The sequence below is a fragment of the Aythya ferina genome, assembly GCF_964211825.1.
Source record: "Aythya ferina genome assembly, chromosome: 3".
NCBI classification, from domain to species: Eukaryota; Metazoa; Chordata; class Aves; order Anseriformes; family Anatidae; genus Aythya; species Aythya ferina.
This window is the reverse complement of record NC_140298.1, coordinates 16,460,005-16,572,233: the sequence shown is the minus strand read 5'-3', so window position 1 is coordinate 16,572,233 and position 112,229 is coordinate 16,460,005. Positions and strand designations below refer to the sequence as shown.

The 112,229-nt window shown below is 39.3% G+C and overlaps 2 protein-coding genes and 2 long non-coding RNA genes across 8 annotated transcripts; 2 read left to right on the top strand and 2 right to left on the bottom strand.

Moving 5' to 3' along the window:
- Window positions 1–794: 794 nt before the first annotated feature.
- LOC311435297 lies at window positions 795–1,373 on the bottom strand. Its single transcript, XR_014692042.1, has 2 exons — window positions 960–1,373; window positions 795–926 (listed from the first exon to the last, which is right to left on the bottom strand). It is a non-coding gene; the product is annotated as an uncharacterized lncRNA (long non-coding RNA).
- Window positions 1,374–12,596: 11,223 nt separating this feature from the next.
- On the top strand, window positions 12,597–24,923 carry MSH6 (mutS homolog 6). Its single transcript, XM_084514510.1, has 10 exons — window positions 12,597–12,832; window positions 13,218–13,420; window positions 15,594–15,769; window positions 16,893–19,437; window positions 20,790–21,055; window positions 21,660–21,777; window positions 22,978–23,067; window positions 23,673–23,827; window positions 24,014–24,213; window positions 24,754–24,923. Exons 1-10 carry the CDS (start codon window positions 12,627–12,629, stop codon window positions 24,833–24,835), a joined length of 4,041 nt encoding a protein of 1,346 aa, XP_084370636.1. The 5' UTR covers window positions 12,597–12,626; the 3' UTR covers window positions 24,836–24,923.
- On the bottom strand, window positions 24,890–97,843 carry FBXO11 (F-box protein 11). 5 transcript variants are annotated; one of them, XM_084514515.1, is made up of 23 exons: window positions 97,387–97,843; window positions 60,891–61,018; window positions 60,695–60,776; window positions 54,629–54,773; window positions 53,202–53,331; window positions 52,015–52,098; window positions 51,799–51,931; window positions 45,681–45,787; window positions 45,482–45,593; window positions 40,347–40,453; window positions 40,124–40,261; window positions 32,642–32,859; window positions 32,245–32,330; window positions 32,069–32,163; window positions 30,995–31,117; window positions 30,805–30,890; window positions 30,381–30,457; window positions 30,137–30,280; window positions 29,129–29,239; window positions 27,915–28,022; window positions 26,800–26,908; window positions 26,305–26,403; window positions 24,890–26,225 (listed from the first exon to the last, which is right to left on the bottom strand). In XM_084514515.1, the coding sequence occupies exons 1-23, from the start codon at window positions 97,508–97,510 to the stop codon at window positions 26,096–26,098; spliced, it is 2,676 nt and encodes an 891-aa protein (XP_084370641.1). In that variant the 5' UTR covers window positions 97,511–97,843; the 3' UTR covers window positions 24,890–26,095. The 5 variants fall into 5 exon arrangements, with proteins under 5 accessions (XP_084370641.1, XP_084370637.1, XP_084370639.1 ...); XM_084514511.1 differs by having other exon boundaries at window positions 54,629–54,770; window positions 97,387–97,647; XM_084514513.1 differs by lacking the exon at window positions 97,387–97,843 and adding an exon at window positions 91,678–91,803.
- A 290-nt stretch (window positions 97,844–98,133) lies between these two features.
- LOC311434193 lies at window positions 98,134–98,950 on the top strand. Its single transcript, XR_014691311.1, has 2 exons — window positions 98,134–98,349; window positions 98,605–98,950. It is a non-coding gene; the product is annotated as an uncharacterized lncRNA (long non-coding RNA).
- Window positions 98,951–112,229: the final 13,279 nt, after the last annotated feature.

Sequence of the window (112,229 nt, the reverse complement as noted above, 5' to 3'; positions counted from 1 at the left end):
TGTTAGGTCAAACTGAACAACTTTGAAATCCAGTATTATTATTTCATTAGATTTTCACATACTTTCACACCATTTTAAATATTAAATAATAACTTGATTTTGAAATATAACCTTAATTTAAAATGGAAAAATGGTACTTCTCTTTATGAAATATTACATTAAAACAATCTGTTTCACACATTAAGGGATTTTTCTATATTTGAGGCTGAAAATTACTGATTAAATTCACGTATGAATTTGCAAGGAGTTCCAGTTGATTTCAAATTGCATTACCAGCAAATGATTTATTTGCATGGAAAGCTTTAGTTACTTTTATGTTTAAATCTCTCCATTTGCAGCTTTAAACAAAATTGTATATGCTATGGTATCATGTATCCCATTACTTGACTGCGTATGAAAGTAGAATATTGTAATTAATGCACAGAGAATAAATCAAATACGCAGATAAGTCTTCTGAGGGTAATTCACACTTCTTCCTCTCTAAACGATATAAAATCAGATTTTCAAACTGTTTTTTTTCTCACTTACATACTGACATATCCATCATGCTGTTTCCATACTATTAGGCTGATGTAAACTAGAATCTAACCTGGTAATTTGCAGTAATCCTCTTTTAGATATCAATCTTCTTAAAAGCAGAATTGTGTTGTGTGAGACCTTGTTTGTGGTTGTTATATCTGTAAGGGCTGGAGTGTTATTTCTGAATATGCCTCTTATCACATTCATCTTTGGATAACTTCTACTTATAACCTGTTAGTAAGATTATGACTGTTAGAAATGGCTCAGTCTTCAAATTAGGATTAAATAAAAAAATAGGATTTATTAAAAGAATAGAGGTAAGCAAACAGCGCTGGGTGCACTGGGAGTCTCCGCTCCACCAGGACGCACACCAGCCACATCAAGTAGCTGATTTTTATACTCCTAGACTAATACATATTCGTTACTACTTCTAAAAAAACCAGGTTATTATAATTAGCTTCTGGGGTCCAGTCCCTCCTACTGGAGCATGCACATCAGTCTCCGGTGGTCCCTCTGGGGGTCTCTAGGGGTCTTTCATGCTGAAGGCTCGTAGTCTTCCCCTCCAAGTTTTTTTCGTGTCCTTCCCCTTTTTACTCCTTGGCACCGTGTCAAGTTTATACAGCATCCCCTGCAGGTCTTGTCTCCTAGCCGTCCTTCAGCTTCTTTTTTTTCTTCTTTTTAATCTCTTGGCCACCTGGCCAGATATCAGAGGCTTGCATAGTATCCCATAACAGTCACTAGTTGTTATCCGTTGTTCTGAAACACCCAGACATCAAAGACTTCATACAAACACAAATAGCTTTCTTATTGACACTTCACCAGTAATTAAAACATTCCTCACTAGCCATTCACAGGGACAGTCCCACCTATAGCACTGTTAAATTAATCTCGAAGAAGACAAAAAAAAAAAAAAAAGGCTGTAACTGTTAGAAATAGAAGTCTGGAATAACAAAAGCAAACAGGTTCATAAATTTGAGGACTATTTTCTGAAGACTTGATAAATTGACTAGAATGAGGGGGAGACTGGGACACACTGCCTCTGTGGTTCAAGAATTCAATTGCCAGTGCAGGACCCAGAGGCAGACAGGACTGTTCTTTATGGACACGAATTGTTAAAACATTCCTAACATGACCAAAACATCAGGGAGGATTGGGGGGGGGGGGGGGGAGTTGCACAGAGTGTATATCTGATGTGAAATTATGATCAGCTATGTATGAATCACTCTTTCAAAAGACAAACGCAAATACTTAGTGATCTAACCACATGCCTCAAGGAAATTTACATGGCAGTGATGTACTCTTAAGAATTTAATAATGCCTATGCAATGTTAATGTGCTACTTAGCAAACCTAAGAAAAATCATTCATCAGTCAGAGAGAATTTCACCTAGCTTCATTTTTTTTCCTGTTACCTTCCTCTATACTTCAAAATGAATAATCATCCAACTTTTACTTTATAAAACTTTGTTATTGTTGTTGTTGGCAGGGGAACTCTTATTTAACACATAATTTTAGAGATAGATTGAACAGTACAAATAAGAACTGGGCTGCATTTCACCAAGAGAAATAAGGGAAAGAGGGACAAAAAGTTAAGAGTGTGAAAATGTGTAGGCCAAGAGAAAGGCAATTTCAGCATGGCAAAAATGAAAAACATTTATTAAGAACTCACTACTAAGTGTACATACCGGCAGGATTAAAAAATGCTACCAACCGTAACAAGGAGAAAAAACAGCTTATGGCTTTACAATAATGTGTAAACTTGGAATTTTCCTAAGAAATTATCTTGTATTAGAGCTTTGTACAGTTACACAAATGACCTAAAAGGTTATGAAAGCTAAAATATTACAACATACTATTTTGTTTTAACATAGCAACTGCTCTGGAAAAGGACAAGTAGTAACAAATCAGGCTAGCCAGATTCTGTAGTCTTGTAGTCTCAAAACATTATGTAGGAGGGTATAAGAAAGAATAATTTATAGAATTTTGTTAGAATTATTAGATTTTTTTTTTCCTATATAAAAGGATCTCAAAGTTGTAATGGCTTTCTAACAGTAATTTATTGTAAAAGAAGTACAGCATAAAGATAGTAAAAACTTTAAAATGATACCAGTGTCATCAGAAACTATATCTCTATTTAGGTTATTTATTTCATTATCTTACTGTGTGAAGCACATGGAGGTATCCAGTGTCCTAGCAAGCAGAATATCATCTTAATGAAAGATAAGAGATTAAACAAGCAAACAAACAAATAAACATCGCTATCCTGAGACCAATATAAAGCACATTACATACTCTTGTAATTAGTGCTTTTTCTTCAGTGCTTTGGTAACTGCAGCAGACAGGCAGAATGCGTATTTCTGTAAGCACAGCATTGCTGGAAAGTAGTTTAAGACCTATTTAACCTGTTAGATGAGACAGAGTGACCCATAACAGAACAGTGGGGTTGTGTGCACCGTCTTTCTCTTTGATTATGTTCCTAATTGGACAGTTCTGATTTCATAATTGGTGAAAAAGCAAAGTGCAGCGATGGGGAAGGCCTGAGCACACATTTTTATTTCTATAGATCATTTTCTAACCACGTAAGCAAGTGTTGACTTCCTTGAGACATAAGTGAGGAGGAAGGTGATTATGTGGCTCCCTCTGCTGCAGCATGCTAAGTGGTGTTGCTGGTCCCTGCCACGTTCTCTGGCTTGGCTGTGAGAAAAAAAAAGAAACAGTCCTTTTAAATAAAAACAAACCAACCCCAGATATTACTCCAATAAATCTGTCTCAGTAAGGAACAGCTTTACGACTTGCTGAAGTCATGAAGATGTACTTTATTTCAGGTAGCAGAGCTGGCAGAAAGGCAAAGCATTTCACGCAAAGAGGTTCAGATGCAGTTGGAGACTTACAGCTCCTTTTAATGCATGGAGGTGCTGGTGAGGCTGTGAGATGTGGGGTGTTCCCTCAAAAGGGCTCCAGATGCTGTCCAGCTGCAGATACACTCTCACCTTTCTTTAGGTTCTTTTTCCTCCTGCTCCCATTGATTTCTTGCCTTCTTTTTCAACCACTTTTTTTTTTTTTTTTTTTTTTTCCTCTCCCATGCCCCTTATCATTACCGTTATTCTCTCCTTTTCTCTTTTTCTCCCCTCATTGTTTTGGGCTAACTTTTCTTTTTCTATCTTGTTTGTTTGTTTCACTACTTAGGCAAACTTCTTGGTTCTGATGGCCCCAAAAGAAGCTGTTTCAGCTTCTCAATGCTGCAGATATTACAGTGCACCCACACTATGAAAAAAAAAAAAAAAAAAAAAAAAAAAAGAGTTCACCACCATCCACAGAAGCATGGGAGGAAATATATTAGAGGAAATATGCTGTGCGCCAAGGAACAGATCTGTGTTTCTACATGCAACCAGTCTCAGTGTGGTTCGACAACAGTGTGACCTGTCATCCCTGGGCTACACCAGGGATGGTAAAAAGCTGGTCTGCTTTTCAATTAATCAAGAAGAAACAAATTATTGATGACTCAGGACTACATTCAAAACTGATGGAGAAATTGCTTGAATGGCAATTAGCAGTTATTATAGGCAGACTTCTTTGAGATCAATGTCAACACATCAATTTTGTAGCCATCTGGATTCACCGTTGTGCTTGTGCAGGGGATCACTTCACCTCTGGTCTGCCAGCAGCAGAGCTAACAGAGTGTGCTGTGTAAAGTGCTGCTTGTATCTTTGCAGAGTCAGTGAATGTCTGCGATATGAGTTAATGTCTAACTTTGCAGTGAAATTAGTTGTCACTGAAACTTTTGCTTGATCTCCTCCGTCTGAGGCAGATGAGGAAGGCAGTGTCCAGCTGATAGATCACTGTTGTCACCCACTGTGTCATCTTCAGCTATTGTGTCATCTTCAATCACTCCAGCAAGATCCAATAAAGATGTAAAGCTATCGCCTTCACCTCTCCCCACCTACTAATAGATGCTTTCTCCTCCTCAGTGGACAGTTAATGTAAATGGACAATCCTTCACATACTACTGGAAAAATGATCACTTCTGGAAAGACAGTTCCATGTTTTTGTTTGTTTGTTCTGTAAAATTCACAATACATGATACCTTCCATGAAACCCATTTCCAAATCTCCAGCATTACATGAAAATTTAAGCTTTTATTAGAAAGGAAGGAATGTGCTTAGCTTTTATCTTTCCAGGGAAGCATTTGAAAATTAGGCCACCTGGAGCTTCAAAAATTACCAGGCAAATTTAAAAGTTCATTACATTTGAAAAACTTATTATGTTTTTTAATGTCTGAGGATGCCAATATAGCACAAGTCCTATCCTGCTGTCAGCTTACAGATTTCTTAAATTAGATGCTAAAGGAGTTCAGCAGTCCTCACCAAAGGAAAAGAAAAAGAAAAAAAAAGGCACAAAAAACTTGGGGCCATCTGTTTCCATGAAATTCTTCTAAAATTATGAATCTCTGTGGCAAGTGCTGCCCAGCTGTAATTGGCGGAGAGGTGAGTAAGCTAACACTTGAGGGAAGAGAAAAAAGACAGTGAATATAAACTTTACCCAGAAAATGAGCAGAATATAATTAAAATATTTAACCATTTTTCCAATTAAAAAAGTGTTTCAAACTAATTAAGCATATTTTCCATTCATAGAGAAATAAATGTGTTTAAAAAGTGCATCAATTGGATGAGCTAGTTTAACTATGAAGCAGGACTTTCTCTGAGATTCTCCATTAAGATTTAAGGAAGAATGTGGGAGGAGATAGCAGATGCTCTAAGACAAGACAAAATCATTTAGGTGTAATTCTATTAGTAAAAAGCTGCTCTGTATTATTATTAATACAGGGTATTCAAGACACATGGTAATAGACAAGGCAAGCAATGATGTGGGAGTCCTCCATGTTGAGGTTGCCTTCCTGAGACTATGAATAATGGAGAATGTGCCAAACAGAAGACCACTACATGTGAAGCAAAACAAAGCAAAAATAGCAATGCAAAGGTAGTGTATAAAATGAGACCTTGTATCCTGGTAACCTTGAGGAAAACTCAAATTTAGTGATAGATATTACACCTTAAATTATGCATGAATGAATGTCAACAACTATAAACTTTGACTTCTCAGGTTCGGGCAACACTGATAGAAGACTTGCCATGCAACCAGTCTAACCTCCCGGCCGCTCCATGTCACATCTGTGAAAATGCCAGTGCCTACAGCACACAAACACTGAAACACAGGACACTGTGAAACACAGTGCACGTGTCAGTGCAGAACAGATCACCTCAGTCCATGTCACCTCATCCTTGTCTTGATCTACACCTCCTGATGTTCAACAAATAAACACATTTTGGAAGGCATTTGCCAGATTTAGCATCAAGGAAAAAAATGTAACTTGCTTAATCCTATCCATGTAGCTTAAACCTATATTCCCTGCTTGACTGCTGTAGAGATGTTGTGCTACTTAATTAACAGACCATTGCCATGATCTGTCTTTGCAAATCTTTACATCAAAGCTATTTTCCACAAGTCATATTTAAACAGGGGTCGATTCAGGGAAATCCAATGCCCTGTGCTACACAGGTTAGGCTGTTTGATCGCAGGTTTTTTGTTTTGGTTTGGTTATTTGCTTGGTTTTAGATTTAGACGTTTATTATTTGTAACTCAAAATTGTTAAGCTATATCATCAAAAAACTTGTGTGTTCATACTATTAATATATGCACAATAAAACAGATGGCAGGAAGCAAGATAACTGAGTGGCCACTGCACTTTTAAAAACCAGGAACATCTTGAACCCAAAGAAATCAGCAGAAGACGGTTCAGTCATCTTCAGACATGGCCCATTTCCCTTTTGTTTCTGGCTTTTTTATTTTATTTTATTTTATTTTATTTTATTTTATTTTATTTTATTTTATTTTATTTTATTTTTTGTACATTTTATTATTATACAGGGTCTATAGTATATCACATGAGAAAAAGATCTGAATTGGAGGTGCAGTCTGTTCAAATTGTTGGTTGGTTTCATGGGTTACATTTAGACTATTCCAGCAGCTATGATCTCACGTAAAGACTTACATCTAAATGAAGACATAATGCAAAAAAGTATCTTAAAATGTCATTTATTCAGAAATCTTACAGTTTCATCTCTTCTTTTCACTGCTTTGTCATTTAAGGAAAGTAGTAAAATGGTTTTAGCACCAGACTGTGAAATTCAAGGGACCGTAAATAATCACACATACCTTGCTGCTAAACAAGCTCTTCTAAAACTGGTACAAGGAAGCTGCATGTCTGCAGATGCAAAAAGCATGGTGGTTTCTCAGCCTAGCTACAGAACGATAAGCTAGTTAATGAACACTAACTTGTAATTTATTTCAATACTCTTGCTTAGCCCTTTAAGTATGCTGGACGTTGAGGAGGAAACTAATAAGCAGAAAACAGCATGGAGGATAAATACCCTTTAAAACTTTTAACAACCCCTTATACAGTCATTTTTCCCAGCCTGCAGAAAATTTGTATATTAGGGTATTTGACACTTACCATTCTGCCAGATGAATTTTATTTATGTCAGAGTGACATCAGTCCTCATTAACATTTTGTCATGGTCATATTTATTTAACCCTTAGCCTTTCCTTGGTTACCTTATTTACAGTTCACATAATACACAGACATCTCATGCTGGAATTCTCCTTTTGGGGTCAAATTTTTAACAAGGTCAACATTGTATTCAGTCATGTCTATATTAGCATGATGAAATTATGTCTGTAAATTGTTCCACCTCACAATGTAACAACAGCTCATTATTATTAGATCAGTCCAGCACACTTTATCACCAAGGTAAGGCCCATAAAGCATTTAGCACTGCTTTAAGGTTACGTCTGATCATCTCACCTCTATAGGTGTAAAAGCAGTTCAAATCATCCTCAGAGAAAGGACATGCATTAATCAAGTGAAGCAGTGGAGTCTTCTTCCTACTTCCCACTAAGCTATTTGCATGCCAGTTATTTCACTTGATTTTGATAGAATCACTAGGTGTTTGCAGCAGCCGATATAAAAAGCAGTTTTTAAAAAACAGGTTTGTTTGTTTGTGTTTTTTTTTTTTTTTTTTTTTTATAAAAATAGCATACATGATACTCAGGACATTACCAAACATCAATACCTTGCAGGATGCAAGGCCTTCATTCTCCTGAGGGCACCAGTAGGCCTCAGAGGCCCATGGCCCTGCCTGTAGGCCCAGGAGCTTCACGTCTTCTTGGCCCTGGGTATCAAGTCCCTGCCTGAGCAGTGCTAGCTGACTCTGGGCCTGATCCATTCCCTTCTTTTTTTTTTTTTTTTTAGGGTTGGTGCTGTGGTTACCAGTACCCTGTTTTGCCCACCCCATTCAGAGGCTGTAGGTCTGCATCCTGGTAAGCAAGGGCATAGCCTCTGCCAGGAGCACCCTCACTCTTCTCCCCAAGCCTGGCAGCTTCAAGAACTGTGTGATCCCTCACCTCAGGAATGACTCTTCCTTTCTATCTTTTTTTTTTTTTTTTTTTTTTTTTTTTTTTTTTTTTTTTTTTTTTTCCTGAAGAATATAAATAACCAAGCGTTGATCTTTATTTTGCTGGTCTGTTGTGGTTGGTGTTCTAAGTTTCCTTCTGCTCCACCATTAACATGATCAGCAGTCCATTTCCCTTTCCTGTATCAGATGCCAAGAAGGTGCCATATAATTTGTTAAACCAAGTTGTGTTCTTCAAAGTTGCTTCAGTTTCAAAAATTTTGAGATACTATCTTGGAAAAAAGCCAAATCCGTGCCTTTTCCAATACACCTAGAATGGAAATTGTACAGAAGTACTTAGGGAGACAAAAAGTACTGTTGAAGGCAGTGTGGGTGTATTTGTGCATGCACTGGCAGGGGGAGAGGGAGGTGCTTCCCAAAGCACTGAAGACAAAGCACTTCTTTATATTAAGCTGAGCTTGGTGTAAAGTCTATGCTACAGCACTTTAACAATTCCCAATGGTTTTCTCTGCAAAAGAGAAATAATGATAAAAAATGATCAATATAATGATCAAAAAAAAAAGGAGAAAGGACACAGAGAGAGGTTTATAGTAAGTTTTCAGTAATATCAATTACCTTTCAAAGCTTCCTACCAAAAAACTTTAAAGATTCATGTATTCATTACGCTAGACCCTACCCTGCTGAGACTGGTGGAAAAACAAGTAGAATTATATATCATACTAGAGAGAAACTGAAAATCCTGTCACAAAAGCCCCCTATGTGTTCATTTGCATGAATAGCTCTACAGGTATATGTGTGGATGGAGAAATAGGTAGTAGAAAACAGCAGGCTGAAGAGATGGAAAGTACGTGCCAAGTGGTAGCATGTGAAAGTCTCCCATGAACTGATAAGCTCCAGAGACTAGCAGTCCTGCTGAAACCACAAAAACTGATAAGCTCTGACCAACGAGTCTGCTGAATCTGTCCAAATCCACTAGCATCAGCAATGGATTGTATAACCCAGACCACGTCCAAGAAGGCTGCTATTTGCAAGACTACAAAATTATCTATGTAAAATACACACACATGCACACACGCTGAAGTGAAAGACCTTGAGGGACTTCCTGAACAGCTACCTCAAACCACTGGTACACCAATACGTGCCTCTGCTAGTCTCCCAAGTCTTGTACCAACTAGGTAGCTGTGAATGTGCGCGTGTGTGAACAGTGTGAACGTAACGTGTCATGAGTACCTCCTGTGGTATCAAAGTGCAGAGCTACCCTGCTTTAGGGAGGGTACTTGACATTGGATACAGAATTTCTACAGTAGGGACTTGGATATATTTCCAATGTTGTATTTCTTAAGTGGCCATCACCATAAGTGCAGGAATGCCCAGATCCAGACACTGGGACATCACAGACACAGAGAAACTCTATCACCGTATAGGACAAATTAAAGAGCTGCAACTCAGAGTATTGATTTTCTCAAAGTTGCACACTCCAGGCCCCTTGTTCAAGCTTCTGGACCATGTGGTCCTTGAACTGGAGCATCTCACATATGAAGAAAGACTGAGAGAGCTAGCACTGCTTAGCCAAAGGAATGGAAGGCTTGGGGGGAACTTATTAATAATGCTGGTTTGAATATTAATGCCTGAAGGGAGGGTGCGGAGAGGACAGAGTCAGGCTCTTCACAGGGGACAGGAGGCAGTGGACACAAACTAAAACACAGGAGGTTTCCTCTGAAATCAGGAGGAACTTCTGTACTGTGTTGGTGAACAAGCACTGGCACAGGTTGCCCAGAGAGCTGTGGAGTCTCCCTAATGGAGATATTCAAAAGCTGGTTCTGGCTAACCTGCCAGTATACTGCAGGTTATACTGTATGTAACACATTGCACTTGGAAGTTCTTCATGGCTTGCATACTTTGGAATCCCCTATGGTGTTCTCAGGAAGCTAAATGTCTTTCTACTTAAGTTTGAGATGTGTGTAGCTGAGGACACATCAGATTGTTTTGGAGGCAATACATACATTAAATAGAAATTATGCACTGAAATTAAACAGAGATGATTCATTTGGAATAAGTATGCTTTTAAAATACTTTGGTATTTCTGGGGTTTGCCTGACCTCTTGTGGTCAGGTCCCTACCTTGCAGTTCCGAAGTTAGCTCGGTGGTAGCGCACCTGAGACATTTTTTGAAGGCTACAGCTGTGCTGAACAGAAGACATTTTGGTTTGCAATCCTAAACGGCAACTTTAGTGAAAGAAAGAGCTAATCTAAAAGACATTTAGTGACATTCTTTTCTTCTGAATTTATGCAGATAAAAATAACTTATTATTTTGCTCTGTAGTATTATAGACTAAGCACACTATTTAAGATGACATGGATTGTATTCTAACACATAAAAAATTTGCTTTTAAGGGACAGTCTCACCACTGAACATGAAAAAAACAAAAACACATACATACAAAACAACAACAACAACAACAAAACAACAACAACAACAACAACAACAACAACAAAAACCATGGGAAGAGCACCAGAGAGAAGACATCTAAGAGAAGACATCCCAAAAACCCTCATGCTGTAAAAAACAAACAGGTAACTCCATCTCCTCTGCAGAGCACCTGATGCTCTTACTTTTGAAGTAATTTTACTTCACCATACTGCACATCTGCCAGTTTTCTGGTAGTAAATGCAGCTAAAGTACCATCTTAAATTAGGGGACATTTCTTCTCCGAAAGAGCAGTCAGGCATTGGGACAGGCTGCCCAGGGAGGTGGTGGAATCACTGCCCCTGGGGGTGTTCAAGGAAAGGTTGGACGTGGTGCTTAGGGACATGGTTTATTGGGTGACAATGGTGGTGTTATAAATGAAGTCTCAATTCAATCCGAATTTAGTAATATTTATAAAAGACAAGTAGACAGTGCTGGGTACATGGGGAGTCTATGCTCTACCAGCATGCACACATAAACATCGAACCTTCTAAATATACAGAACATTGCTTTAACATACTAAACCCGAGTACGCCTATACATATGTACAATCAGAAAAGGTAACAAACAATCCTTTAAGTCTATTATTATTAATGTCCACAACTGACTAGGGGAGCATAGTTGGAGTTGGTAATCCTGGCTGAAGTGCTCCCATATCTTCCATGACTTATAACAGTCTCCATTTCCCATTCCTTTTTCTTGATTACAAACACCGGAGAATTCCAGGGCTAGTCGTGGGAACAGTATGTCTCGCTTTAAGTTGTCAAGCAACTCGGCCTTTGGGCCTTATGTATCCTATTCTTCCCAGATTGAAGAAAAACATATCCATTTCCTTTTCAAGGCCAATAGGGCCTAGGTCAAAAGGCACGTCCAGGTCATCTGTAGCAGCGGAGGGGCCCATGGCGTAGCAGTCGGATCAGTAAACGAGCCCACAGCTCCCTCACTGTCTGGCAAACCACATGTTTCTGACTGTGGTCCCACATGGACTTTCTGTACAAGCTTCTTTGAGCGGTTTGCTGAGTTTGGCTGAACCTATCTCCATGAGGCGATCAATGTCCCTGTTCTTGTCCTGGTCACTGTTCTGCTAGCCTGTTCCTTTTCATTCCTTTTTTCTATTTCTTTATTGATGACATAACTTCATTAGATCGTGTTGCCTTTTTTATCTTGAGGACAGGCTCCCCTCTTACACCCTTCTCCCCACAGCAGTCCTTTTCAAAAACAACTTTTCAATGGTCAAACAACTTTGCTCAGCAACAGCAAACACCCAGAAACTTCTGTGCCTTAATGGCTGGAGAACAAGCAACCCGAGACTGCATGGCATCTCCTGAATCACCCTTCTTTGTTCCCTCTAAACTCTTTTACATTCCTGATGGCCTCAATCGTTAACAGTCTGATGTTACCATCAACCACGGGGCTTGCCAGCCCCCATGGCCACACTCCCACATCTCCTCCTTCTTTATTAATATCAACCATCTTCTTGACACAAATTATTACTCCATTTATCACAGTGGTAGGGGAATGGTTGGACCAAATGGTCTTGGAGGTGGTCTGAATTTTTGGGTTGACCTGTGTGGTGCCAGGAGCTGGACTCAATGATCCTTGTGGTTCCCTTCCAACTCGGGATATTCTGTGATTCTGTGTGTTTTATGACTTTAATGAATCTGTTATTCTATGATCTTTCAGCAGGGCAGCAGGGCTGGCAGCTGACCCAAGTTTCTGCTCTGGCCACAGCCAGCATCCTTCCCACAGCATTAATACTCTTGTCTTCTGCAGCAAAGGCTGGAAGAAAATCCCTATTGCAGGTGCACAGCTTCCCTGCGATGTGTATATATATATATGTGTGTGCATGTTTTTTTGTTTGTTTGTCTGTTTTGTGGGAAGGATCCTCCCAGCTGTACATCAATCACAACAATCGCCACTGACTGCCTGGCTCCGCTGTAGGCAAGGCACAAGGTTTAAAGATAAACCCGCTTTGCCCTGAGGCGCAGCACCTGAGGCCGTGCCCGCCACACCACCACACACCAGCCCCCACAAGGGCTCCCAAAATGGCGGGTCCCGCGCGCGGGACGGAGGGGGCGGAGCCTCCGGGTGGTGGGCGGGGCGCGCGGCGGCCGTCTTGGCGCGCGCGGGCGCTGTTGGCGCGCTGTCGGCGGGCAGCGCTTCCCGGCCGGCCATGTCGCGACAGAGCACCCTGCTCAGCTTCTTCCCCAGGGCGCGGGCGGCGGCGCCGCCACCGGCAGCGACACCGGCAGCGGGCGGCGTGGAGACGCGGCGCCGCGCTGCACGGGAGCAGGAGCAGGAGGGGGATGGCCGCCAGGCCGCCGCCGTCCCCCCGCGCCCCGCGGCCGAGAAGGGGCGGCGGCACGGGGCGGCCGCGGGGTGAGCGGGGGTGGGGTGGGGTGGGGTGGGGTGGGGGGCACGGAGGGGCCGGGGAGGGGATGGGGGCGCTGCTGGGGCCCGGCCTGCTTGGGGTCAGCACCGTCGGTGCCTCAGGTGCTGGCTGGGAGGGGGTCGGTGTAGGGTCCTGGGGGGGAGGAGGTGGGAGCCGCATCAGGGAGGCAAAAGAAAAGGCCAAAATCTGCAAAGGAGAAAAGTGGTTTAAGGAGAGGTCTGAATACTGTTTTTATGGGCCGTGTGATGCAGGTCACGCCGCTCAGGAGCTTTCCAAGACCTCCAGCTGCTCAGAAGCAGCGTGCTGTTACCTTCATAAGAGCTGTTCAAAATGCTAAATGCTCATTAACCCCTACACCTGTTGTCCTTGTAGCCCCTCCTGTGATTATTCGCCCGGTGACTTAGTCTGGGCCAAGATGGAAGGTTACCCGTGGTGGCCGTGTCTCATATACAACCATCCCACCGAGGGGACCATCCTCCGGGGGAAGGGGAAATCCGCCCGGATCCACGTGCAGTTCTTTGATGACAGTCCCACAAGGGGCTGGGTCAGCGTGAAATACCTGAGGCCATATAAAGGTAAGGGATGGAAATAAATGTTTTCGAAATGAAGATATGCCCCATGTTTTGGAAGAATATAGTGTTCTTCATAGAAAACGAGTAGCAAAACCAAGATTAGGCATGTTCTGCACTTTGTAAGTGTAGAGAAAACAAATTTTTGTGGGTTTCAGGTGTGTTTATGGTTATACTGTTCTTTAAATATAAAACACTCTGCCCTCTTGTTTGTTGGATGACAATGCAAACTTGAAGTTTGCTTAGGTCATAGAGTTTTGTTTTTTTTTTTCTTATGCCATGCATATAAAGAATATCAAAGATAAATCCCTGAAGTCCTGAAATATGTTAGGATTGGCAAACCTAAATTTTAAGCAGAGATTTGGGAATTGCAGCTTGATCAGAATAAAAAGATCAGGCACAAGATGTAGGTCAGGTGGCTAAAATTATTATTTTTTTGATGTTATTTCTTGTAAGCCTTGAAATTCGGCTTTGTTAAAATGTTAATTTGAGAATTCAGTGTTAGGGTGGTGCTAGTAGCTACTGGCTACAGAGCAGGATTGGCGCTTGTCATCTTGAAGAAATGACTTAGCCAACTGATGTAAAAATCATACGTAATAAAAATATCAGAATTTTGCATAATAAACCTGTTCTTAGTAATTACGATTGTTATATAATGATTTATAATGTTACTGTGGCTGAAAACTGTAAGTCATTTGCTGTAAACAGTCATACCGCGATTCTGTAAATTGTTATTGTGTAAGCCAAACGAGTACTTTGGGTGTAATATAGTATTTTTGGTAGACTGTAGGACTTGATTATTTCACCAATGAAACAACTTTGATTTCAAAAGGTTCTTTTTTTAAAAAAAGCCAATTCCATCTTGTGTGATCATGTAGTCATCTTTTGTTTACACTGAAGTGTATTGCAATTAAGCCAAAATCATTTTTAAATTAAAATGGTACTGTTATTACTGTAGGCATCTGAAGGTATTCTAAAAGAATCAAGTATATTCTTAACAGCTTATCGTTACGCTTAAAAGCAAATACAGGTGAGGAAAACTGAGCTGTTTATCAACAGAAGAATAGGATGTATGACAGATGCCCAAGCACAGAGATGCTGGCGTGCCTACAAGAAAGGTGACTAAGACAGAACAGAGTAAGATATTTTAAATGCATGCTTTGCTTTTAAATTGAGATTAAAAAGCTGCATTTTAAATTAATTAAGAGTGCTGGAGTCTTTTTGGTTAAGAAAGTGGAAAGATTTCTTATTGTTTTCATTGCTTGCAACTGTGAATAAATATAGATACTGCAGGGCTAGGCTTTTTAACAGTTGGGCTTGCAAGAAATAGTGTTTTATGTACAGATTGGTTAAATGAATATGAGGTTGTTGCAGACTTCAGTATGCAGTTAAATTATATGATGAGATCTGCTCCTGTCACTGTTCAGTTGTCATTATTGATGCAAAATATTTTTAGGTTTTCTCACTGCATTTGCAAAAGAAAAAATTGAGATCCAGTTTGTTTGTGTGTGGCATGTATGTTGTAGAAGGAGCTGCTTTTAACTCCACCCTTAGCTACTGTGAGCTCAAATATATTAATGTGAGGAAGAAATCTGTTTGGCTTATATTTGAGATAACAGTGGACAAAAGGCAGTGTATTTGTACAAGTGCAGCTAACTTGGAGCTGAATCTTCAGTTTATAGCAGCCTTTGAAGTTATTCATGAGAACAGGTACAAGGACCTCTTCAAGCAGATACTATTGTCTCATGTTGACAGCTAAACTTACAAAGCAGAAAAAAAAAATATTCTTCCCCATCTATAGCGTACTCCTCTCTTCTTTCTATCCCCAAGCTTAATGTACATAGTACATTATAAATACGGTTTACTTCTTGAGCATGGCATTAAGATGAATCCCAGCTTCTCTGGGATTCCTTTCTAAAAACCAGTCTAGGTTGGCTGCCTTTGTTTTTGTCTTTGTTTATAGGTAGTTGTGTCCTACAAAGGAAGAGGGAACCATGGCGCTAAAGGGATGTGAGAGAAAGAGAATATATATGTTATAATGTATACCTAATATGTATTATAGTGTATGTTTAATATATATAATGGTTTGAATATATTTAAAAGTGAAGGATGAACACTAACTAAAGGACTGGTTAAATGCTAGACCAACTTCAGTGTCTGACATGTTGCTGTTTTGTAGGTTCATCAGATGGCGAGACACAGAAGGGAGGTATGTTTTATAGCACAAAACCCGAAATTAAAAAAGCCATGGAGCTGGCTGACAGCGCAATGAGTAAAGATAAAACTAAGCGACTTGAGCTGGCAGTATGCAGCGAGCCTTCGGACACTGAAGAGGAGGAGGAGGAGGAAATGGAGGTAAATTATTTCTTACTTGCTGTTGTTTTTAGAAATAATACTTTATCTTAGAATCTGTCTCTTGGAGCTAAGCAAGGAATATCCTACTACTTTGTAGTTCAGTTGCCACTATCTGCTCTTTAATTATGCATGCATATGTACCCCAGTGTCTTTTTTTGCACTGCCTCTGTGCTGTTAGATTATATGCTGGTGTCTCACCTTTTCTAGTAGGAAAGAAAAGTCTAGTATTTCTTTAGTTTTCCCTAACCTCAGATAAGTTACATAATTTTAAAGTATATCATCTCTGCTCATTGATCTCTCCCAAGTTAGCCCTGGTTACCTACCCACTTTCCGACTCAAAATACTTTTCATCTGCTGCATCTCTATTTGTCTTCTCTACTCTTGATGTTCCAAGTTCTCATAAATTCAATCTGAAATTCTCCTTTGCCATAATGCAGAAATTCATGCTTTTTGAGTGCTTATTTTAAGGCATTAAATTGGATTTTGGAGCCTGTGGAGCTGCACCAAAGTGCAAATTCTTATATTGTTAATGCCAGTTTGTTAGTGGGGCAGCTAAAAGGAGATCTTTTATTGTGTTGTGTTCACATTCTTTTGTGAATAATCCAAATACTATTTGAGTACTGCCACGTGCAGTGGAACAAACTTCTTTGGAAAGGAATGGTATGACGAAAGAGCTGATGTGGTAGTGGTTTTCCTTACCTCCTCTGCCAACATGACCTGTTTATTCTTTCTACCAATAATACTTCTGACACAGGTCAGGTCAGTAGGAACAAAATCACACCACCGTTAGCTGATGGTGATGTTTCTTTGTGCTAAATTTCATATACCATACACCTCTTATCCCGTTAGAATGGCTTCTTAATCAGGATCACTAATGTAATGTTATGAAGTAGTAAGGAATACAAAGAAGAGTAATTATGCCACAGGCAGCCAGCTGTTCATTATCCAGTGGGAGGGGAAAAAAAAGTCCGTGAGTATAAACTGAATTGGCTATGACTCCCCTGTCTTCTGCTTCAAGCATCATAGCTACTGTATTATCCTGCATTTCTAAGCTTCTTTTTGCAGATATGATATTTTACTTTGTAGCCAGAATTTTTAATAGGCTAAATAATTTATTTTACAGCAATCAAATGAAAGTGCATCAGGTGACAGCGATGATCCGAACAGTGAGGAGGATGTGAAGGGCAACAAGCGGTTAAAGAGCAAGGGAAGTGCCACAAAAGCCAAAAGAAGAAGGGTGTTGGATTCTGACAGTGATCATGACGGTTCTGATGTGGAGTTCAAGCCTGATGTGAAAGAAGCAGCAAGCAGCGAGGAAGCTAGTAGCGGGGTGGATGAAAACGAATCTACTGACGCAGAGACAGATGAAGAGAGCATTGCGGAAAGTCCCATAAAAGTCTCTTCTAAACGAAAGAGAAGAGACGTGAGCAAGCCTTCTAAAAGGAGCAGCCTAGAAAATGGGCGCCCTGAAGCACCCAAAAGAGCAGCAACGGTTTCCTTGGAGGCCAAGTCTAAGCTGACATCGTTTGCAGCACCTGATAATTTTGAGTCTCAAGCAAATGCTTGCAGTGGAGGAACTGGTGGTTTTGCAGCATGGGAACATGAGAAACTTGACTGGCTTCAGGAAGGGAAGAAGAAAGATGCACACAGGAGGCGACAGAATGACCCTGATTATGACCCATGTACTCTGTATGTTCCTGAAGACTATCTCAACAAATGTACCCCAGGGATGCGGAGATGGTGGCAGCTGAAAAGTCAAAACTTCGATGCAGTGATTTTCTACAAAGTTGGAAAGTTCTATGAGCTGTATCACATGGATGCAGTCACTGGTGTGAATGAGTTGGGCCTGATATTTATGAAAGGCTCTTGGGCTCATTCGGGTTTTCCAGAAACTGCGTTTGGCAGGTTCTCTGACGTTCTAGTGCAGAAGGGCTACAAGATAGCCCGTGTTGAGCAAACAGAAACTCCTGAAATGATGGAAGTGCGCTGCAAGTCAATGGCCCACCCAACAAAGTTTGACAGGGTCGTGCGTCGAGAAATCTGCAGAATCATTACCAAAGGCACTCAGACCTACAGCATTCTGGATTGTGATCCGTCGGAGAACCATAACAAATACCTGCTGTGTGTTAAGGAGAAAGAAGACTCTTCCGGACAGCGTGTTTATGGGGTCTGCTTTGTTGACACATCAGTTGGAAAGTTTTACGTAGGCCAGTTCTCAGATGACCGGCACTGTTCAAGGTTTAGGACTTTAGTAGCACATTACACTCCCGTGCAGGTACTGTTTGAGAAGGGGAACCTGTCTGTGGACACACAGAAAATACTGAAAGGCTCACTTGTGTGTTGCATTCAGGAAGGGCTGCTCCCTGGCTCCCAGTTCTGGAACGCATCTAAAACACTAAAAGTTCTTCTTGAAGAAGAGTATTTCAAGGAGAAACAGAACTCTGAAAATGGGTGTTCTCTGCCCTCCGTGATCAAGTCTCTGACTTCAGAGACTGACTCTCTGGGATTAACTCCTGGTGAAAACAGTGAATTAGCCTTGTCAGCTCTTGGGGGGTGTGTCTTCTATCTGAAAAAATGTCTGATTGATCAGGAGCTGCTATCCCTGGCAAACTTTGAGGAGTACATCCCTGTGGATATCGATACTGCAAAAACAGTGAGTTCCAGTAGCTTCTTTGCCAAAACTGACCGGCGGATGGTGCTGGATGGAGTCACCCTAATGAACTTGGAAGTTCTGCGGAATGGAACCAACGGAACCACAGAAGGAACTCTGCTGGAAAGGATCGATTCCTGCTGTACGCCCTTTGGGAAGCGGCTCCTGAAACAGTGGCTCTGTGCTCCGCTCTGTAACCCCAAATCCATCAATGATCGTTTAGATGCTGTCGAGGACCTTCTGGCAGTGCCAGATAAAATGTCTGAAGTTAGCGAGCACCTGAAGAAACTTCCTGACCTGGAAAGGCTGCTCAGCAAAATTCACAGTATTGGATCACCGCTGAAAAGTCAGAACCATCCTGACAGCAGGGCCATCTTTTATGAAGAAATCAAATACAGCAAGAAAAAAATTGCTGACTTTTTGTCTGCACTTGAAGGGTTTAAAGTAATGAATGAAATTGTCGATATCATGGAAGAAATTGCTGCTGACTTCAAATCTAAAGTACTTAAGCAGTTAGTCACACGCAAAGCCAAAAATCCAGATGGACGCTTTCCAGACTTGAGCGCAGAGCTTAAAAGGTGGGATACGGCTTTTGATCACAACCAGGCTCGAAAGACAGGAGTGATCACTCCAAAGGCTGGCTTTGACCCCGATTATGACAAAGCACTGCAGGATATTAAAGCTGTTGAGGAAGATCTCCACGCATACCTAGATAAGCAGCGCAAGCTGCTTGGCTTCAAATCTGTGCTGTACTGGGGGGCCGGCAAAAATCGGTACCAGATGGAAATACCAGAAAGCGTGATATCACGTAATCTACCTGAAGAATATGAGCTGAAGTCAACCAGGAAGGGGTATAAACGTTACTGGACCAAAGAGATTGAGAAGATGCTGGCTGCCATGGTGAATGCCGAGGAGCGGAGAGATGCGGCGCTGAAGGACTGCATGAGGCGCCTGTTCTACAACTTCGATAAAAACAGCAAGGACTGGCAGGCAGCTGTGGAGTGCATCGCCGTGTTAGGTAAGAGGCTTTTTTTTTTTTTAGTTTTATCATATAGCAAAAATGATCTTTCATAGTAACTGATGAAATCTGACCAGGATAAGCAAAAAAAGGCCCGCAGCCAGCCCTTGATTTGGTTTAAAAGCTGTGGCTGTGATAACAGCATTAATAGGTAACAGTTGCAGCTCGCTTCCTTCCTGTCAGTAAAGGCAGAACTGATGGGTTGCTGGGTCTTGCCATGTGCAAGCTCTTTCTTCATTCCTGTTGTGTGATTGTAGGTGTGCATTTTTCACAGCTTGGTGTGGCGTTTTTGGTCTCACACTGCAACTAGGACTCTCATGGATCGATGAGTACCTTCCTATTAAATGAAGACAGTGCAGATGGAGGTACAGAAACCTAGCCTGATAGTCACTGTTCAAGCAGACTGCTTTATTAGCAGCCTTGAAAGATAAAAAAAAAAAAAGGTGGTGGTTTTCAGTACCTTGACAAAGGTAGCCTAATAGGAAGACTTCCCCAAACTTTCCTTAAAGTCTGGGGTGGAACAGTATCCTGTATTATCTTCTTAGAGAAGAGGATTCTCTTCTCAGCCCTAAGAAGATGTCTCCAGGGGAAAATGAAAAGCATCTCAGATGCCACTGCAGCAGAAAAGGGAGGACAGGCAGACCGTGAGGACAGCTGTCTAGGAACCAGTTCTGAGTGGGTTGGGAGAGCTGGGAAACACATTAGCTACACGATGGCACTAGCACCAGTACTGAGAAGTCAAAGGAGACTGAGCTTTCAGGCTCATCTGTTTAAAAGTTGTAATGTGTGTAAAGAAAGTCTCTAAAAATCACATAACATGGTGTTACTTTGTAGGCAGCCAGTGTTTGGAACCTTAGAGTTAGGCTAATTGAGGGGGATTGTGCTGCTTTCTGCTAGGCCATCAGAATTTTAATCTTTATTGATTCTTTAATGATTAATCTTTAATTGATTCTGACAAGTTTTAAGCAGTATTATGGTTCTTAACTTACTGTCATGGAAGTTGGTTTCCTCCTCACGTACCTTGTTCCAAATCAAAAAACAATTCTAGAAAAATAATATTTATACATGTATATAAAAAATAAGCTAAGTGAAATGATTCAAATGTTAAAGACTTTAAAAACTAGAGGGGGTATTTTTAATCTGACATCAGCAGAAATCTTGAAGGAGTGAGGAAAGACCTTGTGAATATCCCACCTTTTAATTGCTCTTCAGGAGCACTTCCTGGGTGTTGCCTTTAACAGGAAAATGGGAAAAAATGTTTCCAAAAATGCTGTTCAATGCGTAAATGCACTCCAGTGAATGGATAAAGAAAGATAAAGCATGACTTACTGGAATTTCTCTTAATCTTATAGATGTCTTGATGTCCCTTGCTAACTACAGTCAAGATGGTGATGGACCTTTGTGCCGACCTGTAATTCTACTGCCTGTGGATAGCGCTCCTCCCTTCCTGGAACTTAAAAATTCACGCCATCCATGCATTACAAAAACCTTCTTTGGGGACGATTTTATTCCTAATGACATCATGATAGGCAGCAAAGATGAAGACAGTGGTAGCGAAGCTTCCTGTGTATTAGTAACTGGCCCAAATATGGGTGGCAAATCGACACTCATGAGACAGGTGATTGTCCATCTACATAAAATTGAATGTTCCAGAGTACCTGTGCGTTTTGCATGAAGGAATTACATGATTTACTTGTTCATAAAAGACAAAGGAGGTCCCAAGGGTGGCCTGCAGGACTTGCAGTACAATACAGCAATTATACTCTACAGACAAAGTATAATTCTGGTTGAAAATGCCCATGCTTAGGTTGTAGATTTGCTAGTTATACTGACTTTATGTCTCTTGTGAGAGATAGCTGGAAAAAGTGAAAGCATCTTTTATTGCTTTCAGGTGGTATTATCCAGGACTTGGCATCATCTGGCAAAAGATACTTCAAATTGAACAAAATTAAAATAGAGGTCATAGGCAACTGGGAAAGCAGCAGGGAGTTTGCTTTATAAACACCAGTTACTGTGATAACTTATGGTTTGAAGGCTTTCAGAGTAGTTTAGTCCTAGTTGAGATTATGATGCTATAATCTGCAGGTTTTAAAGCAGTAGCAAGTTTTGTGTCCCCTAGTGTTTGTTTCAGGGGAAACATGGTTTCATTCCTTGTTCTCTGTGTGGAACTGAAACTCCAAAGACTTAACAAATATTAAACCATTTTAATTTTTATTTTGCAGGCTGGTCTCCTGGTTATAATGGCTCAGCTGGGATGCTACGTACCTGCTGAAGTCTGCAGGCTTACACCAATTGACAGAGTATTTACAAGACTCGGTGCCTCAGACAGAATTATGTCAGGTGAGTTTCTGCAATCCAGCTGTTCAAGGGATTTTATCACAGGATGAGTTTCCTAGTAAATTTGGATGCTCTCTTTGTGCTTTGAGTGGGTGGCAGGTTGGAAGGGGACAGTGTCTCATGTTCCCATGGAGAGCTGGGTGACTAATTCTGTGTCTCCCATTGTTCAATTCTAGGAATGCTTGATTTGGTTGTTAAGCTTGTTCTCCATTATTTTTGACAGACATTAACAATCATTTGTTATAGACTTTAATATTAAAAAAGCCTACCAAATCTGAGGAGTATCTTTTGGGATGTTATACAGTTAATATTCTACTTACACAGGCATCTTTTTCTAAATGCTCTGCAATAGGGAAGTGTTGTTAGGTTATCTGCGGTGGAAAGGTTGTTCTGCTATCTTCCCTCAAGGACTAGAGGTCCTTTGTTTCAATCAGGATGTGTTCATTAATGCTGAAATCCAATTTCTTCAGATGATGGAGACAGGCAGGCTTTCTTTTTGGAAGCAGTAATTGTCAGTTCTTAGAATATTTAAATTCTTGGATGGAGAGGAGGATAGAAGTTGGGGATGACACAACTGGAAAGGGAAGTCTGCCTGGGGTGGTATGCCAAATGTCATGGGGCTTGAAAAATGTTTATTTTTATCAGGTAATATCTGTGGTATCACAATTCATTTAAGGTGCAAATTTTTTCTGTGAGCTTTGTGCTGTAAGATGTGGGTCAGTGAATATGAGAGTATTTAAATTGTTTCAAAAACTTAAGCCCATGTGTTGTTGCACATCAGAAACTTGGAAATGAATCATTCCATGTGAGTTCTTGATGTAAAAAAAAAAAATAAATAAAATAAAAAAAATCACACATACATCAGGCCTGTGTCTTGTGCACTTAAGAAGGAGGAAAAGAATCTTGTCTTGTTTCCTTTGTGGCCTTTTTTCATATAGCTAATATATCTGACCACTGCTGTTAATACTGGACAGATGAGGTGTACCTGTGTTCTTTAGCAACCAAAACCTGCTTTTTTTTCCCAGCAAATGGGTACCCATCATTTTCATGCTGGAAAAAAATGCTTTATGTTTTTGTTAATGTTTAGTTTGCTAAGTTTCATTTTGGCTTGACTAAGATACCAGTGCAGATTCAATGAGGTTTTAGCTGTGTTTTTCATCTCTTCGATGACTTGTATCTATTTTGTTATTTTTTCTTTTAAAGGTGAAAGTACCTTCTTTGTTGAACTAAGCGAGACTTCAAGCATTCTCCAGCATGCAACAGAGCACTCCCTTGTTCTTGTGGATGAACTTGGTATTTAGTCTGTTTTGTAATAGAAATTGTCTAAAATGTAAAGACCAGCTGTGAGGCTGTTGGGCTAAATCAGAACTCAAGTATATAGTTTTATCGTAATGCTAATAATTTTTAACTAGTCAATATCTATGTAACTGGCTCTTAAAAACATGAATTTCTTGGGTGCCCTGGGCATTAACACAACACCTTTTATTTCCCAATCCCTATTAACCTATTTCTAGTTGAGCTTTCCTGCATGCCTTTGCATGATTACTTGCAGAAAATCTTGAGCAAGTCAGTGTCATGTTTCAGAGCAGAAATGTCTCTTCCTGCAGTGCAGAAGAGATTGAGATTGTTATGGAGCGTATACTCCAGTGAGCTCACCCTGCCCGTGCCTCTTATTCCTCACTGCTGTTTTGGTTTTCTCCCCTCCATGCTGTTTGCCATGGACCAGTTTGTAATGTTTGTCAATGAAAACTTAGAACTTTCTTTAGAATGTCATCTTTTCTTTTATTGCTCAGTCTTAACGCTTAATAGGGGTGTCTTCTGTAGCAGGTAAACTACGGATGCTTTACTTTGCCACTTCTGTTCCTGAGTATACCAAAGCTTTTCAATTTCATCTCCAGGTAGAGGCACGGCTACTTTTGACGGAACAGCTATAGCAAGTGCAGTCGTTAGAGAACTCGCAGAGAAAATCAGGTGTCGAACCCTGTTCTCCACACACTACCACTCCCTAGTAGAGGATTATTCACAGAACGTTGCTGTGCGGCTTGGTCACATGGTAAGTACAATAAACTGTGATACACAAATCTTCCTCGTGGCTGGTGGATCTTACGCTGTTCATGATTTTCTACAGTCAGCTGCTCAGAGTCACAGAGGTGTCCTGAGAACACGTAGTGATGTTTCATGCATTTATTAGTCTTGTAAGTATTACATACACTAACTTGTGGTAACAAAATCTTTCTAGGCATGTATGGTTGAAAATGAGAGTGAAGATCCAAGCCAGGAAACTATTACATTCCTGTATAAATTCATCGAAGGAGCGTGTCCAAAAAGCTATGGCTTCAATGCAGCAAGACTTGCTGATATTCCAGAGGAAGTTATTCAGAAGGGGCACAGAAAAGCAAAAGAGTTTGAGAAAACAATGATATCACTGAGACTGTTTAGGTAAGGCCTTGGTTCTCCATTTCTAAGTTACACGTTGCTTACTAGGCAGACATCTTGAACTTTGGGCAGCTGCTTCTGCTTTGCTTACAATTTCAGTGTTTCAGCAGAGGGGGAAGGAAAAACTATTTTTATGAATGCCAAAGGTACTTCACAAGCATTGAGGGAGGGATGTAAGAAACCCTGGCTGGGAGATAGCCGATATGATGAGTAATGCAGTATTTTGAGGCTGGGTCATGTGCTAGTCTGCAGGGCTAAGAGCTTGATTTGCATAGGTGCTAGGCTGGATGTGACCTGAGTCGAACTGAGGGAATGCATGAATAAGTCCTTGCTGACAGCTGCTGGGTGGGTACTGGGGGAAATCAGTCGTGCAGGAACCATGGTTGCAGCGCCTCTGCAATAAGGCACTGAAGGCTGACAGCAGCCTTTATACTACGGGGAAAAAAAAAGTCATGTGTCTTCTAAAGCTGTGCAAGTAAGAGGAAGCTTATATTCCTGACCCTTGGTGGCCGTGTTCAGTAACAAGGACTTTATTTTCTTTAGGTATCTGTGCCTGGTGGTAGATGATGCAACAAGTGATGCAAATGCAGTTCAGAAACTTATCACTATGATCAATCAGCTTTAAGAACAAAAATGCTTTTGTACTGGCAGTTTCTCAAAAAGGTGGTATCAGACAACGTTATGATCTAATAAACTTTATTTTTTAAAAATGACCATTTTTCCATTGTCTTTCCTAGGAAATTAAACCCTTTAATTCTTACCTACCCTCTACATAATGGTTATTGAGTACTCCACAATATATTAAGTCTAGATGTTATGGTACATGCATACACTTTCAGGCTGTTGATTACCCACTGTCACCAATACACATAAATGGAAAAAAGCTATGAAACGGTATAGGGCTGTATATATACTTGTCTCAGCTTCATTAGAGCAGGAACTTGCTGTGATTTCCAGCAGGTTATGTAAAGTAATGTCCAGACTGTTCAAAAAAAACTATGAACAGAGTAAAATACAAGACTGTTTTCAGGAGACTTTCTACTGTGTACTTTAAAACATAGTAAAATTTCACTCACAAAACTTAGTTACATGGGTACTTTGTTTTATAGTGCATTATATTCTAGGAAGTCTCATTAAAACACTCGCTTTTTTGTTAGGGTGGTTTGAGTACAGACTATTGCTGGGGCAGGGAAGGAGATTATTCTAACTTCAGAGGACACCAGAAAAATTGCTGGATATAATTTAAGATTAGTGTTTTCTCTTTCATAGAAAGAACGTACATACTGGGACATGAGTACAGTTACAGCAAGTCTAGGTGTGCTAACAAAACAGGACACATTCAAGTACAATAAGATTTTTTTTGCTTGAAATTAGAAACAAACTACATGAGATTAAAGCATTAAAATCATATTTCTCAATCTGAATAAATGTTAAAAAAAAATCAAAAGAAATGCAGAAGTGCTAGCTCACATTTTTTTACCATGTTACAAAAGCAATTGGTACCCATGTCCATAAAGGCAGCAACAAAGAATGCTGCTTGTCTACAGAATAGTACTACTGCAAATTGGACTGCGTTTCAATGCTACTTGTAAAAACACCAGCTTTCAGAAGTTGGTATCTGTACAAAATTGCAGCTTATTTTTCTTCACTTCTGTCCCTTCAAAGTCTTTGTTTACACAGTAATGCTAAAACGCCCAGTTCTGTTATCCTGAGTCAACATATTGCCACTTTCTTTTTTGGTAGGTTGAGCTCCATAGTGTCAACACCTCACACATCCGCTTTAATACAGTCTCTTTCTGCAGAAATGGGCAAGTATAACTTCCTCCAAAAAAAAGTTTTAACAGTTATGATATTAGAATGGCAGGACTTTCTTTCTGAAAGGAATTCAGTTGTGCTGCAATGTATTAGATTCTATAGGTGGAGCAGAGTCATATAGTGTATCTGTGTCATGAGTAGGCTCTCCAGCAAGCGTACAGGGATTAGACAGTGTTCCAGCACCACAGTCACAGAAAAACCTACAAAGAAATAGAACTCTTTAGTTTTCCTGTTCACTTGCATTGCCAAAATTGCTTTATGTACTTGTTTGAAACATACCTATCATGCCTAATGAATTCTACATCATGTCCTTGATGGCACTTCTTAATGCAGTTCACACATATGGCATTACGGTCTGTGGTGTTACAGGTATGACATCTGAAGAAAAATACATCACATTGCGCATGAATCAAAAACTGATGAGCTGGGAAAAATGGTCGGGGGGTGGGGAGAACAGTACTTAAAGAAAAGATATGAACAGGACTAAGGCTTGAGAATTTTACTTAAACTTGGATTTCATGGCACACTTTCAGTTGTGTGTTTTGAAAAAAGTTCTGCCATGTAATCACTTAGGGTTTATGTTCATAGTAACCATACCTTTCCCAATTCAGTAAATTAAAGGCAATGAAACTTTAAATTTTTTCTCTTGCAGGTGAGGGGAAACACACCTTTGTCTGTTACTGACATGGCAATTGTTAGGGGTCCTGCTAAAAGAACATGTGTGAGAGTCTATTTGAAAAACCATACTGTAGGTGAATAAAAATAAGTTGTTACCTGTAGAAGTCATGCATTGGATAGCTGGTGTAACTTGATATCTTATATAAACACTGGCCTCTACTGACAGCTTTTTCTATGGCATCTTGATTGTTCATTATTTTGTTATCTGTTAGGGAAAATAAAACACACTAATTACACCTCAGTCAATGAATACATTTACTTTTTATTATTATTATTATTAAAGATGTTAGTTTTTTGCCCACCCTTTTAAGAGCTAGTACAATTAGGAACAGTTAGTGTTCTGCCTGCACTTTAGTTTTGGCATTTAAGCACATCACATACTCAATGCCAAATGACAAGACAGGTGCCCAGACAGTGCAGTGCTGTCCTCAGACCAGAAATACTGCTGCTCTATGCACTTTGCACAAACCATCTGATAAGCCTTTGTTTAAATACTCTTTGTGAACTGGCTAGTGAAAACAGAGAAACCAGTTTAAGTTTTCTGTTCAGATGTCTGAAAATCCAATGTCTGAAAGCCTCTAGTCTACCACGAGGACTTTCATACACCCCTTCAAATAGAGAGGAAACCAGAATTAGGCCTAAAGTTAGGACCACCTCCAGCATTTAAAAGATGCGTTGAATGGATAGTGGACTCCAAACTCCTCCAAAATGACCCTGTCTCATGCACACTCCCTTCCTAGACATGGACATAGTAGGTATATAAACTATTCCTATTTTCTGAAAAAGTGATTTGGGATCACAAATGTTCATGCTTTTAGATCCTAGCAGCCAAGTGAGGCATGGATCTTTACTAGACTCTTGCTTTCAGATTTGTGACAAAAGATTTACTATTATACTAGCTTAGAGTGTGCATTAGAGATGAGCTAAAACCCAGTGACCAGTTTAGAAACAATTTTGAGACAGAAGAGCTAATAACAGTTTTAATAATAATAGCAAAACCTTAAGTTACATTTAAGAGTTTCTAGCTGACTGTCTAAAAATCTAAGATAGCTTAGCTTGGCTTACTACCTTCAGCTGAAAGGTTTAATTACAAACTCAGCTTAAAAACATAGCAGATCTGAACCAAAAAGTGTTAGAATAAAAAACCAAAATAGCACCAAATTAAGAAGTGCAAAGTGAACAAACAAAACCAAAGAAGGGCTCAGGCTCACCTTTCATTGTTACATTGACACCAGATGCTAGAAATAAACCTCCAAAGCGGTTGTTGAAAATCTGATTGCCTTCTAATGTTGCAGTTGCATGATTTGTTATTTCAATACCTTTTTTGGGTTGGGAACAGAGAAAAGCAAAGAAAGTGGGAATAGTTAGTTGTGCATATTTGTACCTCTCTCATAAGTTGTGAGGGTTGATTTTGTGTATTTTTTTTATCATAAGCTCAGGGAAAAAGTAAAATGACACAGCTGGAAATTGGACTCCGAACCGCTACAAAACTGAGGTTCAAATACTTGTTGAATCCTTTCAAAGAGTTACAGCCGGCATGCATGGTTTATGGCAGTAACAATATATTACCAGTTTATCTGATAATAAAATGCTACTTTTATCAGACATTTTCAAGGGACATATGATTTCTGGGTGTTTAACTTGCCATCTTCATGTATATGTGAAAGTTCTTGTGCACATAACTTACCTTTCTTAAAGTACCTTTTTATTATATATATACATTTTCAAGATAGGGACCTAAAAATCATTTAAATCTTAGCTTTTACTATTAACCCATGTCTTCCAAGTCATTTGTCCAGGACTGCTCCAGCAACCTATCCTTCCCCCCTACTACACACAGAAAACAACACCTTTAGAGACGCCTTCTCAGAAAACTTGCTTCTTCTGAAAAAAAGATGGGAGAAAACTCAAGAATGTGATTGTAGTTGAAATGGAATAGAATGCAAGACGTATGGAAGTCTGGTCATTAAGCAATAAATTACACAGAAACCGTTATTAAACGTTCTTCATCTCTTTTGGAGTCAGAAATGCTCATTTCAATAATTTTTCAAGTTTGTAGAATTAAAGTTGATCTTGAGATGCAATTCAAATCTTAAAATATATTTGCTATATGTTTCCTTTGTTTTAAAGCAGTGACAAAACATTCTAGACAGCTTTACCAATTACTTATAAAATAAAAAGGAAAAAAAAGTATTTCACAGAAAAATGAGAAGGCAGAATGTGCATTATTTTTCAACACACGAGTAATTACAGGACTACTGTAAAGATTTTTTGCTACAATTCTGAAATTGTTTCAAAAATACACCGAAGGATATCCTGATTGCTTGTGAAAATATCTAAGTACTGTGGGGTGACAAAACTCACAAAATTAGCTTCGTGAACAGCTTATCCTAACACTTCAAAATTTGATTTGAACAACACAAACCTGCAGCAAATCCATCGAATATTCGATTTTTCCTTAGCACAGGGTGGCTGTTGGTGCTGATAAGAACACCAGCTTGAGCATTCCTGAAGATATCATTCTCCTCCAGAAGACCTGTTACAGAACCAACAAACATTTCAGATTGTTAACATTTCCTTATCTGTAATCCTTCTGTGAAAGGTATTACTTTCATTTGGGGAATACCCATCAGTAGCACTGAAGTTAGTTAGTGATGCAAGTTTAAAGCCATTCTCAGTGTATAATCACATTAGGGTATTTTTTTTTGGCATACATAGTAGAATTTGGAAATGCATGCACCATTACAGAAAATTCCTTTAAGTGCCATTTTATTTTTGTGGAAAGATCGAATCTTTTGACTTCCCGATCTTTTCTTTAATTTTTCTAGCATCTTTTTGTTCTTGTCTTCTAAAACTATCATCCTGTCAACACAAAGCTTAACTTGCATTTTTGTTATTGCAAGACTTTAAAATGTTTAAAATTAAATCTCATTTTAACTACAAAATATCAAAAGCTGTTTTCACACAACTAGCTGACAAACAATAGTCAGAAGATTTTGGAAGAGGACCATTTCTAAATCTAACAGGTGTACAAAGATTACTTTATAAATCTTTTTTTTTTTTTTTTCCTTAAAATTTTTGACTCTGGCAAAACATGAAATGTTCATATGCAATATTTTGGCTAAGTAACTTCAATTCAATACTGTCTCAGTGAAATGGCGAAGCTTACAAAAACAGATGAGACAAAAGGACTGTCCTAAACAGCAATCTAACAGTCTTCTTGGATTAATTATCTCTCTGCCCCCCACAGAGTTCAGTATTAGTGATGTAATTAAGGCTAAAAAGCATTACTATGTATCTGTTATAGCTATTTTATTACTTCAAAAGACAAGAGCTAGTTTTCTAAAGAGCACTTTAAAAAGGACACAGCTTAATCTGAAATTGAACTCTTATCCAGAATACTCAGTACATGCTAGCAAGGGAAAAAATATACCTCTTCCCCCATTAAATATACAGATGCCTCCATCTCTTCCATCATGAATTTTATTTCTTCTTAGTGTAGGGTTACTGTCTGTTTTAATCCATACACCAGCCATTGCATTATCAAAAATTTCATTGTCTTCTATAAATCCAAGGCCTTAAATTGAAGCGTGGAAAAAAAAAAAGAAGAAGAAATGAGAAGAGATAATACTGCAGAACATAAAACAGTTCTGAATAAATGAGAGAAACAGACCTACCAGAATTATAAACAAGAATACCACCATTCTGACCTCCCCAGATCTTGTTGCGTCTTATTTTGGGGTTGCTTCCAGTTCTAGGGAGATACATACACAAAGAAGTCATTTAACACATTTTACTATTTCTCAAGGCCAAAGATTTGAAGCACCTCTGTAGAAATGCCCAATGGATCTCATTGTTTGGAAACCTGAATAAAATACTGTATTTTCAAGCAGGCAAACAGGTTTTAATTTTTACATGCTTCACAGGTCACACTTTCTGGTCAAAAACCAGGCTATATTAGAAGCAATTCTTTACTGAAGCAGAGGATATTCAGAAATACTGAATTCCAAAGAAGTTATTTTTAGAAACTGAGTGACAAGAACAGGATAAAATAGCACAACACCATGTCTGTTTAGACATAAGAATCAGAATACATTTTACCTTATCTGAACCCCTGAGTACATGTGATTATAGATGTCATTGTCTTCTAGCACACCATGTCCATTGTCATAAAAATAAACTCCAACCTAACATACAGAAAAATAAATTAGGAGTTTGAAAATAAAATATAAAAACACAAAAGAACTTTCTTCTTTTTTGCTCCCCTTCTAACATGCGAAGTAAAACTCACCTGTTTCCCACTATGTATTCTGTTTCTCCTCAAGACTGGAGTGCTCCCCGTTGTCACCCAGACCCCAGCCAAAGTATTGCTGTAAACTTCATTTTCCTCAATCACACCTTGTCCTTTTTCATGCTAAATACAAGAAGTATAAGAGTTGAGAAAAATTGCTAACTGCAAATATTGTTTATCTGGTTGCACCCACCATCCCCAACATAGATTCTTTACTGTGGAAATATAATTCCCTTCTATTTGAGTATATATTCACACTATTTTCTAAAAAAATAACATTACAATTTTGACTGTTTGTCATAAAATTAAGAACTCTCTGCATCTAAACCACCATATTTGAAGGCTCTGCAGTAGTATTTGCTAATCTCTGTAGCTTTTGCTAGAAGAGGTACTTCCCCAGCACCATGCGATCAGATGAAAGCTGTGACATGTGGCGCTTAAACGTACATCCACCCTTGTCCACCAGACTGACAAAAAATTGCATGTCACTTAAAGTGACATCTTTACCACATTTTAGTGCTTAAAAGCAAAGCAACAGTATGAAGTTATATCTGTTGAATGAGCAGATGAACACATGCAGCATTAGCTAAACATTTAGTAATTTCTGGTAGGAAAACACGCAGATATTTCTTTAAATAAAATCTGATATGGCTCAAGGTGGCCTGACAGCTCATTGTGCTTTATTCCTCACTTTTGCAGTACATGCCTGTACTACAACTGCAATGCATATCATAACTTGAAGGAAAAAAAGTATCTCAGGGTAGTGAATGCACGTAAATGCGCAACACTCAAAAAAGCTGAATAGATTTCTAAATTTATTTTATTAAAAGCTTTTATCCAACAAGTGAAGTTCTGCCATCCTATTTTAAATGGTGTACTCTATTAACAGAAATAATTTAGGAACATTTGTAAGAGCCTTAATCTTTTAAACATGAGCACCAGCTTCAGCCTATTATAATTAACCTAAGAAATCTAGTCATTTTAAGTACAAACGTTTTACGTATAATATACACTTTGGCAATATTTCTATGAACAGAAGCTAAGTTTGCATGCCTCCTTGTGGGTCATACTTACCACGTAAATTCCACCATGCTGACCATCATGAATCTTGTTGTGTCGAACTATGGGACAGCTGTTTGTTCGAATCTGTATTCCTGCTAATGCATTACCTAATAACAAAAATGGTATTTAATGCAATGCATATGCTCATTTTTCTCTGAATTTAAGATGCAATAATCAAATCAGCTTACCATAAATGTCATTTCCTTCAATAAGGCCTCTTCCATCACCAAAGATATAAACACCACCTTGATTCCCATTAAAAATTGCATTGCCCCTAAAAAACAAAAAAAATGGACATTACGAAATTGTTATAATAATACTACACAACATATAAAGTCTAGGACTGTATAGTACTCAGACTTTAAATAGTGTTTTTTTCCTGTGTCTTTTCAAGAAATATGCTCTTCCAAATACACACCGTTTATTTAAAACACACAGTTCAGTCAAACACAGATGGTAATCTCATTTTTACATATACAGGAATATTTTCAGTTCATTAGAAATAAATGAAATAAAGTTGCACTTTTCCCATTCCGATCAACTCTCTTATTCTAAGTAGTAAAATATCAACAGGGAAAACAATACCTTATTGTTGGGTCACTGTTTGAGGTAATCCATACACCTGCAAAATTGTTTGCATAGATTTTGTTCTCTATGAATTGTCCTCTTCCTTTTTCATGAACATAGATTCCTCCAGTCTGGCCATGATGAATTTCACACCGAACTACTGTAGGATTGGCATAGGCTTTAACTTCAAAACCTGCTATCCTGTTCCTATGGATGTTGCAGCTTTCAAAATAACCCTTAAGACACAAAACATACAAAGTTTCCTGTAAATGTCTTTTCTCAAGTGAAGGCTGAACATTGAGATGTTATTTTCTCCCCTCCAAACACCATGGACATTTAAAAGGAACAGCATCAAAGCTGACAAAACATCAGTACTTACATGGCTAATGAGAACAGCTACTGTCACTATATCCTGTTTTTCCCCGAAAATAAAATACCATTTCAAAGACACTCTGTATTGCTATTTATTAGTACTGATTGAATTACAAGTAAAAACAGCACCTCAAAGAGGACCAAGTACCAGGTTTCTTTAGCAGCTACAAAGCCCACGCATCTATTATAAGAAGGACTGTATCAAGAAGACAACCTGCTTTTTTTCCTGCCATATACATATAAGAATATAATAAATTTGGGAAGAAGTGTCCTAAAATTCTTTGTAATGACTGGTCAGAATAAATGCATATGGATGGCTATGGGAGATAAGCAACTTTTCCAGTGCTTGATAGTAACCTCCCTTTCCTCAAGTGTGAGCTGCCAATGAATAAACACCCCCATGCAGTTACACACTTCATTTAGACACTGCAGGGATATTTGTCAATTATAAACAAGCAAGAATATATGCAGTTTAATGAAGAAATCAAGACAGCATGTGCTTTACCCTACTTTGAGGACTGCAGACAGGAAAGGGACTACATTGATTAAGCAAGCTCCAGAAAGTACTGTAAGTGTACACGGCTGGCTCCTCAGGCCCGTGTGATAAGTCAAATGGAAAATGACTCTTTTTTGTAAATATTCAGAATATATTTCAAGAATTTAGGATTAGGTCTTGTCTCAAAGTGAGATGAGACATTTTCAGAGTTCTTGAAGATGCCGTACAATAACAGACAGGGAAATGTAAAAAAGATCTCTTTAGAAATACACCTGTATGCCAACAGGCAGCCTTCTGTGATTCTCATCCCCAAAGGAAACACTATTTTCCCCTTGTTGTTTGAAGAGAGGCTGTATATGAAACTTAAGCAGGATGACAACTTGGTATTAAAAAACCTTCGTCCTCTTCACGGTGGAATACAACATTTCAATTAAAATACTACTTCATGGTCTGGTACCTTTTTAATTACTTCACAGATTATCTTTGAGTGCCAAATATGCTGCAACTATGAAAACTGCTTGGGTACAAGAAAAAGGGTATATAAGATGTGCTTCGTCACAGAAGCCACATAGAAGCTGCAAACAGGGTTGCTTAATATAAAAAAAGGCTCTGTGATTAGTAACAAAGAAGGAATAAACGATCACAGAATCATAGACTGGTTTGGGTTGGAAAGATCTTTAAAGATCATCTAGTCCAATACTCCCTGCCATGGCCTGAGACCTCTTTCACTAGATCAGGTTGCTCAAAGCCCTGTCCAGCCTGACACTGTGTACTTCCAGTAATGTGGATGCATGCAGAAAACAGATTACAAAAATACCAAGTCTAAGCAGACTCAAAATACTATTTTTGAAGTAGAAAGAATCACAGAATCATAGAATTGTAGGGGTTGGAAGGGATGTCAAGTGATTATCGGGTCCAACCCCCTACCAAAGCAAGCTCCCTACAGCAGGTTGCTCAGGTAGGCATCCAGACAGGCCTTGAATATCTAAAATATATGAAAAGCTACTAATAAAAAAAAGCTTCATAATATATGAAAGCTACTTTTAAAACATTGGGAAGTAGTCTCCATACGAGATTTATTTAAAATACCAGGCAAGGCATTAGCTGTAGGCACAAAATGACAGTTACAATGACAGAAGGACTGCTGTGTGGGTAAGATAACACCGGTGTATCCCGTTAAGACCCGAACAGAGAAAGTAATTGCACGCAAACACACACCACAGTAATTGTAGTGTTGATGCCTCCACACGCTACTTAGCATACAACGTGTATGTGATAGCAAAGATCCTTTCCTGCAAAGTTGGACAAGATGAGGAGACTTTTTACATCAAGACTAACTCAGGAATTCATTGTGTTTGTGCTTTCTACATTTTATCTAGTCCAACAAATACTGCTTTGAAATATATTAGGGTTACATTTTTTAATTGATGCAATTTTGTTCACTGTTTTTTTCTCAGAACAACTTTTCTGTATTTTTTATATATTTTTTTCTTATTTCAAGGATTACAGTATTACAGAAATCCAGACATTTCACATTATTGTTTGAAAAATACAGGTATTCAAAAAAAAAGGAAATCATGCAAATTTTAAGATTTCCTAAATATTTACTGAAACTCACAGTCTCAACAGGGCACGAAAAAGACCAAGATAGAAAGAACTGCTAAAGAGTATCTGTCTTTGTATTGACTTAAATAAATAAATAAATGTGACTGACAACATTAAAATATACACTCATAAAAATCTGCCTAAAAGTCTGGAATGGTCTCTATTTGAGAGTTGATGGATTTTATAAAAAAAACAAATGCAGCATAAAGAAAAACATATTCCAGATGCAAAACAAGCCCTTTATTTTTAGGGCATAGGAAAAATTTGCTATTGCAGCAAAAGGCCAACTGAATTTTTATGTACTCTACATAGAAACTGGCAAAAGCTTCATTACCATTTTTGGACTATGTAAACACTTCTTTAAAATGATCTGATTTGTAATATTTAAAAGAATGAGTGCTATATTTCTCATTTGGAAACAATGAAAATGAAGACCTATGCCTTGCTCTCGACTTCAAGTCATGAAATTATGTTAGCTTATTCTTACAGTACATTTGAAGGTTCTCTGTTGTTTACATACGATGATCAAATACAGTTTAGTCTGGCAACTTGTCTCAGGCACCTGGCAAGAGCCATCAGTGTAAGACACTGAGGGATGCCAGGGCCATTGCTGCATTTTTAATGCCTGTTTGTTCAATGTTTGGCACAAGCCCCAGCAAACAGCAGAATACTGCTGGTTTAGAAATAAGAGGTTAAGTTTCTACAAGCATCAAAACACAAAGAACAGTCTGAGAACATGAAAGTGAAAAACAAAGCACTCTTTAACCTTTCAGAGTCGGCACTGCGGTACAGAAACCCACGGGAAAATAATGTGTAGGGTAGGAATTTGGTACTGGAATGTACTTATCCTGCTTCACATTTACAAACAAGCGAAGAAAAATATGTACAGCCAAAAATATACCGCATGAGAAGCAAGAGAAAAAGTAGAGAAAATGCACACATACGGTAGGTATGTAGGATTTGTATCTGAAAGATACAGTGTCACTTAAAGGATATTTACATTTTGCAATGGTGTTACATCATCATCTCTATGGCTGGCCTGATACAGAACAGAGGACTCTGAAAAAAGCAGGCTTTGAGATGGAAGGAGGCAGGGGGAAATCTTTCAAATGAATTTATGACTAAGAAGCATTTCAATAGTGGAACTAGGCCATTCTTAAGGATAGTATATTGTAAAAATTGACCTATTTTTCTTCCTACTTACTGAAATACTTCCCAAATATACAGGCCAATGCTGTTGCATTCCTTCCCCCACCCCCCCTTTTCTTTAAACTCTAAGTATCTCAAAGACTGCATTGCTCTGCACATTTAACCATAGTTAGTATGTGAGACAAGAGGATCATCCCTCTTATTTGCAGCTAAGATAAATATTAGCCACATTTTCTTTAATATGTTATTGTTTCTTTTATGTAAAAAGGAAAATGTCTGTGTATTCCATATTGCTTGTGAAACCACACTGATCACAGTATTAGGATAGTATAGACTGTGTATTCATTCTAGCTGGAAGAAAACAAAATGCTTTTGTTTCAAATGAATCAAGTGAGCACAATCTAGTTTTATTATTATTACTGTTTTTCAAGACATTTCAGTACTCATTTGCTAAACACTTCAGTACTTATACCAGAAGCTTATCCTAGCCAGATTTTCAACCAACCCTCAAGCCTACACACACAGACAGCTCCCCTCAGGGAATTACTGAAGCATTCACCTTTGCAAGCTTTCCTGTATCTGAGATCACTTTATTACATGTTTCAGAGCCTGTTTAAGTCTTGCAGGGATATATGGATATACATATCCACTGAAGTGGATTAAGAGTGCTTATACAATACATTAATACAGCTTAGATGAGGCAGTGGCAGCCTGCAAACACTGAGCTAATATAAAACAAAGACGTAATGTCTTAGGTTTGCCATCACTCTGCAAAATGCCCACACAACTACATTTCTAGAACACGTATAATGTAAAAAAAAATAATAATAAAAAAATAAATATATATATATAATATAAAATATATAAAATATATAAAATATATAAAATATATAAAATATATAAAATATAAAATATATAAAATAAAAAAATAATAAATATAAAATATTTATATAAAATAAAAATCTGCCAGAGGGCTGCTAGAAGGGAGCTCTGTGCTGGTATAACATTGCCCAATACAGAACAAATATGCTCCTTAGGACATAAGAGAGGATAAAGAAGTGCCTAACAGAGCAAAATCCTACCACGTTTAAATTTCCGCTAGCCAGAAGATTTTCACAGAATGGTTTAAGTTGTGAGGGACCTCTAGAGGCTATCTGGTCTAATGCCCCTGCTTGAGCAGGAATACCTAGAGCAGGTTGCCCAGGACGACATCCAGAGGGCTGTTGAAGATCTCCAAGGAGGGAGACTCCACAGCCTCTCCAGGCAACCTGTGCCAGGGCTGTGTGACCTTCAGAGGGAACCTCCTGTGTCCCAGTCTGTGCCCACTGCCTCCTGTCCTGCCACTGGGCACCACTGAAACGAACCTGGCTTCACCTTTCTATCCTTCCCTCAGGTACTTACAGATATTGATAAGGTCCTCCCTGAGCCTCCTCTTCTCCAGTATGAAGGTTTTATGCCAGCAGCAAAAATAACAGCAGTACACATCCTGATTAACTTATCGTGATACCAGGAAACTGCAAATTAAACTGCTAGAACTAGCACTGCATTGCTCCTTTATTCCTGCTTCCCCAACAACTTGGTGGAAAGAAAAAAAGCATGGGTAGTTTCTATACACAGTGCATCTTCTGTTAGTACTACCTCCAGACATAATTCTCATCAAAAACCAACCAAGCCTGAGCTAGAATTAAAGCAACACAACAAGTCCTTACAAAAGCAGGAAGATACCCTAACTAAAGGAAGAAAGACCCACAATTTAGTGAGCGTAGACACACTTGGGGATCAAAATATGGATCTTCTAAAGGCAACTGCTTCTCTTCTTCCTCTTTCCCATGATAAAATATCATGGATTTTTTGGGAAGTTCACTATGTTGTGTTTACCATAGCTGCATTTAGTATTTATAGAAAATATGGACATCCATTTCCCAAAAGAAAGGCCTTATTTTTTTCAATAGGAATCTGATACCTAGCTTTCTAGCTAGGTATCTAGATCTCTACCTATACCAACACTCCCAACACACAAATTGTAGAAAAATCTCACGTAAAAAGTTCATCAGAAAAGTTAAAGCCATTTAGTACCTGAATTAATACATCTAATTTAGGAGTAAGATTACTTTTAAATGTTGGGCTGTTGTTTGGAGCAAACACTGAGTGAGTATAACTTAAAAATTATTAAGTAATGCAGTTAGGTAACTGAACACACTAAATCTGGGAGGAGAGTATGATAATAAGATGAAATACACGGAGGATATGGAAGGAATGGTAGTTCTGAAGGGCATAAGATGAGTGAGAAAATGAAATGAGAAAACAGAAGTCCAGAATACACCCAAGTTATGTTTGTATTAATACGACTTGGGACTCATCTTTCTTGGCTAGTCAAAGCCATTAGTGTTCAATGCATGCATTTTTACAAGTATTATCTTTCTTGGAAACTAAGATCTACCAGCAAAATTACAACTTGGATGGTAACAGACATTTACTTACGAACAATAACAGACTATCTACTCTGTTATCTAACAGAATATCAGTTGATAGAACACGCTAAATAATTACGGTCTTCTCACCAGAAAAGAAGCCTAACATATTTAGTCACAACCAGCCAAGCACTGTGTCAGGTAGCAAGGCTAAGAACAAAATGTATGGAAGGGAATATGCGGTACTATCTGATGGTACGTAACACGTGCACTGGGTTTGGCTGACCTTCTTCAACGGTGTGCTGAAATCAAGTCTGTTAAAAGGAGGCTTTCATCACGACAGCTGCTGTTTATCTAAAGCACCTTTAAAAAAGGAAGCCCTAAGCAACTGCCTATGTAGTTTATCGCTCTCTACAAATCCCTACAAGCAGTATACAACTCCTACAACAAGATAATCAAATTCTGTGCTACTAATGTGACAGTAAAAAGGAATCTTGTTGTTTTTTTTTTAACACCACTTGATCTGAAAGCAAGCAGCATTAACCTCAGTAGCCCTCATTTAGCTCATTTAGTCTGACATTTAGTTCACTGTACTTGATTCACATTCTGTACTTTTAATGTGCAATTCACATTTGTGCTCATAATTATAACAAAAAGTGACCAGAAAAAATCCTGCTGTTTTTGTCAGCTGGGGGGGGGACAGGACTAGGAGTTCAGCATTCAAGCAGGAAAAACAATGATTTGGCACTGTTTGGAAGACTAGCAGAGTATTTTGCCAAAATCAAATGAGCAAATAATCTTTTATTTGAATGGCAAAAATCCATTCTGCTTTCTATTTCAAGGAATATGCACGCTCATTACATATTAGTTTATATGCACATAGAATATATCACCTTCATCCCACAGAAACATTTTTATGAAAGAATGCACTAATTCTGAAGTAAAATTTTGTGATAAAATTCAACAACTAAGTCCATGCTAAAATGAGTCTTGTTTCCAGAGAAGCTGGGCATACTCCGTTTCAGTGATGTACATTAAAATAGGTCTGATTAAGTGTCCACACAGTGTTTTATTTCACATCTTCTACCACCCAAACGTACAGAATCCTACCAGAAAAAAAAACTTAGTTTTGTTCTATTTTGAAAGAAAAAGAACAAAGTGATAGTGTAAATGTAAGCCTACCATTTATACCCTACTTCATGAGATATTTTATCATTTCATCATAATTCAATATAAGAGGCTGCCAATCAACTGCAAAAAGTACTTAAATCTCTCAGCTAAAACTATCTTTAAAATGAAATTGGCCACGAAAGAGCAAAAGAAGCAGCAGTAGGCATATTTTTAAATAACTATTCACATGTAAAAGCATGTTTTAAAAAAAATATTTCTTTAATAATGAGCGAAGTCTGAAGACTTCAGCTACGCAACATCATCTACTTTTCTTCGAAAGAAGAAAATAAACATTACCATGCCATGGTCAAAAGTGAAAACGCCAACATCACGTCCATGATGAATGTGATTCCGTCTGATAATGGGATTTCCATGGTTTTTAACCCAAATTCCTGCTAATGCATTGTTGGAGATCTCGTTATCCTCATATATTCCCTGGAAAATAGAAAAGTAAATTAAGATGGGAAACATAAACAGTAAACAATTTTTATCAAAGTAATAAAATTGATACAGAAAATACCTGTGCATGGTCTGTAATATAAAGTCCAACGTTTTCACAGTCGCTGATGTTACAGTGTTTGATAGTAGGACAAGCTCCCTGGCCACTGACACATACTGCAGAGCCAACTGCAAGAAAACAGTACAGTTACCATAGCTCCAAAGCACAGCGTTATCTATAAATAGCCTGGCACTAGTCTTGCAAGAAAAGTTAGCGTGAACTGATATTTCAAAAAGATCTGCCATGCGCAGTGCCAAAGCACTGCAAGCTGCTGGTGGAAAAACACCTGCGTCATCGTTTTGTAGATAGAAAAATCTGAGGCAGGAGCTGCTTTTTAAAATCACTTTTCCAAGGTTATGCAGCTGCGTATGACCGCCAGAATAGATAACAATTTCTGTAATAACTCAGGCTCATGAAAGTTCCCATTTGTTTCCCCACAGCCAGCCCCCTATACACCGTTTACAACAAAAAGACACAAGAAATGTAATAAAATTCTTTGGTAACTGCTGCCTTCTTTTAATTCCATTTAAAACTTAGGAACCCAATACTTTCAAAGCCCAAACAACTAACAACGCTGTAGCATACAGAAACACCCTGTTTAACTCAAAATGAGCAGCACCAGCAGCACAAGGCAGCACACAGAGCTACACCCCAGCAATCCAGGCATCTCTTCCCAGCTGAGTTACAATGCTCCTTGCTGCAGCTCCTTGGGTGATTTTACCTACCACGCTATTTATTACCCAGAAAACAAACTCTTCAGGTAGCTAGGGGACTCAAAACTGCTTGGGACCTCATCAGACCAGCTCAATCCCCTCATTTCCACGAGGGATGAAAACATGCAATTCTGCTCCTACTAAAGTCCACGGCAGATTCACAGCGATTTCAGAAGGGTAACATTTCTTCTTGACATATCTGGCCTACATACCACACACCTTCCCTTCAATTAAACACCACTAAATAAGCAAGCTGGTACATGCCCTATTAGTAAGCTTTCGTATTACCTCAAGCATACCACAAAGACTAGCCCTTAATAATTCATAGACTCATTCAGGCTTTTGTAAAATCCTGAAGAAATCATTCTGGTTGTCTGATCTGACCGTATGAATAATACAGACTGCAACAACTCCCCGGGTTAATTCCTGCTTCGATTCTAGTAGCTGGAATGTCAGCACGTGTCTTTCAGATGCATTTAGTTTTGATTTGAAGGTTTTGAACAACTGAGAAACCACCTAAAGCTTGTTAGAGCTTGTTGCACAGTTGTTACCTTGTGAATTTACACTTCAGTTTTTAATCTGAATTGTCCCAGTTTCAGTATCCAAATATTGGGTAAAGATACATTGTATACAGAAAATTAAGGCACGTATTTTAGTGCAAATGACCTATTCCTTCAGTCTGCTCCTTGCAGAAGTAACAGTTTGTGATCAGTACGCGTTTCATGATAAATGAATTCTTCTGCTTTATCCTTTAGGACTTTTTGTTGACCCGTTTCTAAATTTTCAACATGCTGCCATGAGCACCAGCAAGAAGAGGATTGACCTGAACCAGGACTGAAGATGGGCACTATCCAAGCTGTTTCCTCTCAATATTTCTCCATGCCTAACATTAGTTCTTTGGACCTCTCAGCTACACATGGGTTCATATTTAGCTGTCTACCTACAGTGACTCCATAAAGCTTTTCCCAGGACACAGCTTCCCAGGATAGAGGTTTATCACTTGCATACAACAGGCTGTTCTTATTTCCTAGTTACTTTGCACTTTTCTGCATTCATGTGAATATTGTTTGAGAGCCCATGTCACAAGAAGTGCACAGCAACACATCCTCCTGGTTATTTATAACACCCTAAATCATCTACAAACTTCATCAGTACATGTTTTATATCCTCTCTGCAAGTCATTGATAACATTAGAGTGGCTTGAAGTCAAGGAGCCAACTTTGAAAAAGCCACAAAATCTTAAAAATATCTCATGGGGTAATTATAATTTCTTCAATGTGTGCTGCTAGTTCTGTGGAATTCAGATGCTTTAAAGCAGTGCAAGATAAAGTTGAGTGTCTTTGAGGCATCTACATAGTTTATATTGGGACTGCTACCTTCTCTTAGTCAGACAAAGTCATCAAAAATGCTAACGGTATAAGGCAGCCATTAACATTATCTGTAGTTATATTTGTTTCAATTATTTTTAACTCTTGACTGACCATCCACCTGCATTGTCTCATTGTTCTATCCATGACCAGTAAGTAGGATTGCACTGCTGTAGTTCATCCTGTTTAGTGTCAGTACCCCCCCTCTCACCCACCCACCCCTGACAGGTTCTCATTCACCACCCAATCCAGGCTTCAAGTTACTGCTTATACCTAACAGGAGTTCAGAAGATTTCTTGGCCCGTTCTTTAAACTCTTGTATGATTTTAGAATGGCTGTTTTTACAGCTGTTTAACCTCATCCATGGTTACTGTCAGAGTAGAACATATCTCATTATTCCTCTAGGGTATGAGCACATTTATCATTCCTACCTATTCTCATTAAATATAGAAAAAAAATTACACAACACTTCTCAAATATTCTTCCGTATCTATGACAGATCAGCATCATTGCTAGAAATCTGTTTTCCAAGTTAGGGCACAATTGCTGGTTCTTCTGAATAATTTCTCATCTTGTTTTTTAGTTTTGTTTTTGTTTCTCTTAGGGGAAGACAAGGGGACATTTTTGAAGGGCTACTATTTTGTTGAGGGGAAGAATTTCCCAGTTTCTTACAATTCCTAGTTGATTCCAATTTATATTAACTGCTAATAATTTCTCCTTTCTTGCATCTCGTGATTGTTTTCACTCCTTTTCCTCTACCTCTTGCATGACATTAAGGAATTGTGCGTTTGGGGGAACCCAGTAAGATGTCCTAAAAGCATACCTCTATCACATTTTGATTATAAAAGCAATCTTCATTCTGACTCACTTCACTGGACTTATTGATTGGGTGAAATTGGTTCTTTAGAAGGACCAAGCATATCTTACTAGTTTAGGCTTTTTTTTATTTTGTTTTTAACTTAGAATATCATGATTGCACACAAAAACATTACTTAACAGAATAAACGAGGCATACTGCCATCAACTTTTGGTTTTATCAAGATGAAAACTAATCCAGATTTCTTCTGCAATGGATGCAACAGAATATCTAGACTCAGGATCTTCCCATTTAAACTTTATTTTAAAATTTCAAAGGTACTTTGGACTGGCAGTAAGAGACCTCCAGCTGAAGTCACTTACACGGCTCCCATCTTCACATATTACATAAAGAATTTAACATATAACAATATAACAATCTAGAAACAGGCTTTAACACAATTAGATCTACAGAAAGGGCATCAAGCATGTACTAGGAGAGAGATTCTGAATGTTTATGGATCAATATTTCAGAGATGCCATTGACTTGGAAACAGTAAATGGCTTTTTTGGCAGACTGCCACTTTTTTTTTTTTTTTACACACACAATACTTCCTGAGTAGATTATAGCAAGGCTTGGTAGGATTAAAAAGTCAATAAAAATTAATAATCGATAAGTGTTGACAGTATAGCCTGCCCACAGCCTCCAAAATTGACCAGAAATGTTAACTTTAGAGCAGAAAAGCAAAAATACAATGCAACAAAAATTCAGAAGTCCAGAGGGTTGAAGAGGGCAGTAGACCAAAATTACCAAAAAGTTTGTTACAATAAACAGTGGTCATAAAAATTAAATCTTAAATTTAATAAACATTTTTCACAAGATCATCAAGACCTACTGGCTTATGTAAAAGCATGTTCCATTAAATACAAAGCCATGCAGTTCTTCAAGCTACTTCTCTAAACACGTTGAACGTGGTCCAAGAAATTAGAATAATTCCTCTCATTCATTATCAGAGTACCCAATATTGGTATAGAGAAACTTAAAGAATAAATTTGTTTTGTTTACTTCAGCTTTCTCAATACTTAAGATACAAAAAGTAAAATAAAAGAATAAAAGATGCTTTGAATAGCTAGCTGTCCTTCATTCTTCTTCATTGTTAATACTTTCACATACTAGCTGATCTGTCTCAAGTAAAACAGATGATGCAAAGTATAGAGCTGTCTTGACCATAAATGCAGTAGTATTTTGCAGCCTGTAACCTTCAAGAAAGAGCTTGTCTTCCTCTACAATGCATGTACAAGGAATCCTTTCCTTCTGCTTTCCTCATTACAGTTCCCAGTAGATTTTCCTTCTGATTGTACCAGAAAAGGCTAATTTTGCGTCTATTTGAAGATCTCCTTGCTTCCCTGCCTTTATGTTGAGCTGAGCAACTATTATGCACAGCCTGCTGTGTAGATCTATTCCATTTCACTAGCTGTAAGTTTGTATCTTGATTTCCATGCAAAGACTCAGTATCTTAGTACTCCTGCACCTCTTCTTCCTGATGCTCCAAATCCGTTTTATCTGCTTTTTTCCATACGCATAGACGTTACCATGTCTTGTCATCGTGAACTGTCATGTTTCATGTCCCGTGACTACGAACTGACATCCATCTTCTCAGACCTCCACTGCCTCTGACCCTTTCTTTCCAGAATCTAAACTACTGTTATTTCTCAATTCAGGTGGTATAAATTTCTCATCATCTGATGCTGAAATGAGTGTCAACCTTCCACAGTGTATTTCTTCTGTCAGTATAGCTAGCAACTCATGCTTATGTCAAATCCCTTCCACTCCTGTCAAGAAACTTAAGCACAGTAGTTACAGCTCATGACTGTTTCAATGTCATCAAATCCCAATACCGCATATTGCAGTGAACCTGATGTAAATTCCCACGTATGCCCCCTTCAAATGTCATCTCCTGCCAGCTATAACTATGCATATCAGAAACAACTAAGTTTTATGTAAGAACACTCCTGTCATTTCTCAGGTTTTAAACTGCCCAGTGAGTCCAAACTGACTCAAACAGAAAACAAAGCATGTGTCATCACATAGGTCTTAAGACACCAGTAAATCACCAGAACGATGCCGTTTCAAGGCAAGTAAGATTTTCAGACCCGTATTAAACACGTGCATAAAAAATATGGCAATATGGATCACAGTTTGTGTACCCCTTCTGTGCACACAGGTTAGACTAGTCAACTTTAAACAGTGGTAATTTCAAACAATAAAAAGCCCACTAACCCGTACAAGTACTTCGAATAATACAGTGATCTATAATTGGACTGCAATTCACGGTAATCTCTAAGCAGTGGTGTGCATTGTGGTGCTGAGCAGATTTGTCATCAGGATTGAACTGAAAAAGGAAAACAGATATATTATTTATTGGCTCAGGTATTGAAGAGAAATTATTAAAAGCTCCACTCAAATTTGACATTCTTACCCTGATTGTCATATATCCAACATAGGCATCTTCAGAACCCTCCATAAAAACGAAGGTGGAATCTCTAGTGTTTTCTATTATAACTTTATCTGCTACTTTTCCAGGAGCTGTAAAACATTAAGAAGTTTACATTTTAGTGTATGTCAGTGAAAATGAATTCTACAGAATTCTATTCAAAGCCACAACAAAAGAAAATTAATGTGATTCACGGCACAAAAATCTTGATGTCAGAAGACCTTGACAACAGTGAATTTCAAAGAATGAAGAAACTAGTCTCAAATGATCTTGTACCATTTTATTATTTAATAACATAAGAAAATCTTCTCTTGTAGAAAGCTTATTTTTCTGACTTTAGTTTATTAGTATTTCTAGGAAAATTGAAAACCACAAACTGAAAACCTGTACAAGAACAAAAAGACACTAGCTACAAAACACCAACATGTTTTCTGAATACAAACTGAAGAAACAGTTCAACAAACCTGGATTCCAGTCTAGATGCACTGTAATTCTGTTACGAAATACAATTTAGTTTGGTATTCTGAACTTTTATTAAAGCTAAATACATACATTCCACCACTAATTTGAACCAATTTAAGCATCTACTTAGTAAGCTGCTCATGACCTACATGTGACCCCTCAATGCCTCTCAAATGTAAGATTCAATGTTTAAATCGTTTCTTCATTTACAAGAAAATCTCACATAACTAGACTGAACTCTACTTCTGAAAACATAGAGAGAATTTTTCAAAATAGTTCATTTACAGTTTCCCACAATCTGGAATTTGAAAAAGCAAGGCTGTGCTATATTCTTTATCCTTAATCTGAAGGGAAAATAATGTTTACATTGGTATTAAAAAAGCCAGCAGAGGGAGCACAAGTTAACAGTCTTACAGTGGCATAAATTCAGTGATACTCATTCACAAGCAAGAGTTTGTCCAATTCAAATCTGCACATGAAATATGCAAACCAGAAACCTTCCTTCATACATGAAATGCAAACATGGAAGTTTTACATATTAGAGCAAGCTATGGGAATGATTTGGAGTTGCAACTGTGGAACAAGAGAGATGCAAATGTGACAGATATTTGCCCTAAATTCTGCATTTTACTGAAGAGCCTATTCACAGCATTTCTCACCAGCAGATCTTTTTCTGTTGCCTGTTGACACCAGGTACAGACAAGTGGTATGTCCTGTTCTTTAGCACTCAGGCAGAAAGGTGCCAGTCAGAATGAAGCAATATTTACATAATTACCCAGCTTGTTCTTACTACTTAAAAGCCAGATCTGTTTTCACTACTGCAGAGCTGCAAATGTTTTAAGGCAGTCTAATCTCTGTACCACTATGCACTTAGCCATAGCCAATACCTAAAAGAGGTTGTGTGTTGTCACAAAATACTTCGCTGTGACCTGTTCACATTTCTCTTAGCTGTTTTTCTCCATCACACAAATTCATTGACATATATACATTAGTACACTTCAGCACCTGAGAAAGAATGGCCCCGCTGTACTGCAGCCAAACAAACTAGAAAATTAAGTGTGGTCCATGGCAGAAAATAAGAGCCATAAACCAACATCAGGATTGTGATCAATCCCAGGGAGCAAGGATTTGTACTGTGGATGCTCTGAAGCACTACCTAAACAAAGCAGATAGATCTGTGAAACTGTGTTTGGAAGTGCTTGCCATGCTCTTGCTTGAGGTCACTCTACAGGTATCTCCTTCCTCTTAGCACAGAAGAGAACTTACAGGTCTGAGTTTGGGTGGTCCCAAAATGTTCAGTATGGAACATCCCAATTAGTAAAACCAGTGCATTTAGATGCCCCTCCAGGAAAAGACCGTAAAGGGAAAGGGACATGTTCAAGGACTGATTGTATTCTAAATGCAAAGAAATACTCTGCAACATCTTTGCAGAAGAATTATTCAAACAAACATATCCATTTCAACTTCTGGCTTTGAACACTTTACAAGAGAGAAACCAAAAAAAGAATGGAAAAAGAAAGTGCCTCAAGTGTTATAATCAAGCAAAACGTTTCTCTTAAGAGTTCTATTTTGCCATCGTCTGATGCAGACAATACCCCCACAAGATCAGAGTTGGTTCTCAATTTAAGGACCAAAATGCGATGATTTAAAAATAATTTAACACAAAGCCTATGATAAGAGGCTGCCTAAACAAATTAATTGGATGTTGCCTCAGAATTCTAAAATTCTGAAAAAAAAAAAAAAGGAAGTTTTCAGTACATTAATAGGAAAAAAACATGCTAGATTCTACATGAAGTAATTGTTATGACCCTGTTCAATCACATCACACAAAAGATGCTGAGATCCTTTTAGATCTTGCAGCATACAAAATCTATGAAAAGAACACAGCTCTAAATTTGGCTAAAATATTTTCAATTCAAAGATACAGAACAGGTATCTAAAGAAGAGGTCAGTCATACTGAAGTTCTTTCTTGAACACAGGAAGTATCTAATTATGACAGTCTACACTATTTTAGATTCTGCTACCCTTAAAATTATAATCATTTCTATTATTGTCACTACTGCTTTTTCATGATTGGAAAAAATCCTTTGATAATCCATTTTTTCACTTCCTTGCATATTATGTAAGTGAAGTGGAAAATAAAGGAAAAAAATGAAAGCTGTGTCTCCCAAAATACAGAAAAACATATATAGTGCAGACTGTCAGATCAAGATACCTGTCTGGACAACTGCTGAAACAGTTAAGACAAGATGTTTCTCATCTTCAGTGAGATGAGCACTTCACGGAAGACCTGTACTCCTGCATATACCTGACTCCCTACTCCACCACTTGTTTTCCCCTCCAAACCCTGGAAAATAGAGTTTACTTTTAAGAAGTTCATAGATGTTTCTGTCCACTGAACTGGACGCATCGATTTCCTAAGAGATGGTCTACTCTTGTCTCCTACTTGTGAGTTCACATAAACTGCCATTTCTAGTAAGTTAATTTCCTTTACAACAAGGTTACTTACCTAGTTGATCAAGGGAAACCAGTAGATGGGATTTTTTTCTTTTGGATTTCAAAGCTTTGGATACTGTCTCTCAAAGTATCCTTCCGGACAAGACATGCGGCATACAGCTAGACAAGTGCATAATATGGGTTGGGCTCAAATTGATATAGTAAAGGGGGTTATGTTAGGCTGGTGGCCAGTCACCAGTGGAGTTTCCCTGGGCTCTATTTTATAGTCAGTTCAAGGCTTCATTTATTAAAAAAAAAAAAAAAAAAAAGATTTGTATGCAGGGCTCAAACACAAACAAACTCAGCTTGCAGATGATACTAAATCAGGAAGAGGTGTTGACTCCTTTGAGTATAGAGAGGCCTTGCAGACAGATCTTGAAGAACTGAAAGGCTGAGCAATCACAGAATCATTAAAGCTAGAAAAGACCTTCAAGATCATCTGGTCCAACCATCCCCCTTTCACCAGTATCAGCCACTAAACCACGTCCCTAAGCACCACATCCAACCTTTCCTTGAACATCCCAAGGGACGGCGACAGTGACACCTCCCTGGGCAACCTGTTCCAATGCCTGACTGCTCTGAGAAGAAAAATCACACCTCGTGAAGTTTAACAAGATCAAGTCAGATTCTGCATTTGGGATGGGGCAGTTCTGGATATACATACAGGCTGGGGAACAAGAGGCTATAAAGCAGCCCCACAGAAAGGCATCTGGAGAGTTTTAGTTGATGGCAAGATGTCTATGAGTGAACAGTGTGCCCTGGCAGCCAAAAAGGCCAACCATGTTCTGGAAATGCAGTAAGCATCACTGCTAGCAGGTCAAAAGAAGTGGTCACAGCACCAAACCTGTCTGATTACAAGTGTTTGGACAAGACTTAGAGACATGGTTTAATTTATAGGTAGGATAGTTCCTGTGTGGAGCCAGGAGTTGGACTCCATGAACCTTGTGGGTCCTTTGTAAGTCAGCATATACTATGATTCTGCAACTACAGTAATATCCCTACAGGTTTCCTTCTGAACCAGACTCTTTCCCCTAGATTTAACAAATTTAAATACCAAAATTAAACTGAACAGCAAGCATAGAATACCAGGCATTATTCTGTAAAAAAAATTTTCTTATTTGGGAAAGAAAAAAAATCTTGAAAGCTTGAAGTATGTAAAGCTGCCTTTCTAGTAATTCTATGCTTCTTCAGAAGTCCACGGAAGCAAGTGTTAAAATTGAGCAGAATTGCAAAGAGATTTGCTGCTGTCTTAATTGCACCATTCTGAAAGGCACACTAAAGTGAGAAGAGGTAGTTTTCCAAGGCTTAGTGGTTCGCTTTGTTTTCTTTTCAGACATTTTAAAATTGAATCCCTCTACAATCTTACTGACCATTCAGTGCAGAAAGTCTGAGGAAGTGAAGAGACAGTGCCAGAAACTGAAACAAATACATCTCACATTTCTGGTTTACTCTTAGATTTTGTTCCTCAAGACAGCTATTCTATTACAAAAACACAGTACAAATCCCTTGCTTTTAAAGAACTGCAGTTAAAATTATTGTTTTCTGAATAACAGGTTAATTGCAGTGGAAGGGAATTACTGAAGCAGAGGGTAAACTTGAGGGTATGCAGAAGTTCAACCAGGTATCAGAGATGTCCTTTCAAATTTCATGAAGGAAGCAACTGAGATATTTTGTATCTTTGAATAGTACTGATCTATTTTTTTTTCTGCATTTTAAACACTGAAAGACTCTTGCCCTATTTGTACCAGTAACTATAACTGTCATCCCTTAACTGAAACAGAAGCCAGGTCAGTATTTTGATATTGGTCCACAGCTATGGCTGCATTACATGAGCACTGCAACACAACGGTAGTGGAACCTACAGAGTAAAATCAGTAGTACTGAGGAGCAGGCACTCACACCATGCCCATTGCAGGACAGTGAGGGAAGATAAGACTGACTTTAGGTTAGTCACAGCTTGGTCCCTTCAACCAAATGCACACTGACTACTAGAGTGCCACAAGTGTATACCAAGAACATATCTTAAATCAGCCTCATCCAAAAGAAATCTCATTTGTGCTCTAAAGCCTCTCCACAACACAAACCAGAGCACCAAAAGTGGAGAAGTTCAGGAGGTTAGTACTGAAGTGCAGTCCTGAACCAACAACTAATTCAGCTGCACCTTGCAGATTTGCATGGACAAGTTTTGTTGTAGTGTTAAGTCTTAATCTTACTCAGTTGGTCAAAGCATTTCTCACTCCAAGAGAGCAAAAGCCAGGCAAGAAGTGCCAGAAAGAGGATCACTAAAGAACAAAACAACTGGTATACATAACAAAAATACCTGAAAAGGAGGGACTTTTCTGGTCAGGAAAAAAAAGGCAGTATCACTTTTATCTCAAAAAGGCATAGCTGGCAATTGACTTATGGTCATTGTAGAAGCAAAGACACTGAAGACCTCTTAAATGAGGTCTGTACCAGATAAAGAGAATCTAAGTTCTTATCACTCTGTTGTACTACTCAGGATTAGCATTCTGACAGTAAGGACAGGAGAGGCAAATTGCTAATTTAGCACCGTAATTTGTGGACATGTGTATTATTTTATATTAGCTACGTAAGACTCCTAGAATAGGGAAGAGTTTGTTTACTACTCCATACAGAATTCTTTAGAGAAACAGCTGAGAAATGAACAAAACAAAAACCTCTAGTCTCAGAATCTTTCTGCTAGATGTTCTTATTTACTAACTCAAGATGGAGTTACAATGCTTAAGAAAATAGGACAGATACTAATTTGGTCTTGGATTCTGGACTGGATTCTACTCAGGAGATAAGATATAAAAACAAATTTCATAAGAACCAACTGAAAATTTCAACTGTAGTCATAACCAAATATACTTCCTGACAAATTCAATTTTTTTTTTCCTCCTGATGAAATAAAATAGATAAATAAGTTATTCCAAGAACTAACAAGCAGATAATAGTACTTCAGTCCAAAGCATCAGCCATTTTTTTGTTAGTGACACTAGTACAGAAAGTATTTATTCATTACGCTCATGAAGACAAACTGGCATTTATACCAGATATTTAATATACAAAAATATCTTTGTAATAAAGGTGGTAGTGAACACAAGTCATGCTTTGAGACAAAGATGTTTTCAGTTTAAATACCTGCACCGATCATGGTGATTGGAGATTCTATATATATCCATTCATCAGTATATATACCAGAGTGAACAAAGATAAGTCCATCAAAATGAGCTTCTTGAACTCCACCAAGAGCATCCTCAATGGTATCATAATACTAGAAGAAGAGTAAGAAGTTTAGAAAGCTTTCCATAAGAAGGCATACAAATATTCTTAAGAATAACTGCTTTAGAAACTTACCAACATATTTTCTCTTCCTTTATATCGTGCAGGATTACTGTAGAAGTGTTCAGCAAAACCTGGCTTTACATGTGCTCCTTTGTACTGAAACAGGCAAAGTAGTTTATCGTAAGCTTGCAGATAGGTGGATCTGAATGCAAAGCCAGACACACCTGCATGTACATACAGACAAGGGATCCACTAATCCCCTAATTAACAAGCCAGTTGCTGATAATGGTTACTTCTGGGAACTAAGGGTCATATTTGACCTCCTACATTAGGGCACCCAATTGAAAATGGCAGCATCAAAAACAAAGTCTGTGTCTTAAAAGTGATCAACTAGCTCACTTACACAGCCAGAGGCATGTGAAGTAACTTAAATTTGTCAGTAAGCTCTTCACATTCCTTATTTACTCCACAAGCTTCCATCTTTTGATTTTCTAGCTGCTTGCCACAGAACAAACTGCACTTACGTGGTGAGGAAAAAATACTCCTGTATACATGCGCATCTGATTCAGATACCAAGTTTGTCTTCAACAAGTTTTAGCGCTTCATTAACCAATATACACTGCATTGTGTAACAGACTCGCTTTAATATTTTATTTCCATTTCCTACATTTTTCAAATATAAGCCATTCTTATAGTATTTTGATATTTTGGATTAGAGGTTCAATCACATGCCTTAAAGGTAATCTGTTTAGCTCCAGTCACGTCAGCTGTAAATCACCATTTAAGCCCAAGTGATGTTAATAACGTACTGCTCAGCCTACTAGTGGGAGAAGCATCTGAATCTCATAACCAGCATGCACATAGGCTTAAAAATATACATGATGACAACAATATACTTGAAGTTTATTTGCGAGCCACAGACCGTGACAATCTCTTCCACAGAATTTCATTGATGCAATACATGAACAAAACCCAAGAGAGAAGAGCTAGATGCTCAAACATTCCACTTAAGCATGATCTTTCTCTAAAGTGTGCCTCAGAAAAGGAAATAACTTTAGATATTTCCCTATTGGGTAACAGTAGAGAGATCTCTACCCACCTCCTTAATCTCATCAGCTCATCTACTTTAACTTCAAAAAAACCTTACTTCTGAAATATAGCTGATTATATAGTAATGACTTATTTTTTTTGAGTTTAAAGTAAGGTTTTGCTTTTATACACCATCTTGAAATTGGAATATAAATTAATACTACTGTTACCAGTTGCTGAAAGCTTTCCTTCCAGGGATTTGGATGTTCATATTCTTCTGGATTAATCTGATAAAATTTACCAGCTTCAGGATGCATCATTGGACGTGTGTACTCAAATACTTCCATATACAGTCTTTTCCTGAGTAGAAGTGTGAATCAGGAAAGAAAATTAGTGTACTACTCATAACTCTCCCATTTTAATATACCACACAGAAAATTAAAGTTGTTTAATATGGTCAGTGACAGTAAATTTGACCACAATCAGTTACAAACACTTCAAAACACTTTCAAAACAATTTCTCCATTGGACTGGCTTTTGTGTTTCTGTAAAATACTTTTCGAAATGTGTTTCAGAATCCAAACGAACATGTTTCTCAACTTGTAATTTCAATTTAGGGAGAAATCTTAGTTAGCTACACTGTTTTTGGAATTAGAGTCTACTTGTGCATGAACTGCAGAAGTGTTTTAGCATATGAAAGCTAGCATAGTAAGAATTACAAAACTTAAGATAAAGTGTGCTACCAATTCATCCTCACCTTGATAAAAAAAACCTGCAAAACACATTCAAAGAAAACCAATGATGCACTGTATCTCAAAAGAAATTCCATCAACGAACAGATTGCACTGATTTAAAAAGAAAATAGCACTCCAAGCACAACAATTGGATTATTTTGATTTATGCCAGAATACAAACAATTGCAGTGTCTAAGCCTGCTGATATTTAGTTTTAGAGGATGACATCAAATCTTAGAAATTTTAACTCAGCTAACACAACACCCCCAAAATTGTCTTTAGGACAGAAAAAAAAACATCACTTTTGTGATGTCATACTCAAGCTTTGTTCTCTTAGTCCTAATCTTTATCCAAAACTAAACAGAAAAACAAAAACCGAGACCAAACACTAGCATGTGAAGCATGTTACTTTCCCTTACAAATAATGTTAATTTAGAACCCATTTATTCAACCTCTCAATAACCCAGGGCTGGGACGAATTCATATGTGGGAAAACAACTTCAGTATCTAAGCAATAAACAATAAAAAATGAAAACAAAACCAAATAAAAATATCTAACGCTAGACAAGCTAACACTTAACATCAAGACATTAATTTTCTTTTTTGAGTCAGGCAGAATTCCCACAGAAACCTGAACAAGGTTAAAGGGAAGGAGTGGCTACTGAAGGAATACCTCACTGAATTCTAAAGCAGCCAACTACTGTCTACACTACGAGATCATCAGAAGTTTTAATGTTTAACACACACAGGTATTTGTAGGTAACAAATGATACTTATGTAAACTAGATATATTGAAATACAATTTGTTTTAATTCAACTAATTGCAACTCCTAACTAACATTTCAATTTTTCTATTGTAATGGCATCTCATGCAGCACATCTTATATTTTCTCTAGATAATGAGGAATAGCATTTTCACTTACCACAAAATTGGATCATTAGCCAGCTCACTGAAGCGTTTACACACACAAGCTGCTCTGCAGAGATCCTGCTCCAGCAGGTAGGAGAAGATCTTTAGAACCACTTCATCTGGCAACTTTTCCTGAAGATACTGTTCTGCAGGTGCTGCTATTAAACAGTAATCTATGTGAGATTGACATATTTAACCAGCCCAAATTCTAATCAAAATAAATCACCAGCTTGCCATTTGCAACATTCCCAATGAGAATTCCAAAGTCTCAGATTTTAAATACCCCTCATCTAAATCCAAGGACAGAGAGGTAAATGGTTGACACTGGAGTCAGGTAGAAGTTACAGACTGACAAAAACCAGCTACTAAACATGTTTCACTAACCAAGAGCCACTGTATCTATTATTACTATTGCCACACATGACAGTTCATACAGAAAAGCCCATCTATACAGTTTGAATTCTCATGAGGACCTTCTGCATCAGGTATCCTTACTACAGGGATGTTCTATTTGCAAAGGTCACTTATTTGGTTGTTGTCTTTAGAGTCTTTTCTCAGGCAAAGCCATACAGAACAGCTTCCAGATTTTAGATTTCTATGCGTGGCATTAAAAGCTCCTGCTACATTCATAATGCAATTATATCCATATAACGCTCCTTGCATTATTAATTTTTTTTCCTAGAACATCTGAACCAAGGGAGCAATACAACGGTTTTGAGTATTACAGGAAGACAAGTAGCAGGCCTTCTGTCTCATGGTCACTTCAACTTTGAGTGAGACTCTGGAAAATGGTTTCCAAAAATATTTATCTACCTACCCCACCCCAAACAAAACAAGACACCACACAAGGTAAGCCTCAAGCCTTCCACGGGCAAAGCAGCATGAACAGCTCAGTTATTTCCAGCTAGAAGGGAGAGAATACATGAACTGCAAGGGCCAGGACTGTGGCTTCGGCAGAGATGTTAAGCTGTGGTTTACAGACCACATTACCAGAAGCTATGGACTATCAGAGAACTGATTAAAGCTGCAGCACACTTGTGTGTTTTTGTTGTGTGTCTGTCCCCGTTTCCTCCTGGGTGTTGTACTCACATCTGTGGTCAGACCATTTAGTAGAAATGATGAAATATTACTGACTCTCCTGTGACTTCCCCTAAACTTGTTCTTTGGGTAACATTCATACAATGGTGCAGCAAGTGATTCACAAATATTGATTTCCTCTGAGATGCTAGGATAATTTATACAGTGTACTGATTGCTGGTCTTTATAGGAACACGACTTACAGTCATAAGCTCTGAATATTCACCCACCACTTTAATCAAACAGAAATCCATAGGAATAAGGGAAAGTCTCGCTATTCCCTATGTTCATAGCTATTCTCTTCCAAAATATATTTTTAAGTTTGTAGTATTGATTGTGGACAGAGGAAAAAAGTTTTCTTCCTCATCCTTACCTGCCCTCCTCCAAATTACTATTTTTCTGGATCAGCTCCTTGGTGTAGCTCGTTCACAAGCTATAGAACCATTAGCATGGGTACCACTAGCATGGGTATCCAGAAGCTGGACAAGACAGTTCTTGTCACCAGCAGTACTACTAATGCCAGATTAAGGCATTTACTTTTCATTAATAATAATAAAGTCTTATGCACCAGGCTGAAGCCAGTAAACTACCAGAACTATTAAAGAACAAGCAAGTAGCCTGGAAATGTCTTTTATGTTCAAGATGGACTTTGAGAGACCAAGATCTGCAGACTATACACCAACCCTTGAGGTGAATACAGCTAGGAAAAAATATTACCCATGCAATCAGTGCTTCTTTTTAAGACGACGTTTTTCCACTGGACATAAAGGTTTTTTTTCTGTATCAAGCAGGCAGCAGCAACTCATTCTACAGTCCTAATTACCCTTGAAATGCAGCACAGGATAGCTGGGCTTTGCTTTTGAATTCATCTTTTCCTGGTAGCTTTCCAGTTAGATGTGGAGATATTCTTACAAGCTGAAATGTAATGTTGTGAACGCAAGGCAGTAAATCCTCACAGGTCTTCCATGACCTGTCTTGGGCTTTTAACACACGCACACAAATCCCTGAGGCATACAACATGATCTTCTTTCCAAGACAATCAGTTACTTGCCTAATCAGCCTGCAGAATTTCATCCTCCGCTAAATTTACCTATATTAGGACTTGATTAACTTTGTATGGAGGGGGGAGTTTCATTAGTGTAGTGCCTCCCATTGCTCAACAGTTCACATTTCATTTTCCTCCCTAGGTCACATCTCAATAAAAATTGAAATCCAGGTGCATTTCCTCACTGGGACAGATAGGAGAACTTTGAAGGTGTCAAAAAAAGTATTCTTCAGGAAAACCAAAACCAACAGTATCACACCTTGCAATTTTTCAGGCTGTATCTACTTGGAAGCTTAGACACTATTTACAAAATGAAGACGACAATTTTTACAGGTGTTTCCCATCCTCTCCCACCTTTACCCAAAGTCCTTTAGAAGTAAGAAATTTTAAGTTGCCTTTTCACTCAGTTACAAAAATGGGTTTAGGTGATTTCAGAGATAGTGATGGTTTTACTAGGTAGAATTCTTCAATATAATCTTAAAAGGTTCGCTACTTCTTAACATGAATACCTAGAATACCTGAATCCAAGAGAGAACCCCATGGTTTTGTTTTGGAAATTCATGCTTTGGTATCTTTTAGTAATTTATCAAAGCAATGATGTATTTGTGTTCTCCCCAGTTCACAAAAATAGTCCAATTCAGTTTTAAAAGCCTATCATCTGGTGACCAAACTAGAATCACTAGTGTGCTGCTACTTCTGGTAGTTAGAAAGGTATTTAAGTTTTTTCATATAAGTATGCATTTCATACTTAACCTTAATTTTATTCCTGTTGACATAATGAAGTGTTAAAAAAGACAAAGTGCAAGAGGCTACCACCTCTACTACCAATCTTTATCATTACCCTGACACATCAATTCAAATATTGATCATTTTAATAACGTGTTAATATATAAGACAACTGAAAATTAGAAAAAAAGGTGGCTGAGTCATTCTGTTTCCACAAGATAGGCATGAAGCTAATTCAGTTTCGTTTTTTTTTTTTTTTTTTTTTTAAATCATTTAGTAGATAGAAACTAGTACAGCGAAACCAAGATGAGGGCATGAAAAGCTGCCTGAAATTGAATTGCAGTTGTTGTACAGAGATCAAGAATGCCATCCTGTGAATCCTGAATTGTAAATTATGTCTTGTATGGATACCATTTTTTGTCCATTTAATAGAGAAGATAGGGACAGATATATTTTGTTCTGTAAGAAGGCACTCAATGTTTTCTTGATAAGAAATAGTTGTCAGAAAACATGGCAGGCAGCGATCTTGAAAAAATAACTTAAAAATCAATAGGGAAAAAATAAAAGATAATAAGTTCTGTGAACCATGAGCTATGCATGTATCTGATGTAAGAAATAAGCAACAAGTGATCCAACAACCTAGAGTCTCAGTATCTACTGTAACTCCAGGGGTCATCAAAAAGAAATAGTCTGTCCCTGAACTCAAGTCTTCCAAAAATGATTAAAAGCCAGTATGAACTGCTCAGTATAAAATGAATATGCAAATATAGTGATATAGTGAGAGAGAAAAAAGCCCTGCACAGTAATAAACAAAAAGGAAGAGTGTGTCGGTGGATTAAAATGACATGACAAATGGTACTGAAGGTTGAGAAGTCATGTGAAGTGGAAGCAGACAGTTCAGTTGACGTAAGGAAACAGAACATACCAAATTTAAAATCTTTCTGCAAATCAGGAAGTACTATGAATATCAGCATATGATAAAAGTATTTGTACCTACAAGATCTAAAAGCGGTAAACTTTTTATTCAGATACCATACAAATAAGAAATTTGTAGGTTCACCAGTTACTTGTGATGTAAGCAAGACAGCTCAAGCATATCTTTTTCTTAGTTTTTTTTTTTTTTTTTTTAATTTCTTGGAATTCTATTTAGAGGGGTTTAAGTGAAAAATCATTCACATATTTTCTAATAATGTACAACTTTCTTACCGAGGTTCTTATATATGCATTAATCTTTCTGTCTCAGGATTGCAATGCATATTGTCCATTACCAAGACTATTTGAAGACACAGTTGCAGAGAAGAAAAATTTGTCAATATTTGAAATCACCAGAAAAAGTCTGAAATACTGTCAGGAAGAACACGCTAAAATTTTTAAGTATCAACTGTTTCATGGAGACATTAAGCCTGAAATCAGTAATAAAATACATAATACTCTTGTTTTTCCAACTACTGGCTCTAATCCAGCTGAATACATTGGTTGACTAGCATTTCTCCTTTCATCTCCCCCAAAATTTTCCTCAGCTCAGAGCCCATACAAGAAGGAATGGTTCTCTGCCCAGACATATCCCGACATCACTAGTCCCGTACCTTTATTTTAGAACTTTAGTTGAAATGAACAGTTATATGTTCCAAATGATAATATACCATTTCCACTTGTGATGTTCCAGAAAACTTCATGCTCACACTCAGTCACAATAGCTATTGTTATCCATGGTAACAAAGCAAACAAACAAAAAGGCAAGAAAAAATCTTATGGCAATCAGTATTTGCACAAATTTAGAGGAACATCTTAAGAAATGGAAAGGGGAAAATAAAGTAATGATCATCCACACTGGAAGAGAGATCAATATAAAGTGGCTTGACAAGTACCCTCTCTTGTCAAACTGTGACTGGTCTGAATGCATTCTTAAGAATATAGTTAGAAAATCATTGTTTACAATTCCTCTGGAAATTCCATGCTGGAGAAGTTTCCATAGTTCAGTACCTTCCCCAGACGAGTTCAGTAATGCAACACAAGGAATATACAGGAAACGCATGGAAAATTCATTTGGAAATTACCATTGTGATGTAATTTGTACCAGAGGACTTGAATAAAATTACTGACCTTCAATAAAGCAAGGAGGTGGGTATGAGCATAGTAAAGGATGTATCAAAAGTATATAGCCTTGAAGGAAAACTGGGAACTGGCAAGAGAAACTGAAAAGAAAGACTTTGTACCAGGCTTTAGGTATCAAGTCAGGAAGTGAAACTGGAAGTAAAATGACAAAAGCTGATGTTCATTTGGTTCTCACCATTTCAAGGACATAAATCTAAGGTTAAATGGTTTTTAGTTACAGAAATTAAGAGAGAAAGACAGAAAGGGAAGATAGATATAAAGCAAAGGTGAAAACAGAAGACAGATGACTTGAAATAGAAATCTGTACTACCAGGGTGAGAAGCCTGAAGGAACAGACTTCAACAGAAGCCGTAACTGACCAGAGTCTCATGCCAGCACCTCAGGTTTAATTTGCAAGGTTAAGACAGAAATGGACTAGAAGACACCCGTCCACCAACACTCCCCAAAAGCAACAGAAACTACATCAACAGAAGCTGGCAAGTGCTAGCACTGATTTTTCAGGGAGAAGTCACAAAAGATCTCACGGAATTAAAGTGCATAGAAGACAAAAAGGGGAAGAAGCAGAGATTGAAAAAGGATACAGAAAAAATGAACAAGTAGTGTGTGTGCTTATGCATGTATACATGTAAACATAAATACACCCATACATACACACTGTACACATAATACACATTGTGCATATATGCGTGTAGGTGTATCTGCATATATGTTTATTTTTTAAATAATTTCTCACATGCACGCTGAAAATCGCAATAATGACATAACAAAACTACTTCTACCTCCAAACAATATGCTGGAATAATATGAGAAATCATAAACAAACCTAGTCCTTTGCTGCAGCATTATTACTTTTAAGAATACCTTAGACATAACTGCACTGCACTTCAGAAGAATAAAAAAAATAAATTTTAAACAAACAACACAAACTGCATCTGCAGTAGAACATGCAGACTGAAAGACCAGATCCTAGAAGTCAGACTAAAACCAGTGTTCTTCCACTGCAGGTTATTAGTTCAAGAATAGAAAGGGATTTTTTTTTTTTTTTTTTTTTTTGAGGGTTAGAGGGGTAGTGGTATCAAAGTGCATCCCACCAATCTTTGTACAAAGAGTTGTTACCTGATAAATCCTGGGATTTTCCAGATACTCTAGCACGTTTAGCTCGGTGACCAAAGTTTTCAGTAGCTGAAGTGGAGGCACCCTTTAACAAAATAAGTAAGGATTAATTCAGTCATTACATAAATTACAAAAAGTACTAATTAACTGCCTATTCTTGAGGCAAGAACTACAGTTAAAAAACAACTTTAAAAGTTACCTCCATACTGTTCTTTGTAGGGCAAGCTGTTCTTTTAGGTAGAAGAGTTTTTCTGCGAAGTTGGTATGGACTATTTTGTGCACCAGGACCTGATTCTTCTGCAACCATATCTGCAGGCACATCATCATCTGTCAACAACAACAACAAAACAGCTTACTTAGAATTGTAGGGTTTTTCTGTTTGTTTTTTAGAAATAACAAAAACACTACAGAAGTTTTAAAATAAACCCATTCAGTTTGGGGGGGAGGGTGGGGAAGTGCTAGAGCACAGTGAACATTTGAAGAAGTGTGGAATATATGTAGTAATACAAAATTACACTCAAAAGTACAGATGAATTCAACCTGTGCTACACACATACTTATATATATATATAAAAATACATATACACACACAGCTGCTACACCATAAACTACCTTTTTAAAAAGCAATTAAAAATACAACTTCACTTTATTCGCAAACGTGTTATTCCATATGCCAATTCTATTACCTCATTACCGCAAACTTTTCACCTCTGTAACACTATCATAATGAATACCGCTGTAGCTTCAATTATTAATCAGGTGTTATCAAGAAGTCCCTTAGTAAATATGGTACTTAGTTCAAAACCCATGGCAGATTTTTCCAAAATATTTCAGGAAAAGCCCCAGCCAGCATACAAATTCTTCAGTAAAAGGGAAAAGGAAGACATAATGCCAGAGGTAGCTTTAACGGCATACACTGATTGCTTAAAGTACAATTTTATATAAAGAGTAAATCCTCTTTAAAAAAAAAAGTACAGAAAGCGCAATGAGTATTACTTGAATGCAATGAATGAAAAAACTTACATTTCCACTGTTTATAAGGTTATGCAACAGATCAAAAACAAGCAAAGAATTACTATTTATCTCTGCATCTCCTATGACTAGCATCACATAAAGTTACAATAATTTAACAAAGGCCATAACAAAAATCTGGTGGGACAAAAGGCTGGTGGGACACGCAAAACAAGCTCGAGGCAATCTAGGAGTGTGTCATCAGTTATTTAATCCATGTGAAAACTAAGCCTGCAAGAAGTACCTCCATGCTTATCCTTCGGCCAGACCACCAGGTCAGCACAGCCACAAGGAGGGCATGAGACCACACGACGGGGAAGAAGCAGCCCCCCTTTTGCAGCACCAGCACAGACTTTTAAGGACATTAAATGAAATTTGTAGAATTTCAAGTATTTTTTCATTACACAGAGTACCACCAATACACGAATTTCAGCACATGTTCCTGTGAACCCAGCCCACCTCTGGCATCACACTCCTGTTGGACGTTACTGACAACTCACAGGTAACTAACTACACCCCCAAAGTTCAGTCATCAAATTTTAAGTTTCTTTGCCATCTCTGATAGAAAATACTGCTGCCAAGTTAATCACACTATCAGCAGCTGGAATAGAAAGCCAGAAAGTCCACTACAAGAGAGCACCCAGCTTCCTTCACAGGTAGTAACAGCAGTCGAGTCTGAAGGAGGCCTGGATTATATAGTGGCAGCCAGGAGCGAGACTCTTTCGAGCCAAACTCTTGCACCCAAATGTATTAAAACATTTGAGTATGTCACTACTCGCACCCCTTATTTCTGTTTAAGGACTGACACAGTATGAATTCTGTTGCGGATACCCCCAGAAGCAAGCTACTTGGAGATTTTGAGGGTCTTCTCTTCAGCCTCTTTCCCCGTTTCGCACTGAACGCAAAGCACCTGTCAGAAATGCATGATCTTTCCTCCCCCATTCTTGATGTAAATACAATAGTTCAAAACTGCCACATAGAACACAGTAAAAAACATAATAAACTACGAAAAAATAGCTAAGCACAGGTTTGATCTCTCAGTAGGAGATGAAGAGAGCAATGTCAAAACCCAGTGGGGTTCTTAGAAGAAAACCAACGCAGGCTACTAAGAACAAAACATATTACCACTGGAAAGAAGACAGAAGCCTCTGGGGGCAGGGAGAATGGAAGTAAAGGTCAATTTGGCTGAAACACTGAAAAACTGCTTAAGCAGAAAAGAAAATACACTCATTTTCTTGCAGCAGATTTAGGAGGATGGCACAAGTCCTGCTTGAAGATCACTCTTCTAGCACAGATGACATTAAGAGATGCATGCATTCACTCAGATTCACAGCAGGTACTGTAAGAATTAAAACCTTCCTTCTCCCATCTGGCTGGCAAGGCAGATGAGGAAGACGAGAGAAGTGCACCAGAGGGAAGTGTGAATGTGCAGAGCGTGGGAAGCAGCAGGGTTCCCGGGGCAAGGGTGGGAACAGTCCCCACTCCTCCTGCTGCTGCATGGCACTGCCACCAGAGGTGCTGCTCCTGTTTGCTTTAGGATGGTCAGAGCAGCTAATGGGGCAGAGTGCTTCAGAAAGCAAAAGGCTCCAACCTGAAGGATATGTTAGTACACTGGCTGCAGATGAATGGCAATGAGAGTTGGGTGGATGAGATGCCTCATTTCCTCACCAGTACGTTTTGGTCACACTCACAAAGGGCTGGGCCAACCCTCAGAAAAATTTCTAATATTTCAGAAACAATAACACTGTTCAGAAACTGCTAATATTTTTCCAAATGTGCCCCACAGTGTTTCACTTAAAGTAACTATCAGGAAACTCGGAAGTCTGAAGTGATCCATTATAGAAGTCATCTCACTGCTTGTTTTTGATCTCCCAAATGCTACGTTTCAAACTCCAAACAGAGTAGAACAGCTACAGGGTAAATTCTCAGAGCAATAGTTCTCAGGATGTACTGTTTCCTGAAGACTGTGTTACCCTTCCATAAAGGAGTAACACGACAACATTCAATTTTGCCTGGGAACTTTCTGTGCTAAGAAAACATTTTGAAAATGCTCCCCTAAAAACACTCACATGATAGACTTTTTTTTTCCCCAAAGAAAAGCCAATTTTAAAATACAGAGACTCTGTGCCTACAAGTCATTTTTAGAAACCCAATTTTAATGTGCAACGGTACTAGCTACTGCATCTACTGACATAAATAAAATGCATTATCAACATCTGTTGATGGTAGGAGTGTTTGCCCTATAAAGTCATTAAACAAATTCAGGGGAGCATGTGTGTAATATCAATGCCCTCGTGTACACACCTGCTGAAATGACTGCCAGATGCTGTCACAATTTTAAGTCAATACATTTGCAGTTTTAAAAGATTAATTTAAGCTGGGGTCTGCTCTCAAACATTTACCTGTAGACTTTACACTAGTTGTATTATTTAAGAATATAAAATAGTTTTAAAGAAAAATTGCATTTATTTAAAAGTTTAATCTGCCACTCTTGTCAGCTGCCATAAGCATGACTCTTGCATTTCCACAAATGCTATTAAGTGTGTACTTTTACGTGTGTATGTTAAAGAACATAAAATTAACATTGTTTGGAATGTAACTTACAGTAGTAAGTTACAGTAAGTAGTAATAAAGGGCTTTCCAAATAGTTTATTAAAAGACACATGGAGCAGCTCAAGAGAAAGTTTATCATGACCATACCATTTTCTTCACAAAAACACATGCACGGGTGGTTTCACTTCTTACACATTAAGATTTCCAAGAGCCTTCTCAAACAATGAAGGCAGACTTCATGAAAACAGAGTAGGGCTCATGAAAGCTTTCAAAATACTATGTTTTTAAACAAACAAAAAACAACAACAAAAAAGTGCAGAAATATAACCTTAGCAGAAAAATATGGGTGTGGAGGTCATCAAGAGAGGAAACTCACATCCTGTTCTGTAGAGTTGAATTACTTAATTTAATATCTGTAACACTGCAGTTTCAATTTTGTATTGTTCTTCTATATAGTCCCAAAACACAGGGTAGCAGGGGAAATGTAGAAAGATTTGTACTCACTGGCAGATGAAGCTACAAAGAACTGATCAGTTTTAAACTAGAGAAACACCTAGTGAATAGGGAACAGCTCCTAGAAGAACACTTCTGAAACAAAGTAATTCATACTGAGGCTTTTTGAACAAAGCAATGATTAATCTAGCCCATCAGACAAATTTAACAGTGATAAAGGTCAGTCACACACAATCTTAAGTAGAACTGGTATAATTTCTGAATGAAATAAACTATTAACTAAGACAGAAAACCCCAACACTTTCTAATTAGAAGAAAAGCCAAAAATAACAACTAAGATGTAAACCCAATACAGTTCCGTGGCTTTGGGTGGAGTGAATCTCCCCAGACCCACAAGGGAAGACCACAGGGAAGACATGCTGCCAACCTGCTGAGATGACAGCTCCCACTACTTCACTGCCTAGAACTGCAATGCAACAGAGAGGAATGAAGCTTAAGGGAGTGGAAAAGGAAGATGCACATACAAAAAAGAGATAGGAATGAAAATAAAGTTACTTATGGAAAACAGAAATACATGGCAGAAGTTTTGCATTTGCACATAAAGTATTTACAAAAATGCAAACATCTCAGTAACAAGTTGTCAACCCACAATAAAAGGAAACACCCACCCAACATTTTTCTTTAAAATTAAAAAAAAAAATAAAAAAATGGGAGTGAGCTGTTAAACAGGTGTGTGTTTCAATACGGCAACTGACACTTGTCCCATGTCCTCACAAACCATCCAAGCAACTGAGGGACATCTTACTTTTAGGTACTGTATCCACTTTTTAAAAAGTGACTGCATATTTAAAGCGTACATTCCACACCTTACATCAGAGCAAAAATCTCACATTGAAGCTTTCCCATTGATCCAGGGCAGCATTTAAGGCTTAGACTATGCATTGCAGATCATAACTTGTAGTGGGCTCTCTCTTAAATGGAAGTGGTCTCTTCTGCAATCTGAACATTCAACTTAACTTCAGAGAGAAAAGGACACTAGCTGGGTGTACAACCACAAAGAAAAAAACTCAAGAACTGCATAAAATTAATCAACTCCAACTACAAGAAGTTCACTGAAGCAAGATCTAACATCATTTTAATAGTCTTTCACAATCAAGCACTCCTTCTCCTGAGTGAATTTCAAAAAAAAAAAAAGTCAAAAGAAAACCACAGTACGCTTATACATGTATACAGTAACAGTAGGTGTAATGGTAAAAGAAAATGTTAATATTAAAATAAAAAGTACCTGCACGCTCATTTACTAGTAACACAAAAACTAACAACTTTGATAATTACAACATAATGCAATGTTTATAATTAAGTCCTACAATATTTTCAAACAATATCCAAAGCAACCTGACTCGCATAGAGATAAAACCAAAGAGATGACGTTTTTGTAATGTTCCGATGGCACAGGTCAACGAGAAGGATTAATCTGACACGAGAGTCGAGGCTGCTTGGACCTGGAAGAGACCCAGCAAGAATAAGCTTCAGAGGCAGATCTCCATTCAGAATAGCAGGATTTCAGTTTGGAAAAGGGACAGACCTAACATTAAAAATGCCTGCTTTCAGATTGACTCCAGAAAGCTCAGACTTACTGAACACCATATGGAATAAGGATATTCAGCCTTATGGAAAGGAACAACGAGACAGAATAACCATTACTGACTGCTAGAACATTTTAGGTATAAATACTAATTCTTAACTGATGATAAACCAAAGATATCTCACTCTCTTAACAATATTCACATTTATTGTAACTGGTTACAGTTTGTTTGACAAAAGAATCTTAGCACATGTAGTATTTAGATTTTTTTCTGTATTAAGATTAATATTTCCAAGATGAGGGAATGCTGTTTTACTGTTTAAACAAATACTAAGAACTGGTAAATGTGAAAGACAGGTGGTGGGGGGGAACCACAACACAGAAAAAGAATGAACAGCATCTTTTTGGAATTTACATTTTAAGCTTTTAAACATCACTATCCAAATGAGACAGCTTATTACTCTTTGGAATTAGGTCATGCACAGCACATAACATGATGGCCTAAAAAGAGTAAGAATAGATCAGATAGATGCTCAGCTCTACTTTTATTTGCTCAAAAGTTCATGTTAGACTTACAATACATCTCTCTCTCTCTATATATATATATATTTTAATAAGAAAATAGCTAGATTTAGCATTTATACAGAAAGTTTCTTGAGACTGAGTTTTTTTTTTCCCCTCCCTGTTATTCTTAGGACCCAGTGTTGTGGTTTAACCCAGCCAGCAGCTAAACACTACACAGCCGTTCACTCACCCTCCCGCCTCCTTCTCTGGGAAGGGGGAAAACAGGAAAGTGAAGCCCATGAGTTGAGATAAAGACAGTTTATTAAGACGGAAAAAATAATGATAACAATAACAACAATAATGATAATAGTACTACTACTACTAATGTGTACAAACAAGTGATGCACAATGCAATTGCTCACCACCCGCTGACCGATGCCCAGCCTAACCCCGAGCAGTCTGGCTGGCCCACCCCAGCCAGCCACCCCTATATATTGTCCAGCATGATGCCAGATGGGATGGAATACCCCTTTGGCTGCTTTGGGTCACCTGTCCTGGGTGTCCCCCCCCTCCCAGCTCCTGCTGCACCCCCAGCCTGCCCACTGGCAGGACAGAGCAAGAAGCTGAAACATCCTTGGCTTGGTGTAAGCACTGCTCCGCAACCATTAAAACATTGGCGTGTTATCAACACTCTTCTCATCCTAAGCCAAAACACAGCACCCTACCAGCTACTAGGAAGAAAATTAACTCTGTCCTAACTGAAACCAGGACAAACAGAAATTAACCTTTGTCTAAGAACCTGACCTTTTCTCCAGCTCCTCTCGCTGTAAGGCCCGCTGCCTAGGTCACTAACAGATGCTGAATGCAGCTTATATTCACATGACAGAAACTGAAGTTCTTAGAGCTGGCACAGAGAGAAAAGCAGAGAGAAAGTAAAAGGTGACAATTGGCAAGATAAACTGTCTGCTAGCCCCAGACTAGTCTCCAGCTACATTTCTTTAAAATGTATGATCAGTCAAAAGCAGCTATTCACATCTCTGAGCCTCATTAACTAAAGAGCTCATAGTCCAAAACTACCTAACACAAAACCACATGTGGAGAGCAGTTAAAACCCTCCAAATACTATGAAAAATATTTTCCTTTTCAGACACCAGAAGCAAAAAGGGATAACAAGGATCTGATGAAAAATTCTAGTTTCTTTCCAGAACACTTTCACCCCAAGGTATTAGCACCCAGTTAAAGCCAGAATTTCTAAAGAAATACATTAGCATGCACATTTTTAATAGGCATACAGAAAAACCGCTCAACTACCTGCATACTTGAGTTAGTTGTTATCTAACTCATTTTAGAAAAGCCAGGAAAACTTTCTTGGAGCAAACAGCTCTAATAATCAGTACCGGCAGGTTTCAAACAACACCATCAGACCAGAATAAGAAGATGGATTTTTCCTTTGGTATTTTTCTAGATCATACTGTTTTCCCAAACCGATAACAGTATTACAGCCAACTTAAAAAACAAACAAACAAAAATCTCCAGGTGGCTGTTTTACAAGTATTTTATTAAGAGTATTTCCCTTCTTGCTTAATAGCCAGCTTGAATCCTGCTCTGACAAGCTTTCACTGAGAAGGGAGACAAAGATCCTTTTCTGGATGCACTCCTCATTAATAAAGCAACACTTATAAAACTGTGGCCTTAGTGCATGGCTCCTTGATGATACAGTGAAAATGCTGGCCAAGTAAGTTTTAGAGGTGCAGGAACATATACTGTTTAAGCACTACATAGGGAAGTCACTTAAGGGCCCTTCCTCATTACATTTCTAAGCAGTAAAGGAAGAAGACTTGACTACTATGCACTGAGTTTTTCCCCTCTCCTTATTTTGGACTACTGAAGCAAGTTTCAGACTTGGAACAATTTAAATTTCTATCTCGTGATATTTGCTTGAGAAGAGAGGTTACCAGTCTTGAAGGTCATCCTCCTCTTTAGCTGAAATATAGCAACGTTCAACTAATTAAAAATGCATAGCCAGTGATGACAATAAAAACAAACCAAAAGCACGCTGAAGGAAGTTCAAGTATTCCCGTTTTATTCTGCATTACAGTTGATCACAGCAATTGTTCTGATCAACCAACGTGTTTTAATTAATGGCTGTATTTTAAGGTGCCTAAGCACCAGCAGGAATGCATGCAACTCTCTGCCCACATCTTTACAGCTGCTGTTATGGAAAATACGACAAACCCCTTCCTCTCAACAAACATCCCACCTTGTCTGCGATGCCATCTCCTGATAAGAAGAAACGAGATTATCCGATACCAACAATGACCAGAACACATGCACTTCAATGGTGCTGTTGGTTCAACAGTTCCTGACACTTCCAAGCTCACTTCTCTTGGTAAAACTGCTGAATATCGATAGGAGGAAAACCCGCCTCCAAAATGTAAGTATTAGGAAGAGGACAGACCCTGGCTGGGGTCTGGAAGGACAACTGAGTCAGTTTTAGGGAACAGCCATTCAGGCAAACCAGCAAGTCCATCTTGTATGAAAACCTGGCTCAGGCTAGATATTTTTTCAAGTAAAATGTCAGAGCAATCGTATCCAAAACAGGTATTTGAAACAATGGATTATTTCTAATAATCAGAATTGATGAGCTATGAAGCCGAAACGTTACATTATTTAATTAGACTGAACTGGACATTCTTGATACCCATAAACTCCAGAAAGAATGAATTAGAAGTTTATAAACAACTGTCTTTAGCACTGCCACAACTAAAAAATGAACTGACAATTCCCCCCCTCCCCCTCCCCCCCGTTGCATTTCTCGTATCTTAAATAAACAAAGTTGGGGAAAAAACACAGAAAAAAAACACAGTATAGGAATGAGCAATTACTCAGTGAGAACACAGATTTTACTTGATGCACTTACATCCTATATTTCAAGTTTTCTATGGCCCGTAACTGATCCACCTGCAGGAGGATTCTCCTGCAACGCATGGGTGCCTAGAGAAACCTGGCTGAGAGAAACATTACTCCCCTTGAAATGACAGGAAAGCTTACGTGTAATAAAACAATCCACCTAGCTAGAAATCTCAGTATGACTAAACACTACTGCAACTGTTCAAGCGTAACTCCCATAAAGCACGATCTCAGGGCACAATCATTTAACCAAATTTTCAGGAAATGGAAGCCTCCCACAGATTTCTTTGCCGTAAGCCACACCTGCAGAGTGCTGATGTGACACAAGGAAGGGGTGGTGGCAAAGGGTCCTGCTACTAGCTGTAGTAGCAGACTTAGAAATCCTTGCCATCTGCCTTACAGAGACTCAGCCGCAGAAGTAACTGGCGTCTATCCATACGCTGGGCCAGCTGAACCCTGGTTATGTCAAGGAACAGTTTTGGTACACAGAACTAGGAATTTCCTAAGGCTCTCCCAAATAGAAGGGTTTCTGAAATGCCTACCAGGGATCTGTCTCGCAGTAGCAAACAAAGAAAAAAGATATAAGCTGAAGTATTTCAGAATTTGTTGAACAAATAGATCAAGCTAAAACAGATTACACAGAACTACAGGAATTTTTGGAACCCTTTAATAATCCTTGGAGAAGTCTACATGACACCCAGAGAAGTTTGCTAAAGAAACTTCTGTTTTGACTAGAAAAATTGGGGAAGCACATAACTATCTTCAATCGTCTCTTCCAACTGATTCTGTGATTCTAGTCTACACAGACTACCCTCAGATGATGAAGACTTCTTTCTTAGTACAAGGGATTCATTTTTGAGCAACAATACAGCTCTTTATAGTTAAATAAAAAAAAAAAAAGAAAATGTCAATGCAAGTTTGTGACAACCCCAGTTCAGGCTCTAAGGAATCCAGAGGTAAATCTCTCATCTATTTTAAGACCAGAAAGAGGAAAACTTCATTAAATCAGGAAGTAATGCCAAGAATTATGTATGACTACAACAACAAAGCCAAAAGGCAACTGATTTGAAAGACCATACAGTTCTCTGTGTGCTGGGGTTAAGAGGGGGTACAGACAGTATGGCCTTTTCCTCTCAAAGCAAGAAGAGGAAAAAGTAGATTGGTAACACTTCAAAGCTTACTGGTTTGGGCTGTCATTCTTCCCTCTCTGTATCCCTATTATGTTACATCAAAGAAGGAAAAAAAAAAAAAAAATCAAGATCCAGAAACCATCAACCTAAGCACTCCCTATAACTTAACGTTACTGTAGGAAAACGGAGGATAAGCAAGAAAATCTCATAGTTTGATACTTTGGTTTTTACAGATCCCAGGTAACATTTTGACATAGTCTATTGGCTTGTACTGTTTCTCAACACTATAAAGCATTTTTCTTTTTTAAGAAAAAAGAAATCCCTGCTGCTGCTTACTGTACCAAGCAAAGTTTCCAAGTCCTATTCGGCTGCAGTTGCAACTTACCCAACCATTAGCCTAGGAAGGAGCAAAAGGCCACCAAGTAGTCGCAGAGGCAAAAAGCTATAGCCCGTAACTTAGACATATGGCAGTGAAGAAAAAAACACCTTGAGCTAATAATAGTCACAATTTCAGATGTACAACAGCTTGTCACTAAATAACTGTGTCAACTGCAGAAGGTAAAATACGAGATTTGCTACCAGTTGGCTATTTCCCCATCTCACCATTACAATGATACTAAAACAGGCACACCACTTCCTCCTCCACCCCCCTGCCAAGCACAGTACTGAAAAATCAACATTTACATAACTTTCAAATGTTATAGTGGAAATGAAAAATTATGAAATATCACTATTTGAACAATATGATTAGAAACAGTATACTAAATACACTACACACCAAAGGGAAAAAAAAAAGGGGGGGGAAGCAAAGCAGTAAATCCCCCAAATTACTGTTCTTTACCAAAAAAAGACAGAACCTCTATTACAGTATATATTTATTTTTAGTAAGGCCATTCAGTGATAAGTAAGACACAAAAAGAAAAGAAGCCTCTATTATCCTTGGACCAGACAATAATATGTTGTATTTAATGTAAAATTCAAGCTCATTACAAACTACTAGGCTTGCTCCTAACCATGGCAAGGCTTGCATGCTGTGACTCAGACGTATCTGATCACTATTTACTCAGAAAATGTTTCAGAGCGACTTTGCCTATTATTCTGTTACTTGGATTACAAACTCTAAAGGGCCTGACAAGAGCAGGAAAGCATGGCTCTGTGTCGCTTCAGGGAAATGACTATGAGAACAGCCCATGGACTGCAGTAAAAGCAGGCAACATCAGGAAGAACCTTCTTGGTTACTCATTACGTATCTGTTAGCATATACGTGTATGCTATTAAGATGGGTTACAAAAGCTGACACCGAATTATAAAATGCCAGTGTAGCAGACATCCTCTGATTTGAACTTAATTTTGCTAATAACTACAGTAAAAATTAAAAAGCTACGAACATTGGAGTACTGTGGTAGTAATGGTTAGAAGTCTGCCTAGGTCCAAGCTGCTATGAGAAAGCAAATTGTACAGAACATCCATGTTCAGACCTCCTACTCTGGCACATAAAGCTAAAAAGGTTTTCTACTCCGTTTTAAAATAACAACGTATTACATAAACACAAATTGGAAAAACAATGTTTTCCATCCCCAGCATGTGTTAGAAAACAAGCCAGAAAAGCTAGAAACAGGTTTTGTATTAGATGCTCAAGAAAGCAGCTGCACACGAAGGGTTTCTGTTCTTCCTTGCCCTGAAGAACACGCATCTCCCAAGCACACCAATCCACCAGTCACTACAGCAGCTAATGTACTGCTCTTGGACGTCAGCAGAAATCACATCCTGAATTTTGTTTTTTAAAGTTATAAAACCAGATGGTATAGTTTCGAGACATTAATCCAATTTTCTACCTCTGTTTGTTTTAACTCCTTCCAAAAAAAACCTTTTTTTTTTTATAACCACGTTTACTTTGAAAGACAATTGTTATACTAAATATTCTAGTCTAGGTTTTTCTAAATGTAAACACGGTTTTAATTCTACATGCGCTGGTTACCCAGCCCATTCCACAGCACTTCATAACCTAATCCAGTTCTCAGACCAATCGCTGCACAATGCCCACTTAGTTTTTACTTCAACGTTTTCAACTTCAGTGGAAACATGCAGTCAGATGCAGGGTTTTTTCCCCCCCCCCCCCCAATTAAAAGCAGTATCATGCATGAAATGCTGCTTTGGTGAACTTCTAAGAGCTTTTTTGTAAGTAGTTATTAGATTTCCATTTGTATTTTCTATTAACATTGTCATTACAGACCATTAGTAGCTCTTACATGGGGATTTATCTATGTATTTAAATGCATTCCCACTTCAGAAAAAAATACATTTTAATAACATGATTAAACTGATTTTGACCCAGGAACTCAGTTTTCAGTAAAGCTTCAGAGACTAAAAGCCCAGCACCTGTAACTGCTAAGGCATGCGTGTGCAAGAGGTATCAGAAGTCAAACTGTATTTAGATTTCAATTTATTTTTTTTTTTGAAACTATTACTAGTTGCTGATTTTTTAATTTATTTATTTTAAGAAATTCTGAAGTAAAAGTGTAGTGACAGCTCAACAGTTTCCAAATTGAGATGTCTGCACTGAATTTTCTCAACTTCAGAACTCCGCAGGTGATGCCCTGGTTCTTGATGAAGTATTTTTAAACTATTGACAGTTTCTTGAAGCAAAAAAATAAATACATCTAGATTCGCTTTCTCACCGTCTCTCAACTGTTTCTCTCCTAGTCCCAGTCTGGCCACCACTCTGTTTCAGTAAGCAATATGTAAACGTGATTTGATGAAAAAATAAACACAAATACGGACAGCCTCACTTGAAGACATTTTAGTTTTCAAGTAAGAGATGCTTGTTACTTGTTCTTTGAAAATATAACAGCATTAAGAGAGACAAATTTCAAATAGGCATCATAAGCTTGGTTATCTGATAGCAAACATAACTCACAGGACAAAAAGGAACTACCAGTTTCTAATATTGTCTAAGACATCCACAAGTAGGTGCTGAAAGCTTTCAGCGTTGTTTTGCATCTCTCCACTCCCTTTTATGTCCAGTCTTTCTGTATATCCTCAGCAGAACCCTGAACTTTACTTATTGTTAAGCAGTTCCTCATACTTTTGCACCAACCTCCCATTTCATTTAATGCCCATAGTTCTGGAAATTCACCCTTTGTAAGACCAGGTAGAAAAGCTGCCATTTATTCAACATCCGTTCTGAAGTCCTGACCCACCACACTTCCCACAAACTCCCTGTAATTTGTCATACCTTAGTATAGTAAGTTTCTATAAAAAGCTCTTAAAAATTATGTACGTGAACTGTAAAAGCTGTTTGAACATGTGTAACAATATTTTCCTGAGTATTTTGAGAAGGAGTAGTTCATCTGGAAAGCTAATAGGAATATCAGAAGATGCAAAATTCCCCAGAGCAGCCGTCCCACTGAGACACCTCCACCCCATGCCTGGTGCTGACTCCCCTCCTCCCAATCATATTCCCAACTGTTCCACAGGCCTGTGCAGCTTGATCCTTTCTTTCAGCTCTTCATAAAAAGAAAAATAGTACTGAGAAGTATTAAGCAAATACATATAGACTAGAAATGCAGCCATTTGCACGTGCATAGCTGTTGAGGCATTCTTCTGCAAACAGTTTTGATATATATACAAAAATATATTATAGGAAAATAGTCACAGGCATATGGCCCTTGAACAGTTCCAGGCACACCGAACCACCAGAAAAGATAAACACTTTTCATTTAGCTAAATTAATTTTACTTAGTACAATGGGCTAGGTCAGCCACAATACCTTGGTTAAGGAGGGCTATCACTTCATACTATTAACTTATTGTGGTTTTTAGGTCACCTGGCTGTATCCTGAAAAGGCTGCAGGAGTAAAGAGTATTAACATTAAGAAGGAACACGGCATAACAAACAAGGCGGCTGGCTAACAAACCTTCAGGTAAGTTTTGTATGACAAATAATCTTCTAGATAATTATCTCTTTTGGAGGACAAACTGTTCAAATATTATCTTGAAAAAAAAAAAAGACAGACTTCTCTGGTCCAAAGCAGTGCAAAACTTAACTTACAGCTCTACAAATAGGGAGCACTAAAGCACCGGAAGGACTTATATATATTATAATATATAAATATTTTTAATAAAAGTCCTTCCAGTGCTTTAGTGTGTATATATATTTCCATCTGAACGTAAGAAGGCTTCTTTACTGTGCAGATAACTGAGCACTGGCACAGGTTGCCCAGAGAGGTTGTGGGGTCTCCGTCCTCAGAGATCTTCTAAAGCCATCTGGACATGGCCCTGCATAACCTGCTCTAGGCGGCCCCACTAGAGCATAGGGTTGGACTAGATGACCTCCAGAGGTGCCCTCCAACCTAAACCATTCTGTAATTCTGAAAACAACTCAGTGTTCCCTTGTCTTCTCTGAGCGTCTATAAAACCTCAGCTAAAGCTAGTTCTCAGTACTCTAATTTAGAAATATCTTGGCATCCTGGCATGAACGAACAAATCAAAGTACCTAAAAGTAAAACCCTGTTGTCCCAATAAACTCTCAACCATTTTTCTTACCCTCCAGAAAAGCAGCAGTGTGTTTAAACTTCCATGTAATGTGCTAACAGCCATGGTACCTTGGGTACCACTTTAGAGTCTCACAAGCACCCAGCCCTTTCCTGTAAGTCTGCCTGGAACATGCCAACAGACCGTAAGCCCTGCCCAAGTCAGCCAAGGCTTGGGTAACACGTCTCACTGGAGGTACAACAAGTCAAGGGAATTCTCAAGTGAAAAGCTCAAAGGGCTGTTCCAACAATTTTTGAAGGATGACCTCAGTTATGAGCCTGGACAACCCATGTAGTCAGCAAAGAGAAGTCGCTCTCAGAGGACAGACAACTCATTCATGCCTTGACTTCAGTGTGCTGAACAGCCAGGTAGCTTCCCCACTCCTGATGAATGTATGAAGAGCTGAAGTATTTATCGGCATACCACCTCTAGATTTCACATTTCCTGGTCTAGCTAGAACACCAAAGCTTTCAGCCAAGGAATACTTTGATTATAAAACAAAAGCTTGTGCATTAGCATCTCAAAAACCTCAGCCCATTCTCATTGTACTGAGTACTCCACACACCCACAAGTCCCAGACATCAGGACGGAGGGCCAGACCATAGTATTAACTGTACACACAACTATGTAGCTTGCATATCTAAGTAAAGGTGCTTACCTTCTATGCCAGAAAGTGTTACTGCAATAAGCAAAGAATTTCTGTGTATCCAAATATATTTTGTTAGCAATAAGCCCATTATGGAGGAATATGAAGAATAGTTTAAGTTAAAGTGTCAGCAGCACAGTAATTTAAAGAGATCTGATTAAGTATAAAATGTAACTTTTTAAAAGTGATCTGCAGCTAGAGAAGCTTCCTATTGGTTGAAGACCACTTTTTAAAAAGCTATTTTACAGTAATAGCAATCTTTTTACAAAACTGACACTGATGAGTAGCTTATCAGATCACTGTCAATTTAGTTATGTCTACAGGAGGTCAAAGGTGATTAGCAGAAAAAATAAAGGTCAAAGGCGCTAAGCATAAGTTTTAAAAAAGGAGGACTTGAGCAGTTTCCTTCCTCGTGTTTGTACATTACAGACTTCCAAAAGCTAAGGAGAACATGTTTGCATGTAACCCAGAAGGTGGACATGGACGCAGCCACACTGAATTAAAGGAACTGGCTGGTGTGATCTCACATACACTGCTCAAATTTGGTTGTACCAGAACTAAGAGCTTTACTTGCAGGAATACAGGAAAGTTTTATCCCTCGCCACTAGAGGTGAGAACAAGCCTGACAAAAACCCAAACAACCAACTGACCTCCCTTTAAGAGAGCAAAGCTTCCAAAACGCAGGTGCAGGATGGAGGCAGGCCAGTGATAACCCCCCGCTGCCAGGCCCTCCCATGCACAGCGGGCCAAGTACAGGCCCACAACCCCAGCAGGCACATGTATGGCCCCAGCACAGAAAGGTGGGTGCGTGACTCAGGTACCTACAGCAAGCTCTGCTCCTTTCCCTCTCTTCCTGTCCCCATCTCATGCTTTTCCACTCTTCTGTTTGTGCCAGAACGGGGAGGCACTTGGCTCAGAAGTACAACCCGCTTCAGCGCCCTTCAAAATTGTATTTTTCTCCCATTTCTTTCACCAGAATGAAGTATTTACACAATTACTGTGCACTGTGATTGTACAATTTTGTAAGTATCTTCCTAGTACAAAAAGATAACTCACTTTTTCCATATTGTAGTTTTAGGCTCCCAGTGTCTAAAATACAAGGAATGCTACTGTGCCAATTCCTGTTTCACAGATCTTTGCAACTGTAAATTCAAGTTCGCTAGAACACATGCTTGTTCACACTGAAAAAAAAAACACCCCACAATTTATCTGCTAGACATGATCCATGCCAACTAGAAACCCAGAGTAATAATATATGCAACCTCATACACCTCCGTTCTAAGTCACGATTTGCTGAAAGTGAAGCCACATGTGATTGCTTTCCCTCCTGAAGTATGCTCTCAAACTAATGAATTTATAGACTTCACTAAGATGGCTGTAACATCAGCAAATTGAATTTATGTTGCTTGCCCTATTTTCTGTCAGTCTTGGTAATCACTCCGGTTTCAGCTTCCTTCAACAAGTGATCCTGTCACAGTTTCACCTGTGCTTACCTCAGCAATCTGACACACCTGTCAACTACTCAGCTGTTCCAGCGTTACCCACTCACAGCAGCACCTAGGGAGACAGTCACGTTGGTCACTTCCAACACAAGCCCAGGGGACCCAACACCACCTCACCTTATCCTGGTGGCCTCATGGCAACAACTAGCACAACTAGAACAGGAGAAAATAAAGCACACCAAGTAATCACGTTGAGCATGTTTTCGCACAAGCATATACCAGCACGCTGACCATGTTTTGGGGATTACATGAACGTGGTTCACTTTCCTTTGCTCCTGCTGGCTTACTTCACAGCCAACTCTTCTCTCCTAGTCAGAGATCTGGGACGATGGCTACATCTGGGATGATGGTCACACTGGTTAAGAACTCTGCCTTCAAAGGCCTGCTTGAAACTGATGGAGCCAATTCAGAACTGGCTACAGCCATCTCACGATGCTCTTTACCTGACTCACAAGCATATGAATGATTCATGTCTTCCAGAATTATGCCAGGAAAGGTTTAGAAAAAAAAAAAAACAGAAACAGACATTGCTGCTCACATTCTTTCAACTGCTGCTTCTTTCAAACACCACTGCTGACAAGAACTACAGTTTACACTGCTTGATCTAAATTAACCTTATGCCAACACTTAGGAGACCAGTTCAGTACCAGAAGTCCTTCATTTTATTAACCACATTTAACCTCACATTTTTCTTCACTTGCAAACTCCACAGAAGCAACAAAGCTCATTCAGCCACAACTGAAGTTTAACAGAATGGCTGTTGTTTCCCTGAAAGGTAACAAGAGCATCTTGATGCCATAAAAGCAGACGTATTTCAGAAACTTACAACCCTCACCCCCAAAAAGTGTCTGGAGAGCAGTTAAACTTGCAAAGGACATACACAGCCTTTGGCTTCTCTGTACTCTCAAGTAAGGGCTGGACAAGCAGACGTCATTCAAAAATCTGCAAAAGGGAAGGTTTCCAGGCAGCAAGGATAGAAAGCTACTTTTAAATACTGACTTCACCTTGAAGAACCTCATCGCTGTACAGTAGCTGACTAACAGCATTTTTTCTCCAGGAGATGTCAGAGCATATCCCACCACTGATGACAAACAAGGAGCACAAAAAAATTTTGGTGCATCAGTCAAGCCATGACTGAAAAGCCTATAAGACCTGAACATCAAATCAGGTTGCTATCTTTGTGTAACACTTGGTGAATTATTTCATGTCAGTGCTGTGTGGGTTTTTGCTGCTGGCACAGGAATCAGAAACGGGCCAGAGCCTGACCTATGATGGAATGAATCTTGATTTGCAGTTGGTAGGCACAACCAACGCTAGCAGCAGACAGATGCACTCAGCTACCTACAGTGATATTCTGGGAAAATATCATGGCAGTTGAAAGTGCCCAGTCACATTCAGAAATGCAGAAGTAAATGAAAAAAAAATCGTAGAGATGTACTTCCTTTCAGAAAAACCTCAAATACCTTTTCAAAGTGTAAAGGAACATTTATGGAGAAAGACACTTCTAGAAGCATTTCCAGAAAAAGACTTCATAGCTCAGTCTCTGAAAGGACTTATAGGAGGTCCATCTTTTCTGGAGGAAATTTTGAGACCTCTACCACAAAACAGAGCTATGCATGTCTGCACACAAACACCAGATTTTATTTATACATAAATAAATAATGCAGTGAAGAGTCAGGCCCCACTTGATTCTGCTCCCATCCTTTTAACTTTCTTGCGCTGCTTGATCCTGGAGAACTGCAATGTTTCAGGGAACACTGGTGAACGTTCCCTGCATCCAGCATCCTTACCTTGAGGAAAGCCTCTCTACAGCATCCAAGCCTTCCTAGAGGAAGACCTCCATAAAGGATCTACAGACCAACGACACTGCCTTTTAGGCAGTCACTCCATGTACCCTTTCCACTTTCTTGACAGACCAATGCCTACATAGGTTAGTGCAAGTATGGAGCTCAGCCTTAGCACAAAGGCTCATGAAACTCATCAATTGTTAATTGTACTCCATTCAAAACAGTAACCCTGGATTACTGCTCATTGTTTTTGTTTTTGCCACTAGCAGAATGGAGATAATGTGAGTGTTTTAATATGTATCAAGGATATTTTACAAGTGTATTTTGCAGTGTATCCTGCTGTATTTTGTTTGACCATATGGAATCCTAGCCATCTTTGATACATTCATGCTTAACAAGCACCAAAAACTGTCTAGAATGTATTCTACAGAATTCACTCCAACAACTAATGTTTATTCACAAACCATGGTTCAGTTAAAAAAAAAATCCTGTTTGCATTCTGGAACAACAGAATGAACAAGATCGTTACAGTGTTAGTGTATTTATTAAAGTAGTATTTGTTCATGTGATTTTTTAGTAGCTGTTTTACACAGAAACAGTTTTAAAGAGTAATTCGAGACACTAGGTTTCACAATGCATTAAGCCTCACCATTCTGAACACAGGAGTTTTCTACAGCAATCTTGATTTTTTCCCCCCACATATATCTTTACTTCCCCCCAACACGAACAACCTGTCCTACATTACAGATACTATAAATACACCATTGGGCTTAGTTTTCTTGCGTATAGTTGATTACTGTTTTTTTGTTCCCAAATTCAAAAAAAAAAAAAAAAAGAAAATATATTGGTAGGAAAAAACACTGCTAAAAGCTTTCTACCACAGTTATGTAGTGATATCTAGTATTAATTCACCAAGAGCTGTAAAACCCTTTCCAGAAGGCTTTTTTTTTTTTTTTTGGAACAGAAAGAACAGACTTCTACACCATCTCTCCTCTACCACATTTTCTTCATCTTTTGCTTACTTCCTCCCAACAAGCTGTAACAGAAAGCTGTGGGAAAAGCCCTGCTATTTGTTTTAGAAATCTGACATTATTATTTATCACACAGGAGAAAAAATTACTAGTACAAGTTTATTAATACAGCTAGGATTACCTAATGCATAGTTCCTATGAAGTTTGAGTTTCCGCATTTCTGACTACAAATTTCACTTGCAGGGGAAAAAGAAAAAAAGGCAGCAAAGGAGGATTCCAGTGTGTACTAATTTGTACAAGAAGTGACCAGCCACAGGGGCTGTTTCCTCCAAGTATTTCAAAATGTTTTGGGTTTAAAGTACGCATAATAGACTGAAGACTTCACAGCACCATCCCCCAGGATACGCTACCTCTTTTTCAAGGTGACTTGTTTTTCCTAGTTTTTCAGGCAAAGAAAAAAAATCCAAAATATATCCACCAATTTTTAGGATTCTCTACCTTTAGCCCCTTCTCACAGAAGGTTTTGTACTCTTCACCTCCAACACTCCCATCAGTAACAGGGCATGAAACACTGCAGAGAGCTTCACTGCCTTTTCCTCTTCAAGCTTCCTCTGAATGTCTTTACACGTTAAGGCTGCACCCAACAACTGAGCTGCCCCTACTTTGTGATCACAAAGCAGACTGCTCCACGTGAGGCAGAAATACCTGCATCTGGCAGCTCTGTTTTAAGGCCTGGAAGAGGCTGCAGGACACCCATCCTGAGTCAAGACACGTACCTGCACTTGATTGTCTTCTGCTCCAGCCACCCATAATCGCTGAAGCTTCCATCACAAACCGGTCTCTAGAAATAGGCACTGTAAGTTTGTTTTCAGATCTTCTGCCTGACATGCATGGAGCACTCAAAAAACAACTATTTTTTTTTTTATTACCTGGGTAGCCATATCACATATGGTAAGACAGCTATAACAATAGAGGCAACAAGACCAACTACACGGAAGTTATTGCAGGGGTGGGGGGTACTCAACACAACAGGGACACCAACCCAACCCACTCAAGGGAATCCATCACCAATACAAGGGCTACAACACTCCAACTGAGGAGCAATCTAGACCTAAGTTCTTCTGCAAGACAATTATAAGTAGAAAACTGGAAAAAAAAAAAAGACGACTAGCCAGAGTTTAGGTTATAATAATAATATTAGACCGCTATGCCTACTGCAATTAAAAATAAATGTTCTGTAAAGAAGTTCTTTCCAATACTGCTAAATAGGGCATAGAACAAGAGGAATTACTCTTTACATATTTAGAAATCCCCATTTTCTAGTAGCTTCTTCTCTAATCTCATCTGAAGAAGCTTATTCACATCTTTTCCCTACCACCAGCCTCCTCATCCTCAAAAAAAAAAAAAAAAAGCACTCTGCTGCTGGTGCCAGGTAACAGCTCTGCATCATCCTAACATTTTAACTCATTTGTAGGCAATACAGCAGTCCATACCACTCAACAGAAGATGTACATACACAGGCTCCAGGTACAAGAAACACTTCACAGTAATATAAATAAGGAGTTCCTACACCTTGGTACAATCACTAGATTTAGCAGCAGCCTCACATACAGGCAGGAGGCTGATAACTCTTTCAAGTTATATATACACCCATTACTTCTAATTAAACATACAGAGAGGCAATTCACATATATTGGTGTTCCCACCTAGTATCAAGTAAAGCATACGACGACAACATTAGGTACTTCGTGGATCAAATGCACTAGTTAAAAGCAGTTACTAACACGAAAAAAATTAAACATTAAACATTTATAATCACCTAGCATTGGAGAGGAAAATTCATATTTAAAGCTCAGACATGATTTACTGCCAGGCAGTAAACTGCTGAATACATACAATTAAGCATACACAACAGTACTGTGCTAACAAGACTAAGAGCAGCAGTTAGGTAAAAGACTAAAAACCTTCTGCGTTTTGGTGCCCATTTCTCTATTCCACGTGTTAGAGCCCTTCACTCCATAGCTGTGCCCAGCTACCAGTCAGATAGCGTGACCATTCCCACAAAAAATAAGTGAAGAGCCGTGACATTACAAGATTTTTGAAGGATTTAATTTTGTTTCACACTCAAGTGCTAGCCCTCAGTTTTTTAAGGCAGAGGTTTGTGTTCTTTATGAAAGGAACAGAAAGGGCAGCAGCTTCCCTCCAGCAAAAAGGAAGTAACGGATTGTGGCTGAAGATCAGCCAACCTCAGCTATTAAAGCGTTGGGGATGTTAAGAGAATCATACAAAGCTAAAAACTTCCAGAACCTATATGGCAACAAAAATCACCAATGATTTAACACAAATGCAAAAAAAAAAAACCCACAAACAAAACAATACCTCTTTTGGTGCCCTCAGCAGACAGACACAGAGCTGCAGCTGCTTGGGTAAAGAGCAACTCAATTAATTTTTCATCTTCTATAAAGCAAAGGCCTGATGTGAACTGGTTGCTCACTGTAAAGACTGAAGAGCTCTGGATTCCCAAGAAAGAAGAGAGATGAAGGCAAGAGAGGGAGGCCATTGTGTATTAAAACACAAGTTAAACACCATTTAAAGTACATACATGCACATACCACAACCCCACAGCTTCCTCCCTCTCCTACCCTGCTTAATGTGACCGCCTCAGACGAGACAGCACGCTTACCAATATAAAGTTGTTGCTAAAGTATCTTTTAGGAATCACTGTATGGGAGAACAGAGATCAAAATCAAAGCAACTAACTCATGAACCTGAGCATCTGAAAATCCAAACTACACCTGACAAGTCATTTATCAGAAGCAACTGGACTGAAAACAATTTTGAACGTGGCACTGACCTTTACTTTGCCAGCATAGAAATGGCACAGTTTGTCTGCGTCTCCTCTGGTACTTACAATTGTAACTTACTTTCCTTTAATTAATAACAATGGTGTTGTTCTGTCATTGTTGTTTTTTAATCCAACTGTATTTTTCAGATTAAATTTAGTTCTGTATTATTCAATTTCCTGGGAATTCTTGAGGCAGTTACTCATGACAAATGCTTCCACTACATCAGGAGAAAATGTAGTCAGAAGTTTGCTTTCACCCAGCAAATGATATGACTTGGGAGGAGAGCTGTACGGGAAGTTTTAACTGCAGACTGTTGTGAGCTGCACACCCCAACGAGGAGATGCTCCAGACATCACAGAGCGTTTTCAGAAGACCACACTCAGCCTGTGGGCCCTCCCAATTATTTCTTGACATTGTAAAGGCACAGTCAGCACTGAGACCCATTCTGAGACCAAACCAAGACTTTATCAACTTTGTGCTGGTGGAAGACATGTTAGCCATTCCCTTTAACAGTCTCTGGGTCTACTGGACATGCTAGAAGAGTGGGGAGCAGCGGACACAGCACATGTACGCCAGACATTAACAGTTTACAAAGGTCCTTTAGAAAGCAACAGCAGCTAGTTTAAATTGAGCAGAAAACCATCCGCACCTGTCGGCATTGTGACTAAGAACCAGGAATCCCCTATGAACACTGTTCTGTTTCCTACCTTTTAGCCCAGGCATATGAGCTGGCTATATGGGATGAAAAAAATAGCAGCAAGTAGGCTCATGCAAGAGCAAATGCAAAATGCCACCCTCAGCGATCCAAGTCCCCCTGAAAACAGTGAGCTATCAACTCATTCCTGGATTTGAAAAAGCAAGGAAGCTAACCAATTTAATAAAATAGAAGAGAGGCAGTGGTACCTCCTCTTCCGATAAAAATATTCAAACCATTTCAAACTAAAAGCCATACACTGTTTGCCTGCCAACTGCAATGTGTTCTCCAGCTATTTTCCCAGCAATTACTGTTTGTAAGCCCAGAGTCTTCCTCAGATAAAACAAGGCTTTAGTGTTTTGTTTTTTTTTCCTCTACTCACAGCAACAGATCCAACCATGGTCAGCACCATTAAGAGGTCAGATGTCCTTACTCAGAAACCCATAACAAAACCATTGATGAGAGATTTCTTAAGAAACGTGCAAAATCTAAATGTTTGCATCTTCCACATGGCCCTTTCTCTAGGTTGTGGCTCTACATATTTCTTTCAATCTTTATGCTTTCACAAAATAACACGATTTCAGTAAGAATAATTTTATCACATTATATGACTGGCTCAGTGCATGTAGAGATGAACCTACAGCTTCACAACTGTCCTATTATTGTTACATCTTGAAACTGCAAAAAAACAGGTCCATAAGAACACAGAATACACAACACATGAATGCAATTTATTCTTGCAGAAACGTCCACTTGTCCTCTTGGGATTTTTATTTTAATTAATTGCGCTAGTAATTAAGGGAACCCCTACCCTCTTCCTTACCAAGGAATAAGGGCTCTGACTGACAGGTAGTGGCAAATTAAAAAAAAAAAAGTCTGCCAGCTGAAGCAAGCCTCACCCCCTCCAGCTGCCCCTTGTATTCCAAGTTGTTGCCCCAGTGACAGATGGCCATATAGCTCGTGGCAATTCAAGAGCAGCTCCAGGTTTCAGCCCAGCATAATTAAGCAAGCCAACTGCAATTCCCCTTTACCTTAATAATGCAGCCCTGAACGATCAAAGCACCACCACGGCCGTATTTTGAGCTGTTCAGTGATCCCCACCTTGAACAGGGATCAGCTGGGACCAGAGGACAAATTACAGCTGAGAACAACAACCCCCACTCCAACCATCTTGTGTTTATCTTGGGACGAGCTGAGCACTAAAATAAGGCAGGTACTGAACCAAGAGAAACAGCACAGCTCCACGACTATGGTACCAACTACAGAAAGCATCAAGTGCAATTTCGAGCTTTGCCACAGATGCAATTCCATGATCAAAAGAAACCAATTTAGGGCTATAATGCTACCAGAAAAGACAGCACAGACCTCTTCCCACCATCTCCCCTACACAACGTCCCCTGCTTGTACAGATGCGGTGTGGGAAGGAAGGACAGACGAGCATCAAATCCCTTTTGGTGGCTATCTACAATCCGACTGCTTAAATCAACAGCAAGATGGTGCCTACAGACTGCCCTGGAGACTGGGCAAGTTAGGACTTCTCTTAACACTGTCACTCCCCACTGAAGTCAGAGCACTGGTACTTCACTGTATCAGAGGTGTGCAATGAGCGCGGCTACGGAACACAGCTGAACTCTACGAGACACAAGACTGGTACACAACAAACATCCAAACCAGTAAAATAAAGAGAAATACTTGCTTGTACTCAAAATTACTCGAGGCCATCACTATAACTGCCATAGGAAAACACAGTGGGATGAGAGACATTTCCTCCACACATACACCACTGAATGATTGAACAGGTTGTTTTTTTTTTTTTGGTATATTCTAAGAATTGACTTCAGAAAAAAATTCTGTGAGGAGTCAGGAACCTCCTGGACCAGGACCTGCTCCTTAGCCTAACTCCACCTACCACTGTTACTGAAACTGCTGAAAGAGGAAACGGCCACTGAATTACTCCGGTTGCTTTAAGGAAAGAAACTGAATATGTATATATGCATGAGTGAGTCTCTTCATAAGAGGAAAAAACCTAGCTTCTATTTGAATCCACAAGATCATAACATCTTATATAAACACACCGGCCAAAGAAAATTTCATCTATGTATTGAGACTTTACCAGCCAGCTTTGGAGAAAGGTATTTCAGAACTTTGTCTCCACATATGTGAAAAATATCTGATGGGGGGAGGGGGGGGAGGGAAGAGACATGCCTTGGGAGGACATTTATCACCCATGTGTATTTATAAAAAAAAAAAGTTAAAAAAAAAAAAAAAACCTCTTTGCCCCCTTCTCAAACCATATTTTGATTCCAGAAGCTAGAGAAATTAAAGAAATTCTGTAGCCAAAGCTTAAAAATATATTACAGAAAACTATTTGGCCACTTCTGCAATAGCACAGAATAGAGCGCAGGGGAAGATGACAAAACAAAAACATATACACCTTTATATCCTAGAAATCCCGAAAAGATGAACTAACCAGGCTCAAGCAGTCCCCCAGCCACCAGAACATACACACAGTATTTTTACCACTGAAAATAAAACCTTTCTGCCAACAGGGCCCTACACTCAAGCATTAGAGGTCATAGCGAATGTTTAACTCGGTACATACGCAGAATTTTAGTGACTGCAACAGCATCAGAACTTCAAAGACACCAAAACAGATGACTTTCAGTTTTCTCCTACTATTTAAAACCCTCTCGTTATGCAAGTGGCATCATTCAAGTGATAGGAACAGTTGAAAATTTCTGCCTTCCCCAGGCGTTAGAGTACTTCTCCAGGGGACTGTTACCTGCTTGCTAACACCAGTAGGAGAGAGGAGTTCTGGAGGTCCTACCTTGCGGGCAAGGAGAATCAACAGGGCAGCAACCAAAGTATATTCAGTCTGAAAATTGCTGTGTCCAACTCACTAGGATGCTCACTATTTCCAACCATTATTCTGAATTCCACCTGACTGTGTAACACTTTAAAACCTCACATTTAAAAAATACATTGGCAGCTCATAGCACTCTGATCTTCGCCATTAAGGAGACAAGTAAATGACAAGCTATGCTGCCTGTTGGGATCTGCCCAAGAAAATGGGAATTAATCCACTTCTACAGCATCAGTGAAGGGCAGGTATTGCCTGGTATGCCTTTCAAATAGTTAAAAAATGTGATTTTGCCACATGCAAACCATTTTTAACTTCCACTGTATTAATTTGTTAAAGCAACCCACAGCAGAGTAGATGCTCAAGTCTTCAGTTTCTTGATAAAGTTGTCCAGAAAACATAAGCAGAAAAATTAATGAAGTGAGCATGAAAAATTAAGGTTTAACTTAAACTGAACTAATACAGTGTCAATATTGAAAATTTCAAAATAAATTGAATAACATGTCAAAAATGAAAAAGGAAAGTTAATTTCAAACAGATTTTTGTAAGTTCACACTTCCTTCATGTCTTATTTTCACTCCAACTACAGAAGCTATAGTTAATAGCTATACCAAAGCAAAAAGCCTCCAAAAGATAAAGTATTTCTTTCAACGTTTACATACCCAGTATATTTTCTTTTCAAGTTACACATTGAGGTTATTTTGCCTATAACTGAAAGTCAGAATTTTCTCTCTCCCACTTCTGTTGAATTCAGGGAAAAAAAAAAAAAAAAAAGGTTTAGATGAGAGAGCTGTCAAAAAAACTTCATTTCCTGCTAACATTAAAAATGAGTTTCATTCAAACTCAGTTGTTGAAAAGTCACTTAGGCAAAATGGGAGAGGCAGGATCATACTGACATGCACCATGACGACTTTCTCTTCAAACAGGACTTCATTAGATACCCAGTGAACCTAGTCAGGTATTCCCTTTACTTTAAATTAAAAGATTTAAATAATTGAAAAGTTTGACCATGGCAAATATCCACACTGGTAGTGGATACACCATCAAGTATATCAACATATTATTGATCACGAGCTGCCGTGACTGAGAAATTTGGCAAGATATGAAAGGGTCTAAACTTACTCTTGAAGGTCACCTGAAGTCACTCAGATATTAACCGTTATCACAACCATACCAACTCCTCTAGCCATCCAGACCACAAGAGTAGCCAAAAACATTCATCTCCTGCCTTCTCACCGATGTTTAGCTAGCCAAACGGCTTCAAAACTTGCATTGAAGGAGGTTCTCTCAGCAGCGACCTGAAGCATATGCCTTAGAGGCTCCGTTACCATATACCTTTGCAGAGTTAAAAATGGACAAAGAGAGGAACCAAAGGGATCAGAACAAGATGGTTGTTTGGTGATGGAACACTTGCTACTCCTTTTCACATACAACAGCCACCTTAAAGACCTTCAGTCTTGCAACCTTCCAGGTGAGAAAGGATGGAGCTCAGATCTTCTGTCACTATCGGTGATCAACACTGACGCTGCAGTCAATGCAGGTCAAGTAACTGAGCAAGTGAAATTCTAGAGTAAGCTCTCATTGTTTTGAACAACAGGTCTTATCACCTTCAGAACAAGATGAAACGTCACACCTTGCCAAAGTCTTTAATGTAACAGCCATTTAAAGCTGTTGTCCATCCACCTCCAAGATGGCAACAACTCAAGGAAACGGCAGATATGTTCATCTGGATGGTTATTACATCTAGTTTGAAGTGCAGATACATCAGCTGTTGGAACACCTTTTTGACTCTTGCTTTCATGATTATCGGGGAAGAGTTACTGAGCCAAAAAGCATCTGTTTTGTCCTCAGATCACAGAAAAATGATTAAAATTAGAAGTTTTGCTGTGCTTCTGCAGCATGAAGTGTTTTGTTTTGTTTTTATTTTATTTATTTTTTAATCAATTGCAGCCTACTCTAAAGCTATGTTGATAGACCACCTTCAAAACTGTTTATTTCTCAGAGAACTACATTAATTCAGCACCAAGGCCTGTGTCTCCAGAAGGCTGAATACCAAGAGTTACACTTCTCCGTCCATTTTTCCCCAAGTACAACAAACTTAGGAGCTGTACGTTTTATGTAGTTTTCCCTTAGAAATTCTCATCTGCTAAATAAGGAAAAACGGGAAGGACACTATTTGTCATACAGATGTAGGATCAGTAATGCAGTAATTAACTAACCAGATTTGTCTTGGGAAAGAGTGGGAACTGATGTAGGTTCAAGAAGCACTTCTGTGTTCTTTTTTGGGAGCCCTGGAAATTTAGTCAGGGAGCAAGACAGAATGGCAATACCTGACTACTGAGACATTTCTTGTCCCATGTGCATTTAAGTAGTATTTTATATGTTTAATAATTATTGATGAGGCAGATTTGATAGCTACATATTTACTGTTACAAACTCAAATTTCATATAACTAAGCACTACAAACAAAGTTGACTGTTTTACCTTTCGTGTCAATTCAGATGAAACTCAGGTGCCATTTTGTGTTCAATGGGAATCTTTCAGCTAGGCAGGATTTCAGTGAGCTTTAAATCAGAACACCCAAAAAGCACTACTGCGGCATTAGAACAACTGACTTCTTTAAGATGATGCTTGGTAATTGCAAAGTAAAACCTACTTCTTTAAACACGAGAAAGAAGTATACCGAGATACTGTGAAATAACCAACCTACTGTAGTGTTTTATGATGTGCTAATGAAGCTTTCATAAGTTTTGCCGAGAGAAAAACACACCTGGTAATTATAACATCTGACTGATTCTCAGGGTAGCATCTTTGTAGTAATCATTCCTTCAGAGAGGTGTAGTCTCAAAACAGCAACGATAGAGCAAACTCTGGCGAAGCCCTCATCTTACTGTTGTACAGATACACTCAAACTAGCTCGGAGACAGAAACTGGATTATTGTTTTAGCCAGGCACTCCAGCAGGTCTAACAATCCACGTGGACAAGGGAGTGCCTTGAAAGAAGGTAATGAAAGAGGGTCAAGCTAACTCAAATTACCTTCCACTTGCCACAGGCTAAGAGCATACACATGAACAATTATGGTGCATCAGATACCACAGATCAGCTGACATCTGGTAACCTGTCATCCTGCAATAGCCTGTCCAAATACAAAGATAGCTCCAAATTTAGACAATCTGTAGAGTTAGAGCTCACCCCTGTTCAAAAAGCAGAGACTAAACTCACAAACTTCTGCCTCTAAATGCACACAACAAAAGAAAACCCACAAGTCAGAGCCCTTAAGGCAAGCAGGCTGTTTCCAAACACTACAAACCAGGATTACCAAAAGGAAATAGTTACTGTAACATGACCTATTCATGCTAACCAGCCCCTTGGTATAAAAGCATGCACACAGCATGATGATCATGAGACTGCAAGTTCAGCTCTTCTGTTGATCTGGACAGTGGTTATTCAAAACAAGTGCAATATCTCCAAGTGCAGTTTTTAATTTTGCCCTGTAATGGCAATTCACAGTAGGACAAAAATAAAAGACCTTTTGCTTCCCAACCTCGTTCCCAGGAATGCTTGTTTCCCTACGCTGTGTTCAGGAACCAGAGGGAGACTACCCTTCTAGCAGCCTACAGCCAGAGTAATGAATGTGTATTCCTTCCTTCCACTCCCAATATTTTCCAGCCATTCCCCGTCTCCCAGCCCAAGAGCACTGTCTGCTAAGAGGTTTAGATCATTTTCCAAATCAGTTTTCACTAACAATTGCAAAAACAATCATTAAGTAACAGCACTAATCCTTATACCTATGAAGTTTGATTAAGTCAGGAAAAACAAAAAAGGGGAAAAACTATGTACTTAATCAACACTAGGCTGATGCTGACCTGACAGAGCTATAAAATTTAATCAGTTTTGGAACACAGAATCACTTGCACTGGAAGATAAATACCATTCTTTTTAGCACTTGACAACTGCTTGAACAGATATTAGCCATGACAACAAGGGGCAGTCCCGCTTCCTTTCCCCCCATTCCCAGGTGCGTACCTGAGGACCACATCTCATACACACTGAACTCTGCAGTTGGCCAGTTGCAAGTGCTTAACCAGCAACAAACTATTCAGGTGGTGGTGGTTTTGTTTGTTTTTTCTTGAATCTTAGCTTCCATGGCATTCTGGTTCAGGGTTGGCCTAAACCAGAGGAGTGACAACACAAGGCCGGGTATAAAAACATGCTTAGAAGCAGGAATAGCGAGACAACCCCTTCCTCTAGTGAAGAAGCTCTAAAATAACTTAGTTATCTTGTCAAAATGCAGCTCAAGGAAATACCTCAGAGGACTGCATAAGGAGAAGTCCTTAAAAGCCTGCTGAAAGGACTAAATGGTTTACAAGTGGTCATTTGTTGCTTGCCTGCATCCTAGCAGCTTCTATGAACAATAACATTTTAAGAACAGGCAGCAGCACAACAAGCAAACCTTATGTATTGAGAAGAGCCACAAGAATTGCTATGCAACAGTTAGTTACCTTCTTAGAAGCATTCCGAAGGCAGAGATTTTAACCGCCTCAAAAGAGTTTGTTAAACTTTCCACTAGGAAGTAAAATTAAAGGTACCCATGCAGTGCCTTCTCTACTTCAGGATTTATATCTAGACCTCGCCTTCCTCTTTTACAGCAATTCAAAATGCTTCCTAAAAGTAAAATTTTAACAGGCGTTTTATAATTTCACTGTATACAAAGGACTCAAACTAAAATTCTAGGGATATGTTCACATACTGAAGTTTACAACAATAATAAAAAATACTAAGTATATTTCCCCTCCTTTTCAAGTGCTAAAAAGAAAAGCACCACATAATAAAAAATCAGCATTAGTACTTAATGGTCTGAAAACAGAAGAGGATTAAGTAATGACAAAAATCAACTGCAAACAAACCTTTCATTTTATAAATTCCTATTAGTTCAGTTACATCTTCTTTCCTTTGTTTTTATTAACCACATACTACACAGTTCTGATTTACTTTACTTACTTGACATTAAGTGTGTTTACCATTGCACGTTACAAACAGCATGATTTAGAAATCTTAGAGGAATACACTACCCCCTCTTTATGGGGGATCAAACAGTTCCCAGCCACAAGCTGTAAAAGGAAGTTTGAGCTCTGCCACAGGTGACCCACATTACAATACACCTGGAGCATACTCCCAAGACAACTTCCTCTGTAGAAGCAACCCAGAGCAGATGGTGACCAAAGGGGTTGTATTCACTGCAGTGGCTGCCCTTGGCCTCCTCACTGATAGCAGTGTGCATATGCAAAATAAGTACACTTACTGCGCCGAACAGACCTCCACACACCGCAGTCACTTTGTATGTACACTGCAAACTGAAGCACTCGCCGGGCACACCAGATTTACAGTGCTGGTGAGGAAGCTGCTATGTAAAGTAAGCAGCAAGTCTGACGTTCCCAGGCAGCTGCCGGGCTGACAAAACATTCACGGTACTCTGATTCTATGCATATACATTAAATTCTTCATATTCAGTGCCCATAATGTCTATTATGTGTAATGCCCTGCACACCTGCAATAAGCCTGACACGTGCTGGACAGCTTTGGTCCACTCCGTAGCTGCGCTGCTCCCAGGTAGCGCTGGAGCAGGAAGGGGGCAGAGCGTAACGCTCCCACACACAGCAGGAAGGTGGTAAATAAACCAGTGGAGGAGACTTCATTTACCTAACCTCAATTATTCAGCTCAAGGGTTTTGGAACACAGAAACAAAATCTGAAAAGACTTGCTGGTTCTCAGAAACTAACATATGTTAATATTCTGATGAATTATGAAAAATACACCAAAACTATGGGCAATTAGCATTATTAGCAAAAACAAATATACTCAGCTTTGATCTTTGCAAAAGAGATACATAATCTTTAGCATAAATTTATGCACTTGTACTATTGTCCTTCATATAGGACAAGTAAACAAGTACGCCTCTTTTGTACTCATGATGAAAAATCAGGATTTGAGAAGGAAAAGTAGGGCTTGCAGTACCAAGTTCATAAAACCTAATTTTTTAACTGCAAGGCAGACTTTAGAAACTTTTTGCTGCAGAAACAATGATTACGCATCTGTATGTAAACATATTTTTTCACAGCCTAGAACTCTATTTTAAGGAATATGGAAAAACCTGTATTAGATTTCTTTCCACCTGGAGCAACTGATGCCCGACTTCTTGACTTCTTGCCATAAGGGATGATCCTACAAAAACTGAAACCAATTTAGCTATTTTGATGCAAGTCTGGGCATCTGCTTCAGAATAAGAGTCATTTAATTCAGTCACTGCTACAGGCCAGCACACACCAACGTAGCCCTTTTGGTGCATATATTAAAAAATAAAAAATAATCTCGCACACGCTTACACACATGCACTTGAAACAGGGCCAAATCAAGACTCCTTAACTTTCCCAAGATATGTATCTTAACATTACAAAATTCAAGCTGTGTGAGCAAGAGATCTACTGGAGCTTAGTTTCTACATGTTTGTGTCTTGCACAGCCTAACCTACTCTTCCCCTCAGTACTTCAAGCACTCGTGTCCCCTATACAGACAAGTGACTAATTCAATTACCTTGTGTGCTGACAGGCCAGCTGGCTGTTGCTTCTTGGCATGGGTAGGGAGGATAAGTTACAACTGTCTTTCCCTCATTGTCTTCTTTCTCTGCCCATTCAACTATTTCCACAAAACTTAAGAACTTCACACCCCTTTGTCAAATCTGGTTGGAATGAGCTAACAAATTCAGAAGTTGCAGAGTGACAGACAGACAGAATGTACGGGTATGAAAGTCTTGTTTTGTTTGGAAAACAGAACAGGGAGGAAAAAAATGAGCAAGCTTGCCAGGTAGGTATACGAGCTGTATTCCATATGCCCCAACTGCGTAAGTATTGACCCAACTTAGCCCAATCTAAATTGGAGCTGCCACCGTCCCACCACACCCACAGGCATTCAGTGTTATCCCTTCCCTTGTACTGGCACTACACCTGGGAAAGAAAAAAAAAAAAAAAAAAAAAAAAAAGCAGTTAGTTTTTGGCACAGCCAGCTCACTGCCTTGTCACGTGAATACCAAAACCATATAAAAGAGGCAAGCAGGATCACGGCAACCCCACCAGCTGTGATGGTGCTACACATGTGGTGCTTAACAACATGCAAGGTCCAATCCTGAAAACACTTAATACTGGACATAACGCTCAGAACCTCATTAATACCATAGACAGTAATGTGCTGACATCATGAAGAAGCACATGTGCACTAATGCAGTTATAATTTTGAGAGGAGTAAAAACAAGAAAAAAACAAATATCATACATGATAGCTTTGAGGTTAAGTTTAGCTGCATTCTGACTTTTTTTTTTAAAGCGTCTAACCTTGTTTTCTTCCTAAAACTGTAGCCAAACAGAAAATAGATAAATAAATAAAAAGCACTATAAGCAAACATAGGAATATTTTAAACACAGACGTCAGCCAGTCTCAATTTCCTTCTGGACAGACCATTGTCCTAAATAAAATGAAAGGACCCATCCATTCTGCATCCTTCATGCAGAATTCCAAAACCACAGAAGAAACCACTGGCAACGCCACTGGTGACTGTGGAAAGATCAGGAGGGAGAAGGTAAAACAGAAGTAGCATAGTGTAGCCAGAGTGGCTAATTTAGATGGAGGGAGGTGTGAACAGCAGAACATAAGGCAAAACATCTTGGGAACTATATTCTGATGACATCTTATCTTGGCTGTACAACACAGTAAGTTGGGGGGGGGGGGGATTTTTATGATCTCCTTTCCCCAAAGTAATCAGAATAAAGGTACACAATCATTATTTACCAATCTATAATATAGATAGCACCCTTATACGTTCATTAGATCTATTCATACTACATGTATAAAATATATTAAATTAAGAATAATCTCACATTATACAACACAGCTTTATTTGATTTTTAAACCTTTACAAGGAACCTTTGACAGGGGATTTCTTTACCTTTTTTTTTCCTAGCAATGTATTAATAAAAGGAGTCATAACTAGATTTTTACACAATAATGAAATTTTAACAGCTGTTGCACAGATGCAAACACAGTGTACTTATGCAGCATTAAATAATAAATAAAGTTCAGGATCTAGCACTCATTTTACTAAGCAATCCACCTTAATGATACGAAACAACAAGAAGTTCCAAAGATTAACTACATGCTGCACTATATACTCTGTTCTACAGTATTTGTAAGATCCTCCTTACTGTGATGTGAAGGACGAGCAGAATCAATTTTAACAAAAAAATAATTTTAATTTAATCACAGGCACACTCACATTATCTAATAATAATTTAAAAAAAAATTTAAATCTGATTTTAATAGAAACCCTCGGCTAATAACTTACACTGCTTCTTTTATACAGACTTTTTTTTAAGACGACCTACATTGCTTGGGAATAAAGGTGAAAAAAGTCAGTGCTGACTTGTGTGGTATAGTTTAACCCTTTTATACTGACTCCTCATTTGGTAGCATTCTTCCTTATCCTCTCCAGTAACAGCCCTGTACAAAGCCATCAAAGTCACAGGTAAAAGTGGCATTCGCTTCCAGAGATACTGAATCTGACCATACAAGTTCTGAGATGGGAATAGGAAATGTGCTAGAGATACCCTAAATGTAAATATGAAATTAATACAAAAGCCCTTAATGCTAATAATGCATTTTTCAGCAAGCCAGACCTTAGCGCAACTGACCTTCAAAAATGGAAGGAAAAAGCTAGCAGTGACCCATATGGAGCAGTAATTTCAGCAGTTACCACCACTGAGTGGTAAACAGCAGTAACAATGTAAGAAAAAAAATATATATATAAAATAAAATAAAAAGGTAAACCCAGAGTTCCACAAAATATCAGAGTAATGCAAATAAACTGCAGTCTCATATTTTAACAGGAAAAGTTTCTGCCTGGATCTTTAGCAAATTAGTAACATGTGAATGGTTTGAGACAGGCAGTCTAACGTAAAACTGAACAATCACAGCGTGTAATTTATAAGCACGCCTTTCCGGGTGCCTCTTAGAGGCTGTATTTTCATCTGTTTAAAATACGAAGAAAACTCAGGGGCTGGAAAAAATTCTGTGTTGTGCGTACAGAACGTCAGCGATGAAAATCCTCAGTGCGTATCATTGAGAGAAGGAAGTGCTTTTTTTTTTTTTTTTTTTTTTTTGTAATGTCAGTTTACCAGTGAAGTCATTTTAATTATATAATTGCCGAAGATTTGGGAAGATTTACACAAGCCCCATAATTGGGCATAAGACATCACATCCTCTGGTATAGACACAGCGAGCTGGTCCGGGGAACATTCTTTGCTCTGACCAATGTGTGCGAGGGGGGGCGGGGGAAGGAAGGGGAGGGAGGGGAGAGGGGAGGAATGGAGAATTAAAAATACTTCCTCGGCTTGAATTTTATTTACTTCGTTCGATTAAAACCCTTTGATTGCCACAAACACGCCGGGATATTTACGGTGACGCATCTCCACAGCTAAAATACCTCGCTCTCGATGCGATATCCTGGATACTCAAACAAAAGACATTCAGCTGACAATGAGGGCTTTTTTTTTTTTTGCTTTTTTTTTTTTTTGGGGGGGGGGGGGGGAGGGATTTTAAGAAGACATTCGTACGCCTAAAACTGCACCGCGGGCTCAGCCTCGCCTTCATCCTGCGAGAGTTGTGACAGCCAGCGCAGGAAAAATTAAAAAATTCCCCCCCATCCACCAGATAAGACATGCAAAATGTCTCCTCCAATCCCACCCCCATCTCGCCTTTAGGAAATAAATAATTAAATAAATAAATAAATAAACGGGAATAAAAATATTAAAAAAAAAAAAAAAATCCGCGAATGCAGGGAGCACGCTGCTGGCACCCCCCGAGGACAGGACCCGCTCCTGCGGTGGTGCCAGCCCCGGGCCTCAGGGACGCCCCCCCCCCCCCCCTTTCGGCTCCTCGTCGTCGTCGCCGCCCCCCTCAGCAGCGCCCAGCGATCGGGCTCCGGCCTCCATTAAGGGCCGGGCTCCCCCCTCGGCGATCCCTCGGCTCAGCTCAGCCCCGCTCCGCTCAGCCCCGCCGGCCCCTCAGACAATGGTGCCGCTTCCCTGCCTGCGCTCCGATTGTCAACAGCGCCCAGGCCGAGCCCCGGCCCCGGCCCCGGCCCCCTCCCTCACGGCCCTCAGGGCTCGAGGCGCCAGGGCCCGCGGCCGGGGGGCGGCGCGGCGGAGGGAGGTCACCAAATGGCCGCCCGGCCCCCCCCCCTTCACCCTCCCCGTAACCGAAGCCCGGGCGCCCAACTGCGCAGCAAGGCGAGGCGAGGCCGGGCTGCGGAGGGCCGCGGGGCTCCGGGACGCCGCCCCCGGGCCGCGTTTGGCCCCGTTCCGCCACGGGGGGAAGGGGGGGGTCGCCCCCCACCCTCCCCAGCGGGCGTGGGAGCGCGGCTGGGGGCTGAGGGCCGGGGCCGAGCCCTCCCCTCCCCTCCTCTTTCCTCCTCTCCCTCCCTCCCGCTCGGCGGCAGGGCCCGCAGCCCCGAGCCGGGGCAGAGCCCGAGCCAAACAAAGCGCGGCCTGAGCGGGAGCCCCCGCTGCCGCCGCCTGGGCTTTTCCTGCCGCTGCCCGGCCGGGCCCGGCGCCCCCCCCCCCCACCACCACCACCTCCCCGCTGGGCTCGGCGCTGCCCGCCTTACCCCGATCCCCGGCGGCGGCGGCGGCGGCGTTGTTCCTCTCCTGCTGCTGCTGCTGCTGCTGCTGCACCGGGCGCGGCCTGGACACTCGCCTGGGTCTCCTGTTGGCGGCTCGGACCGAGTTCATTTGCCGGCTTCGTGTGGGTGGCGGCAGGGCAGGGAGGAGGAGGAGGAGGAGGAAGGAAGGAAAGGGGGGGGGGGGTCCTCCGGCAACCGGCGCCTGCTCGCGGGAGAAGGAGGGAGCCCCGGGGCGGCCGCCTCGCCGCAGCGGGCGCAGGAAGGAGGGGGCTCCGGGTGCGGGTCCCGCTGCCGCCGCCTCCTCGCCTCCTTCTCCTCCTTCTCCTCCTCCTTCCCGGCTGTGCTCGAGAGGCGGAGGAGCCGCGGAGGTCTCCCGAGCGCTGAGCTGCGGGGGACGATGTCTCGGCGCCCCCCTCGGCGGCCCCCCCCGAGCAGCGCTCTCTTAAAGGAGCCCCCGGCCCGGCCCGGCTCAAGCCCGTCGCTGCTCCGTGGCAGGAGGAGCCATTGACACTGCCGGAGACACACACTCGCGGGGAGGCAGCCGCTGGCGGCCGCGCTCCGCCAATCGCCGCCTCCCACACAGCCGGCCGGCGGCGGGGCGGCCAATGGGCGCGCCGCTTCTATCGGGCGCGGGGCAGGGAGGGGCGGGCGAGCGGCGCGGCGCGGGGTGGGGTGGCGGAGCCCGATATAAGGGCGGCGGGAGGGGAAAGGGGGGGGCGCTGAGGCGAGGCTGCGCGGCGCTGCGTGGGCCGCCATGGCGGGCACCGGGAGGGACGGGGCCTGCGCCCGCAGCGCCATGCTGACGGGAACGGGGCCGCCTCACTGCGAGCCTCCTGCTGGAGGAGGGCGCTCGGAGAGCTCTGGGGGCCCTCAGCCGTGTGTAAAAGGGGAAGGAGGCGGGCAAAGGGCCGCCGCCCGGAGTGCCTTGTGTGTGTGCGCTGCGCCTTGGTAACCTACTGCTGCTGGGTGTGGGCGCCGGGCAGGGTGGGAGGGTGGCTGCTGGCTTCCTGAGGGGCTGTCAGCAACTCTTTCGTTCGGGGATGGGCGTATTTCTCTGTGTGAACGCTCTTCCTAATGTAATAATGTGTTTATTTGGGGATGACGCTGTGCGAGGCTTCTCCTTTATTATATTAGTGCCCACCTGGTGACCTGAAATCTGTAAAAAAAAGTAAGTAAAGTTAACCTATGTTTTTTACTTTTCAGGCTTCACCTAATCCAATGGCAAAATCCAAGCGGTAAGAATCTGGATCTTCTCTGTGTAATCTGCTTCTAGCCATGCAAAGGTTGGTTTGTGTATGGTCCCGCTTAATCCAAGCGCCTGGAAGCCTCTGCGGAATCAGGACCTGGTGTGTTATCATGGCATGAAATGTAAACAAAGGGTTGTAATTAAAAGCACATTAGGCAGAAGGTTGTTCGAAGCAGACGTGAAGATGTAATGGAACCTTAAGAAGTAAATGCTCTGTTAAAAAAAAAATCTTAAAATGTTTATGCTTTCAGGTAAAAAAACAGTGAAACCTTGCTTTTAAGTTCATACCAGGTCAGAAACCAAGCCTCTGTGTGTATGTATGTATATGTGTAAATACATATAAAAATAAAGAAATCTTGTCGTAACTGTTAAGGACTTCTTTGAATTACTATTCTCTTGCCCTGAAGAATGGTGGAAGAAACTGAAGAATTATTTTCCATGCATCAAAAAAGTAATTCTTACTCCTGTCTCTTAAAGGGAGGGGAAATAATAAAGGTAAGCACTTGGGAAGAGAACTTCACAGGAAAAGAGATCAGTTGTCACTCTACTTGGGGCCAGTTTCTGTCATAACAATTACCAGGCTAGAATATAAGCTTCCATTAGAATGTACATATAAAATATATTTTCAGGTAACGGCAGTGTAAAATTGCTTTAACTTTTGAGCAGAAAGGGTGATCCATAGTAACAAACTGCCTAATTTATAGTGATGCAGTTGAGGGATTTCATATCACTTAAAAACCTACAGTCTTATATAGCCTATTAATGAGCTAATTATACAAACTATATTTATTAGTAGCAACTATAAAAGATAACTATACAAATACAGAAGGTTACATGTATTTCTGTTAAAGTTTTCTGGTTGTGTTGTCTTCACCAAGATCCACCAAATGAATCCTTAGTGACTCCAACTTACCTGCAGTTGTGCAGTATAGTATAACCTGATTTTCTAGTACCCTGTCCAAATTTTTGAAAACGTGCTCATCATCCATCTTGACCCTTGAACTAGCTTTTACCTAAAGCATAAAATAATCTAACATTCTGATATTAGAATCAAACTTTGAAACCTTGAACCAGAGTAGACTTCTGACTTCAAGTCACTTCAAATCTTGACTTGAACTACTTTGAAACCCAATGATTTCTTGGCATAAAAACACTTCTTGTAATTGTCTAATGTGGTAATCTGTGTTAAAGATGTAATGGTGGGAGTCTAGCAAAATATACTGTAAATGGAGAGAAATATTGTGACTACATGTAAGCAGCTCCAATATGTATTCTTACTGATTTAGCCAAGAGGGATTGAGGGCAATCTCTAGAAAGCTACGCAAAAGTTTGAAAAATGTTCTGAGTTGATGTGGTAATAACCTCATATGCTGAGTAAGACAACCTGTGTAAAGCTACTAAATAAATCACTGGTGGAAAAAGTGATATTGTGGGCGCTTTCATTTGGCTTACAAGGCATGGAGTATCAAAATAGCTGCACTAATCTAGTGCTTATGGCTACACATTAGAAAGCCTGAAAAGTCTTCAGTTTTTACTAGTATTCCTCTTTTTTCCTCATAACAAAAGTATTCTGTCTGTGATGGCTGGGAGTTGATTATCCTAATTTCATTTTTGTAAGTCCTTAAATTCTTATACATAGTCATCCCAACCATTTGTTACTGCCATGTAGTGTCTGAGAGGAGAAACCCTTCTGTGATGCAAATGGCACTGAAGTCCAAACTAATATTAAGGCTACATTTTACTGACTACTGTGGAGATGATTTAAGCCATCCTGTATGATATGCTAATAAAAGCTTTTCTGAATGTGGGTGCAACTCATAGTGGCAAGTTAATGTTGCCTTTGTCAACATAGCTTTTCTTTATTTAAATTGGAAAGAGAGCAAACAGAACATGGAACTAAACCATAATGTGATTTATATTATAGATAATTATGCAAAAAAAAAAAAAAAAGCTTGTCAGACGGGTTCTTTGCCACCAACCACCTTTTGGTGACCTGTGAACAGCAAGGCACAAGACCTGGTAAAGAGTTTACTTGGGCCACTTTCAGCATAAGCAGTTTGGGCAGAGCTGTTGTGTGCCAGTTCATTTCAAATGTAGATGTATTGTATTGAAGCATTAAAGATACTTAGTTCTCTGTATGTACATGAAGGGTTGGCTGCTGCTTTGAAGAAATCAACTTCCTTTCTGAATGCAGAAAGGGATGCCATGGAGTGCTTAGTGATGACAGTAACATGTTAATTATGTGTTAACATTGAGTAGTTAGAACTGCTTAGCTAATGAGGCTACTTCATAGAGAGAAGTAGTGCAGGCAGTAGTACTGAAGGAAATACTGATAATGAGTTTCCTATTTATTTGCGAGGGTAACCTGCAGAGACAGATGAGCAACTCTGGTTCAGATGACTTCTGAAGTGAAGATTGTTATGAACAACTTGAAGATCTGTTCAAGTAAAGGGACAGTCCAGCTAAGCATTTCCTTTCCAAAATCTCAGAATGAAGAAGAAACAAGATGGTGGGGTCAGAGAATAATCTGGGTTTACAAATGGATGTGGGCCAGTGTAAACTGTTCGATCAGGATGATTCAGGCCAGGGTGATCTGCTGGAATCCCCGCTATTTCATTCCCCTTAATGTGCCCATTCAAAAGCATCCTGAAAGGCCTTGCTTCAGAGACTGAGGATGTGAGTATTGCTTCAACAGTTGATCAAAACAAGTCTAGAATAGAAGATTTCAATGGATAGTGGTCTGTGGATTGCTTCTAAGGGGTTTACAGATAAGTAAGAGCAGACCTTAAATTGTATACAAAGGCTTAAATCTATTTACAAATTGTTCAGAATCAGCAAATTGAAAAATACAAAATTGTTGGTTTGCAGTTAAGTGGAACACAATATTTTTACTCGTCTTTGCTTCCTAGTATTTGAGAGAACAAGAAATATTGAGACTACTGTTGCAGCTTGTTACACAAAGCCCACCACAGAGCCTTCTGCTACATGCAGCTCCTAGATTTGAAGAAGAAATACAAGTCAGTTTTCTGTTGCACTTTTTAATCAGTTCAGAGGGCTTTGCAAAAGAGCCACGTGTCTATCCCTCTCCTTACAGATGAAAGTGAGGAACAAAGGGTTGAAATGGCTTGCCTGAGAGCATTCACAGGCTATTAACAGGGCCAGGAATAGAACCTGGTGTACAGGAGTCTTTATCTAAGGCTTTCTCTACAGTGTCACAATTCTGCTTTCAGGAGCAGAAGACTTCTGCCTATTATTTCTATTTCATAAGCCATTAATATATCCCTGGCCTAAAAATACTATACTGAAGATTTTGGACTGACCCACTGGCGACTACTGACTTTAAACCTAGAGGGTTGTTTCTCATAAGCTTGGAAGATCTGAGCATTTCAGAAATAGTGGGATCTAGAACTGGTTGAACCTGCTTACTGTGCAGCTGAAAGTATTAATGCCATTTTGCTGCAGTTGCTCTGACCCCTGCTTCAGCTAAGTCTTCCACGTGTTACAGCAAATGATTCTTGGAAGTCCCTGCTGTTTACCTGGAATCCACGTCTCCAGAAATCTAGCTGTATTTCAGCTCACCTTAGTGGCTTGCGTCATAGATGACTGTGACTGGGATGCTGTCTGTTGCTGTACCAATGTGGTTTCTGCAGAATGAGTAAAGACCTCAGGAAAAGAAAAAATATATTGTTTCTATAAGCACTTGGGTCTTGGGACTTGGTTATTTAACATCCTAATTTTGATTCTGCCCTACCAAAATGTTTATGGAAACCTGAACACTGCTTCAGTTTTTATATATATATATATTAATTTTTTTAAGGTAACTGCTGACAAGTCCTGTAGGGATTTTTTAAAGCATCAGTACAGCACTCTATGGTAATGTTTCAAAACCATGTATGCATATATACCTTACCTGCTTCAGGATTTTCTTCGGTTTATTTTCAGGGGAGGGAGGGTAAGTACGAGTGATAACTGATGGGAAAAGCACCCAGTTTTGTACAGCTGCTCCACGAGTGAGGAGGGAGGTGGTATGCAGTTCCTGTGGGCCTTCACCCAACAGCTAGTGCAAAGCTGTGGGTGCTGGCCTCTGACAGGGCTGTCACACTGGGACTAACCCCATCGCCCTTGACAGACATAAGCAGGCTTGTAGCTGGGCTTAGGGATGTGCTCACTTGTGCGGCTTTCTGCTCTGTGCAGGGAACGTGTGGGAAACTGCTGCCTTTGTTTCAGTACGGTTTTGAGAAAGTGTGTTCAATCCCAGCTATAAATGAGGAGTACAACATGTCTCAAAGTGAAAGGAGCAAGAGCTTGTGTTAGAGATGAAGTCTGAATGACAGTTTTAAGGTAGTATTATGGCAAAGATTTCACTGTACAGACCAACCCAAAGTCAATAAGAGGAGTTTATGCTGAAGAGGTAAAGTGGAGGAAATCCACTGCATATGATGGTAGAACTATCTCAGGCGTTCAACCTACATTTTCAGCCTTGTTCTCCCAGTGCCCACTGCCTTCCACTGAAGTCTCCAATTTTGGTTCTCTGGATTGCACTGAATTTAGGTATTTCAAATAGTCTTAATTGATACAAAGCTGCTGTGCTAAAATTAATTTAAAATCCAATGGATGTAAACCATGTAATTTTAAGGGTGACCTGTCAAAACAGCATGATTCTTCCAAATTATTTGACTAGGTATTTAATATTGAGATAATGTTTTGACTCATCAGTCAACATCCACTCAAGGTTTGCTTTTCACTTTCCCTTTTCAAACATATCTGTACAGGGATTTAAAAAAAAAAAAAAAAAAACAAACATGGGCTACACCTTATACCTGTAGTTCCTCTCAAATCTGTGGCTTAGATTTGAGAATTTTCACTAGATCTTTTTGTTAGTTTCTAGTTTCAAATTTGTCTTGCACTCAGTTCCTATTTCTTGGAGTCTACTTTTGTTCTGCTCGTTGCACCAGTAACACATCCATATGACAGGTTGTGTCTGTAGAGTTGGGGTTTTCTGCCCCCAGATACTGCAGGTATGTCTTCTTATATTGCCTTGGAGAGCACGCAGCATAAACAAATCTTTCAACACACTGAATTGAGTCAGACCCTGAGCAAAAAAAGCTTACAAGAAGCACCTCCAATACTACCAACCAGAAAATCAATTGTTTGATAGAAGGACGCTGGAATATAGAGCCTGACTCCAGATTTAGACCTACCTATGAAAAAAAATAGTTTCTTCAGCGTTTTTTTTTTTTTTTTTTTTTGCTGACCTATGGCATATTTCTCCCTAAAAAAACTATCAGTAGGATTCTGAACTCTCCATTTTTACAAAGCATAATAATAATAATTCTGCATATAATAATATGCAGAATATTGCTGTCTTTCTTTGCTAGACCAATGCTATTATAGGTCTCCTCCAAAACTGTATCCTTTTCTTCAGAGGACTTCTTTTGATGTAAAAGGATTGTGAAATGAATTCCCATAAGCACACTAACAGCTGATGGGAAAAAAAAAAAAAAGTGTAGCATATCATATGTGTACATCTTGCCAGTTTGCTCCTTCTCTAGATTGGGCAGCTGGACAAGAGGAGTCTATGTCCTTGTTGCCCTCAGTTGGATTTGTCAGTCATGGCTCAACCAGGCCTTTTCCCTCATTCATAAGATATCCTTGCTAGTGGTTCATAGAGTCATAGAATGGCTTGGGTTGGAAGGGACCTTAAAGATCATCAAACTCCAACCCCCTGCCATGGGCAGAGATGCCACCCACTAGACAGGTTGCCCAGGTATTTCCCCAGGAAAGCTTTTTGGATATCCTTAAGAGTGTTTTGTAGTTAGGGTCTAAACTTTCATTGCCATTAAAAAACAATCCTGCTCTTCTCAGGCAACCTTTTCCTTTTAATTTTTCCTAACCTGTCCCCCTATTCTGTCAACTAGCATTTATGTAGCAGTACAGTTAGGCAGATCAAGGAGGTAATACAGCTGAAAAATAATCTAGCTGAAAGTGCAACTAGTTTTCAGGCACATGTGCAGGTGTTAGCACAGGTAAGTGGTGGGAAAGCATGGATCCTGTGTGGTGAAGGAAGCTTGGATTACTGTGATCCTGGAATCACGTGTATTTAGCATGTATTTAGGAAAGGCCAATACCTACAGATTTCACTAGTGTTGTGTGTTTTTTCCAGTTATCCAAATGCTGGGGACATTTGTGCTCCTATTTGTACAATACTTCAGAGGTAAACGTTCCTATACCTCAGCAGAGTGAGCTAATCAACAGCAGGAAGTGTTTTGCTGAGGATAACTTTGACAAAACATAATGCTTTTTCATGGCAACATGCTGCAGGTATCTCTTTTTGAATCCTTGCTCGTCTGTCACCTCAGATTACTCTGAATCTAGAAGGTTTTCCTATCCCATCTTTATCACATTAGTCAAAAGCTTGGCTGTGATCTTTTCATCTCCCCACTGACCTGGTTTCTTTAGTGAGATCTGAATTCTGTCCTCTTGCCCTCAGTGGGTGAGCTCTCCCTTTCTTCAGATACACCATTGTCAACGCCTTTCACTGTAATGTTGCTGGATCAGTGCAGTCCTTCAGTTTATGCCGATCCGAGGGCTCCGGGACTTCATGTAAAGGCTGTTTTGGGTGGAATACCGATTTGTTTCACTTTCAGCACGGCAATCCTTGTAATGAGTCTTCAAAGTTTATTTGCCACTAACTAACTAACTAGTCTTACAGTGTTTATACTCACCAAGGTGAGGGGTGGAAAGTTGGGTTGTATTCCTGGAAGAGTCAAGGATTTTGCAGTTGAAGGGAACTGAGGGCTTGCACTGCCTCCTGAGCAGAGTGTGTGGTCTGTGCCCTATAGGCAGGTATTCTCTGGTCTTGACTCCATGTAACCCCCACAGGCAAACATAAATACTAAAAGATATGTAACTTTTCATTATGCAAAGGACATAAAAACAGAAATTCATCCAAATTAACCAATAAAGAATAACTGTGCTGCGTATGGAAAATGCTCTGCTCTCTCCCAGTTGCCTATTGGGATAGTTGTCTTGGGATCTCATCTGTTTTATGCTGACAAGCAGAGATGGAGAAGAATTTTAGAAGAATGTGTGTATAAATGACATCAGTAGCACTGTAAAACCCTCTCCATTGTCTGCTGATTATGAGCATCAGTGTGATCTAGGCCTTGAAGAAATTTATACAGCATAGGTGACAGCAGAGTAAGGACAGTTTACAAAACAGCTGGTTTAAATGTGTTTAATCAACTGTTTTTCCTCCACCTGTCTGTGTCCAGTACTGTGAAGCCAGATTTGCTGAGGCACTGAAAATCTTGCATCTTCTGTTTCCTCAGCTTATATTTCTGTGCTTTTCTCCACAGCAAAGCAGAAGTGGAAAATGGGAAAACTGAGATTCTCATATATTTTCAAGTCTCAGTTGGCTAACGTGAGAAGGAAAATTTGAATATGACAAGACTACTCTGACATTTTAGAGACTTTTCCTATTAGGAATTGGATAAACGGAAGTAATGTGTCTGTTCTATTTTGTGTACATGGGTTATTGACAGTCACTGCAAGTGCATGACTGAGATAGGTAGGCCAGCTGTTGTTCTAGAAGTTTATAAATGTTCAAACTTTATTGTTTTGTAATCTCCATTTCTTAACATCTGATATTTCTTTTTTTTTATCTAACTGGTGATCTTACTACTGTGTATGATTAAATGAATTACTTTGTCTTGTAATGTTGCCTGGCAAAACCAGGTACATTTTGATGCAAGTTTGTTTCTTTTTAGATTTATATCTGCTTATGTAGCATTATTGCTGTTGAAGTAGGGCATTTTATTTTCTTCAATGATATGTGATCAGAAAATGAAAGGGAGAAAACGCATCAAATCAAACGTTCTTTGTATAAACTCTGTTTCAACATGTCATTGCAATAGCTAACGCTGGGCAGTGTTAGACTGTGGAATAAGCGGGGCAATTTTTCATAGCTCTGAAGATGTTTGAGTGGATACTGGAGGTCTAGCCGTCACAATTGTATAGTTTCCCTGGCCTGTATGAGTGCCTTGGCAGCTATGTTCTGTTGCAAGACCTTGTATAGGACTATGTTTACATGTCTTTTATCTTTCAAACTTCAGCCTGTGAGGTGTGGGAGAAAGAAGCTAACAGTCTGATTTATGAGTCAAATTTTTTGGAGGTGTGCAAGAATAGTTAGTGAAGATGAAAAGAAAAAGAAAGATGAAGATTGGAGAATGGAATGTTTGGTGTTGGTTTTAATTAGAATCATCCTGTTCATCACTCATACCATAAGATAAAAGGGGAGAAATATCCATTACTATCGTACATGCAAAGAGAAAATATTTGTATTATAGTGAGTGAGCAATTCTAATTGGCCTGCCAAATATAATTGAATTGAAATACAGACCTTCTCTTTACTCCAACATTAAGTATATTCCCTTATGTGTATGAGACACATAACTGGCATCATATTTATTCCTAATCTGTTTGCCATCTAATTATTTTTGTCTCAAATACATGCTAACTCAGTATTAAAGCTAGCAATTATCTCAGTCGGTGCTACCCCCTCCTCCTCCCCCCCCCTCCCCCCCCCCAAAAAAAGCCAAGTCAGTAAGCTTTTTTTTCATGGATATAAGCCTTTTTGTGCCTTTCTCCTTCCAAAAAGGAAAGCAATCGGTTTTGTATTGTGGCTTGGAAGAATGCATATTTTAAACCAAGTAGGAAGTTGATGGATGACCTTTCGAGTTCAGAGATGAAGTTTCTTCTGGTTTGGGGGGGCTTTTTCCTGCCAAGCAGTAACTAACAATGCGCTCAACTGTCCTGCTCGTCTTCCCATAGGTGTGGTGCAATGACATGACAGGAGAGGTATTTGCTACCCGTAACTGTAGTTAGTCATGCAAAGTGACCTATGCTCTAATCTCCCAGCATTGTAAACCAGCCAAAGTGACCGATACTGCTACTTCACATGTTACTGCAAGTTAGATTAGAATCTGCTGCTCCTGAAATTTAATTAGCTGGCAGTATCTTTAAAATACTTTCTGGAGTGTTTGAACTGTAATGCATCGTTTTTAAGACATGAACCTTACTAAATGAAACAAAACAATCTCTGCTCCTTCCACATGTTAAAGGGAAAAGTTTTAAAAAATTTCGAATCATACTACGTTTTAAAACTTAATATCAGGATAAGTGGGCACAAGTAGCCCTTTCAATGTATTTCAATGTATTTGTTGATACAAAATGCTGTTCTAACTTTACATAAATGCCTGTGTGTAGACTGCAGCTCAGTCTGAACCTTTTTTTTTTTTGGCTTCTGACTAAAAAGCATGCAAAGAGATAGTCCAGGGTAAGTATGGCGGGTTGCTATCAATCTCCCAGATATCACATCTAAACATAATGATAGAGAAAACAACTCTTAATTGATTGCTTTCCTTTTCTAAAATAAAAGTAAGGCATTTTTGGACATTATTTCATTCAGGTTATCAAATTCATGTGATTGTACAACAATGGGTAAGGCATACGTTTTAGAAAAATTAAAAGTGCAGAAAGTTTGAACGATACGCGAATGTAAATTTACTCATCTTCTATAAAATGCCTTCTCAAGGTGCTGACATTTTCAGTACATTAATTGTTCATAATGAATACTCTTGTATAAAACATTTCAAAGGTAATTTTCTGAGGCCAAAGAATCATTAAAATATTATTCGCTAAAGAGCAGTCAATAATCTGCATCCAGAAGCAGATTTACAGGATGTGAAATAAATTGATGCAACAGGCAAAGAGGTTATACAAAATAATCACTTGCCCTTTTACAGGTTCGATGCCCTAAAACAGAAGCTTCAGAAGTGGTGTTGGCTGATGCAGAGGCAATCATTCTGTTCTGACCATGTGCCACTGAAGGAAAGGAAGGAAATGGCTCTGGGCAAGATATCCATACCTGTTGTAGCAGAAGTCCAAGAGGTAGTGACCTCTGCTGCAGGTAAAATGCAATCACTTTTGTGTTATGTCCTTCAGGATGGATAATACTAGTCAGTGAAGATACAGTATGTTTGAAGAATATGCGTAAAAATAAGGAAAATAAACTAGTTGATCTATCAGGCTGCTTCCAGGTGGTAGTCTTTAAACAACTTGTCATTGGTTTCTTGGGTATTACAGCCCTGCATAAAAGCTTTTCCTGGTTCATAAAGAGAATTAATGTGAAATCAATAATGGTATTTAAAAATTCACCGATCATTTCCCACCCAGATAAAGTCTGTTTCAGAGTGCTACTAATGCTACGGGCAGAATGGGAAAAACATGGAGTTGACCCTAATGGCAAATAAAAGAGAAAGCAGAGCAGATGGAAAGTGCAGTGCCAAAAGATGCTTTCAGGAGCCACCAGGAGGAACAGGGAAGACCTGCCTGCTGCCCCACAGGAGCAAATGTTTACATAGAGCCACCGTGGGATCAGCCTGCAAAAGTCCTCTGCTTGAAGATGTAGCCTAGATGCTGCACTGGCTACAAACTGAAGGATACAAGTGACATGAACAGCAAAGAAAAATTCACTTAATGGTGAAAAGACCAACAATAACACAGTAAAATGAATTTCCTATAGCATATCATGACCTTATGACCCGCTGGATTCCTGCCAGTGAAGAGGATACTTTTGCTACTTCAGATTGCTTCATTCTGCTATCCCAGAAAACACAGAATTATTGTGGAAATGCGAAGAAACAAACCATTTGGTTGTATATGTGTTTAGGCTACTTCTCTGCTGAAGATGTGTTGTATTTACAAGTTGTACCATTTAATGCAACTGTAATTACCTGCAGTTGCCACATTTAACCTGTGAAAAATAAATAGGATTTGTCAGTATTCCCTCTCTTCCTCTTTACTCCCTGGAGCAATGGAGAGCTGCTTTCCAGCCTCTTTCACAGCATGGTTCAGAAATAGCAGAAGGCAGCAGCAGCAGCAGAGCAAAGCCTCTAGAGTTTGGGGTGTAATGGTCTTTGCTGAAAGGCTGATTTCCTGATCCACTGCACCCGACGGCGAGGTTCAAAGGGTTTGCTCAGGATTGCCATCTCCTCACCCTCATACCCACACCCCCTCAGTTGCCTTCACACATTTTAAAATATGTTTCATTACTTGTGATGATTTCTAGATTGGAGGGTTCTCAATGCCTCACATTTTCCCAAGCAATTCTCTAAACTTCAGAGTTAGAAAAGTCATTTTTCTTTTTAGATTAAAATTCCGATTCGCATGGAAGTGCTTGACTCCTGAAGCTGAGGCTCAAACCAGCAGATAGAAGGTTTGTGATAAAATTGGCAGAACTGTACTGCTCTAAGCACTTTCGGAGACATATGCTGCTTTTCCTGCTCCTGGAAGTAGTCCCACAGATGTCTCATGATTATTCACTTGAGTCATGGTTGCAGAACTGAGTTTTTGGTGTTTTGGATTTCCAGATACACTGCACATTTATGGTGTTTGGAGTGCAAATTCTAATAAATGACCTGCCTATTTTAAAACAGAGGATTATGTTTTACCCCAAACCAGTATCTTGAATTTAAACTAACTTTCCTAATTACAGCAATATTTGTTCAAGATGAGACATCTCCCAGGACATAGAAACGACAAGAATAAAGCTAAACTGGACATGGCACGCTGCTATTAAAACTTCTGTGTTTGTTTTTATTCTCCTTGTGGTTTTCACCAGTGGTATTACCGTGATATTAGGCACTAGGTGGTGCTATCCTACATGGTCTTCTGCATTCCTCTCTCAGGGTGGGAGTGTCCTGGGCTGCACGCCCTGAGCAGTTTGTTTCAGAAAGAGAGCATGGGAGTTACAAAGTTAGGCAGCAAAATCTCTGGCCCATTTGGACTGGAGTGAATATTTAGAGTAAAGTTGCCCTACGGAGCCTAGGTGTTATTTTTTTTTGGCTGAGATGCCTGAAACGAGAGAATGCTTATGTGCCATTTATGAGCAGCTCTGCATGCAGGTTGATGTGCTTTGTAACAACTCGGTAGTGCTAAGCCTGTTCTTACAAGCAGTTTAACTCTACAACTTCTATTAAGCTACAAGGCTTTAATGTCTAATGTATCAACACAATAATTGCTTTTTTTTTCCCACGTGTACTTTTACTGTTAGCTGAGTTTATTACAGGTGTTTGTATACACTGTACCGTTAACAGATGTTAGGCAACCTGAGAAAACTCACACAGAGTTTTCACTTCTTCCATTTGCTTTGTCTTTTTTTAATTATTATTATTATTATTATTTGTGTTTCAGATTAATTCATTTTTTATTTTTATTTTTAATTGAAAAGGGGAAAAAAAATCTGTCTATAGCAATCCTTCACAGAGTTCAAAATTTTAGATATGTCCTGATCAGTGAAATTTAAAGATTGACTGAGTACTAGGAATGCCTGAAAATGGTAAACATTTCTCAGCGCTTTCTCTAAATTTCCCACAGAGTTTGGAACATTTGAATTATCTGACTGTAAGTCAGTTTGGTTTTCAGGCAAAGAAAGTTGTTTTCTTTTTCCTCGCTTGTAGTATTTTTACAAGAAGCGGGGACAAGATCAGACAGATGGAAGGAAAAAAGTGTGAAGGAATTGCAACTTCATAATCTTTAAAACTGCAGTTTTGGTTTGAAAAATGAAAACACTAATTGCGTAGTTTCCGCATCTAAATTTCAGGAAGTTCTTAAAAATGGCTTTTATTTTAATGTGCTGTATTTATTCAAAGACATCCAAGAATGAAAAATATTGATACATTCTATTAACAGTTTTTATATGGAATCTATTTTCAGCCTCATACCAGAGAATGTCTGTGTTATTTTTTTGATTGTGATCCTAATCTTGGAATTACTTTTCATTTATCAGTGCCTCTAAGTCTGCTATTGTGTTTCAAGCCAGATCCTTTCTGCACCTTTTTTACTGTGTCAGCTTCTTGCATACTCACTGCAGGGCAAAGTTTGCAGTTATTTTCCACCTGCACAGGAAGGATTTCCCCTCTCAGGAGTGCAATGGGCTTTACAAAGTGGAAGCCAAGCCAAGTTAATGCTGGTTCTAATCTTTTGTGATAAAATTTCTTGTGGTGTATTATATTTAACACTGAAATCTGCAATTTGAGATTTAACTTTCTAGCAATTCAAAGGCCTTTCTTATGCTGTTTAGTCAGATGAAATGGCTTACTTCTTGCTTTGACAATAATAATGTTAAAATACCACTTTCCAGACAAAGATTAAGTTCTAGTATCCGCTATTAAGAAGTTGGAAAACAAGAGTACAGTGCAAAATAAACAAAAACAGAAAAAAGAACTGATTCCTCTTAAAATTGCATTTTTTTTTCTTTTTATTTTTTTTTTCATTGTTTAATGATATTGTAGCATTTAGGTTCTCCGAAGTGTATGCATTTTAACTTGTCCCAGGTTGTTCAGGTGCATTTCTATGTATTCAATATGCAAGAAACAGCTGAAATTCTCTTAAAACAAACAAACAAAATCCCACTGATTGTTCTTCCCTGATTCACTATTTGCTATTACAGGTTTTGTAACTCCTGGTAGCAGCGAAAATTTGTGCTCAGGTCCTTGATCAAAGTTCCCACGTCCCTGCC

What these genes read in the sequence shown, in the direction of transcription:
- MSH6 (XM_084514510.1), top strand. Translation starts at nt 12,627, where the DNA reads ATGTCGCGACAGAGCACCCTGCTCAGCTTCTTCCCCAGGGCGCGGGCG. An exon ending in CGGCACGGGGCGGCCGCGGG is followed by an intron (nt 12,833 to 13,217) that starts GTGAGCGGGGGT and finishes TTGTCCTTGTAG; the next exon opens with CCCCTCCTGTGATTATTCGC. An exon ending in AATCGACACTCATGAGACAG is followed by an intron (nt 21,056 to 21,659) that starts GTGATTGTCCAT and finishes TTTATTTTGCAG; the next exon opens with GCTGGTCTCCTGGTTATAAT.
- FBXO11 (XM_084514515.1), bottom strand. Translation starts at nt 97,510, where the DNA reads ATGAACTCGGTCCGAGCCGCCAACAGGAGACCCAGGCGAGTGTCCAGG. An exon ending in CTACAAAGAACAGTATGGAG is followed by an intron (nt 60,777 to 60,890) that starts GTAACTTTTAAA and finishes ATTTTGTTAAAG; the next exon opens with GGTGCCTCCACTTCAGCTAC. An exon ending in AGGAAAGCTTTCAGCAACTG is followed by an intron (nt 52,099 to 53,201) that starts GTAACAGTAGTA and finishes TGCCTGTTTCAG; the next exon opens with TACAAAGGAGCACATGTAAA.